Raw genomic sequence first — 121,876 nt, 5'->3', positions numbered from 1 at the left:
ACTCTGGGATGGTGGTGTCACGCCCTCAGTGTCACCACGTTGGGGATGGACAGACGGACACCCCCCCCATCCCAGCAATTCCAGAGGCGTTCCCAGCCCCCCATCCCAGCATTCCCACCCCAATCCCCGGCGCTGCTGCTCCGTCCCCGTTGCTGCTCTCCCCGCCCTCTCCCATATTGGCACTACACATAATTGCTCAAAAGCTACAAATCAAAGCAAAAATGTGCTAGTGCCAAAACGGGCCAGGCGGCGTCGGCGACGGCCCCGCGGCGCCCGCGGGTCTTTCTCTGCTCTGTTTATGGCCCTATGGTAATTCACTGACCGCGGGGTTGCACAGTGAATTCTACCAGTGCCATACACAGAACAGGAGTAGCGAGCTCGCACCTGCCCCTTTTCCCTGGAATTCCACCCAAATCCTCCACCAGCAGGAGCCCGACGCCCCCGGAGCGGCGGCAGGAAAAGGGGAATTGATTGTTATTGATTGGCAAAGTCATTTGGGAATGGCTGAGCGAGGGGAGATGCTCACCCTGGTGGGGAGGATCCGGGCCCCAGCTCAGCTGGGGGATTTTTGGGATGGGGATGCTGGAAGCCATTTCCCACCCACTGCATTTCCAGGGTTATCCGGGAATCCCAGCCCCAGGTTCGCCACCCCCCGGGAAGGCTGCAGACCCCTAAAATGCTTCCAGACCCCCAAAATGTGCCAACCTCCCCCCGATGGCCACAAGCCCCCCCAAAGCGGTCCCAGATCTCAAAATGTTGCAAAGTTTCTGGGTGGTTCCACAGCCCCCAGAACGCCACAATCCCTCCAATTAATTCCAAACTGTCCAGATGGCTGCAGCCCCCATAAAATGCTTCAACCCCCCAAAAGGTTGCAACCCCCCTGGATGACTGAAAGCCCCCCAAAATTTGCAGCTCCTCTGGATGGTTGCAAGCCCCCAGAAGGTTAAAACCCCCCTGAATGGTCATAGACACCCCCAAAGGTTGTAACCTCCCCTGGATGCTTTTGAAGCATCCAGATAAACTTGAATTCCCCTCCGAAAATCCTAGTGCAACCCCTCTGAAAGGTTACAAAGCCCCTGAATGGCAGAACCCCCAAAAACATTTGAGAAGACTTTTGATGGCTTCGGACCCTCCAAAACTGCAACACCCCAAAAAGGATGCAGATCTCCTGGATGGCTGCAAACCCCCAGATGGCTGCAAGCCCCCCAGAATGCGGAACCACCCCCAGATGGCTGCAAATCCCCCAAAACTTGCAGACCCCCTTTGCTGCTGAAGATCCTCCAAAAACACGAGCCCACCCAAGAGGATGCAGATCCCCTCGAGAGGTTGAGACCCCTGGATGGCTGCAGGACCCCCAGAAATTTCCAGCCCCCGCGGAGGGTGGCAGAGCCCCCCGGATGGAGCAGACCCCGGCTGGCAGTGACACCGTCCCCAGGGCCGCGGCGGCCGCGCCGCAGGAGGAGGAGGAGGAGGAGGAAGGCACAAAGTCTCCTTTGTGTGGCAAAGCCGAGGCCCCAGCAAGCCCAGAGGGCCGGGATGAGCTCGGATGCGGTGTTGGGAGCTGAACCCCCTCGAGGACACAGCCCCCAGCCCCTCACACCCATCCGGCCTCGAATTTGGGGACAAAGAGGGGCAGTGACCCTCGCTGGGCTCAGCCACCCCCGTGGTGTGGGAGTGTCACACACAGAGGGGTCAGTGCCAGCAGGGACAGTCCTGTCCCCAACCCACACCCACCTCTGGGGCTCCAGCAGCAACACCCCCAGGAATCACCCAAAACTCCTGGAGAAACCCCAAATCCCTGTGGGGCTCGGCCAAAAAACCCAAGGGGAAGAGGAGCAGAGAACCCCCCATGACCACAGCTTGGTCCTCACCTGGGGGACACCGCCCTGGCGCCGCGGTGGCCTGGGGACAGGGGGACAGCAGGGACAGCAGGGACAGCGGGGACAGCGGGGACAGCGGGGACAGCGGGGACAGGGTCCCGGGGGACGCGGCCAGGCCGAGCCCGTGGCCATCCTTGGCCGTCCTTGGCGTGACTTTGGGCGACGCCTTGGCCCCAGTCCGGCCCCGGCCGCCCGCGTGGCCCCGGCACCGCGCCAGGCAGGACCCGGGCACTGCCCCCGGCCTTGGGGTGCCCCCTTTGTCCCTGTGCCCCTTTGTCCCCGTCGCCCGCCCCCGCCCCGGCCGCTGCGGCACCGGGCCGGGCTGAGGCAGCCCAGCCCCTCTGCGGAGCCGCCGTGACGTGCGAGGCTGGAGCTGCCGCATTGCGGATGGGCCCCCCCGGCCCCCCCGGCCCCACTCCCGCTGCCCCTCCGGGGACCCACACCTCCAGCTGGGGACAGCGGGGTCCCCTGGCCACCACCCGGGGGCAAAACGCCGTCCCCAGAGCCAAAAGGCCACCGGAGCCACCAGCAGAGCCACCTGCGATGCTCACGGCACCGGCTGCACCAAGATGGTGCCTGGGCACAGCCCTGGCACGGCGAGGGACGGGGACGTGGTGGTGGCTCCTGGATGGGGCTGCCCTGCCATGGGGACACTGGGGGTGGCACCAGACCGGCCTCGATACCCTGAAACCAGGGCTGGATCCATGGGAATGGGCAGGTGGGGATGGATGGGGACAGGGACAGGATGGGGACAAGGACAGGGACGGGATGGGGACAAGATGGGGACAAGGACGGGGATGGGGACAAGGACAGGAACAGGGATGGGGAATGTGATGGGGACGCGGACAAAGACAAGGACAGGGACAAGATGGGGATGGGGACAGGGATAAGATGGGGATGGCATGGGGATGGAGATGGGGACAAGGACAGTGACAAGATGGAGATGTCATGGGGACAAGGACAGGGACAAGATGGGGATGGGGACAGCGGCAGGGATGGGAATGGGGACGCGGATGGAGATGGTGGGGATGGGGATGAAGTGTGGGACAAGGAGAAAGAGGAGAAGAAGAGAAGGAGAAGGAGACAGGGATGGGCATGGGGATGGGGACAGGGACAGAAAAAGATGGGCACGGAAACGGGACAGAGACAGAGACAGAAATTTTTCAGGGGCAGAGACGAGGAAGGGGATGCGGCTTGAGCTGGGGACAGGGATGGAGACAGAGCAGGACAGGGACGGGGACAGTGACGGAGCAGCCGGGAGCTCCACGTCGGGCTGAACCGGGCCGGTTTGTGCCGCAGTGCCCGCAGAGACACCGGGCACGGCCCCCGCCCAGCGCCCGGGGACGCCTCCTCACCCCAGAGCAGCCCCGGCCCCGGGCAGGACCCACCCCGGCACCCCGGCCGAGGTTTGGGGTCCCCAGACAGGGCTGGGGGACAGCCTGAGCCCCCCGCAGCACCGGGGGGGCAGGGGGTGCGCACCGGGGATCGGGGGGCTCGGACAGCCCCCCAAAGCAGCCCCGCCGTGTTCCGGGGTCCCCCCGAGCCGGGCTTTCGTTAGCGGCACAATTCGGGACGGCGGAGCCGCCCCCGGGGCTGCAGAGCGGGCACGGAGCGCACCGGGGGCGGGGGGGGGCACCCCGGGACCCCCAGAGAGCCCCCCCAGGGCCGGGGGCCGCGGGCGGTGCGGCCGCCCCCCGATCTCGTTGTCACCCGCGGCGCCCCCGGGACGGGAGCGCGGCGCCAGCGCCCCGACGGGAGACGGGCGAGGTTCGGGGGGCCCGGGCGGGATGGGGGGCGCCGGGAGCGGGGCAGGCACGGGGGGCTCAGCCCGGAGCGTTCGGGGACCCTCCCGTCGAGGAGAAGCGGGGACAGGGGGAGCGCAGCGCCGGGCTCGGGGCCCGCCGGGAGCGGGAGCGGGGGCGAAGGGAGCGGTTCAAGGGGGGTCCCCGAGCCCCGGGGGGGTCCCGGCAGGACCCGACCCCCCCCCGGGCCCGAGGGCCGCACTTACCTGAGCCACCATCGCTGCCTCGGCTCCGGGCGGCCCGACGGGGGGGTCACCGCGGGCTGGGGGCACGGACGGACACGGACGGACACGGACGGACACGGGACCCCCCCCCCGGCACCCCGCACATCCCCGGGGGGGCCCCGCCGCGCCCGCGGCCCCGGCGCTCGCACAAGTGGCGGGGAGCGGCGGCGGCGGCGGCCTTAGCCCGGCCGGGGGACCCCCCCTGCGGCTCCCAATTGGCCCAGGTGCCCCGGAAGGTGGAGCCGGGCCCGGGGCGGGGAGGGGGGGACGGGCTCACCTTGGGCCGCCCCCCCTGCCCCGCTCCCCACCCCCGGGGCCGCCCCGCCGGGGGAGCGGCGCCGTCCGAGCCCCCGTTCCGCTCCGGGGGCGATGCCGGGACCCCCCCGGGCTGGGAGCGGAGCGGGGGCTCCGAGCAGGCGGAGCCGCCCCCGCTCCATCCAGCGCTGCCCGCGCTCCGCGGGGCGGAGGCGGCGCCCGCCCATCCCCGAGCCCCGGGGCGGCTCCGTCCCGGCGGGCAGGGCCCGGGCACGGCTGAGCCCCGGCCGGCGCTTCCTTCCCTTGGGGGGGCATTTTTATAGCCGGGGCCGGCCCGCCCCGGGGCCGCCGTCGGGGCCGCTCACCGGCTGTCGGACACCGGAGCCGCGCACCTGAGCCGCCCCGACAGCGCCGATCCGGTTTCCCGCGGCCGAGACTCCCCCCAGTCCCCCCGCGGGGCCGGGGGGGCGAAGGAAACCGATCCCGACCCCCCCCCCCCCGCACCCCCGGGAACCGCAACCCGAGAGGCGCAGCTGCCGCCGCCCGCCCCGAGGGGCTGCGGCGGGATGGGATGGGATGGGATAATGGCATGGGATCCATGGCATGGAATCCATGGGATGGGATGGGATGGGATCCATGGCATGGGATGGGATGGGATGGCATGGCATGGCATGGCATGGCATGGCATGGGATCCATGGCATGGGATCCATGGGATGGGATCCATGGGATGGGATGGGATGGGATCCATGGCATGGGATCCATGGCATGGGATGGGATCCATGGGATGGGATGGGATGGCATGGGATGGGATGGCATGGGATTCATGGCATGGGATCCATGGCATGGGATCCATGGCATGGGATGGGATCCATGGGATGGGATGGGATCCATGGCATGGGATCCATGGGATGGGATGGGATCCATGGCATGGGATCCATGGGATGGGATGGGATCCATGGGATGGGATCCATGGGATGGGATGGGATTCATGGCATGGGATCCATGGCATGGGATCCATGGGATGGGAAGGGACGGGCGGGGCTCGGGGGGCGCGATCCCCGCTGTGGGTCCGTGATGGATCCCGGGGTTGGGAAGCGCTCCCGGTGGTCCCGGGGTCCCCTCCGTGTCCCGGCGCTGCAGGGATGGGGGACACGGAGCAGCCCGCCCCGAATCCTGCTAAAATTATATCCCACCCCCCAAATTCCGTTTCTGGTCCCCACATTAAACCCCCTCCCCCAAATCCCCCCCAAAGCCCCCCCAGCGCAATAACGCAAGTTCAAACCATCTGTAGAAATATAAACAAATAAATAAAAATACAAATTTATAAGGATAAAACTCTCGGGGGGGCTCAGTGCCGCCCCCCCGGGCAGGCGCGTGTGCAGCGCGGGCTCCAGCGCCGCAAACCAGCCCGACCAGTTTGGGGCCGGGCCCGCCGGGAGCGGGATCGGGTTGCGGGGCCGGGATGGAGGCGGGAGAAGCCATCGGGGCTGCCCGGGGGTTCTGTGGGGTGAAACCCCCCGGGCGGGGGGGGACAGGGGGGCTGGGCTGGGGGAACCCCCCAGAGGGATGGAGGGGAGGGCAAGGACAGGAGGAGGGGCTGGGATGGGAGGGGGATTGGTGGATCCTGGGATTGGGATGCCCTTGGGATGCTGCTCTGTGGTGCTGGGGAAAGGAGGGTCCTGGGATGGTCCCCAAACCCAGGGAGGTCCTGGAGCCTGGGGGCGCCTCTGGGGGTCCCCAAGACCTGGCGTGGTCCCCCCCCCCCAGCCAGGGGTGGTCCCCAGGGGTGGCTGACAGGCAGGGAAGGAGCTGGGATGGTCCCTGCATCCCATCGGATGCTTCCCAGGATTCCAGGAGGGTCTCAAGCCCAGAGGGAGCCAGGATGGTCCCAAGGCCCAAGGATGGTCCCAGGAAGGTCCTGGAGACCTCAAGACACTTCTGGAGCCTCCAGGATTATTCCCAAGGAAAGAACAACCCCAGATGGTCCCCAGAAGTCAGGATGGTCCTCAGGACCCCAGGATGGTGCCCAAGAGCCTGGGATGGTCCCTGAGACCCCAGGATGGTTCCTGACACCCCAAAACTGTTCCCAAGATGGGAAGCATCCCAGATGATCCCCAGAAACCAGGGTGATCCCTCCCCATGATCCTTGGAAGGTCTCCAAGCAAGAAAGAACCTGGAATGATCCCCAAGAGCCTGGGATGGTCCCTGAGACCCCAGGATGGTCCCTGAGTTCTGGGATGGTCCCTGAGTTCCTGAAATGATCCCCAAGAGCCCAGAATGGTCCCTGAGTTCCTGGGATGCCCCAGCTGAGGACGGTCCCCAAGACCATGGGACGGTCCCCAAGCCAGGAGGCTCCCAGGGCGGTGCCCGTGCCAAGGGATGATCCCGAAGCTGGGACACCCCCATGCCCTGCACGGTGCCAGCCCCAGCAGGGGACGGGGCCCTCACTCGGGCTCATCCCTCTCCTGGCACCCCCAGCATTTCAGCTCCACCGAGGAGCGGCCGGAATTTCCCCAATCCTTGTCCCGCGTAAGCCGAGCGGAGCCAACGGCCCTGTTTAAAAATTTACATCTCCTTCTTGTGTTCCTGGGCCCAGTCTGGGATGGATGGGCTGCAGGAGGCCCTGGGAAGGCGGAGGGGCCAGGCAGGGCATGGATGGATGGATGGATGGATGGATGGATGGATGGATGGATGGATGGATGGATGGATGGATGGATGATAAGAATGATGCAATATTGATGTGCAGGGAGCTGCATCAGCCAGGGAACCCTCAGAGAACCCTCCCAGGATGTTCCATGGCCAAATCCTCCCTGTTCCATGAGATCCCTGCTCCAAAATGGGGTGGAAGCTCAGGGAGAGGCAGGGGGGAGTCTGGGTCACCCCGGTGGGCACCACCCTTGGCTGGGATGAGCAGGGATGAGCATCCCATTCCTGTGGGTTGGGGATTTTGGTCTGGAGCTGTTGGATTCAGCATCACCACGCTCAGGTGGGGAGAGGAAAATGGAATGAAGGGAGGAGTTGGGGGAAAAGAGCTGAAAATTGGGAATGAGGGAGAAACGCCGGCTCTAAAAGGCTCAGAATCACCGGTTTGGGGAGAACAGAGACATTTGTCACCAAATGTGCCCTGAGCTGGGAGTGTTCTCTGCAGGAGCCCTCCTGGGTGGGACAGGGCCGGTGGGATCCATCTGGGAAGGTCCGTCCTGGTCCAGCCCCACCATTCCAGCCGGGCACACACACGTGTCCCACCGGCCGTGGCTCGCCTGGGTGGCACATCCCGAGCTGGAATTGGGGTCTGGATTCAGGAGGAGGGAGCCAAACCCTTCCCCACAGCCCGAGATGGAGCCAAACCCTTCCCCACACCCCCCTGCCCTTCCCGGGCTGGGATGGGGCCGTGTCCCTCGGGAATGTCATGCATTAGTAATGGCCACCGATCCGATCCGCCCGCGCTGACGGCATTTCTTCCAGCGGGAGCAACAATCGGGCGTAACCGGAGCCGCACGGGGCCGGCGGGAGGCTCAGGTGTCCCCCGGGGACAGCGGGGTCACCGCGCGGGGCTCGGGGTGTCTGGGTGCCCACGGGGCTGGGGGCGTCCGGATGGACACACGGATGGACACACGGATGGACACAGGGCAGACACACGGATGGACACAGGGATGGACATAGGAATGGACACAGGGATGGACACAGGGATGGACAGGGATGGACTCAGGGATGGACAGGGATGGACACACGGATGGACACACGGATGGACACAGGGATGGACATAGGAATGGACACAGGGATGGACACAGGGATGGACACAGGGATGGACACAGGGCAGACACACGGATGGACACAGGGATGGACACACGGGTGGACACAGGGATGGACACAGGGATGGACACACGGCAGACACACGGATGGACACAGGGATGGACATAGTGATGGACACACGGATGGACACAGGATGGACATAGGGATGGATGCAGGGATGGACACATGGCACCGCCAGCAGGGCATCCCTGACATCCTGTCACAGACCCTTGGGGGTGGCATCAACCAAAGCCTGATGGTGGTGGCACCCAGGTCCCCACAGGGATGGCACCAAGCAGAGCCAGAGCCCAATGGAAATGGCACCCAAACCCCTTTGGGATGGCACCCAAAACCCCACAGGGAGAGCACCCAGATCTCCAGAGGGTCCTTGGAATTCCATGGGTGCAGCACCCACAGCCCTGTGGGAACCCAGAGACCCATGGGGATGGCGCCCCAAATCCCTTAGGGTGGCACCCAGGGAAATGGCCCCAAAGCCCCTTTGGGGTGGCACCCAGAGCCCAATGGGAGTGACACCAAAATCCCATGGGAACGGCACCCAAAGCTCCTTGGGGACAGCGCCCAAAGCCCTGCGTAGTAAAAGCCAGAGTGCCATGGGAATGTCACCCAGTGTCCCATGGGAATGTCACCTGGAACCCCATGGGAGTGTCACCCAGAGTGCCATGGGAATGTCACCCAAAGTGCCATGGGAATGTCACCCAGGGCCCCATGGGAATGTCACCCAGAGTGCCATGGGAATGTCACCCAGGGCCCCATGGGAATGTCACCTGGAACCCCATGGGAATGTCACCCATAGTGCCATGGGAATGTCACCTGGAACCCCACAGGAATGTCACCCAGAGTGCCATGGGAATGTCACCCAGTGTCCCATGGGAATGTCACCTGGAGTCCCATGGGAATGTCACCCATAGTGCCATGGGAATGTCACCTGGAACCCCACAGGAATGTCACCCCACAGTGATGCTCCCAGAACCCCTGAGGTGTCACTGTCACCCACATCCCCGGGAGCTCCAGGCTCGGGGCTTTGCCCTTTGACCCTGTCACAGACCGGGCACGGTGACACCTCTGGGTGTCCCCAGGGCAGGAGCAGCACCTGCCACCAGCTCTGTGTCCCTGTCCCCCCCGTCACCCTAACACTGCCCCCCCAAACCACAGCCACGCCCCGAGGGGGACAGCGGGGACAGAGCAGCCATGGGGACACTGCCGGGGGACAGGGAGGGCACCAGGACCGCGCCCGGCTCTGCCCGGACTGGGAGGGCACTGGCGGGGCACGGGGGCCACCTGCCGGGCGGAGGGGACAGCGACAGTGCCACCCCCTGGCCCTGGAGCCCCCGAGGGAGGGGACACAGCCGCGGGGGCGGGACTGTCACCTGGAACCCCATGGGAATGTCACCCAGAGTGCCGTGGAAATGTCACCTGGAGTCCCACGGGAATGTCACCTGGAACCCCATGGGAATGTCACCCAGAGTGCCATGGGAATGTCGCCTGGAGTCCCATGGGAATGTCACCTGGAACCCCATGGGAATGTCACCCGGTATCCCATGGAAATGTCACCTGGAGTCCCATGGAAATGTCACCCGGAGTCCCATGGGAATGTCACCCAGAGTGCCATGGGAATGTCGCCTGGAGTCCCACGGGAATGTCACCAAAGTCCCATGGGAATGTCACCAAAGTCCCATGGGAATGTCACCCGGTATCCCATGGGAATGTCACCAAAGTCCCATGGGAATGTCACCTGGAGTCCCACGGGAATGTCGCAGGGGCACAGCCCGGGGACAGTGTCACAGGAGGTGGCCCGGGCGGGGACAGTGTCGCAGCCCCCCTGGCAGCAGGTGGCACTGGCGTGACACAGAGCGTGTCCCCAGGCTGGTGACAAACAGCCCCGGGCTGGGGAGGAGGAGGAGGATGGAGAGGAAGGTCGGGCTCAGCCGCAGCTGCGCGGTGGCACCTGCAGGGTCAGGGCAGGTGAGCGGGGACAAGGGACGGGCCAGCCCTGTCACCTTCCCCAAACTCCCCCGTTCCCTGCACGCGGTCACCCAGCAAACAGCCCCTGTGCCTAATTAGCGCCGTTAATTAATGACCCACCTGGGACAGCTCCAGCTCCAAGGACACCTCGGGATACAAGGAATGGAGCAGGGGGTGCCTCGTGGTGCCTCATCCAGCCCCAAAATCATCCTAAAAATCCTAAAAATCCTAAACCTGAGCTTGGGGGCCGTGGCTGTGCCACAGAGATGGGATGAAAGGACATCATCACCTGAAGAGCTGCAAGAGGAACGGGTGAGGGTGGAGGAGACCTGCAGGACCTTCGGCCTCACCACCATCACCTCCAGGTGGTGCCTCTGGAGCTGCTCTGGGATGCAGGGCCCAGGATGGAGCCCAGGGCCGTCCCTGCAGCCCAAACACCAGGCACGGCTCAAGGTATGTACACATTTTATTTAAAAAAAAAGAAGTTTACATTTGAATTATACACAGCTATCGGAGAGGTTACACCCAGAGGAGAGGCAGCTGTGCCACTCTAGCAACCAACACCAGGAAAAAAGAGGAGAAAAAAGGAAAAATAACAAAAACTCAACTCAACCCAAGGGCAAAACCAGATCTCTGATGTGACAGATCTCTGCTCTCACCTGACAGGAACCCGGCACGGGGCGGGATTGTGGCTGTGGCAAAGGGGCAGCAGGATGTGGAGGGGGAAAAAAGGGATAAAATAAGAAAAAAATACAAAATTGTGAAAGATCTCCCAGGTGCAGCGAGCAGGGAAGGGGCACAGCTGAGGGATGGCTCAGGCTGTGGCACAGCGCTGCTCCCGGGGCCACCATCCCTGCTGGGGACAAAGCCAGCCCTGGGTGGGGACAGCGGGGACAGAGGGGCCTGGCAGTGCCCACCCGGCCTCTCCTTCCATGGAAACCTCGGGGAGAGAGGAGAAACGGCGGGGGGAGAAGGCAAAGGCTGCCCCAAAGCAGCTCCAGGGCTGTGGCAAAGCCTGGCAGCGGGGAGCCCATCCCAGGGTGGCGCCAACACTGTGGGTGAAGGAGAAAATCACCCTGAAAACGGGGAAAAAAGGATTGGAGATGATCAAATAAAGCTCTTACACCTTTCCATCCAGATTAGGTGGGTGAAGTTTTACATATTTTGGGGAGGGGAGATTTTTTGGGAGGAAAGGGGAGATTTGGGGTGAAAAGAAAGAGGTGGGAAATGCAGGAGGGGAAGCAGCAGTGGGGTCTGAGGGGGTACAGGACAGACCCCAGCCCACCCTGAGCTCCTTCACCTTCACCCAGCTCCTTCTCCCAGCACTTCTGGCAGCTGGATTTTCCTCCCAGGACAAGAGCTGGGTTTGTCTCAGCCTGGGAAGGGCTGGCAATGTTCATTTTTGGGGCTGAGCCACCAGCCTGGAAAGCTCAGTGAATCCATCCTGTTGTGTCTCACACAGCCAGCTGTGCTTCCCCAATTTTTGGGCATTATTTTTTTTTGGAATCCCAGCTTAGTGTTTCCCATCCAGCCCTAAATCCACATGAGGGGAATGATGGAGATGAAAAACCCTGCAAGGGAAGGGGGTGAGGGAATTAGAACACTATTTTTATACAATATTGAAAAAATACAAATTTTTATTGTGATTTCTTTTTTTTTTTTTTTTTTTTTTTTGGTTGCCTTTTTGTTTTTTTGTTCTGGTTTTTTTTTGTTGTTTTTTTTTTTTTTTTTTTTTTTCTCATTTTTTGAAGCTTTTTAAACTGAAATCACCACCCAGCACTTGACTCTACTCCTAAGTAGCACCTACAAGTAAAGGTTTATAGCACAAGCAAAACTGCCAGGGCAGCAGGAAAGCGAGTTCAACGTGGCCCCTCCCTCCCCAAATTAATGAGCAAACAACGTGCTAGATAAGAGTTAATTACATCATTACATGTTAAATAATTAATATTACCCTCCAACAAGCCACAAATGCTAGATAGAGAACTTCAGCACAGTACTAGCCACAGCCCTACACCACTGCTGGGAGAGGATGGGGAGGAGGAGGAGGAGGAGAGGGAAATCCTTTGCTTCGTGCCCGGAATTAACAGAAAGGAAATTCATGGTAGGATTTTTATTAAGGAAATTCATGCCAAAGCCAAGTGGGACTTGATGGAGTTTTTTGTTTTTCTCCCCCAAAAGCAACAGAAATAAAAGGAACTGATTGTGCTTTATGAATCAGAGGTGGGGCTGGGCTCTGCCAGCCCCAGCTCGGTGGAGTCTCAAAGGAAAAGGAAACAAAGGCCAAGAATTCTGGGGAAATGGCAAATGTACCAGTCTGACATTCAACACTCTGCTCCAGAGTCGCTCAGGGTGGGTTGATTTCTTCCTGCAGGTCGCATCACAAACAAAAAGATCTTGTCCAAACCCCTCCAAAAATCCCCAAAAGAAAACAGCAGGTAACATTCAGCTTTAAAAATCCATCTCAGCTTGAAGCTCCGACGCACAATTATCCCAATTCAAGTATCCCAAGGAGACATTTACTTATCAGATTTCTAGGAACAACAGCAAAAAAAAAAAAAATTAAAAATCTCTCAGTTTGCCGCAAGACACCAGGAGAAATCCAACATTCCAATTCCCAAACATCCTGGAAAAAAACCCAAAAAACAACAAAAAAAAAAAACCCTAAAAAAGAAAACCAAACCAACCAACGAAAAACCAAAGAGTGAATTCATTTGCTTCCTCAATTGGTGCTTTTTAGGCTTTTTTTTTTTTTTATTCAGCTCAAATTTTGTGTGGTTTTTTTTTCCTAGATATTTTTCTTTGTTAACTCTTAAGGAATTTTTATCCTGTTGTACACACACAAGCAGATGGGAACCAAGCTGGTGCAGAAGGGGGCAGGAAAGAAAGATTTAAAAAGAGACCAAAAAAAACCCCAAAAAGGAAAACGCAAATCGGTGCCGATGGATTAGTGGACTTGGGCCAACGGGACAATTCCGTGGAGCTGCAGCTCTGGCAAGGCCAATCCATCTGGTCAGAGGAGAATTCCCAGGACACAGCCAGGTCTGTCAGGTGTCTGAACCACACTTTCAGCACAAGAGGGAGTGGGGAAAAGAAAGCAAGAAAAAAACCCCCCAAAAACGGCAAAGCCAAGCGGGAGCCGTGAAGGGCAGCAGGTTCCAGAGGGGCAGAGGAAGGAGGAGTCGGGCTCCAGGCGCATCCCAGCTCCAGGAGCTTCCTCCTCATCCGTGGTGCTTCTGGGTGGTTCTTCCTCCCGGGCAGGGAGCAGGAGCATGCCCAGCCTCTCCCCGGGCCCCGGGGGCAGCAGGGCAGCTCGGCGCCCACGGTTCGGGAGGGCAGGGGATCCGCGGCTGAAATCCCCAGCAGGGCAGGAGGCTCTGCAGGGCCCAGAGCTGCACGCCCTGCACGGGGCTGCTCTGAGCTCAGGCCCTCCGGCCCAGCCTCTGAACACAGCCTGGGGGAGCCCCTAGATCCCCGCACCCCAGGGGCTGGACTTGGAGGGAACACCAACGTCTCAGGTGGAATCACCAACACCTCAGGTGGAATCACCAACGTCTGAGGTGGCAACACCAACACCTCAGGTGGAATCACCAACGTCTGAGGTGGAATCACCAACGTCTGAGGTGGCAACACCAACATCTCAGGTGGAATCACCAACGTCTGAGGTGGAATCACCAACACCTCAGGTGGAATCACCAACGTCTGAGGTGGAATCACCAACATCTCAGGTGGAATCACCAACGTGTCACGTGGGAACACCAACGTCTGAGGTGGAATCACCAACATCTCAGGTGGAATCACCAACATCTCAGGTGGGAACACCAACACTTCAGGTGGGAACACCAAGACCTCAGGTGGGAACACCAACACCTCAGGTGGAATCACCAACATCTGAGGTGGCAACACCAACACCTCAGGTGGAATCACCAAGATCTCAGGTGGAATCACCAACATCTGAGGTGGCAACACCAACACCTCAGGTGGAAACCTCGAGCCGACACCAAATCCTTCTCTTTTTTCTACCCTTTGTTTGGATTTTGGGGTTTTTTTGCTAATTCCCTCCCTCCCAGGGCAGCTGTTTGGTAGCACACCAAAGCTGACTTGGCCAAATGGAAAATCTCAAGGCATGCATCCTGCATATTGCTACCAGAATGGAATGTTGGGAATGCTCTAATGCACCTCGGGAACCGGGACATGACCGAGAAAATCAAGACCTAAAGGGTGATATATATATATTTATATATAAACACACACATATATATAAATATATATATATAGCTCAATGCTAGAATTCATAAAAACCTTGTTTAGTAATAAAAAAAATTGCTTTGTTTAAATATGAATATTATAGTCTGCTTCTCATGGTTAGGAAATTAGAGTCTCTCTGAAAAGCAGGTGCCTCCTCTACTACAACTCCATGTCCTGAGCCTCATCTTCAGAGAAGTCAGACATGGAGCTCTCGGATGAGCTGTCCCCGGTGCCTTCTTCCTGCTCTTTTAGTGCTTCTTCTGTTGCATATTTCTGGATGTATTCTGGAGGGGAGGGGAAAAAAGCAAAAAATGGGATAATTAGGGATGGGTAATCAACAGCTGTGGGATATTGGATAAATCAGATAAATGATTTCTTATAGAATTGTTGTAAAATAAATATCTATATCTATATCTATAATATGTAAAAAGTATATAATATATATTTAAATATATTAAAATACATATATTTAAATATTATATATATATTTGTGTTCTAAAATATAATTGCGAATAAAAAGTATTATGAAATATGATAAATGACCATAAATAATCACAAGAATTAATACTGATAAATCATGTAATATATAAATTATAAATGGCATATTTAATCAATCAGATAAATTATTTCTTATAGAATTGTTGTAAAAATTGTATAAAAATATATAATATATATTTAAATATAAAAAATATATATTTATATATAATATATATAGTTATGTTGTAAAATATAGTTGTGAATAAAAATTATCATGAAATAGGATAAATGACCATAAATTATCACAAAAAGTAATAATGATAAGTCATGGAAATATACAAATTATAAATGGCATATTTAATAAATCAGATAAATAATTTCTTATAGAAGTGTTGTAAAACATATGTATAAAAGAAAATATATGTATAAAAATATAATATATATATTTAAATATATTAAAATATATATTTATATACTTTATATATATATATACTTATGTTGTAAAATATAATTGTGAATAAAAATTATCATGAAATAGGATAAATGACCATAAATTATCACAAAAATTAATACTGATAAATCATGGAAGTATATACATTATAAATGGCATGTTTGACAAATCAGATAAATGATTTCTTGTAAAGCTGATAATATAAAATGTAATTGTGAATAAAAATGATAAAAATTATTATGAAATAGGATAAATGACCATAAATTATCACAAAAATTAATACTGATAAATAATGTAATATATAAATTATAAACGGCATGTTTGATAAATCAGATAAATGACTTCTTGTAAAATTGATAATGAAAAATAGAACTGAATAAAAGTGATAAAAATCATCATGAAATAGGGTAAATGCTGACAAAGTTAATACTGCTAACTGATACAAGTACATAAATGATAACAGATCCCCCTGCCCAGAGCAGCTGGGGCTGCCCCATCCTCGGGGTGTCCCAGGCCAGGGCTGGCGCAGATTCCCTGGCAATTGGGATGGTCTCTAAGGTCCCTTTGACCCCAACACTCCAAGGCTCTGTGGCACATCCCAGAGCTGGCTGTGCCTCCCCAGAGCTCATCTCCCTCTGGAAAAAGGGGAATCTCAAAGAAGTTGTTACTGAATCCCACATTTTATTCCAAGTATACACCGAAACTGCCTGGCAGCAGCTCTGGGAGCTGGCAGACACTCTGTGCCTCCCCACAGCTTCCCCAGAGCTCATCTCCCTCTGGAAAAGAGGGAATCTCAAAGAAGTTGTTATTGAATCCCAAATACTATTCCAAGTATACACCGAAACTGCCTGGCAGCAGCTCTGGGAGCTGGCAGACACCGCAGGCACCAGGCAGGACAGGAGGACACCAGCACCTCCTCCCTGCTGCTCCAGGGGACATTCCCACCTGGAAGCTGCTGCCTCCTCCAGCCTAAGCTGAAACTTGAGCCCTTCAAGCTTCAAATGCCACTTTTTATTAATCCAGGAAAGCTCCTGGGCTGGGTTTATTGGAAGGTTTCACTCAGGGAAAGTGAAATTTCCAGGGAGTTTCCGTGCTGAGTGTCACATCGATTGGGATTTGTGTTGGGATTTTCAATCAAGGGAAAAAAACCCCAAAATATCTAAATGGTGACAAAAGGTGTTCAGGAAGGGGAACCCTCATGGCACCAATTCCTGCCAGGAAAACCCCTCTGGGTTCCTGTGTCACAGAGCCTGGAGCAGCAGGACAAGCTCAGCTCACACCCCAAGGGATCCCACTGCAATTCCTGATACATGGAGTAGGAAAAGTGACCCAGAGATGTCCTGAACTCCAGCAGAAACTCAGCCTGGGCATCTCCAGCTGTTCCTCACCCTCCCAAGGGAAATGCCCTAAGAAATCTCCCAGAGAAGAGAAGGAATTACAAATTTTGGGGCACACTCCGTGCCTGTGCCCCCTCCCCATGCCCCAGGAACATTCCCTGTGCTCCCAGCAATGAAATCACCAGGAGCAGCAGCAATAAATAAATAAAATACTGGATTTGCACTCCCAGGGCTGCCAGGATCCTCTGCAGCACGTTTAGCATGTCCAAGGTTATTTTTTGGAACAGGGCATGGCAGAGTTTTATCTCCATCCCATCCCTGTCACGCAATCCTGGCAGGAGCTGCTGCACTGAGGGCTCTGGGATTTCTGGAACGTTCCAGGCACTCCCAGCTCCTTCCAGATCATCTGTACCTGGCTGCAGGGGTGGGAATGAGGGAGCAGGTTATCTCTGCATCTCCAGGATGCCCTCAGAGCTTCCTTTGGTGAAATCTCTTTTCCTGGCTTTTTTCCAAGGGTATTTTTGGGTTCTAGGCTGTTTTCATGAAAGCCCAGAGGACTCTCAGTGCTGGCACTGGAGGTTTTATCTGACAAATTATTGTTTTGGATGCAATTTTTTGCCCTTCCCTGGTATAAAAAAGCAGGGAATGGACTTCGGGATTCTGAGCAGGGCAGATCTGCAGTGAAGTCTCCACAATCCTGTCAGAGGAATCAGCCAAGGGAGGCTGAATAATTCAATATTTAAATCAAATTTTGAGAGTTCTACCCTCAAAAAACAGGAAATTCACAGCAGGATTTTAACTCCTGGGTGGCAGAGCCGATCCCAGCTTTTGGGATTCCTGAGCTTTCCCAATTTCCTCACCCCTCCCTCCTTCACATATCCCATGGAAGGGGAAAAACCCTTCAGAACCTGCAGCCAAGAGCCATCATTGCCTCGGGATGGAATCCCAATTAACGGTGCTAATTAGGCCTCACCTTTAATTTTCTGTTTGTACTCTTCTGGTCGGTGGAGGTACATGGCTGCAGCGTCCCCATTGAGAGGATCTATGGGGTTGGGATAGGCCAGCAGCTGGGGCAGGAACGACTCAAAAATATTGGTGAGATCTGCAAGGCAAACACAACCCTGGTGTCAGTGTCCCCAGGGCAGAGCCACCCCAAAAATCCACCCTGCAACACCCAGACAGCAGCAAAACTCTGAGGAAAACGCTCTGGGAATGAGGGGAAATAAAGGGAGGAAAATCGAAAATGAAAATAAAGGTTGATGGAATCAAAAATGAAAATAAAGGGAGGAAAACCAAAAATGAAAATAAAGGGAGGAAAATCAAAAATGAAAATAAAGGGAGGAAAATCAAAAATGAAAATAAAGGGATGAAAACCAAAAATGAAAATAGAGGCTGATGGAATCAAAAATAAAAATAAAGGGAGGAAAACCAAAAATGAAAATAAAGGTTGATGGAATTAAAAATGAAAACAAAGCTGATGCTGCAGCTCCTCACAACTCCTCATCCCTACACACACATGCTGATACCCATGGATGGTGCTGATCCCAACCCTAAATCCTGCCGGGATCTTTGGGGAAAAACCAAATGAAGGGTGGGGAACACACTGGGAATGAAACATCCCTTCCTTGACACTGCAGGAACATCCTCTCCCTGCATTCATTCCCAAGGATTCACCCCCAGCCCCATTCCATGCACACAAACTGCCCAGGCCAAGAGCAGCTCCATGGAAATTCTCCTTTTTTCCTGACCCAGGAAAAAGCACAATTCTCTGCTCCTTTACCTGAAGTGTAAATTCTCCTGTGCCAATGAAAATAAAACTCCTCACAAACTCCTCACGCTGATTTCCGTGGGTTAAGCAAGGAGGGGGATGGAATTTTCCTGATTTTTAATCCTGGCTGGAAAAATTAGGAGAAACCCCAACAAAGAGTGCTGTGCTTTGCCCTTCCCTGGATTCTTTACCCCTTCCAAGCCTATTTAAATGGAAGCTCTCTGCCCATGGAGCAGGGCTGGAGCTCAGCCTCTGAGCTGCTTCCAGCCCAGCCATTCCATGGGAAGCACAAAGCTCTTCCAGAGCTTTCCATGATCTGGTTAACAGCAACCAGCACTAAAAATTAAACAATTAAACAATTCAGGGGATGTGCAGAGCTCCCAGGAACTCCTCAGTGCCAGCAGGAATCTGTCACCAAATAATCCACAGCAGGGAACAGCCCAGGAGTGAACAAACCCCTCTTGGCAACCCCCAACTCCCCATTCCAGATTTGGGGATGGGCAGGAACCAGCCCTGAGCCATCATCCCTCCTTGGAAATGCTCCTGGTGTGGGGATTCCTGTGGGAATGTTCTGGAAATCTCTGATCTGTCTCTGTTTCCTCGTGGCAGGGAAATCCTGGGGGTGAGCATCACCAGTGTGGCCACCTCCCCCTGCCCCTGCTCCTGGAAAAAAGCTGGATCCCATTCCTGAGCCACCACAGAGCTCCTGAATTTAATTCCAGAGCCCTCAACTTCCCCAAAATTCCCCAAAAACGGGGAAGGAGATCTGCAGGTGCTGTCCTGTGCAAAGAGCTCCTCCAGCTCTGGGATGCAGCCACAGAATTCCAGCTCCAGCTCTGGGTGCAGTGTCCAGGTTTGACAGGAGCTCCTGGGACGGAGCAAAGCAGCACCTGGAGAAAGGATCTGAACCCCAAAAAGGATCCCAGGAAAGAGCAGGAGGGCTCTGGGCAGGAATTCCCTGGATCTGAACCCCAAAAAGGACCCCAGGAAAGAGCAGGAAGGCTCTGGGTGGGAATTCCCTGCCCTGGAGAAAGGATCTGAACCCCAAAAAGGATCCCAGGAACAGCAGGAGGGCTCTGGGTGGGAATTCCCTGGATCTGAACCCCAAAATGATCCCAGGAAAGAGCAGGAGGGCTCTGGGTGGGAATTTCCTGGATCTGAACCCCAAAAAGGACCCCAGGAACAGCAGGAGGGCTCCGGGTGGGAATTCCCTGGATCTGAACCCCAAAATGATCCCAGGCCTGAGGGCTCCTGAGGCTGAGGCAGCAGAGCCCTGAATCCCCTGTGGCTCACAGGACACCCAGAAAATGAGTTTTTCCTGAAGGAACCTCTCTCAAACCCCCAAATGTGATTTCCATGTCCCAGCAGAAGGTGCCCCACACCTGAATCAAGAGATAAATTTTGTTTTCCAGCTGGTTGTGCAGGAATTTCACCCCCAGCACTGAGGAGCTGCTGCTTCCCCAGGAACGAGCAGGAATTGAAGGTGCTCAGGAATTTTTTGTGGATATTCCAGGTTTCTCCCACCTTGGTTGCTGCTGGAATTATCCCACCCAGATCCTTTGCCAGCTCTGCTTTAAAGGAATTGAAAAATTCCCTTTTTAAAGGCAAGAAAGAAAGGAATTATTCCCCTTTTCCATTTCTTTGTGAGGTGGTGTTGGAATCTTGGGGCACAAAACCACTAGAATTATTCATTTTTATCCTTTTTGTGGAGAAGCCAATCTCCCACAACAAATCCATGCTGGCATCCTCATCCTCCACCACATGGCAATTCCAGAATTCCAACAAGGAATTCCAGCTAAAATCAGTTTTCTAGGGAAGAACCTGAAGGATTTGATGTGCACATTCCCCTGGATTCCTTCCACAAAGCAAACCTGGAATATCTGAAATTCCTATTTTTAAATAGAGACTCAGCTGTGTTCCTTCTAGCAATTCCAGCTTTAAGTTCTATTTTAAATTGATTTGGTTTTTAAATTGACCTGGGGCACTGTGGTAAAATTTTATCCCTAAAAAGTAGATTTATCCCTGAAAAGCAGATTTTTAACCAGAAATGAGCCCATGGAAACCACTCTGCAGCATCAGAGGCAACACCACCTCCTAACCTGTAAAAAAATCTTATTTTTCTCAAGATCTTGGCTCAGGGAGGAGTTTCAAATTCAGTAAAAAAATCCCCAAAATCAAAGGGAAAAAAACCTCCAAAAATGCCAGGAATCATCAGGAAAACGCCCAACTCACCGTAGAGAGCTGTCCAAGTTTGATTGATTACATCTAGACATACAGTTCCTGACCTGGAACACATGGAAAAAATGGAATTAACACTGCAAAAACACTCTGGGAACTGATAAAACTCCTCCCCAACCCTTCCCCAGGGTTTGGGATAAGCTCTGATTTATTCCAATTTATGGCCTTTAACCACCTCCATCTTCCCACTCTGCCCAGGAGAAAATAAATGGGAATTTTACTGCCAGGGAAGCTCCACACAGCCAAGAAATGATGGGAAATATTTGAGATTTTGGAGGATTTTCTGCAAAGATGAAGGAAGGATTTACTCACGCTTCGTCAATGTTGGGATGGAAGATTTTATTCATGAATCCTGCAAGGAGAAACAGAGGGAAATCAGCAAAAAAACCACAAAAATTCATTTTTTTACATGAGAAGTCTGGAATTTATGGACCAAGGACCCAAAGCCATCCCAGCCATAAATAACCTTTAAAATGGTTGTTTTAAATATTTTTAAATTTAAATTAAGCAGGCACCATTCTCATCCAGGGGTCCAAATTCCAGGGAATTCTGGAGTCAGGAAATCCAGGAAAAATCTGCAGTGCAACCACAAAGCTTTTGTTGGATCCTGAAAATTCCTGTCCAGGAGCCCAGTGGAGCTTCCCCATGTGATGAAGTGGGTTTAGAAGGGCAAATCTGAACACAAATTTTAGCTCAATATTTGATTTTTAAAATAAATTTTATATCTATTTTCTATATATTATATATATAATATATATATAATAGAAATATATTTTTCCCCAACAGAGATTTTCTATAAGCTTGTTATCACAACATTAATCTACAATTATGAGCCAGAGAGGTAATAATTGAAATTTTCCATCAATACAGCAATTAATTCTCCTGTTGGTGCCTCTGGTCTCCTAAAAAACAGGTTCAGGAGGAGGGAGCTCAGTGTGGCTTTGTCCACATTTGAGAGGGATTTTTTTTTTTTTTGTTCTGAGTTGCAAATTAAATTTTGAAATAAATAAAATAAATTTTGAAATAAAAAATTAAATTAATTTATTTTGATTTTTTAAAATTTTGAATAAAAATTTTTATTCGGAATCGATTTGGAAATGGTTTCAAGCCTGACAATGTCCCCTACACTTTTCCCTATTGTGCCACCTTTTGAATTGAGAATTTGCCATGAATCCTCCTTTTCCCTGTTGTGCCAACTTTGTGGATTGAGAATTTGCCACGAATTCTCCTTTTCCCTGTTGTGCCACCATCCCACAGCCCAAAAATCCTGACAAACACAGCCCAGGTGGGAATTTCCCTGAATTCTGCAGGAATCCTTTTAAACATTTTATTGAGAATTCACCATAAATCCTCCTTTTCCCTGTTGTGGCACCTTTTTTATTGAGAATTTGCCATAAATCCTCATTTCCCAGGTTGTGCCACCTTTTGAATTGAGAATTCACCATAAATTCTCCTTTCCTCTGTTGTGCCACTTTTCTGAATTGAGAACTTGCCATAAATCCTCATTTCCCAGGCTGTGCCACCTTTTGAATTGAGAATTCACCATAAATCCTCCTTCTCCCTCTTGTGCCACCTTTTTTATTGAGGATTTACCATAAATCCTCCTGTTCCCTGTTGTGCCACCTTTCTGAACTGAGAATTTGCCATAAATCCTCCTTTTCCCTGTTGTGCCACCATCCTAAAACCCAAAAATCCCAACCACCCCAGCCCAGGTGGGAACTCCCCTGAATCCTGCAGGAATCCCTTTGAACCAACAGCAACCATTGCTTCTGACAGGGATAAAAACAGGGAGGAAATTCAGGGCTGGGATATTGCCTCCATCCATGGAGAAATCTCCTTCCAGGAGCCAAAAAACATGGAAGTTTTCTTTTCAGAGCAGCCAAAAAAGGCTAAAAAAATCCATATTTAACCATTTAAATGCTGCCAAGCTCCCCCAGCTTTGTGTAACACATCAGGGGAGGCACTGGGGTGTCCTCCTGCCCAAAGGAGGGGAGGGACAGCGTGGAGCCCAGCTGGGACTGAAATCCTTCCCTTGTTTCCCAGGAATTGGGACACAAACAGAATTCCAGCTTTGCTTTACTGGGGAGTTCTGCACAAACCCAAACCCGAGACAGTGCCCAAAGCCAGAACAAGCTCCAAGAGAAGGAGAACTCCAAACATCCCCACGCTACCAAGGGAGTGTCAGGAAGAGCCTGGCAGGATTCAGCTGCAGGAGCTGAAGCAGATTTACCCAGGGAAGCTGGAGTTCCATCAAATATTTACATTCTGCAGCTCCCACAGGTTTAGATCAGGCCATGGATCCATTTTGCTGCAGCCAGCGCTGATCCCGACCCTAAATCCTGCCTGGGCCTTTGGGGGAAAGCAAATAAAGGGTGGAGAGGGTGGGGAACACACTGGGAATAAAAAACAAACCCTAATAGCTGCATAATCTGGGAAATGTGGGAGAGTCCCACCCTAATACCTTGGGAATGTGGGAGATTCCCACCCTAATACCTCGATAACTGGGAAATGTGGAAGATTCCCACCCCAATAGCTCAATAATTTGGGAAACTTGGAAGATTGCCACCCTAACACTTTGATAATTGGGAAATGTGGAAGATTCCCAACCTAATACCTTGGAAATGGGGAAGATTCCCACCCCAATACCTGGATAATTGGGAAATGTGAGGGATTCCTACCCTAATATCTGGATAATTGGTAAATGTGGGAGATTCCCACCCCAATACCTGGATAACATGGATTATTCCAACCCTAAAACCTGGATAATTGGGAAATGTGAAAGATTCCCACCCTAATACCTTGGGAATGTGAGAGATTCCCACCCCAACTCCTGGATAATTTGGAATGTGGAAGATTCCCAACCTAATACCTGGAAAACGTGGAAATGGGGAAGATTCCCACCCTAACACCTAGAAAACTGGGGAATGTGGAAGATTCCCACCTCAATACCTCAATAATTTGGGAAACCTGGAGGATTTCCACCCCAACTTCTGAATAATTGGGGAATGTGGAACATTCCCACCCCAATACCCTGAGAAACATGGAAGATTCCCACCCTAATATCAGGATAACTTGGGAAATCGGGAAGATTCCCACCCTAATATCTGGATAATTGGGAATGGGGAAGATTCTCACCCTAATACCTTGGGAATGTGGGAGATTCCCACCCCAATACCTCGATAATTGGGAAATGTGGAAGATTCCCACCCCAATAGCTCAATAATTTGGGAAATCTGGAAGATTCCCACCCTAATGCCTGGATAACTTGGGAACAGAGAAGATTCCCACCCTAACACCTAGAAAACTGGGGAATGTGGAAGATTCCCACCCTAACACCTAGAAAACTGGGGAATGTGGAAGATTCCCACCTCAATACCTCAATAATTTGGGAAACATGGAAGATTCCCACCCTAATACAGGATAACTTGGGAATGTGGGAGATTCCCACCCCAATACCTGGATAACATGGATTATTCCCGCCCTAATACCTGGATAATTAAGAAATGTGAAAGATTCCCACCCTAATACCTTGGGAATGTGAGAGATTCCCACCCCAACTCCTGGATAACTTGGGAATGTGGAAGATTCCCATAGAATCCCAGAATGGTTTGGGTTGGAAGGGCTCATAAAGCTCATCCAGGTTCCACCCCCTGCCATGGGGACATTTTCCACATTTTCCTGGTTGTTTTTCCACCATCCAGGCAGAACCCACAATCTGGGAGCTGAGAGGGAAGAGTGACATTCCCAAAGGGTCAGGGTTGGGTTGGGTTGGGTTATCTCAATCCCAAAGGCACATCCCAATCCCCCAGCCTTGCCCAGGATGACACCAACGTGCTCTGTGTTTATCTGGGCAAATAAACAGGACAAACTGAGCACAAACATCCATGAAAAATCAAATTACAGGCGCAGCTGGGGATCAATTCAGGAGGATTTCCCACTGGGTGCAGGTTTCTATCCACCCACCCATCCCAAACCCCCATAAACATCCATGAAAAATGAAATTCCAGTTTGGGATCAGTTCAAGAGCATTTCCCACTCTATGCAGGTTTCTATCCACCCACCCATCCCAAACCCCCATAAACATCCATGGAAAATGAAATTCCAGTTTGGGATCAATTCAGGAGGATTTCCCACTGGGTGCAGGTTTCTATCCACTACCCATCCCAAACCCCCATAAACATCCATGAAAAATGAAATTCCAGTTTGGGATCAGTTCAAGAGCATTTCCCACTGGGTGCAGGTTTCTATCCACCCACCCATCCCAAACCCCCATAAATGTCCATGAAAAATGAAATTCCAGTTTGGGATCAATTCAGGAGGATTTCCCACTGGGTGCAGGTTTCTATCCACCCACCCATCCCAAACCCCCGTACATATCCATGAAAAATGAAATTCCAGGTGCAGCTGGGGATCAGTTCAAGAGCATTTCCCACTCTATGCAGGTTTCTGTCCACCCACCCATCACAAACCCCCATAAACATCCATGAAAAATGAAATTCCAGTTTGGGATCAATTCAGGAGGATTTCCCACTCTGTGCAGGTTTCTATCCACCCACCCATCCCAAACCCCACACATGGATTTGCTCATGGATTGAGGCCAGCTGGACACTTCTCCCTCCCCAAACACCCAAGGGAATTGGTTTTTAAGTTGAAATTTTGAATTTTTAGCCCCACTTCACACCAATTTCAGGGTTCCATCACAAGAAGGTTGAGGACCCATGGCAGGAGGGCACCTGGACAAATCCTCTGTCCCAGTCCCAGCTGGTTCTGCCCCTGGATGTTCCCATTTCCCAGGGATGTTCCCACCCTGGAGCTTCACTCCCTGCCAGGTCAAGGAGCCCTCCTTGGTACAGCACAAACTGATTTTTGATGGGATTTGAAGTGAGGAGCACTCACTAACACAAGCAGTTCTTATCCCTCAAATCCCAGCAGCTTCCCACAACAATAAATGAAGCACAAGCCAGGAGAAATCTGTGAAATCCTGGCTGGAATTCAATGAAATTTTTAAAAAAATGGAATTAAATCCAGCTGCATTCCTGCACCAGCTGCCACAATGCCTCATTCTACACAATATATATATTTATACATATATATATTTATATATTCCATATGTTCTGTGCATACACCAGGTGTTCTGTTTGGGAAAACACTTGGAAAAAAAGGAAAATAGAAATGCAAGGGAAAATTGAAATATCTGCACCTGCAGTAACTGGGACAGAGATGGAAGAAAATGAGAGTTGGGTGTGAAGATATAGAAAATATAATAATGCAGATAATATAATATAGAAATGAAAATATAAAATGCATAAATATAGAGAAAAATTATAAATGTAGATAAAATTTATAAATATATATAATTTATAAATAGAGAGAGAATTTATAAATACAGAGTTTATAAATACAGAGAATTTTAATATAATAATGCAGATAATATAATATAAATATATAAAATGTATAATATAGATAAATTTATAAATATAGAGAAAAATTATAAATATATATAATTTATAAATCTAGAGAGAATTTATAAATATATATAATTTATAAACATAGAGAGAATTTTTATAAAATATGTAGCATATATAGAATTTATTTGAGATATTGAGGATGTGGGTGTTTTGAATGTAAATTTTCCAGTTGTGGTATTTGATTATTAACAAACCCTGTGCTGGCCTAATCTTCCTGCAGATTTTAAAATAAATAGTAAATAAATAGTAAATAAATAGTAAATAAATTCCAGGCTGCTCCTGTACCCGAGCCAGGCTGGACTGGATTTCCTCCTGTTTGTGCCATTAAAGGGAATTTATCTGCAGGAGCAGGGAGTGATTAAAACACCAAATTCCCACAAATTTCTGTGACCTGGGAGCTCCAAGGAGCCCCCCAGTGCTCCCCAAATCCCCCTTGGGAAAGCAGGAAAGGCAGAATTTCCCTGAAGATTTAAATCCCAGGGAAAGGAGAGAAACAGAAACCTCAACAGGGAAAAGGAGAATCCCAAACTGGGAAAGGAAAATCCCAAACTGGGAAAGGAGAGAAGAAAAATCCTAAACAGGGAAAAGGAGAATCCCAAACTGGGAAAGGAGAATTCTGAACTGGGAAAGGAGAGAAGAAAAATCCTAAACAGGAAAAAGGAGAATCCCAAACAGAGATTTCCACAGGAGACTTCTTCCCCATTAATTACAATTATTTTTCAGAGCTCAGGCTGGGTTAGGAATGAGAGAATTCTCATTTCCATCACCCCCAGCCTCTAAAAATCAGAGATTTTCACAGAAAACTCCTTCCCTACTAATTATAATTATTTTCCAGAGCTCAGGAATGGGAGAATTCTCATTTCCAACACTCCCAGTCTCTAAACCTCAGAGATTTCCACAGAAAGCTCCTTCCTTATTAATTATAATTATTATCCAGAGCTCAAACTAGGTTGGGAAGGGGAAAATTCTAATTTCCATCATTCCCAGTGCTCCCAGTCTCCAAGAATCAGATACTTCCACAGGAAACTTCTTCCCTATTAATTATAATTGTTTTCCAGAGCTCAGGAGTGGGACAATTCTCATTTCCATCACTCCAAGTGCTCCCAGTCCCTAAAAATCAGAGATTTCCACAGAAAACTCCTTCCCTATTATTTATAATTATTTTCCAGAGCTCAGGCAGGGTTAGGAAGGGGAGAAATCTCATTTCCATCATTCCCAGTCTCTAAAAACCAGAGATTTCCAGATGTAACTTATTCCCTATTAATTACAATTATTTTCCAGAGCTCAGGCAGGGTTGGGAATGGGATAATTCTCATTCCCATCATTCCCAGTCCCTAAAAAATCAAAGATTTCCATAGAAAATTTATCCCTATTAATTATATTTTTTCCCAGAGCTCAGGCAGGTTCAGGAAGGGGAGAATTCTCATTTCCATCACTCCCAGTGCAGCTGTTATCAGCAGTGCCCCAAGCAGAGATAACCAGCACCCCCCACCCAGGCCTGGCTCTCCCAGATAAGCTTGGCTGGGCAGCAAAAATGGGAAATAAAGGCAAAAGCCCTTCCCTGCAGCCTCCTGGGAGCTTTCCTGAGTTCCAGAACTTTCCTTGGGGCTCCCCGGCTTTTCCTGAGCTCTGCTCCAGCAGGGATTCCATCCAGCCCAAGCCTTGTTTCCAGCAAGGGGAGATTTTTAGGGGGAAAAATGGGGATTTTCAGCAAGAGCCTGAGGAGAAAAATGGAGTTTTTCAGCAAGAAAAAAAAATTTTGGGAAGGAAAAAAGCAGATTTTTTCAGCAAGAGGCAATTTTTTGGGAAGAAAAATATGAGGTTTCAGCAAGATCTTGAGGAGAAAAAAAGCAGTTTTTCTACAAGGGGAAGATTTTGGGAAGGAAAAAAGAGGGTTTTCCAGCAAGAGGAAGACTATGGGAAGAAAAATATGAAGTTTCAGCAAGATCTTGAGGAGAAAAAAGGGATTTTTCAGCAAGAGGAAGATTTTGGCAAGGAAAAAAGGGGTTTTACACCAAGAGGCAGTTTTTTGGAAAGAAATAAAGGGATTTTTTCCAGCAAGAGGAAGATTTTAGGAAGAAAAAGGGTTTTTTCAGCAAGAAGCAGTTTTTTTTAAAAGAAAACAATTAGGTTTCAGCAAGAGCTCAAAGATAAAAAAGGGGTTTTCTACAAGAGGAAGATTTTGGGAAGGAAAAAAGGGGTTTTACACCAAGAGGCAGTTTTTTGGGAAAAAAAAAGGGATTTTTCCAGCAAGAGGCAGTTTTTGGTAAGAAAAATATGAGGTTTCAGAAAGAGCCTGAGGGAAAAAATAAGGGGTTTTCTGCAAGAGGAAGTTTTTTGGGAAGGAAAAAAAGGATTTTCCAGCAAGAAAAATACTTTGGGAAGGAAAAAATGAGGTTTCAGAATGATTTTTAGGAGAAAAAGGAGTTTTTCAGTAAGAGGAAGATTTTGGGAATGAAAAAGGGAGTCTTCAGCAAGAGGAAGATTTTGGGAAGTAAAAAAGGGGTTTTACACCAAAAAGCAGTTTTTTGGGAAGAAAAATATGAGGTTTCAGCAAGATCTTGAGGAGAAAAGGGTTTTTCAGCAAGAAGACTACTTTGGGAAGGAAAAAAGCAGATTTTCCAGCAAGAGGCAGTTTTTCAGGTAGAAAAGAAAGGTTTTTCAGTCACTTGAACAGAGATCATAGGGTGAGGGAAGCTCCTCACGAGGTCTGGGATAAACCAGTGGAGACACAACAGATTTACACAAGAGAGGGATGGAAAACCGAGAGAAAAGCAGCAAAATCAACCTGAAAAGGGCCAAAAGAACTCAGAGATGTGAGCAGGAACAGCTCCCTGATCCCTGGGATGTCCAACCAGGCTGGACTGGGGCTGGAGCAGCCCGGGATGGTGGCAGGTGCTGGGGCTGAGGTTAAAATCCCATTCCCTGATTCCACGAGGTTTAAGATCCCATTCCATTATTTTATGAGGTTTAAGATCCCATTCTGTGATTCCATGAGGTTTAAGATCCCATTCCATGAGGTTAAAACCCCATTCCATGATTCCATGACGTTTAAGATCCCATCTCATGAGGTTTAAGATCCCATCCCATTATTTTATGAGGTTCAAGATCCCATTCCATGAGCTCTAAGATCCCATTCCATGGTTCCATGAGGTTTAAGATCCCATCCCATTATTTTATGAGGTTTAAGAACCCATTCCATGAGGTTCAAGACCCCATTCTATGAGGTCTAAGATCCCATTCCATGGTTCCATGAGCTCTAAGATCCCATTCCATGAGGTCTAAGATCCCATTCCATGGTTCCATGAGCTCTAAGATCCCATTCCATGAGGTCTAGGATCCCATTCCATGGTTCCATGAGCTCTAAGATCCCATTCCATGGTTCCATGAGGTTTAAGATCCCATTCCATGATTCCATGAAGTTTAAGATCCCATCCCATTATTTTATGAGGTTCAAGACCCCATTCCATGAGGTTTAAGATCCCATTCCATGGTTCCATGAGGTTTAAGATCCCATTCCATGAGGTTTAAGATCCCATTCCATGGTTCCATGAGGTTTAAGATCCCATTCCATGAGGTTTAAGATCCCATTCCATGGTTCCATGAGGTTTAAGATCCCATTCCATGGTTCCAGACTGGTTTGGGAAGGGGGAAGGACCAAGGACAGGCAGCAAACAGGGAATTCCCATGGCAATGTGCCTCTCCAAGAGGGAGTTCCAGAGCTGGCTCAGGAGGAAGAAAAGGCTCCTGAGAGCTGCAGATTGCTGTGCTCTCTCTCAGAAACATCTGCACATCCCTGGGGCTCACAGAAGGCTCCAAACAAAAAAATAAAATTAAAAAAATGTAAAGGATGGTGTATGGACAGCAGCAGCCTCTCCCAAAAGGCACAATTGCCACTGGAACAGAGATTCCTGATCCCACAGAGCTCCCCAATAAAATCTGAGCCCGAGGGGGTATCTGAAGGAGGCATCCAAAGGAGGATGATGATGTTGGAAAGGGTTTCAGCCCCTGGAGTGGCACCTGAAGACACCTGAGGTGGTTTCCTGCTCCCCAGGCATGGATCCAAGCTCAAACCATCTTGTGATGGAATTTCCTGTTCTCCCCAAGGTGAAACAGGCCTGGCCAGTGAAGCCAGCAGGTTTTTGGTGATAAATCCCTGATTTTCAGTTCTTCCACATGTGTATTCCCTGCTGCAAGAGCATGGAGGCTGCAGTGGAAGAACTTCCACCACTTTTGGACAGAAAACCCCAAAAGTTGGGTTCACCCCAACACCAAGAACTGTGTGCTCCCCCACTCCACAATAAGTGGAGCTAATTATTAAATTTTAAAATTTAATATAATCAAATTTAATAAATAAATAAATTCATTTATAAATTTATATAAATTGTAAATAAAAATAAATTTAATAAACTAAATTTAATACATTTTTAAATGTAGCAATTTAATAAATTTTTAAATTTAATAAATGTATTAAATTTAATAAATTTAAATTTGATTTTTTAAATTTAAAATTAAATTCTTTAATAATTAACTCCACAATAAGTGGAGTTAACTGTTAAACTTCTAAATTTAATAAAATTAAATTTAATAAATAAATTTATATAAATTTTAAATAAAAATTTTATAATTTTAAATTTAATAAAATTTTAAAGGTAATAATTTAATAACTTTAAATTAATTTTTTTTATTTAAAATTTTTAATAATTAATGCCACAGTAAGTGGAGTTAATTATTAAAAAACCCCACATGGAACAGAGATTGAATTGATCAACACACAAATATGCAGCCAAATCCCACTCCCAGCTCCTCCTCCTCCTTCCAAAGCCCAAAATTCCTTTCTTGAGATCTGAAATCCCATAAAAATGCTTGTATTACACTGGTACCACTCCAGCTGCAAAGCTCAGGCCCAAATCCCAGATTTTGATGCAAATGAGCATTTGTTACCTATAGATGGGGATTTGAAGGGGTATTTGTCAGGAAGGTCGACTCTAACTTTCCATACTCCACCTTCATAGGGTGCTGCAAGGGAGGAAAGCAGGAATTAGATATTCCACAGCTGAGAGAGCACAAACAGAACCAGAGAATTCAGGAAAATTATCTCTGGAATAACCCACAGCTCCACTGGGGGGAGATTTCAAAGCCTTTTTCCTGTTCTGCCCCACACATTTGAACAGATCCTGGGGAAGATCTCAGCACAAAGACACCTGATTAAAACTGAGGGATGATCTCCTTACCTTTGGAGATGGTGCTAAATTAAGGTGGGAAAGCCATTTTAATGACAGACTCCATGGACATTCCCAGGCCTAGGAAAGCTCAGGGTGCTGAAGGAGCTTTCCAGAGCTCCCAGGGATGGGGTCTATCCATGGCCACGCTCCCACCCTCAGAATGTGGATTCCTCTCCATCCCCCTCAGATCTGCTCATCTGGAATGGCATTTCCCTATTCCCCAAGCCAGAGATTGCATTCCTGGAAGGGCAGGGACATGAACTTACTTCCTTGTGGTCCATAAAACTTCACAACAAATTCGTTGAGTCCTCCTAAGATTGTGACTTCGTGTTTGCTCTCAATCCTGGCGCAGCAAGTCAAGGAAAAACATCCAAACCAGGAAACAAAACCCAAGGAATGCATTCAGAGCCCAATGACCAAAATATTCAAATTATCCCAAGCCCCACGTGGAATTTGAGTGTCCTCAAACATCTGAGTGACCACAGTGACGTTGGCAAAGCCAATTCCCCACCCTCCCCTGCCCTGAGGAACCTTGGGGTGAACCCTCAGATTTCCATCCCCTCCTGCACAGAGCAAGCTCAGATTTGGGGGAGCACTGGGACGTGTTTGAAGTAAATCCACTGCTCCAATGAATTCCATTCTCCCATCCCTCAGCTCCCATGGAAATCCTGGCAATCCCAGGTTAATCTGACTTGCAGGACCAAAAAACTCCTGAGTCTGGGGAGAAATGAGGGGAAAGAACAACAGGGAGAATCAAAGTGCTTTGGGAGGAAGGGAACACAAAGGGAAAGAAGGGAATAGAAAAGGGAAAGGCAGGTGGGAAAGAAGGGAACAGAAAAGGGAAAGGAAAACAGGGAAGAAGAGACTAGAAAGGGAAAGGAAAGTGGGAAAGAAGGGAATAGAAAGGGAAAAGCAAGTGGGAAAGAGGAAAATACAAAGGGAAAGACAAGTGGGAAAGATGGGAATACAAAGGGAAAGGCAAATGGGGAAGAAGAGAATACAAAGGGAAAGGCAAGTGGAAGGGAACAGAAAAGGGAAAGGCAAATGGGGAAGAAGGGAACACAAAGGGAAGAGCAGGAAATCTTCATTCCAAGCCAGGCCCAGTTCAATCAGTGGAGGTGTTTCAGCACTGAAGCTTGATAAGGAATTCTGCTGTAAATCAGGGTTAATGGATTGGGAATAACATCCTACAGCAATTCCCTTTCATCAGTGCTGTGGGTAGGAATTCCAAGGGAAGCAGGAGAAAATGAAAGGTTTGTTCCCAGCTGAACCCTGGCTCTGCAGCACTGAGGCTGCTCCCATCTGAGGGAAGGGACAGGGAATATTTCATATAAAGATCCTTCAATCACAGCAGGAATGTTCCAGCTGTAGGGAACTGCAGGTTCCCCTTTTTCCCCTTTGGATGGAGAAGCTTTCCTGCTTTCATGGCACCAAGTTTGCCCAGGATTGCAGGAATTCCACAGACCCTGGGCACACACTGAGATGTTCCTAATCCAGGAATTCCCCAAAACCACCAGGAATAAAGAATTCCCACCTCAGAGCCCTGATTTTATGTGACGACCTATGAAATCTGCTGGATGTCACCATGGGCTGGGTGAGGCTCCCGCATCCCAAAGTGCCAACTCCACTCTGGCAGTTTTTGTGAGGAGATCCCAGTCTGGGATCCCTCAGGATTTACTGCAATTCCTCAGGCACAACAACTCCCAGATGGGGCAGACTTTTCCCACAGAGTCAGCTCCAAAAGGGTTTGGACACAAGAACCTCCTTCCCCTCATTCTCACAGGGAGAGGGAAAAGTTTGCAGCTGTGTGTTTGGCTCTGGAATTTTCTGGGTTCAGCAGGAGCTGCTCTGCCCTAAAACTCCACAGCAAGGAATTTTACTTGCTGCACCCACCCAGGAGCAGCTCCCAAAGGGCAGAAATGCCCTCAGTGCAGTGATTTTCCTGCTGAAACCCAATGGAATCTCTGGAAAAGCAGCATCACTCCAGGTCTGTGGTGAGGATCCTCCCAAGGAAGGGTCGTGCCTGAGGGACATTTGTCACCAGATCTTTTCATGGTACTCAAACTTCAAAACTTCCTGCAGTGGTACTCATTCCTCAGGAAATGTATCCCTGGATGACTGTTCCAGGTTCCCAAAGCCCTGCACAGCCCTGCTGTGTGCAGTGATGGCCCAGAAAATGTTTAATTGTCTGGATTTTCACACTCACAGAAGCTTCATGGATCAGATTAAGCACAAATGGTTTTACTTTGGACTAAATCGAGTCCTGCTTAATAAAAACCAGCTCTCCCAGGCTGATCCTGGATGCTCCTCAGCTCCCTGAGTTAATGCCAACTGTAAATTAAAGCTGAGTTTCCCACACCCAGACTCAATCCTGGTGTTGCCAAATTCAAAAAATATTCATGAGCCACGCAGGGCCATATCTGAATATTGTCCTTGTTGTGGCAAAGATTTAAAATTCCTATAAAAAAATCAGTGAGTGAATTAGTTCATGAAAGGGAGAAACACTGGGATGAAAGGTTTGGGAACAACCACAGTGTTTATCAACACAATACCACAAATTCTTCCCTGTGAGGGAGGTGAGACCCTGGCACAAATCCCCAGAGCAGCTGGGGCTGTCCCTGCATCCCTGGAATGTCCAAGGCCAGGCTGGACACTGGGAAGTGTCCCTGCCATGGTCTGGGTTGGAATCCTTAAGGTCCCTTCCCACCCAAACCATTCCCTGAGTCCATAACTGAGGACAGACTGAAAATAAAGTGGATTTCAGCAACATCAGCACAGGGGAAAGCTCTGGAAACAGCAGAAATGAAGCTGGGAAAGGCCTCCTTCCTTGAAATGAGGTGAGTTCCCGTTACTACCACAGCTGGGGTGAACCATCTGCCCTCGCCCTTCTCAGCAAGGAAAAGATGCCCAGGAAAGTGAAATCTTGGAATGCCACCAACAAAAGAGCTGAGACCACTCCTGGGAGAGCTGCATGGAGCTGGTGCAGAGAACATTTCCATCCTACAAGCTTCTTCCATCTCCAGAAAGCCCTCAGGAAAGGGAGCAGCTATTGCAGGAGCTGGGAAATGCAGGAATCTGAGGCAACCTTCCCACAGACTGCCCCAGCAGCACAGGGACCAGCAGAGGGGACTGGACCCCTCTGGAGCAGTGTCCAGACCACATTCCCACAGAAAGCTCCTCCATCCCTCCTGCTGATGTGTCTGGCAGTGAATCCAGGCTCTGCTCTCTCAGCTCATGCTGAATTTTTCCATAAAGTGAAAATCTCACAGCCCAATCCCAATGAATTCTGTCCCAAACATGGCAGGAATTCATCAGCAGGCTCACATCCAGGAGCAATCAGTCTGGAGACCCACAGTCCTGAAGGAATCCAGCTGTGGGATGTCCTCTCCTGCATCCAGGTTCTGCTGATGGATCCTGCAGCGATTCCAAGGAACTCCAAGAATGAGAAATGCTCCAGGTCTTCAGAGAGTGAGCACAGCTCCAGAAAACACCAGGAAAGGAGCACCAAGAACTTGGAGAAAGATTCCCACACAATTAGGGTGATCTCCAGAGGTTTCTGCTGGGATTTGTGTCCAGAATTGCCAGCCACCCCTTTCAGGGGATTTCTATCCCTGCAGAAAGCCCCCAGAAACTCAACCACACATCCAGCACTTTTTGGGAAGACCATTTTGGAAGAACATTTTTTAGTCCACCCTGTCCAGGCCAATCTCTCTGCACCCACATTCTCTCCCAGCACACTTTTCGTCACTCAGATTTACAAAACCCCAAGCAATTAATGGATAAAGATTTGAAACATTGCTGATTCCAGGGGTTCACCTGGAAGGAGCCCTTGTTCCCACAGCAGGACACAGAGCCAAGCTCACAGCTACAAACCCAGCCTGTAACACATCCCACGCCCTGAAATGTTCAAAAACAATCACCCAAATCCCTCCCAAGGCTTCTGGCCTTGCTGTTTTTATCTCCTCATCACCTCAGGATGCCAACTGGACCTGGTGCCAAAAAAACCCAGTGGAAAATTCAAGGGAAAAGAGAAAAATGTGGACACGAGTCAGATCTCTGAGTTCAAAAGCCACAGGAATGAGAAGTGAGTTCTGAGGACATGAAGATAAATTATCTCAGTCCCAGGATGATGAGGAGAATTTTAACACCAGCAAACACACTGGGATATTGAGATGATGCTATGGAAGCTTGTTTGCAAATATCAGCTGGGAAGGGCTGCTGGGAAAGAGCCAAGGGAATTGTACAGGCTCCCTTCCAGGGCCTGAAACGTGCCAGGAGCTCCAAGGAGGACAGAGATGTGGATCTGCACAGCAGGAACAGCCCAGCTCCTGGGACAGGAACATGTCAGTTCCCTGTGAAAGGAACACAACAGTTCCTGGGACAGTGTGACAGGAACAGCCCAGCTCCTGTGACAGAACAGCCTGTCCCTGTGACAGGAACATGCCAAATTCCCTATGAAATGATCATCCCAAACTCCCTGTGACAGGGTGACAGGAACACCTCAAACTCCCTGTGACAGGAACAGCCTGTCTCTGTGACAGGAACACCCCAAACTCCCTATGACATGATCATCCCAAACTCCCTGTGACAGTGTCACAGGGACAGCCCAGCTTTCTGGGACAGTGTGACAGGAACACCCCTGTCCCTGTGACAGTGAGACAGGAATACCTCAACCTCCATATGAAATGATCATCCCAAACTCCCTGTGACAGGGTGACAGGAACAGCCCAGCTCCTGTGACAGTGTGACAAGAACACCCCAAAGTTCCTGTGACAGGAACACCCCAAATTCCCTGTGACAATGTGACAGAAACACCCCTGTCCCCGTGCCAGGGTGACAGGAACAGCCCAGCTCCCTGGGACAGTGGGACAGGAACAGCCCTGTCCCTGTGACACAGTGACAGGAAAATCCCAAACTGCCTGTGACAGAAATACCCCAAACTCCCTGTCACATGGTGACAGGAACATCCCAAACTGCCTGTGACAGTGGGACAGGAACAGCCCAGCTCCTGTGACAGGGTGACAGGAACAGCCCTGTCCCCATGACAGGAATACCCCAGCTCCCTGCAGGGATCAAGGCTCTGCTTTCAGGGCTGAACTCACTGAGGAAACTGAAACTGAAATTGTTTCCTCAGTCAGAACAAAAAGAAATTTAAAACATTTTGGGTTTTATACATCAGGACAAAATCCCCTCCAAACCTTTCAGATCTGGACTGTCAGGACCCATCCAGCAGTCAGGAAAAGTGGCCACTGTGGATTTGCCTGTTCCAGGGTCAAATTCCCATTTCCTCATCCTCCTGCAGGGCCACCCAGCACTGCAGGGCTGCACTTCCCCTGCAGCAATCAAATAAAAATTTGTAAGGATTTGACTTCACACCCAGAGCTCCCCAAATCCCAGCTGAACATCATGGCCTGCATGTGGTCTGGCTGCTCACAGGGCTCAGTGGCTTTTTCCTGGCAAACATTTCACTGAAAAAATAAAAAGTCCTCTCATTAAGTTTCTTTAAAATTCACATTAGTTACAAGCTTGGGAAAACTCATTTTCCTGCTAACAATATTCAGCAAGCAACACAAACGGCAAAGAGGAGCAGAAAGTTGGAATATTCTGTAGAAAAATAAAGTTGTGGGTTTATCTGGGGTTACAACTGAAGTGAGAGATGGGTTAAGGGTTATGATGAGGAATTAGGAATTTTTTAAGGATCTCTGTCATGACATTACATCACCAGAGAAATCATCCTGAACTTGAAGGAAAACCAAACAGCAAACCTGAATGTATTCAAAAATAAAAAAGAAATCATCCAGCCTCTTCCAGAGTCCCTCCTTTGGGATAATGGGAAATCAGGGATAAAGGGAAATCAGGGATCAATATTTCTGATCCAGCATCCCCAGGAGCTGCACCTGACACCACAGCTCAGGAACAGCACCTGGGATGCTTTCAGGAATATTTATCCCTATTTCCATTTATTCCTGTTTGCCCCAACTCCGTGCCCTGCAGGGTACCAGAAAAATGGAATTTTAGATGTCAAAAAGGCTAGAAAGGCCATAAAAAATCTGTGCTTGCTTGGAGCAGCAAGAGGTGGATTTTAGCACCTGATTTGTTGCAAAGTTCATGAGAAATCCAGGCTAAAATTATTCCCAATATATTTATCCCTATTTTATATATTTTTATATACTTACTTTATCTTTTATACTATATATGATCTATATATATATATATTTATTACCATCATATATTTGTATGTTATATACTATATATTCATATTTAATATATTTTATTATATTTATATATACTATATATTATTTATGTTTTATTTTATATATTTAGATATTTTATATATTTAGATACTTCAGATAATTATTTTATATAATTTTATATTATATATTATTTGTATATTTATATTTATTTATATACTTAGTTATATATTTTACATTATATATATATCTTCATTATATCTATATGTATTATATTTATGTATATATATATTTACATTTATATAAAATATGTATTATTTATACATTTCATTTTATATATTTTTTTACTTTTATCCCTATTTTCCCTTTATCGCTGTTTGCCCCAACTCCCTGCCCATTACTCACATTTAATTTCCCTCCTCCAGCCCTGCAGGGGACTAAAAAAAGAACTTTCAGTAGTCAAAAAGGTTAGAGAGGCAACAAAAAAGCTGTGCTTTCTTGGAGCAGCAAGAGGTGGATTTTAGCACCTGATTTGTTGCAAACTTCATGAGAACTCCATGCTAAAATTATTCCCACACTGAAATCCGTGGGTTTCCCTCAAGCCAGGAACTCTCATTGCCCCAGGGCACCCTCAGAGTTTCTGCCTGTGAGCAAAGGATTTTTCCAGCACTGAGCCCAGCTTTGTTATGTGCCAAGGATGTTCTGTTGAACATTCCTGGGGTTTTATCCTCACATTCCTGAGGCAAATCCCAACTTTGACTCCTCTGGATTCTCCCTCTGCTCTGCCCTGATGAGATCCCAGCTGAATCCAGCTCTGGAGTCACCAGCAGCACCTGGAGCTCGACCAGAGGAATCCACGGAGCTGCTGCAGGGCTGGAGCCAGGCTGGGAGAGCTGGGAATGGAGGGAATTCCCTGGAGAGGGAGCCTGGGGTGGGATTTTGGGAAGGGATTCCCAGAGCAGCTGGGGCTGCCCCTGATCCCTGCAATGGCCAAGGTTGGGCACTGGGGCTGGAGCAGCCTGGAACAGGAGGAGGTGTCCCTTCCAATCCACACCATTCTGGCATTCCATGAGTCTGAACTGGACATTTCCAGGAATCCCACAGCTCTGAAAGCCAAAAAACTGATTTTAATCCTACAAAATACACAAAAAGGACAGCAAAGCACTCCTGGAAAGCTCAGAGGACAAACAGCTTTGCCTTGGCTCTCCTGCTCCCTGTGCCAAGTGAAGCAGGGACACCTCAGCACAGGGGGGTTCACTCCTTGTAAGACAACACCAGCTCTGCCTGCTGCCAAAAACGCCCTGGAAGGGCAGGAATTGTGAATTAATAACTGAGCAGCAACCTGTGCCTGGCTGCTGAGCTTTCATTTTACTGCACACAAGAGTTTCCTTGTGGGACATTCAGCTTTGCTGTGAAAAAATCCTGTCCTGGCCACCTCTCCACCTGGTTTTACCTGCCTGAGGGAACAAATCACACACAAAAAAAAAAGAATTCTTCAATTATTCCACGGCATCCTTCCCAATGTCACATAAAGATAGCAAATGTAATTTTACTGCACACAAGTTTCCTTGTTGGAATTGCAGCTTTGCTGTGAAAAAATCCCTTCCTGGCCACCTCTCCACCAGTTTTTACCTGCCTGAGGGAACAAATCACACACACAAAAAAAGGAATTCTTCAATTATTCCAAGGCATCCTTCCCAATGTCACATAAGGATGGCAAATTTCATTTTACTGCACACAGGTTTCCTTGTTGGAATTGCAGCTTTGCTGTGAAAATATCCCTTCCTGGCCACCTCTCCACCAGGTTTTACCTGCCTGAGGGAACAAATCACTCACAAAAAAAAAGGAATTCTTCAATTATTGCAAGGCATCCCTCCCAATTTCACATAAGGATGGCAAATTTCATTTTACTGCACACAAGATTTTCCTTGTTGGAATTGCAGCTTTGCGGTGAAAAAATCCCCTCCTGGCCACCCCTCCACCTGCCTGAGGGAAAAAATCACACACAAAACAAAGAATTCTTCAATTATTCCACAGCATCCCTCCCAATGTCACATAAGAATGGCAAATCTCCCCCAGACAGTGACCCCACCAACTTTGCTGGGAAGCAAAAGGCACCTTCTGGATGAAAGCAGGGATTTGGGGAGAAGAAAATGCTGCTCCAGCAAAGCCTCCAGCCTGCCCTGCTTGCTTTGGAGCTCCTGGTGATTTACATCTGGCTCATTTCCACCAGCTTTGTGCCAAGAAACTGGAGTAATAAAGAGAAGGTAGAAGGAAAAGTCAGCTTTTCCCTGGAGCCCAGGCTCTGAACCTGCACAAACCAAGTCAGCATTTTCCTCCAAAGCTGCTTTTCCTTCCCCAGAAGGAAGCTGCATCCCACTCCATGCTGGATGGAGCAGCACTGCCCTTCTCCCACAGAAATAAATCCATTTTCTGCTTTTCCTTCCCCAGGAGCACCACAGAACACAAGGTGCATCCCATTCCATGTTGGATGGAGCAGCACTGGCCTTCTCCCACAGAAATAAATCCATTTACTGCCCTCCCAGCTCTCTGCTGCTCCCTTAGAAAGTTTCAACTGGAGAGAAAAAGGAGGCAGGGACATATTGGATCTTTTATCCATGGAGGGGCTGGGGGAGCTGGGAAGGGTCTGGAGAACCAGGAGGGGCTGAGGGAGCTGGGAAGGGTCTGGAGAACCAGGAGGGGCTGAGGGAGCTGGGAAGGGTCTGGAGAACCAGGAGGGGCTGAGGGAGCTGGGAAGGGTCTGGAGAACCAGGAGGGGCTGAGGGAGCTGGGCAGGGGCTGAGCCTGGAGCAAAGGAGGCTCAGGGGCCCTTGTGGCTCTGCACAAGTCCCTGGAGGAGGGGATGGTGATTTTCTTAGTTTTTGTAGAGATGGGGTAATTGAGAGGTGTTTTACAAGACTTAATAGTAAAACTACATGTTGAGATTGATAACAGAATGATTACTATTATTACTATAATAAATAGTATTTATATGTAATATATATACTATGTATAATAAGTATATATGTATAAAATATATAATGCATATAATAATGCATATAATGCATGTATAAAATAAATATATTATGTATGTATAAATGTATATCATACACATATAATATGCATAATAAATAGTATTGATATTCTATTATATATAGAATGTTACTATTTATTTAGTTTTACTATATATAATATAATATAATATAATATAATATAATATAATATAATATAATATAATAATTACTATAATAAATAGTAAAACTAAATAAATAGTGATATTCTAATTCTCTAAAATATCTAATATTTTTACAAAACCCTATTTTAAAACCTCTCTCAACAAATCTATTCTATAACCTTCCTAAATCAACACACCTTAGCTTAGTATTTATATACAAATGTACAAAACTATATAAACTTTCTATCTAATTTTACAAATCCTTCACAAACCCATTTCCCACTGGGTCGGGCTGTGCTCCAGGAACAGGGACAGGAGCAGAGGGAACGGCCTCAGGCTGGGCCAGGGGGATTTTAGGAAAATTCCTTCCTGGAAAGGGTGCCCAGGCACTGGAAATGCCCAGGGAGGTTTGCAGTCCCCATCCCTGCAGGGTTCAAGCCCTGTGGATGTGGCACTTGGGGACACGGGGCAGCGCTGGCCACGGTGGGACTGGATGATCTCAAGGCCTTTCCCACCTAAAATTGTTCCATTCCATGTTATTTTATGGTTTTGCATTAGAGAAATCAGACTGGGACAGACTTGTCCAGAACTGTGCTCAGCTTGGGATGGGCCAACACTGAGTGCAGTGGTGGCACCAGGAACCCCTCCCTCCCTCCCTCAAACACATCACAAACCCTTTAACCCTGACCCCACCCTCCTGGCAGAGAGACGCCTCAGCCAAGGGGAGGAGAAGCCGGCACAGGGATTTTAAAGGGGATTGGACTTGATGGAAGGGAGCTGGGATCAATAAAGCTGAAGGGTTGTCCCGTGTGTGACCACAGTGACAGAGCCACCTCCACCAGCACCAGATTTCCTTCAATCTCAGGAAAAGCCTAACACGGGTCTAAGAGGGGCAATTAACACCTAATTAGAGGCAAACTCCTTAAATGGATCCTACAGGGAGGATTTCTCTGGGATAACTGGAGAGGCAAAACCATCCCAGGATTCCACTGTGACCTCAGAGCTTCCCAGGAGAACTCCTGGAAAAAAAATTCCTGGAACTTCCTGAGAGCTGGATAAATCAGGAACCAGAAGAATCCCCTAGTCTGAGTCCCAGCTCAGGGGAGCTGGGTCCAGGAGCACTGAGGGTGGAACTGGAGCAGTTCTGGAGGAACTGAGGATGGAACTGGAATAGTTTTGGTGGAACTGAGGATGGGACTGGAGCAGTTCGGGTGGAACTGAGGATGGGACTGGAGCAGTGCTGGTGGAACTGAGGATGGGACTGGAGCAGTGCTGGTGGAACTGAGGATGGGACTGGAGCAGTTCTGGAGGAACTGAGGGTGGAACTGGAGCAGTTCTGGTGGAACTGAGGGTGGAACTGGAGCACTTCTGGAGGAACTGAGGATGGGACTGGAGCAGTTCTGGAGGAACTGAGGATGGGACTGGAGCAGTTCTGGTGGAACTGAGGGTGGAACTGGAGCAGTTCTGGAGGAACTGAGGGTGGAACTGGAGCAGTTCGGGTGGAATGAGGATGGGACTGGAGCAGTTCTGGAGGAACTGAGGGTGGAACTGGAGCACTTCTGGAGGAACTGAGGATGGGACTGGAGCAGTTCTGGAGGAACTGAGGGTGGAACTGGAGCAGTTCTGGAGGAACTGAGGGTGGAACTGGAGCAGTTCTGGAGGAACTGAGGGTGGAACTGGAGCAGTTCTGGAGGAACTGAGGGTGGAACTGGAGCAGTTCTGGAGGAACTGAGGGTGGAACTGGAGCAGTTCTGGTGGAACTGAGGGTGGAACTGGAATAGTTTTGGTGGAACTGAGGGTGGAACTGGAGCAGTTCTGGTAGAATGAGGATGGGACTGGAGCAGTTCTGGAAGAACTGAGGATGGGACTGGAGCAGTGCTGGTGGAACTGAGGGTGGAACTGGAGCAGTGCTGGTGGCCACACGTGTCCCTGAGCTGAAGCAGCAGATCTGATGTTTGCATCACTCCAGGCTCCCACCCAGAGGAGCTGGTTTCCATGGAGATGGGACACACTGGTGGAACCAAGTGGTTTCTGTACAAATCATCAACTTCTCCAACAGCCAGAAATTTCAAGTGTGCTTTCAGAGAAACACCAGAAGGAGAAAATACAACCTTTGCTTTTCTCCAGGTGTGCTGGCAAGGCTTCATTTCCTCTTTGGGAGGATTCAGGAAGTGCTGAAGCTCTTGTGAAAGAGAAACCCTGGCTGTGCAACCACAGGACCGAGCATGACCCCAAACCTGAGCTAGACCTGACACCAAGCCCAAGATCTGAGTTTATTTTGGGGCTGGGGCTCATCATGTGATTTACAAGAATGCAGCAGATTGCTTTGACATATTCCAATATTTCTCCAATTTAGTCTTCACAAAAAAAAAAAAAAAAAAAAAAAGAAAAAATAATTATTTTAAAATTAGGCCTTTTCCCTCCAGGGGAGTTTGGGTTAGGTTTTTGTAGATTTTAGTGAAATGCTTTTTCTCTTGCAGAAACCTCCCCAGTCATTCACAAAGTGCCTCAAAGCACCTCAGCAATGGTGACATGAAGTCCCCAAGGGACAAACATCCATCTCCTCCTGCTGGAGAACCCTTGGGATGAGATGTTTGCACTCACAGCAGATGTAGAGGAGGCCAAGAGCTGAGCTTTGGCAAGGGCTTATTCAGGGAAAAAAAAATCTAGAATTATGTCAAGGTCTTGATTTTAAACAAGATAAAAGAGTTTCGTGGCAGGAAGGAGAAAGTGTCAAAGGGAATATTTTAAGATTAAAATAAATGAAGCTTAAATTTAGCTTTGGCATGGAGCAGGTCCGGTTCTGGAGGCAGATTCCACATCCTCTCTGCTGCCCACTGCCAGGACCTTTCCCTGCCTGCCAAAGATGCTGAATGGAGCACAGGGAGTGAGGAAGAGGATGCTGATCCTCAGCCCCAGCTCCAGCCTAACACTGATTTGTGGAAGTGTGAAACAGAACTGCTTTGACAAACACTCCACGCTGGGATGCTCCAGGAAAAACCAAAAACCAGGCCTGGGAGAGGCTTCCAGGGAACAAACTGAGCCTTGAGCTCTGAAACATCACACGGGGAGCAAACCCCTCAAAATCCTGCTCAGGATCCCGAGAGGATCCCAACGGGGCCTGCCTGGAGCAGAACCCAGGGGGATTTTTCTGTCCTGCTCCCCAGCACCCAGGAGAGCTGAGCTCTCTCCATGTTCTGCACAGATCATTCCAACCCCACCAGAAACACTCAGGGATGCATTCCTGATCCCACCTACACCAGGTTTTTAACCCATGGTTTCCAGAGCTCAGACAGCTCCAAATGCTGGGAATTCCAGCCTGGCCAAGCTGGGCTTGCACTCTAAACCAGACTGAGAGCCCACAGAAATGGACAGTGCCCCTGGAAATGAGGCAGCTCTGGGCTCACAAAGCTGCTTCAACCTTAATTCCTCAATAATTGGCTTTTGTGCCTCAAATCCAAACTCCCAGCAGGAACTGCCTCCCCCCAGGTGTTTCCTGCTCCAACCTCAACAGCAATAAAGTCTCCAAAGATATTTTGGGGGTGATTTGTCCCCTGCTGTCTCACAGAACCATAAAATTTGGGTGAGAAGGGATCTCAAACCCCTCCAGTGCCACCCCTGCCGTGGCAGGGACACCTCCCACTGTCCCAGGCTGCTCCAGCCCCAGTGTCCAACCTGGTTTTAAATAATTCCAGGAATCCAGGGGAACCCCAGCACCCTCACAGGGAAGAATTTCTTCCTAAGATTTAATCTCAACTTATCCTCTCCAGTTTTGAGCCATTCTCCAGTTGTTTGTTCCAGAATTTTCGCTGCTTCAGCCAGAAGCTCCAGCAGTTCTGAGCCCTCCTGGTTCTTATCTGCCAATCCTCAAAGAAAAGAGCTTTAAAACAAATCTGCAAACCCACTGGGATTTCTCCAGCACAGGTGGAGGAACTAAAAGCCAACTGAATGTGGAAATCAAGCTTGAGATTACAGCAATTAGTCTAACCTAAAGCAACACAGGGGAAAATCTTGCTTTGCCCTCAGTGCAGATTTCCCAAACTGAAGGAATCCACCAGGTGGATTTTTCAGGGGGGGATCGTTCCTGAGGGATTTTTGTTCCTTTCAAAACACTATTCAAAATACACTTCTTTTTCAAGAACAAATGAAATTCTGCTTTTCTGATTCCCAGATGCAGCAGAGAAGGCACAGAGCAGCTCACCAGCAGTGGGAAGTCAGGATGAACATCAAGCCTGTGGAAGGGGCTTGCACCCCAAATTCTCCCTTAAGTGCTGAGGCAGCAGCCACACCTTGGAAAGGCTCATTTGGAACCCTGGTGAGGATCTTTGGTTGGGGCAATGTTCACCACAGCTCTCCTTGCCCTGCCAGGAACACAGTCCGGGGGGATTTTTCCTTTCCTGCTCCCCAGGCACCTCCAAACTCCATTTTCCTTGCTGCATGTCCACAGTGGGGCTGCTTTGCAGAGCTCCTCCCAGTCCCACATGGAAATATTCTGGAGTTGGGGAGCTGGGGGCACTGTGCCTTTCACAGATCCCTCCCAAGCCCCAGAGGATGGGATTTGTTCCCTTCTCTCCCTGCCACAACCTCCAGAGGGATCAGGTTTGCTTCCCCCCTCCTTGGCTTTGTTCAAAGTGTTTTAGAGGAGCAGCCCAGGCAGGATTTACACACAACTTCCTTGGGTTTTAGCACAAATTCCAAACCTGAATACAGACCCGGTGAAGTTACAACAACCACAATTTCCCTTTTTTCTCTCACACCAAAGCAGAAAAAGCCCAAGTGATTTAGGAGCAAGCACCCTGGTTACACACAGCTGAAGTTTACAAAGTTTTCCTTCTTTCCAGGTCACCTGGCACATAAAACCACCCCAAAGCCACCCAGCAGGAAAGGGCAGCCCAGCGGTGCCACAGGAAAAGGGGCAGGAGCCTCCTGCACGCCAGGGTTTGCACAGAAATCCCTGCAGCAATCCAAGGTGCCACTGTCACAGCCATTAACCCAATTATCCTCCTCATCCTCACGGTGGAATGAGGGCAATGGGGCACTGAGGCTTCCCCACAACCACATCCAGCACCCCAGGGCTGCCTGGGGACAGCCAGGCTGCACAAGTGGCCTCGTGCCTCATTTCTGTCCAGGGCATGTGGCCACTTCTATTTAAAGAGTTCATGAATAAATGTGAGTTCATCACTCAGAGCTTTCTGCCAAGTCAGGTGGGATTCCACTGCTGGATCAGCCCTGAGAAAACACAAACGCACAATTTCCAAGGCTGGGTCAGAACAAGGAGTTCCCATCGAGCCATTCACTCTGGAAAAGTGCAATCACAGGCTGGTTTGGCTTGGAATGGACCTTCAAAGCACCCAGTTCCACCTGCAGGGACACTTCCACTGCTCCAGGTTCAACCCAGCCTGGCCAACTCTGCTAAGAATCTAAATTAAAGACTGACACTGGGGCAGGTAATCACCAAACCACCTGCAAACAGTTCATTTATGGGCCCAGGAAGTTCAGGAAATCAGGCTGGTGCTTCCTCTAATCCCAGCAATTCCTCCTGATCACAAAAAATGCCATTTTCAGGCTGGAGCTTTGAGGGGTTTTTGGCCTTTCCCAAGGGATTCCTTGCACAGGACTGTCCTGCAAGCTGAAGGTCCATAGATACATTGTGTTCCAGAGGAAAACAGGAGAGAGCCAGGCTGGGTGAACAATGATCCCCAAGGAGGGAATAGCACAGCCTGGGAGCTCTGAGTGCATCTGGCAATGCTGAGCTGAACAAACCTGGGAGCTCTGAGTGCATCTGGCAATGCTGAGCTGAACAAACCTGGGAGCTCTGAGTGCATCTGGCAATGCTGAGCTAACAAACCTGGGAGGGAGCTCTGTGTGCATCTGGCAATGCTGAGCTAACAAACCTGGGAGCTCTGAGTGCATCTGGCAATGCTGAGCTAACAAACCTGGGAGGGAGCTCTGAGTGCATCTGGCAATGCTGAACTGAACAAACCTGGGAGCTCTGAGTGCATCTGGCAATGCTGAGCTAACAAACCTGGGAGCTCTGAGTGCATCTGGCAATGCTGAACTGAACAAACCTGGGAGCTCTGTGTGCATCTGGCAATGCTGAGCTAACAAACCTGGGAGCTCTGAGTGCATCTGGCAATGCTGAACTGAACAAACCTGGGAGCTCTGTGTGCATCTGGCAATGCTGGCACCACCAAACCCAGGGCCAGCCAGGGCTGGAGGGTGCCCGTGCCCCAGGAGAGCTGCCATGCTGAAGGCTGCCATGGCAAACACCTATTTCTAATTATTTTTACGGTTTGCAGGCTTTGGAGATGCTCAGCAGAGGGAGAAGGAAGAGGTCCAGGCTGTGTTCAAGCACTGGGGATTTCCCTGACTATGGGAAGCCTCTGGTGACAGGGATTAAAATCGTGGAATGCTTTGGGTGGGAAGAGATTTTAAACATCATCCACACCCACCCCCTGCCATGGCAGGGACACCTTCCACCACCCCAGGCTGCTCCAAACCCATCCAGCCTGGCCCGGGACACTCCAGGGATCCAGGGGCAGCCCCAGCTGCTCTGGGAATTCCATCCCCACCTGCCCAGCCGGGAATTCCCTCTCAATTCCTGCCCTAAACCTCCCCTCTCTCAGTTTATGGCCATTCCCCCTCATCCTGTCCCTCCAGGCCATTCCAGACCCTTCTCCCTCCCTTTTACAACCCCCTTAAAGCACTGGGAGGGTTCATTAAAGCCACTTTGGCACAGGTGACACCAGCACCACCCAATGAAAGGAAAAAGGCAATTTTTTTTTTGCAGCAGCAGCAGCAGCAGAGGGTGTTGGTGGAACACAGAACACAAAGTCCTGGTCACAGTGGCCAAGATTCCTCCAAAACAACCTCCAAGATGTGAGTGGGAGGGCTGAGAAAGATTGGGAGGTTTCCCTGGGGGAGTCTGGAAGGTGCTGTCACTGCTGGAAGCTCTGGGAATTCAATCTCCCACCCAGAAGCACCACACCCACCTGGAGAGGGAGAGCAGGACACAGGGGTGGGATTGCATCTGCTGGGATCAGGAGCAGCTCATCCTCACCGCGATCCAGATCCTGCTCTGGCACAGCTGCTCAGCTGAATTATCCCACCTCCCTCCCAACCCAGGCTCACGGGTGTCACAAATCAGCCATCCCTACATTTACATCCTCCTATTTCACAGACTCCCCTGGAGCTTTCCCCACAGCAACAACAACACCTGGGGTTTGCTGTGGGGATCAAAAAGAAAAAATACCAGCAGTGAGTTTAAAATGGGAGCTGAGCTTTGGGGTCAGGCCTGGAACACACCCCACACTGGCAGGACACTGCAATTCCCAGCTTTCAGGCTGTGCTTGGAGTGAGGGCAGAGCTTTCTCATAATTAGTTAAATTCAGCTGAAACAGAAGATTCCTTGACATCCCCTCCCTTTGAATCACCATTATAGCAGAGACAAAGGAACACCGCTGCAACTGCACTAAAAACTAATTAACAGCTCAGTCGTTAGCAGGTGCAGCTGCCTGAAAAGTGGGATTTTGTCACCGAGTCTGAAGTGTCTCCTCCTTCAGAGAGGAGCTGATAAAAACCCGCCGAGTTTTCCCCAGCCCAGCACAAAAAGCCTGGAGCCGACCTCTGCCAGACGTTCAGAATTGCAGGTGACCCGCGGCAGAGGCAGACAGCCTTTCAAAGGCACAATTTATCACAGAAATCAGAATGAAGCAGCCTTGACATACTTGAAGCCATTTGGAGGACAACATTACTAATCCACAAATAAAAAAAATCCCAATTAAGCGGTGTGCTGGTGCAGCAGAGAACCAGGATGCTGCAACAACCAAGGAAGTTCAAATAAAGACAGCTTGGAATTCCTGAAGCAGCACACACAGCTCCCACAATTTTCCCTTTGCTGCCACAGTGACTTATTTTCCTCCCCTTTACTCATCTCTGCCATGTGACAATTTTAGCAGAGATGTGGGGCTTGGAGGAAAGAAAAATATAGAAAAGAGGGAACATTCTTTCCTTGAGATAAATGTACAGGGTAATGAGAGAAGTGGTTTTCTCCCTTTCCCACCCTAAACCTACACAAATCTCCAGCAGCAAGCAGAGTTCAGCACACCACAGGTTTTGGGATGTGGAGCTGCTCCATACACAGAAATGGGCCAGGATTCTCCTCTTGGCCACCCTGGATGGGACTCAACCCCTGATCCACAGAGAATTTCCATGTCCTGTTACCCTTCCCTGCAATTCCACCTCCAATTTCCTCTCCAGGAGCTTCCCAAGCCAAGCTGAGGCTGTCCCTGCCCATGGGATTAAAACCCCAGGGATCTCAGCCCAGAACCACGGATGGGGCAGGAACTGGGATCCAAACCCTCCCTCCTGTGGTTCACAGGCTAAATTTAGCCAGGTGTGGTAATGACCTAAAAAGCAGCTGATGTGGGTTTCTGTGACGCCTGTGGCAGCTCCAGCCACGTCCTGAGACAGGGATGGGCACGTGGCAAAGTCCTGCTGCCTTCTGGGGACTCCAGGAGCCCCAAAACGGGAAATATGGGCAATATCTCACACCTCACCCAAAGATCTGCTGCCTCCAGGAGCCCCAAAATGGGAAATATGGGCAATATCTCACACCTGCACCCAAAGATCTGCTGCCTCCTGGCTCCTCCAGGAGCCCCAAAATGGGAAATATGGGCAATATCTCACACCTGCACCCAAAGTCCTGCTGCCTCCAGGAGCCCCAAAATGGGAAATGTGGGCGATGTTTGACACCTGCACCCAAAGTCCTGCTGCTTTCTGGGGACTCCAGGAGCCCCAAAACAGGAAATATGGGCAATATCTCACACCTGCACCCAAAGTCCTGCTGCCTCCAGGAGCCCCAAAATGGGAAATGTGGGCAATGTTTGACACCTGCACCCAAAGTCCTGCTGCCTTCTGAGGGAATTCAGGAGCCCCAAAATGGGAAATGTGGGCAATATCTCACACCTGCAACCCAAGGATGTGCTTGAGCCAAGTGGCTCCTGCTCCTGATCCATCCTGTATCCTGACAGGATTAGGGGAAAGTTCCCCTTTCAGGGTTTTTTTTTGCTGTTTGAAGCACCTTGGAAAAGAATATCAAAGCCTTCAGCATCACAGCTTTGCCTGGGATAGCCAGCAGCACAATCCCAGCTGCCCCTGGAAATAAAACGGAATCTGCAGAGGATTATGGAGCTCACCCATCCCAGGTTTCACCTCTGGAGCTTTCCAAGCCTGGAGAAAACTGGCAAGAGAAACTCACACAGTATCACAGAATATCCTGAAATGCCTTAATGACACTGAACTTCGGGTGGCACCAGAGAAATCTGGGACTCTGGAAGCCACCAAGAGCCACAGAGGGCAATTAAAGGACTCAGTGGTTACTGAGCTGAAAAAAACCTCCAAAACTCTTTTTAAAGCCCCATTAATGCATCTAGAACTCTTTAAAAAACCCCATTAATGCATCTAAAACTCTTTAAAAAACCCAATAAATGCATCTCAAAACTCTTTAGAAAACCCCACTACTGCATCTCCTGAGGCTGCAGAATCCTGCACAGCCACACCAGGAAGGAAAGCCCTGCAAAAATTTGAAGTCCAAAAAGAAACAAACTCCAGCAAATTCAACATTTATCAGCACAGGATTAAAATTTGCCTCTCCCAAGGCAGAGATGCTGGTTCAGGCTCAGAGCAGGCAGTTAATGTGGGATTTGGGGTGGAAAGGACCTTAAATAGATGATCTGATTCCCACAGCTTGCCTAGACCAGGTTTGCTGTGCTGTAACACAAACTCTCCTCACACACAATTCCCACTTATCCAACCAACTCCAAATAAAAATTAATGGGAAAAAAATCCCCAAAGCCACATTGGGAAGAGGCACCAGGGCTCTCTCAGCACTCTGCCACAAGAGAATCCCTGCACAAACCCACAAACCCATTTCTTGCTACATTTAAACAGGTGAAACAGCCAAATCTTTGCTTACCCCTCACTCTTTTCCAATAAATGCTGCTGAAGAGAGGAAAAATTCTGATTTTTTTTCCAGAGAAATGACATTGAAAAAGCTGTGGCAGTTTGGGATCACACGGGAGGAGCTGCAGGGATGGTTGGGATGCAGCTCAGGAGGATCTGACCCTCTGGGACGCACCAGAGACCCAAACACACCCCTGTCCTCCACCATCTACTCCCTGCATGTGTAAAATTGGGTTTAGCACCAGGATGTGCAGATGCTTTAAATACAGGTCAGCCAATTTCCTGATCTCAGAGCAAAATCATAGTTGTGGCAAACCTTGAAATGCCAAATGGGGCCCACTGGGGGCACATTATTGCTCACCAGCTCATTTTAGGGCATCTTTTGTCTCATCTGGCAAGGCTCAAGCCTCGATTTTATTCTTGATTTTACTTGACCAGTGACTCAAGCAGGGCTCACAGTTTAACTGTGAATTTGCTAAAATTATGTGAGAATATATTTCAGTCCTGCCAAACTGGGGTCTGAGGCATTCCCACCCCTGTCACTGCTGGTTTTGGGTTTTCTCTCCACTGGTTTTGCCTCCTGCCCAGTTTGAAGAAGTTGGTGATTTTCTGGGCAATTTTTGCACCAAATCAGGCAAGCATCTAAAAGATTTTTGCTCCAAGCTGGGCAAGCATTTAAAAGAGAATTAAAATTACCTTTTCATGGCAACACCAAACAAACCATGGAGTAAAAAAACCAGTGGATTCTGAGTAACCTGCAGCTTTCTCAGCAGTTGTGAGCCTGACAAAATGTGTTTAACTCCCAGAGCCGGGAGCCTCCCAGGAGGCAGAGGAGCTGCAAAAAGCGTGGAGCAGCTCCAGGGGGAGCAGGGCGAGTTAACACCTCCTCACATACCTTCCCTTTCAAGGAACGCAGCTCTGCCTCTGACTTACCGGGATCTGATTTCTGACATCCCAACTTTTCAATCCAGCCCCAGCGCCCCTTCCCCAGCTGGATCTGAGCTTTCCCCAACAGCCAGGCACGGATTCCTGCCCTGAGCCGCGAGGATTAAATTACCAACGGTGTTAAACAAAGCGCCGGTCTCAGCTTCCTCATTCCCGCTGCTCCCCTCAATTCAACACTGACACAGCCCCCAAAGAAAAAACATAAACAAAAAGTAGGAGGTGGCTTCGGGAGCAGCAAGGAATAAATCAGGGTAAGCACGCTGTCACCTCAGAGATGTGACATTCCCAGGTAGCTGCTGCACTCCTGGAAGGATTCTTCCTTTATTTCAGCCCCCTTGAGCCTGGAATTGAGGATTCCCAAGCAAGGCCATCCCCAAACTAGTGAAAATCAGCTCCTGACTCTCTTCCCACACAGACAAAGCCCCTAGAGAGATGTGACATTCCCAGATAGCTGCTGCACTCCTGAAGGATTCTTCCTTTATTTCAGCCCCCTTGAGCCTGGAATTGAGGATTCCCAAGCAAGGCTGTCCTGGTTTGAGAGGAAGTGAGTTTTTTTAGATGCTGTGGTCAAACCAAAACTAGTGAAAATCAGTCCCTGATTTTTATCCAAACAAAGCCCCTGCAGAGATCTGACATTCCCACACTCCTGGAAGGACTGGTCCTTTATTTCAGCCCTGTAGACTTTGGAATTGAGGATTCCCAAGCAAGGCCATTCCCAAAATTAGTGAAAATCAGCTCCTGACAGTATTCTTATCCAAACAAAGCCCCTGCACAAATCTGACGTTCCCAGGATAACTGCTGCACTCCTGGAAGGATTCTTCCTTTATTTCAGCCCTGTAGACTTTGGAATTGAGGATTCCCAAGCAAGGCATTTCCAAAACTAGCAAAAATCAGCCCCTGAGTGTCTTTTCATTCAAACAAAGCCCCTGCACAGATCTGACATTCCCAGATAACTGCTGCACTCCCAAAAGGATTGGTCCTTTATTTCAGTCCCCTTGACTTTGGAATTGATGATTCCCAAGCAAGGCCACTTCCAAAATTAGCAAAAATCAGCCCCTGATGTCTTCTTATCCAAACAAAATCCCTGCAAAGACCTGACATTCCCAGATAACTGCTGCACTCCTGAAGGATTCTTCCTTTATTTCAGCCCCCTTGACTCTGGAATTGATGATTCCCAAGCAAGGCCATCCCCAAACTAGCAAAAATCAGTCCCTGACTGTTTTCTTATCCAACCAAAGCCCCTGCACAGATCTGACATTCCCAGATAACTGCTGGAAGGATTATTCCTTTATTTCAGCCCCCCTGACCCTGGAATTGAGGATTCCCAAGCAAGGCCACTCCCAAAACTAGTGAAAATCAGCTCCTGACTGCCTTATCCAAACACAGCCCCTGAAGAGATCTGAAATCCCCAGGATAACTGCTGGAAGGATTGTTCCTTAATTTCAGCCCTGTAGATTTTGGAATTGAGGATTCCCAAAACTAGCAAAAAATCAGTCTCTGACTAACTTTTTATCCAAACACAGCCCCTGAAGAGATCTGACATTCCCAGATAGCTGCTGCACTCCTGGAAGGATTCTTCCTTCATTTCAGCCCCCCTGACTCTGGAATTGATGATGCCCAAGCAAGGCCATTGCCAAACTAGCAAAAATCAGTCCCTGGCCGTGTCCTTACCCTGCTGGTTCGCAGAGCTGGCTGTGTGCTCAGAGAGCTCCCACGGCTCAGCACACAGCCCAGGGGGACCAGGTGCCCTGGGAAGGATCCCAGCGCTGCTGAGCCACGGCACGGGCACGTCCTGCACAGAGCATGAGCCCAGCACCAACCAGCCGGGGCTTGGTGAGCTTTGAAACCTGCCTGGCTGCCTGGGAGAGCAGGGCCAGCCCTCCTGGCCTTGGGCAGCTCGGGGGAAGGTCACCGACTCTCAATTAATGGCAGCAGACACAAGAAAAACAAAGCCGGTGTCAGGAGAAAGGCCAGGGTGAGGGAGAGGCGGGTTCTCCTGATGCAGCAGCTTCCACCTGATTTAGCAGCAGGGAAAAACCTCCCAACACTCCCAAAAAGGGAGGAAAATCAGGGAAATAAAAGGAGAATTTAAACAAAGATGGATTAGAAAAGGGTTTTGCTTTTTGGGGGCAGCCAGGAACCAAAGGCAACTTCTGGGTTTCATCTCTCCCCGGTTCCATCTCACGTTCTCTCCGTCCAGGCACGTGTGGGGCTCCCAGCCCTGGCAGTTCCCCAGGCCAGGCTGGATGGGGTGTGGGACACCCTGGCATGGTGGGAGGTGTCCGTGCCCATGGTTTGGCTGGGAACTGGATGATTTGAGGTCCTCCCCACACAAACACCCCATGATTCCACGTTCTGCTCCTCCAGGTTCCTCTCACTGCAGACCTCCCAATTTTATGTTTTAAAAGCCAAAAACTCCCCTGACAAATGCACCTGAAAGCTAAACTGGCCCTTTGAAACTAAAGAGAGATCTGGCTTCACAGCACTCCCACTCCACTGAGCAGGGCTCGAAGGAGCAGCTCCATTCCCTACAACCAAGAGGAGCTTTAACTCCTAAACCATGGCCGTGCTGCTGATCCAAGAGCTTCGAGCCCAGTTTTAAACCAGCATTTTGATTTAGAAACTCCTTTAAGAGCGAAACCACTTCCAACCTCTGCTCAGACAAGGCAGGGATGTGTTCTCATGCAGCTTTCCTGGGCACAACTCGGGTGTCTCCTCGGACACAGCCTCAGAGCAGGCCTGGGCCTGCCAGCACCAGCACTAAACAAAGCTCACAGCCCACAAAAAAAAAAAAAAAAAAAAAAAACTGCCAGCGTGGTTAAGTTAATAATTTATCAATCTTTTCAACTTTGCATCCATTAATCTGCCACGGTGGAGGTTAATCCAGGACACTCAGGCTCAGTGTCACACAGTGGGTTTTACTTTTTCAGGGGTTATGCTTGGTAAATTGTGTAAAGAGCTGATCCTACCCTAATTTAAAATATAAAATCCCATATTTTACAGCCAGCCAGTGTCTGTCCCTGGTGCTAACATCCCCAGGCTCACGTTCCCATGCCATTCCTGGCTCCTCCTCCCCCAATCCCAGCACCTGCCCCCTGTCCTTCCCTGCCACCCACAGCCCATCCCAAACCAGGACTGGGGAAAGATCCCCCAGCAGTGCCCACAAACTGGGCTATGACACTGAGAGAGCAGCCAGGACCTGCACATCTCTCATTTCCACCCCTGCCACTGCTCACAGCCAGGTAAAACCCCCTGGAATTTGGCAAATAATGCAAAATTTACTGAATAATCAACTGGCAGCTTTTAACCTCAGCCGCTCACAGGGAATGACACAAAGCCTCCGGGGTGAAGCTCCTCTAAAAGGCAGCAATTGTCATCAATGTAGACTTTGAAAACATCAACAAATTCAAAACATTTTCAAGTAAATAACACCAAAAACCCCCAAACAATTAAAGCCAGAGATTGCAAAACCTTTCAGAATTATCCACTCTATTTGTACAATCCTTAATAAAAAAATATTTTCTGCTGTTTTCTTGTAGTGATTCCAAGGAAAGCAGGCACAGGGAAAGGCACCAATTTCTGCAAAGCAGCATCTGACCCTGAGCAAAAGCAATCCAAAATGGCTCTGGCCCTTCCTGAGGCTGAGTCAGGAATATCTGGGAGCCTCCATCACCTCCTGGATGTGCATCATGGATCATGCAGGATGTCCAGCCCTGCTCTGCAATCCCCAATTCAAAGGGATTCAAGTTCAGACCACCAGCTCAGTTTACAGATGATCCACCCCTGCTCTGCTCTGCAGCACCTCCCGCCAAGTGATTTGGGAGTGATTTGGCCTCTCCTGGAAGGCTGCATCAATCTGCTCCAGGGAATCAGTGAAGTGATTTAAGATTAGAGGATGGCTCTTGGAAACTGCAAAATAAAGCAGTGGCCAAGCCCTGAATCCAGGACCAACCCTATCATTACTGGATACACAAGAAGCAGCAAATCACTGTTTTCCAAGAGATTAAATCCACCCTGAACGTCAGGCAGATCTTTAGGGAGGCTGAGGAGCTGGGAAAAGATGGGGAGTGAGGATGAGGAGGGGATGAGTGTCACAGACATCTTTTATGGAAAATCCTTTCCTTAGGATATTTTCTCCTAAGAAGCTGAGAGCCCTCAGGAACAAAATATAAACAATGGTTATCTGCTGCTGTGGAATGCAACAGGTGCATCTGGGATTGGTCTCATGTGGTTGTTTCTAATTAATGGCCAATCACAGTCAGCTGGCTCAGACTCTCTGTCCGAGCCACAAACCTTTGTTATCATTCTTTCCTTTTCTATTCTTAGCCAGCCTTCTGATGAAATCCTTTCTTCTATTCTTTTAGTGTAATTTTAATATCATATATATCATAAAATAATGAATCAGCCTTGTGAAACATGGAGTCAGATCCTGATCCCTTCCCTCACCCTCAGAGCCCTGTGAACACTGTCACAGATGAGGGGGACAGCAGATGGACTCTGGGATGAGACTGCCTGGTGATGGGGCAGTGAGTCCTGCACTGCTCTGCACTGACAGCACCCCAGGGACACCCACACCGAGGCACAGCCAGCTCTGAGCACCCCAAGGAGGTGGCAAAAGGAATGAAAGCAGCAGGAAAAGCAAAGCAACAAAACCAAGTGAGCTCAGGTCCCTGGGCTGTGCTGGGGGATCCATCCCATCCACAGCTCACCTGTGGGAGCCCAGCACATCCCTCTGGCTGTCCTGGGCAGCCCAGACCCTGCCAGGGGCTCACAGACCCTGGCACAGAGCCCACGGTGCCCTGTGGTTTGGATATGGCCCATGGAGCAAATGACCAAGCTCAGATGAAGATCTGCAAGCCATGACAGTTAAGTAGAATGACGGTGAATTTATCACGGGGTGGAAAAGTAGATTTTGGGGTTTCTAGAATGGGGGTTCAGGGGGCAAGATGGAGGGATCTGGGTGTGTCCAGCCCCTTTCTCCTTCTTCTTCTTGGCCTCCATCTCCTGCTGTGATGGTGGCACTTTTGGATTGGTTTGGAGTAGAAGCTCACTGTCTGACATGGGTGATAGGGATTGGGAAGTTACTGTAAATACTGTACACTTGTTTTTAGTATAAAAAGATAACACCACCCCAGGGCAGGCAGAGTGCCTGGAACTGTCCTGCTGGATGGAACTCAGCAGGACAGGAGAAAGAATTTCATAGATAAGAAACAATAAACAACCTTGAGACTGAGAAATGAAGAGCCCTGACTCCCTCTTCAAGCACCAGGCTGAGAAAAGAGACTTTGTGACACATCTTGGGGTCACTGTGACCAGCAGAGACCCCAACACTGACCAGAGGCTCTGCTGGGACCCACAGGGGCTGCACAGCACAGGTGCCAAGGCTGGGTGATCCTTCAGTCACCAGAGCTCTGCTCTGCTGAGGAGGAACAGAGAGCAGGGCTGCGTGCCCATGGCTCCAGAAATGCAAGGACAAACCCCCCAGGGACATGGAGGCACTGAAGGGAGGGCAGTGAATGCACACAGGAACTCACAGGGAAGGGCTGAGCTCTGACACACACACCCTCATCTATAATTCACATCTCATATTTAGGAAAATAATGTTGTTCAGCATTTTTGCTGCAGGAATAAAGCCCAGGACAGCAGGAAAACTCAGGCACTTGTGCCTCAGCATGGGATCACCTCTGACTTGGGAAAGCAGGAGGAATTTGGCTGGGAATCTGCTCCATGTGGGAGCCTGTCACTTCATCTGGGGGCTCTCTCCCTCCTTCCTTCCTCCCCAACACCCTGTTATGTGTTTATCCCAATTAAATCACCCTTCAGAAGGGCACCGAGCCCAACAGGTGCTGAGAGCATTTGGTGCCACTGCCCCCAGCTCTGGGGGCTTCCAGAGGCACCTTCCCTTCCCAACAGCCCATTCCTGTGCTCTGCCCCCAGGGAAGGGGGAAAACCAGGAAAACCAACAGGGGAAAAGTCTGTCAAGGCTTTCAATCTGGGAGTGAAACCTGGAATAAATAATAAATAAATGTCTCCTAGAATAAGGAAACAAAGAGGGGGGAAAGTCTGTCAAAGCTCTCAATCTAGGAGTGAAACCTGGAATAAATAATAAATAAATGTTTCCTAGAATAAAAAAACAAACAGGAGGAAAGTCTGTCAAGACTTTAAATTTAGGGGAAAAAAAAGAGGGGAAAAGTCTATCAAGATTTGAAATTTAGGGAGAAAAAAGAAGCAAACAAAGAGGGGAAAAGTCTGTCAAGGCTTTCAATCTGGGAGTGAAACCTGGAATAAATAATAAATAAATGTTTCCTAGAATAAAGAAACAAAGAGGGGAAAAGTCTATCAAGGCTTGAAATTTAGGGGAAAACAAAGAGGGGGGGAAAGTCTGTCAAGGCTTGAAATTTAGGGGGAAAAGTCTATCAATATTTGAAATTTAGGGGAAAACAAAGAGGGGGAAAAGTCTATCAAGACTTGAAATTTAGGGGGAAAAAAAACCCAAAGAGTGACAAAGTCTATCAAGGCTTTCAATCTAGGACAAAAAAACCCAAGGAAACAAATGGGGGAAAGCCTACCAAGACTTGAAATTTAGGGGAAAAAAAAGAAGAAAATAAAGAGGGGGAAAGTCTGTCAAGGCTTTCAATCTAGGAATCAAACCTAGAATAAATAATAAATAAATGTTTCCTAGAATAAAGAAACAAAGAGGGGAAAAGTCTGTCAAGACTTGCAATTTAGGAATAAAACCCAAGGAAACAAAGAGGGGAAAAGTCTATCAAGAGCTGAAATTTAGGGAGAAAAAAGAAGAAGACAAAGAGGGGAAAAGTCTATCAAGACTTGAAGTTTAGGAATAAAACCCGAGGAAATAAAGAGGGGGAAAGTCTACTAAGAGTTGAAATTTAGGGGAGAAAGAAGAAAACAAAGAGGGAAAAAGTCTATCAAGGTTTGAAGTTTAGGAATAAAACCCAAGGAAACAAAGAGTGAAAAAGTCTATTAGGACTTTCAGTTGAGGAAGAAAAAATCCAAGGAAAAAAGGAAAAAAATCCATCCAAACTTTCCTTTGAAGCCCTCCTTTGCTTTTGGCTCCCCCAGACAGAGGGCAGGGGTGCTGCCCCAGGTGTGCCAGCCGGGCAGGAACTGTCCCTCTGGGAATGCAGGAACTGTCCCTCTGGGAATGCAGGAACTGTCCCTCTGGGAATGCCCTCCATGCCCAGCACTCGCCCCTGTGCTGGCACTCCCAGGGAGGCAGCGGGGCTGGAGCCCCAGGAATGATCTCCTGCAGGGATCCACCACTTGGGGCTTTTCCTGCACTGAAAGCCCTGATAGACTGTGTCATTCTTTGTTTGCTTCCTTTTTTCCCCGAAATTTCAACTCCTGATAGACTTTTCCCCCTCTTTGTTTCCTCAGGTTTTATTCCTAAACTGCAAGTCTCGATAGACTTTTCCCCCTCTTTGTTTTCCCCTAAATTTCAAGTCTCGATAGACTTTTCCCCTTTGTTTTCTTCTTTTTCCCCTAAATTTCAAGTCTTGATAGACTTTTCCCCTCTTTGTTTTCTTCTTTTTTTGCCCCTAAGTTTCAACACTTGATAGACTTTTCCCCTTTGTTTTCCCCTAAATTTCAACTCTTTATAGACTTTCCCCCCCTCTTTGTTTCCTCACGTTTTATTCCTAAACTTCAAGCCTTGATAGACTTTTCCCCTCTTTGTTTTCTTCTTTTTTTGCCCCTAAGTTTCAACTCTTGATAGAGTTTTCCCCTCTTTGTTTTCTCCTAAACTTCAAGTCTTGATAGACTTTTACTCTCTTTGTTTCCTTGGGTTTTATTCCTAAATTTCAAGCCTTGACAGACTTTTCCCCTCTTTGTTTCTTTATTCTATGAGACATTTATTTATTATTTATTCCAGGCTTCACTCCCAGATTGAAAGCCTTGACAGACTTTTCCCCTGTTGGTTTTCCTGAGGTTTTCCCCCTTCCATGGGGGCAGAGCACAGGAATGGGCTGTTGGGAAGGGAAGGTGCCTCTGGAAGCCCAAGGAGCCACTCCAGGATTTACTCCCTCAGTCCCCAGACTGCCTGCTCCTCCAGGAACAGGAATTAAGGGTGAGTTTGAAGGAGAAATTAATTTTAAAACCCCAAAACATTAAAAAATAAAAACCCAATCATCATTTAATGCCAGTGCACAACAACGAGCAGAAGCAGGACAGAACAGTCCTGTGCAGATTAAATGTAATTTTCCCCTGGCAAATGAAACAATGCAGGGCCTCAGTGAGGGGCATCTCCTGCTTGATCCAAACTCTGGGAGCTCAGCTGCCATTATCAGCTCCTGCTGCCCAGAACTGCCCAGCACGTGGGAGTCACTCTGGGAGATGTTTCCAAAAGCTCACAGGATTGTACCACGATCATGGTGACACCCAAAAACAATCCCCCACCACACATCCTAGCACAGCTGCCCCAGGAAAGGCAGGAAAAGCAGTTGGCACAACCTCCTGCACCCACTGGAGGGGAGAGCAAGGAGATAATTTTACAGGGAATGTTTGTTTGCCTGAAATCCTGCGTTCACTTTTGGGGTTTTTAAAGAAAAGGCCTCTAGAATTTGTTTAATCAGCATTTAGTGCCCTAACGCCACCTCAGAACTGGCAATCTGGGCAGTATCATCCTGCCAGACTCCTCAGTACTCCAAAAACTCTGAGTCTGGAGAATGAGATGGGGAAATAAATTAAAATTACCCCTATTTTTTATGATTGTAAGCAGGGTTGGGATGTCAGGCACTCTGCTCCAAGCAGCCCTAAGTAAATCCACATTTCCCAGTTTAAACTCCATGGTTAAACAGGTGCACTTTGCTTTCAGGCAAGTTCCCAAATCCTTCCCATTCCAGCTACAAAGCAACAAAGAGAGAAGGAACTTCCAGCTCCAACCAATTTTTTGGTAAAAAAAAAACAACATCCAGCAAAGACTCTGAATTCTGCTCTAAAAGCAGCAAGATGATACCCTTGGAAGTTGCCATTTAGGCAACAAAGATTATTTATTTTCCTCCAGTTGGTTTGGTTTGGGCAGAGATTTATGGATTTCGAGTTCTCCTAAAGACAGGCAGCACCTCCCAAGCCACGTTTACCTGATTTGATTTATAAAGCACCACCTGTGACAGCATTTCTGGGAAAAGGGGGGCTCTCACTTCTGGGAAGGGGCTGCTGCCACGTCTTTGTGCATTCTGAAGCATCACCACACGATTCCCCTCATCCCTGGAGACCTCATTAAAACAGAGCCCCAGAAGTGGAGCAGAAAGAAGCCGTGGCGTGACATTGGCAAATTTACATTCAAAGTTTCCAGAAATATCCGCGCTTTAAAACAAAACAAAAAAAACCCCAAACAAAACCCCAGCAAAACAACAAAGCCCCACCAAACCCTACCAAAACAAGACATTCCAGTGCACACGCTCTTCCCTGGGGACAGGCCAAAGAGAACAAAGCCACGTGAGGCCGCGATTGCTCAACGCCGCTCTTGGAAGGTGTTCAAGTGCGACGAGAAGCGCCGTGTAAGCCCATAACGAGCAGAAAAGGGAATTTATCCCAAATGTAAACTCTGTGCTACCCTTTGCCTCCACGCAGCAAACACGGCCGGGGGAGTTTGGAGATTACAAAACGCTTTGCAGGTAAACTAAGGAGCTTTGGACCTTTATTCTCCTTGACTCAGGACGAGCCTAAAATTAGCAGGGAGCGCAACGCTCCGTGAGTTTCGCTCCCAAAGCCCGGCCCTGCAAACCGGGCAGCACGGGGAGACTCACACAAAGCTGGCCACTATTTATAATTCCTTTCAGGCACAAAACAGGGTGACACTTCCCTCTTCCAGCTCTGACGCTTAAAAATAGAGCTCGGGGACTACAAGGCGGCCAGCAGCGTTTCTCCACAAAAGGAGGAAAATAAATCAGCACTAAATAAACTCCCGGCCAAGGGGAAGCTGCGGGCGCAGCGGAACAATGAGCCGCGGGGCTGGAACGGGAAACACCCCGGGGCTTTGGGGGCATGGGGGTCCCCCGCGGGTGCAAACAGCCGGGCAGGGGCAGCCCCGATCAGCGGCGGCCTCGCCCCGCCCCGGGCCCGGTTTCCGGGTAGTAACAGAGCAGCCAATCCGCGGAGTTGCGGAGCTCGAGGCCTTTTCCCTGCGAACACCGCTCCGGGGCTGGCACTGCCCCAAAACCGGGGGGGACCGCAGAGGGGAGCCCCCGTTCTGCTGTCCCACGGTGGGAGGTACACAGAGAGGCCTGGCCCGGAGCCACAGGGCTTCCCAGTGGGAGAACCCCGCACTTCCAGGCCGCTGGTGAGCAGGCTCGGGGGTTTTGGGGAGCACAGAGCCTTCCTGCAAAGCCCGCTCTGAAGGGTCACGGTCACCCCTTTTGGAGCCCCCCAAAAGGGAGAGGAGGGATTTTCTGGCTCTCTTTCCCCAGCCCCAGCAGCACAAACCCGGCCTGGAGGGAGACAATGAGTGCCGGGCAGCTGGAGCACACCCCGGCCCGAGGGATGGTTAAACATCAGCTGCGCACATTCCCGCAGAGCTCTGCCCTCCCTGAGCCCCACCGAGAGCGAGCAGGCACCTCTCCCCTTCCCTCCTCACAAAGAGGCAGCCACAAAAGGACACGGACGTGGCAGGATTGAAAATAGGAGCCATGAAAAGGCCTCGCTCGGCTCCTAAACCTGTCAGAGCAGGAGAAGGCAGGAGTGTTGTTCACCCTGCCCGTGCCCCCTCCCTACTGGGAAAGGTAGCCATAAATCCATACTATTATTCTCCGTTGGATGAAGGGGATGAAAAGGGAAACTGTAATGAAAATGGCAGCAAAAAGGGGGGCTAAAAAAAACCTCTCCACAGCAACAAAACCCTGAAAGCCCCAGGAGGAGATGCCCTCAAGCACATTCCTTCAGTCCTCCCCTGGCCAGCAGCGAGCCCCTCCGTGTCTCAAAGCAGAGGCTGATTCCAGAGCGGCTTCCAGAGGGGGAGATTCCCCAGGGAAGCTGTCGGGGCCTAGCGAGCTGCTCACCCCGAGCGAGGCGAGCCAGGCAGACAAACAAAAAAGGCCGGGGAGGGAGGGAGGGAGGGAGGGAGGAGTGCTGAGGAGTCATCTGACACATCCAACTTCCTAAGTTTGTTGTCCGCAGGAGACCGACTGCTCTAACCCTCACCCCTCGCAAAACACGGAAAGCAGAGCCGACAACACGAGCTTTGCTGTTGGAAAAGCCATCGGGGTTCCTTTTGTCAGGGGGCAGAAAGAGCAGGGCACAAAGTGCCCGGCCCCGAGAGGAATCCCGGATATTCGGGGCTTTCTACCTACCCAGCTCCTAGAAACACACAGCAAAGGCACTTCGCAGGGAAAACCTGCTCTTTGTCCTCCAAAATGCTGCGATCGCTGGAGAAGCCGGCAAGGAACCGAACAAAAAGGGAAAAAAAAAAAAAAAAAAAAAAAAGGAAAAGAAAGAGAGGGGGAGGGGAAAGGGAAGCAGAGCAGCAGCCCAGCAGGTCGGGCCTCGGCCCCTCTCTCCAGGGTATCCCCAAGAAAGGTTTTCCCCCCCGGCCCAACAGCTGGAATTCCCGACCCTCCTCCCGGTGCGATCAAGCATCGATCGCAATTGGCGGAGTCTGACATGTGTGTAACTTTAAACCCCCGGATAAAAATAGCTCCGATTCGAGCACCATCAGGACTCATTTCCTATTTGCTTCAAAACAGGGCGAAAAATACACCGAGAGCAGCTTTGTGGGGAGAAAGGCGCTGCGAGAACGTCAGACAAGTTTCCTTCGATAAGCCACAAACAGGAGCGCTGCTGCTCCTCCCTCCCCCCTCCCTTTCCAAAAAAACACCACCAAATCCAGATAAGTTTGTTTATCTCTCTCTGGGAACTAAATCAGACCCGTTTCTCGACCCCTCGAGAGCAGCAGGGCAGAGCCAGCAGCCCCGAGTCCTGCTGAGAGAGGTCGGGCACGTTCAGGAGACAAATCCGAGAAACATTTCATCCACTTTGTCATTGCTACCCTTTCCCGGCTCGCACCGCCACCTTGTAAACAAAAACTATTAATAAAACAATCCCAGAACCGAATTCCCAATGGTATTTTTCAACGCCACCCACTCTCCAGACAGAGAGAAAAAAGGGATTCACCGCCCCGTAAAGGGCCAGGAATAAAAACAAGGAGGAAAAATATAAACAGATCTATGTAGGAAGGAGGGGAAAAATAAAAAGTAATAAAGCCTAACCAAACCTGGAGGGTTACATAAACCTCTTGGGAGACGGGCTCGGGCCCTGATGCCCTTCACCCACCCCTGGGTCTGCTGAGCCAGACCCCGAGGGACCCCCCCCCGTCCTCCCCAAAAAATCAAATCCCTACGCCGGCACCAGAAGCTTCATGAACTGCGGGGTGAGATGGGGGAATAAATAATAATAATAACCCCCACAAAAGCCTTTCTTTGGGCTGTGGCTGCTGGAACTGCTCTCCCCCTCCTGGCCCTCCCCAGGGCAGGCGAGGGGGGTTCGGGGCACCCAGACTGGGGGGGCACCACCGAGAGGGGTCCGCAGAGACACCCCCAGCACCGCCTCTCACGCCACAGAGGGGATAAACCCCCCAAAATAGGGCAAAGGGGGGGTCAGGCCTCCCCCGGTGAGGGGGAGAGGGCAGATCCGACCCCAGCTCCGGGAGCGGCCGCGGGGCTGCGAATGGAGGGGTCTGGGGGGCGACCCCGGCGGGGTGCCCGGTGCCCCCCGCCCTCCCACCCTCTGCAGGCCCGGCCCTGGGGGGGGGGGGGGCAGTCCTGGTCCCCCGTGGGCCCGGGGGGTGGCACGGCAAGGATACAGCTTGACCACGTCGGTGTCCATCCGCCTCTTGCCCGGGCTGGGGGACGACATGGTGGCCGCGGCCGCCCCCGGGGCTCCGGGCGGGCTGTCAGCGCCGCCGCCGCCGCGGGCCGGGGCCGCCCGGCGCCGAGCGGAACGGGGTAACGCCTGGCCGCGAGGCGCTGGGAGCCGCCGCTGTCGCTGCCGCCGCCGCTGTCGCCGCTGTCGTCGCTGTCGCCGACAGGGCCCCCCCGCGCCGCTCGCGCTCCCTCAGCCGCTCCGGCCGCCTCTGCCCCAGCCTCTCTCTGGACACCTGACGTCACCCGCGGTGACGTCACCGCCCCGCGGCGCTGCCATTGGCCGCGCCCTAACGCTCCGCCGGCCCCCGAGGCACGCCGGGAGTTGTAGTTCTGAGCGGGGAGGGGAATGACGGATGGGCCGCGGGTTCGAGGCCCCGCTGGGGCCGCGAGCTCCAGTTCCTCCTTTTCCAAGGTTTCCCGAATTCCCCAGGCTCCCGACATTCCCCATGGATTGTGACACTCCTCTCATTCCCCCATTTCCGTTTTGCCCATTCCCACCACAGCCAGGGAACCCCCTGATAAAATACCGGGCGCATCTATGTCAGGGCCTTGCAACTCCCCATGGCTCCCCCATTCCCACTGGTTTTCCACAATTCCCCACAGCTCCCCCTGTTCCCAGTATCTCCCTTGTTCCCCGTGGATTCTGGAACAACAAACCCCCTTATTCCCCTATTTCCCTATCCCCACCATGGTCAGGGAACTACCCCACAGAATATGGGGTTTGCCCATATTGAATATGGGATTTGCCCACAGAGCATATAGGGTTTGCCCATATAGAATATGGGGTTTGGCCACACAGAATATGGGGTTTGCCCATCCAGCATATGGGATTTGCCTATCCAGAATATGAGGTTTGCCCACAAAGCATATGGGGTTTGCCCACACAGAATATGGGATTTGCCCACCCAGAATATGGGATTTGCCTACACAGTATATGGAGTTTGCCTTTGGCAATCCCATTCAATCCAGGCAGCAATGTGGCAGCTGGCCAGGCCCCAGAGCAGGAGTCACCACCCCGGATTTCCGCTGGGACATCACCAGAGCATTTCCCTGTGCCTCAGTTTCCCCAGCCGGATGATGACAGCACCAATGGGTGTCTCCCAAACTGATGGGATTCCTGTGTGGAACCTGCCCACCCCACATTCCTGACCCCGGCATCATCCCATAAATCTGCCCTGGTGCTTCCTCCCCCTGTGGGGAGGAGACACGGCCAAAGAATCCCAAAAAAGCTCCTCCTTTAATGCCCCAACATGCCCCAAGTTTGGCAGGGCCAGGAGGTGACATCACCTGAGGGGACTCACATCCACACCCCACATTCCAGGGTGGAATTTGGCAGGGAACAGGGTTCTGTTTGAGCAGAGCAGCTGGAAAATTTGGGCTAGAGGATCCTGTGTTTCCCAAGCCACAATATTCCCTGACTGGAGAACTGGACAGGGAAAACCAGGGATTTTCCCATCATTTCTTGGAATGCTTCTATCCCATCTGTGAAACAGCAGCTTTGAAACACCAGGGATTATTCCAGGATGTCAGGGACTACAGCAGCACCCTGATCCTTTTTGGAACACCTCAACCCCACTCTTACAGCACCCAAGCCTTGGAACGGTTTGGGAAAATAACTGAGGGAATTTTGGGGATCCCCTGAGCACTCCTCAGTCTGGAAATCAGGATGAAGGGGTTGTGGCTGGGCTTTCCCACCCCGGGATGGGAATATCATCCTGGACTGGGTGCATCCCATGACTTGTGGGGTGGGATCAGAGATGAGGGGGAGCCAGGAGAATCCATGGACAGGGAGTGTAGGGAAGAGAGGGAGCCAAAGGGAACTGCTGGAAACCACTGGAAATGGGAAAAGCAGAGTTCCAGGCAGATGTAAGGAATGGGGAAAGCATGGGGGGCTGCTGAGCATGGGGGATCTGTGGCTCCAGGCAGCTGGAAAAGGGAATCCCATCCCAGGTAATTCCCAGCCCATCCTCATCCCTCTGGATTTGGGGTATCCCCATTTCCACCCCAACTCCCAGCCCAGCAGGGTGTGGGTGCAGCAGCCCCTCGTTAGGGCCCTTAATTAGGGAAAGGAAGGAAAACCACCCAAACTGAGGCCCTGCTGCTTCCCATGGGATCCCAAAATGCTGGATCCCAGGAGAAGCCCCCAGGTGGGCAGGTGCACCCCCAGGTTTTGGGGTTCAGGGAGAGCCAGGATCAGCCCTGAGCAAGGCAGCCACTGCATTGCCAGGCACAGGGTGGGAAATCCCAAAATCCCAAATCCATCCAAGGGCACAATACAGGTGAAACCTCAGAGATGGAGCTGGGGAAATGGAGGCAGGAGCTCCTTTCCTCACAAAAGACCCCAAAAGGAATGACACATCCCTGTGCCCCCACCCACAGCACACACCTGGAGGGAGGAGATCCAACTGTGCCAGGCTGGCTGTGGGATCCCAACCCTTCCCAAAGCCCTTTCCCCAATATCCTCAAGGATGGAGATGACACCATTCCCTTCCCAGCAGCCCAAACTCATCTGTTCCCAGGTTTTGGGAATCCCACCCTCCCACCACGGGGATTCATCACCCCAAACTGGCCGTGGAAAACCAAAATGTGGAGTAGGGAACAGGAGGCAGGGGGATGTTGATCCCATAAGGACCAGAATCCTGAGGGACACAGGAGCCACACCAGGTCCTGACCTCCTCCTGCCCTAGGAAAAAGCACCACGGCAGCAGGAAGGAAAAAGAAAAAAAAACAACAAAAATGAAATGTTTATTCCCACCTGGCGTCACTTCCTGGGGAGGTGACAACGTCCCCTTGTCACCCCACGGGCCCAGGCAGCCCTCAGAGGGACAGACAGACACAGCAGCAGCTTGGGGAGGCTCCAGCAGGGCGGGCAGGGAGGGGATCCCAGCGAGGCTGGAGCTGCCTCGGGACACGGAGCTGTGGGTGTGTCCCCGTGGGTGTGTCCCCGTGGGTGTGTCCCCGTGGGCGTGTCCCCCTGGGTGTGTCCCCGTGGGCGTGTCCCCTGCCCCGGGCTGGCTCCCGTGCTCAGGAGGAGGAGTTCATGCTCTCCCACTGGCGGAAAATGCGGAACACCTTGCAGGACTTCTCTGAGAGGCTCTGGAAAAGATGGGAACAGAGAACAGCCACGGGTCAGGGCACTGGAGCTCCCACTGGCAAAGGGCACCAGGGGAAACTGCAGCAAAAAAATATCTAAAATGTCCCAGCTGGCTGCCAGGACAGTGCTTGGATCCTTGTCTTCGTGATCCCAATTTGCCAGTGCAGGGGAAAACAAGGAGACTACGAGCAAGAAGCAGGAATGGAGCCCAAAATGCAGAAAGGGAACCCAAAAAGCAGGAAGGGAATCCATAACACAGGAAAGGACCCCAAAACACAGGAAATTTGCCAGCCAGACAGGAGAACAAAGAGACTACGAGCAAGAAGCAGGAAAGGACCCCAAAAAGCAGGAGGGGAATCCAACAAGAAGGAAGGGGCTCCATAAAACAGGAAAGAACCCCAAAAGGCATGAAAGGATCCCAAAAGACAGGAAAGGAGCCCAAAAGGCATGAAAGGAGCCCAAAAGGCAGGAAGTGACCCCAAAAAGCAGAAAGGGGACTCCAAAGAGCAGGAAATTACTCCAAAAAGCATGAAAGGAGCCAAAAAAGCAGAAAGGGACCCCAAAAAGCAGGAAGAGACTCCATAAAACAGGAAAGAACCCCAAAAGGCAGGAAAGGAGCCCAAAAAACAGGAAGGGACTCCAAAAAGCAAGAAAGGAACCCAAAAGGAGGGGAATCCAAAAAGCAGGAAGGGAATCCAAAAAGCAGGAAGGGGCTTCAAAAAAGCAGGAAGGGACCCCAAAAAGCAAGAAAGGATCCCAAAAAGCAGGAAGGGACCCCAAAAGGCAGGAAGGGACTCCAGCCATCCCCTGCTCCAGCTGGGTCTGGTGCCTCTGACTTGTGACTGGTCTTGCTGGACCATCTGGAGCTTTGCTGGCACACAGCAGAATCACAGAATCAGGGAATGGTTTGGGTTGGAGGGACATTAGACATCACCCAGTTCCAACCCCCTGCTGCAGGCAGGGACACCCCTAGAAGGGACCTGTTGGGGACACAAATCCCACAAAGCCCCAGGACGAATGGTGAAGGGGGAATGCTCCATCCACTGCTCCCCTGAGCCCCAGGTGAAGCAGGAAGGAGCTGGCAGGAGCAATCCAAGTGGATAATGAGATCCAGGGAGGCACAGCCACATGGGAGGGAGCTGCGGCCTCAGCAAAGCTGGCACCCCAAGAGCCTGGAGCTGGGATGGCTGCAGAGAGCAGCTCTGGGGACACTCTGGGGAATGAAACCAGATCTTGGAAATTTATACTGTTATTTATAGCAGCCTGGAGCAGCTCCAGCACAGCCCAGCCTTGGATGGAGCCTGCCTGTGGGCATGCCAGGGCTCACAGGGCTCTGCAGCTTGGTCCTTGTCACCTGGCTGGGATTGATCCCACGCAAAACCCACCCACCCCAAAAGTTTGCTGCCTGGACAGGTGGGGATGCCCCAGGCTCACCACCGGCTCCGTTTCGGGCACCGCGTCACATTTCTGGATGCCAAGGAGCCTCTTCAGCACCACCTCCCAGCCTGGCTCAGCCTTGCCAGGCTCCTTGTCCGTGTGGGGCGCAGCGTCCTCCGGGGGCTCCTGTCCCTCCCCGGCGCTCACCCAGGGACACCAATCGCGGTGCTGGGAGCTGGGGTGAAAGAAGCTCCTCAGGGAGGTGTCCTGGGAACGAGGAGGCGACAGAGAGGGGACACAGCGATGGCACGATTAGAGACACCAGAAACCCCTCTTTGTGAGCGGGGGCTGCCGCACCAAGCCCTGGGCGAGGAGCTCCCGGCAGGGTCACTCACCGAGCCGCTGGAGGAGCAGAGGCGCGCGCGCTTGGCGCGGCGCACGGGGCTGGACGGCACCTCCATGGTGTCCCCCTGGCCCATGCTGCGCGTCACGGGCCGGCTCCTCAGGGCGGGGCTGCTCACGTCCAGCTCGCCCCTGTCCATGGAGCCGGGCGAGTCCCAGCCCCGGGGCCGCGCCACGGCTGGGGACGGGCTCTTCTCGTGCTGCGGGGGGGAACGGGGTCACGGAGCTGCCGCTCACCTCGTCCTGCCCCAACCCCCCTCAGCCACCCCACAGGAACCCTTCCCACCACATGGAGTGTCCATTGGATGTGGGTGAGGGATCATGAAGCTCCTGCTCACCTCGTCCTGCCCCAACCCTCCTCAGCCACCCCACAGGAACCCTTCCCACCACATGGAGTGTCCATTGGATGTGGGTGAGGGATCATGGAGCTCCTGCTCACCTCGTCCTGCTCCAACCCTCCTCAGCCGCCCCACAGGAACCCTTCCCACCACACAGATGTGTCCATTGGATGTGGGTGAGGGATCATGGAGCTGCTGCTCACCTCGTCCTGCTCCAACCCTCCCTTCCCACCACACAGGCGCCCTTCCCACCACATGGAGTGTCCATTGGATGTAGGTGAGGGATCATGGAGCTGCTGCTCACCTCGTCCGGCTCCAACCCTCCCTTCCCACCACACAGATGTGTCCATTGGATGTGGGTGAGGGATCATGGAGCTCCTGCTCACCTTGTCCGGCTCCAACCCTCCCCTCCCACCACATGGATGTGTCCATTGGATGTGGGTGAGGGATTTGGAGCTCCTGGAGCTGGCCAGGTGTCCCTGCCCAGAGAGGGATGTCCCTTGGATGTGGGTGAGGGATTTGGAGCTCCTCTGCTCACCAAGGGGGCCTTGTCCAGCTCCAATCCTCCTCAACCCCCCACAGGAGCCCTGCCCACCACATGGATGTGTCCACTGGATGTGGGTGAGGGATCTGGAGCTCCTGGAGCTGGCCAAGTGTCCCTGCCCTGCCCAGAGAGGGATGTCCATTGGACACATGTGGTAAGGGAACTGGAGCTCCTCTGCTCACCTTGTCCAGCTCCAATCCTCCCTTCCCACCCTACAGGGGCCCTTCCCACCACATGGATGTGTCCATAGGACATGGATGAGGGATCTGGAGCTCCTGGAGCTGGCCAGGTGTCTCTGCCCTGCCCAGAGAGGGATGAGGGATGTCCATAGGACATGAATGAGGGATTTTGAGCACCTGGAGCTGTCAAGTGTCCCTGTCCCACCCAGAGAGGGATGAGGATGTCCCTTGGATGTGGGTGAGGGATTTGGAGTTCCTCTGCTCACCAAGGGGCCTTGTCCAGCTCCAATCTTCCTCAGCCATCCCACAGGGGCCCTTCCCACCACATGGATGTGTCCATTGGAGGGGATGAGGGATCTGGAGCACGTGGAGCTGGCCAAATGTCCCTGCCCTGCCCAGAGGGGGATGAGGGATGTCCATAGGACGTGGATGAGGGATTTGGAGCTCCTGGAGCTGCCAGGTGTCCCTGTCCCACCCAGAGAGGGATGAGGGACATCCACAGGATGTAGATGAGAATTTTGGAGCTGCCAGGTGTCCCTGGCCTGCCCAGAGCCCCAGGACAGGATGGAGGTACCTGCTCGGAGGCTGGGTCCTGGCTCCGTGTCAGCATCCTGCGAGGGGAGGTGGGCACGGGCGGGGTGGTGCTGCTGGAGCCACAGGAATCCAGCTCTGGAGCTGCAGCAGACTCCAGCTGGTGGAAGCCCCAGAGCCCCACCTTCCTCATGCAGCGGGAGCAGGTGATCACCGACAGGTTCATGGAGCCCGAGGCAGCGCTGCAGGCACAGACACAAGTCAGGGGATCCTCGTGGGATCTGTGTGGGACCCCCATGGGATCCTCGTGGGACCCTCATGGGATCCTCTAGGGTCCTCATGGGATTCTCATGGGATCCTTGTAAAATCCTCATGGGATCCTCATGGAATCCTCACAGGGTCCTCATGGGATCCTCATGGGATCCTCATGGGATCCTCAGAATTTTCATGAGATCCTCACGGGAATCCTTATAGGATTGTCATGGCATCCTCATGGAATCCTTATGGGGTCCTCATGGGGTCCTCATGAGATCCTCACAGGGTACTCATGAGATCCTCATGGAATCCTCATGGGATCCTCATGGAATCTTAATGAGATCTTCATGGATTCTCATAGGGTCCTCATGGAATCCTCATAAGGTCCTCATGAGATCCTCATGGGATTCTCATGGGATCCCCATGGAATCCTCATAGGAACCTCATGGGAATCCTCATGGAACCCTCATGGGATCCCCATAGGGTCCTCATGGGATCCTTGTGGAATCCTCATGGAATCCTCATGGAATCCTCGAGGGAATTCTCATGGGATCCTTGTGGCATTCTCATTGGATCTCCATGGAATCCTCATAGGGTCCTCATGAGATCCTCGTGGAATCCTCATGGGATTCTCATGGGATCCCCACGGAATCCTCATAGGAACCTCATGGGAATCCTCGTGGGTTCCTTATGGAATTCCCATAGGAACCTCATGGGATCCTCATGGGAATCTTCATGGGATCACCATGGAATCCTCATGGGATCCTCATGGAATTCTCATAGGGTCCTCATGGAATCCTGATGGAATCCTTGTGGGATCCTCGTGGAATCCTCTTGGAACCCTCATGGGATCCTCGTGGAACCGTCATGGGGATTCTCATGGGACCCTCACGGGATCCTCATGGAACCCTCGTGGGGTCCTCGTGGAATCCTCATGGGGATTCTCATGGAATCCTCATGGGATCACAGGATGGGTTGAAAGGGATCTTAAAGCTCATCTCATTCCAACCCCTCATGGGCAGGGACACCTCCCACCATCCCAGGCTGCTCCAAGCCAGTCCAACCCAGCCTTGGACACTTCCAGGGTTGGGGAAAGTCTGGAGAGGTGCTCAGGGATAAGCCTGGGCTTGGAAAAGTCAGGGAAATAAATCCATTAAATCCCATTTATGATGATGATTTAAACTGGCCCAGTTGTGTTTTGCCTTGCCAGAAAGCAGGAACAGAGGGGGAAAAAAAGGGAAAAAGGGGTAAAATAAGGGAAGCAGGAATGAAGTGGAAAAGTGAGAAAATAGTGTAAAAAGGGAAGAAGGATCCTAGTGAAAAATAGGGAAAAAAGTGGTAAAATAAGGGAAGTGGGAATGCAGTGGAAAAGTGAGAAAATAGTGTAAAAAGGGAAGAAGGATCCTGGTGAAAAATAGGGAAAAAAGTGGTAAAATAAGGGAAGCAGGAATGTAGTGGAAAAGTGGGGAAATGGTTAAATAAGGGAAGCAGGATCCTAGTGAAAAAGAGGGAAAATTGGAAAATTGTAACAACAAAGGAAGCAGGAGAATAGTGCAAAGAGGGAAAGCAGGAAAATTGTGACACAAAAGGAAGCATGAAAATAGTAAAAAAGAGGGAAAATGGGAAAATAAAATCAGGTAGGCAGAAGCATGGTGAAAAAGAGGGAAAACAGTGAAAAAGGGATACTGAGCATTCCCCAGGAGGAACATCCCACACCCCTGCAGCCCCCACGAGCCTTCATGGCCAGCCCAGAGCTGAGGCACACCCAGGCCCAGCCCTGCAGCCCTGCCCACCTGCAGGTCCAGCCACACAGCGCCAGGATGCAGGCAGGAACGTGCACCTGCAGCATTTCCGTGGGAAACCTCCCAGGAGGCTTCTCCCCCTCCGTCCCCTTGTGCTCCAGCTCCTCCCCGATGAGCTGCAGCAGCCGAGTGATCCTCTCCTCTGTCAGGGACTGCAGGGACAAAATGCACTGGGTTTACCCCAGACCCTGTCCCACGTGGAGAACGATCCCTTTTGCACCCCCAGCTCCGGGCAACAGGGAAAAGGCACTCAGAGCACTCCTGAGGAGGAGCAGCTCCCACTCCTACCGTGCCTTTCCCAGCTCAGCCAGCTCTAAACCACCCCTGGGTTGTGGAATCTTCATGGAATCCTCGTGGGATCCTTGTGGGATGCTGATCTTGAGTGACCCAGAAGGAAAGGCTCAGAATTCCCACATGGCAGCAGCAATGTGCCCCCTGTTCACTGCCAGGGCAACTGCAGCCAGGAAAATTGGGAAATGGGGGTGACACTGCCTTGTGGGATAATAAATTCATTAATTAAGGCACTCAGAGCAACCCTCCCTGCCTCTGGCTCCCCATTCCATGCCATGTCCCCAGCTGCTCCCTGAGGAGGAGCAGCTCCCACTCCTGCTGTGCCTTTCTGAGCTCAGCCAGCCCTGAACCACCCCTGGGCTGTGCTGAATGGATGAAGATTCCCTGGATCCCACACAGCTCCTGCCTGCCCAGAGCCATCTGTTCCCTGGCAAAGGAGTGTCCAAGCAGCCAGAGCTGGCTGCAGCAGAGCAGGGCCACCACAGGTCCCTGCGGGGTGACAATCCCACATTGTTCCTGGCTTTTCCTGCTTTTCCCTCCTCGGGCTCCTCCACCTTCCCAGGTCTCTGCCCACACCTCAGGTTCAGGGGGGCAGCCCCTGGCATCCCAAATTCCTGTCTGCAGACATCCCAGCTAATGAGTGATCCATGGGCTGCCCCTTCCCATGGAGTGCTGGAGCCGCCAGGGAGATCCCAAAGGATCCCAAACCCCCTCTCCCAGGCACCACAGAGCAGCCTGGACCCTGGGAAAGGTCCAGACTGGGAACCAGACACATTTCCCAGCTGATGAGCCATTCCAAACTCCTCTTTACAAGTTTCCATGGTGGAATGTCCAAGGGGAAAAACCAGGTGGGAGCAGATCCCTCACACACACACACATACACACACAGAGGCTGAAATTCCTGACTTTGGGTGGGCCCAGGCTCATCCCTGGAGCTGGAATGCTGCAGATTTTGGGAGCAGGAGGGAACTCACCACGTTCTTCAGGTCTTGGGAGCAGGAGGGAACTCACCATGTTCTTGAGGTCTTCTGGTTTGAGGGAGGGCAGCTGCAGCTCCAGCTGGCACAGGCTCTGGAAGCGATCCAGGAAATCCTGGAGAAGAACTCGGGGCTCATCCACCAGGAGCCTGGCAAAGCGATCTGGGGAGGGCAGAGCTGTGCTCAGCATTCCCAGCCCTCCTCATCCCACAGGGAAAGGCAGGGCACAGCCCAGCCAGGCTCCCCAGGTGAATGCAGCGATGGGGTGAGAGGGAGGGACCTTAAGGTGAAGGGGGAAAAGTTTAGGTGGGATCTTGGCAGTGAGGAATTCCTGCTTGGGCTGGCATTGCCAGAGCAGCTGGGGCTGCCCCTGATCCCTGCAGTGCCCAAGGCCAGGCTGGACCCTGGGGCTGGAGCAGCCTGGGACAGTGGGAGGTGTCCCTGGAATGAGCTTTGAGATCCCTTCCCACCCAAACTGTTCTGGGATTCTGGAATTTGGGACACTCAGAATCCATCCCAAGGGATTTTTATGGAAGTTGGGGATGGCAAAGGGAAGGGAGACCCTTCCTGGAGTGCTGAGATTGCCAGTGAAGCCCCCAGACCCCAAAATCCCTTCCTAGAGAGGAGTCGGGGTGGGGATGGATCCAATGCCAGGCTGGGAGAGCTGGGAATGGAGGGAATTCCCTGGAGAGGGAGCCTGGGGTGGGATTTTGGGAAGGGATTCCCAGAGCAGCTGGGGCTGCCCCTGATCCCTGCAGTGGCCAAGGTTGGGCACTGGGGCTGGAGCAGCCTGGGACGGTGGAAGTCCCTGGAGTGGCACTGGAAGGGCTTTAATGTCCCTTCCAACCCCAACAATTCCAAGATTATTTTCCTGGCTTTTTGCATTCACAAGCAGCACAGCTCCCAAGACAGGATCCATCCCTCTCTGAGCATTCCATGACACCCAACCTCCCCTGTCCCCTCCCAGGTCCAACCCAAAAACAATTTAACTGCTCCAGAGGCACCCAGAGCTTAGGAAAAGCTGGAAACAGCCCTGGGGCTTCCATCTGCTGCTTTCCTTATGTTCCATCATTCCCACAGGAAAAGCAGAGTGTGATGGCAGGAACAACAATGGAAAGGAAGGGAAAAAATGGGAATAAAGCAGGAATCTGAGGCACCCACCTGGGCAGGGGCTGTCTGGCCAGAAGCAGAACTTCTCATGGGCAGTGCTCAGAGCCTTCCTGAGCTCCTCACAGCGCTCCTTGTCTGCAGGGGAAAACTCTGGGGTATTCCCTGCTCAGGGAATGGCCAGGAAAAGCAGGGAATGGCCCCAGGGAATGGGCAGGAAAAGCAGGGAATGGGCAGGAAAAGCAGGGAATGGCCAGGAAAACCAAGGAATATCCAGGAAAAGCAGGGAATGGCCAGGAAAACCAAGGAATATCCAGGAAAAGCAGGGAATGGCCAGGAAAAGCAGGGAATGGCCAGGAAAACCAAGGAATATCCAGGAAAACCAAGGAATGGGCAGGAAAAGCAGGGAATGGGCAGGAAAAGCAGGGAATGGCCAGGAAAACCAAGGAATATCCAGGAAAAGCAAGGAATGGGCAGGAAAAGCAGGGAATGGGCAGGAAAAGCAGGGAATGGGCAGGAAAACCAAGCCAGGAGGTGGCAGAGTTCCCTGGGATGATTTCCCAGGATGGAGGCTGCACAGCCTGAAGCTTCACCTCAGACTGTTCATATCATTTTAATAATAACTTTAAATTTATTTGAATAATAAATTAATTTTAAATAAATTATTATTAATTAAATTTAATAATAATTTTTAAAATATATTCTCAAAAAACCAAAAAATAAAGTGTCCTAATTTTAAAAAAAAATAGTTTTTTTAAAATACTCTAGTCAAACCAAGAAGTGCTGAAATTTAAATATTAACACCTACTACAAGCACTAATGGATGCTGGGAATTCTAAACTCTGTGTTTAGAACTCTGAGAATTTTAAACTCTTTCAGCACAGCAAGTTTAAAATTCTCAGCATCCAGGATTCCAACCTCAGACCTCCCCCCTGTTCCCACCAAGAGGAATTCCAGGCTCCCTCCCAGAACACAAATGTCACCTCAGCAGTTCCCCCTGCCCACAGCCCAAATCCCTCCCCTTCCCATTCCCAGGAGCAGGGGAGCCCAAGCCAACCCTGGGCACAGAACCTGCTGCGTGCTGCCAGCTCCTCCTCCTGGGATGCTGCCAACCCCTGGCTCAGCTGATCCCTCCATCCCAAATCCCAGCCATGCCTGCAAATCAAACTTCCCCCCAAAAAAACCCTCAAAAATTCTGACATTTAATTTCACTTACACTTTCAGAACCAAATAATTTCTTTTTCACTTTGTTTTTCACTGCCTCCTTCCCAATCTTTGATTATTTTGGATTTTCCTAACCTGGTGTGATTTCCAACGGGATAATTAGGCCAAGGTTTATTTAACAGAGATAATCTGAATAAATAGGGAATGTTGATCTTGAGCGAGCCAAAAGGAAAGGCTCAGTATTCCCACAGGCAGCAGGAATGTGCTCCCTGTCCACTCCCAGGGCAATTGCAGCCAGGAAAATTGGGAAGTGGGGATGGCACTGCCTTGTGGGATAATAAGGAGTTCATTAATTAAATCTCACAATGGAATTTCTGCCTGAATGGTTTTGGTGAGCAGCAAGCACCAATCAATTTTTCCATGCTGGAAAAATTCAGTGGAGGATCAGGGAAGCAGATCCAGGAACTGGGAAAGAAAAGGGAATTTTTTTAAAGGATTTTCAGATCCTTAAATGCATCCAGAGGGCAACGAGGCTGGAGGAATGGATGGAAAACCTGGAAAGAGGCTGAGAGCCTTGGGATTGTTTGGAGAAGAGGAGGATGAGGGGTGAACTCTGCACCTGCTGGGGCAGGGAAGTGCTGAGCTCTCCCCTGGAATCCTGGGGCAGGACTGGCAGGGAATTCCAGCATGGGAATGGCTCAGGGCTGCACCAGAGGCTCAACAGGAGGAACTGTTTCTGTACCAGGATGATCCAACTCTGGAATATCCCAAGAGGTGATCAGTCCCCAAGCCTGGAAGTGTTCCAGATGTTTTGGGATCATTCCCTTGGGTCTGGTTTGAGGTTTGGAACCTCTCTGGGGTTTTCCAGTCCTTAAAGGAAGGCTGCAAAGAGGATGGGGGGGTCTCCTGTCCATGGGGAGGACAAGGACCAGTGGGGACAGGGTGTGCTGGGAGAGGTTTAATCCCAGCATAATAAAGGAATTTTTTACAGAATTCCATCATTCCCTGGAATCATCATTCCTTGGAATCATCATTCCCTGAGATCATCACTCCTGGCACCACCATTCCCTGGAACCATCATTCTTTGGGACCATCACACCCCAAAACCACCATTACTAAGGAATATAATTCCCTGGGAGCATCATTCCTTAGGACCATCTCTCCTGGCATCATCATTGCCTGGAACCATAATTCCTTGGAATCATCATCTCCTGAGACCATCATTCCCAGAAAATGTAATTCCTTGAGCCATCATTCCCTGAGATCATCATTCCTGGCACTATCATTGCCTGGAACCATAATTCCTTGGAATCATCATTTCCTGAGACCATCATTCCCAGAAAATGTAATTCCTTGAGCCATCATTCCCTGAGATCATCATTCCCGGCACCATCGTTCTCTGAAACCATAATTCCTTGGAATCATCATTTCCTGGGTTCATAATTCCCTGAAACCATCATTCCTTGGGATCATCATTCCCAGGAACCATAATTCCTTGGAACCATAATTCCCTGTGACCATCCCTCCTTAGAACCACCATTCCCTGAAACCATCATTCTTTAGGACAATCATTCCCTGAAACCATCATTCCTTGGAATCATCATTTCCTGGGTTCATAATTCCCCGAAACCATCCTTCCTTGGAACCACCATTCCTCAGAACCACCATTCCCTGGACACCAGCACAGAACAGGAGGACCTTCAAGACCCCTCCCAACCCAAACTCCCTACAATCCCATGACCCCTCCCAGCTGGAATTCCCAACACAAACCAGGATTGATTATCCCACCCCACAACCAAACACCACCCATTGACCCTGAGCTGCTTTCCCACCCTCCCCGCCCCTGGGAGCCGCTGCGCCCCGCGATCCCGCAATCCCAAATCCCAAACCCCACAATCCCAAATCCCCAAATCCCAAGCTCTGGGCCGCCCCCACTCACAGTTGCTGAGGTCCAGGGTGAGCTGCAGGCTCATGCACAGGTAGGCCTGGCAGCTGGAGCACCTGAGCATGTCACACTCGACGCTGACCCAGCCGAAACGCGCGCACACCAGCGGGGACAGCGCCGGCGGCTTGCCCGCCCACCTCAGGGGGTCTGCCCGTCAAGGAGAGACAGCAGCAGCAGCACTCTGGGATTTATGGGATGGGAAACGTTCCCTGGGACGGAGAGGTGGGGTCTGTGGGGTGGGGAAACATTCCCAGCGAGGGAGAGCTCGGGGTTTGTGGGGAAACATTCCCAGGGAGGGACAGCTCGCGATCTATGGGGAAACATTACCAGCAACCGAGAGCTTGGGGTTTGTGGGGAAACATTCCCTGGGAGGGAGAGATTGGGGCTTGTGAACTGGGGGAACATTCCCAGAGAGGGAGAGCTCGGGATTTATGGGGAAACATTCCCTGGGAAGGAGAGCTCGGGGTTTGTTGGGTTGGGGAATCATCCCCAAAGAGGGAGAGCTCAGGGTCTGTGGGATGGGGAAACATTCCCAGGGAGGGACAGCTCGGGGTTTGTAGGGAAACATTACCAGGGACAGAGAGCTCAGGGTTTGTGGGGTGGGGAAACATTCCCAGACAGGGAGAGCTCAGGATTTACAGGGAAACATTCCCAGAGAAGCAGAGCTCGGGGTTTGTGGGGAAACATTCCCTGGGAGGGAGAGACTGGGGTTTGTGAGGTGGGGAAACATTCCCAGGGAAGGAGAGCTCGGGGTTTGTGAATCATCCCCAAAGAGGGAGAGCTCAGGGTCTGTGGGATGGGGAACCATTCCCAGGGAGGGACAGCTCGGGGTTTGTGGGGTGGGGAAATGTTCCCAGGGAGGGAGAGCTCAGGGTTTGTGGGGTGGGGGAACATTCCCAGGGAGGGAGAGCTCGGGGTTTGTGGGGAAACATTCCCAGGGAGGCAGAGATTGGGGTTTGTGGGGAAACATTCCCAGGCAAGGAGAGCTTGGGATTTATGGGGAAACGTTCCCAGGGAGGGAGAGCTCGGAGTTTATGGGGAAACATTCCCAGGGACAGAGAGCTTGGGGTTTGTAGGGAAACATTCCCAGGGACAGAGAGCTCGGGGTCTGTGGGGTGGGGAAACATTCCCAGGGAGGGAGAGCTTGGGGTTTGAGGGGTGGGGAAACATCCCAGGGAGGGAGAGCTTGGGGTTTGTGGGTTTGGGAATCATCCCCAAAGAGGGAGAGCTCAGGGTTTGTGGGGAAACATTCCCAGAGAGGAAGAGCTCAGGGTTTGTGGGATGGGGAAACATCCCCAAAGAGGGACAGCTCAGGGTTTGTGGGGAAACATTCCCAGGGAGGGAGAGCTCGGGGTTTGTGGGATGGGGAAACATTCCCAGAGAGGAAGAGCTCAGGGTTTGTGGGTTTGGGAATCATCCCCAAAGAGGGAGAGCTCAGGGTTTGTGGGGAAACATTCCCAGAGAGGGAGAGCTCGGGGTTTGTGGGGTTGGGGAAACATTCCCGAGCGGGGAGAGCTCGGGGTTTGTGGGGAAACATTCCCAGGGAGGCAGAGATTGGGGTTTGTGAACTGGGGAAACATCCCAGGGACAGAGAGCTCGGGGTCTGTGGCGTGGGGAAACATTCCCAGGCTGGATTTTAGGAAAATGTTGGATTTAGGAAAAGCTTGGATTATAGGAAAAGGCAAGATTTCAGGAAAAGGCTGGATTTCAGGAAGAGGTTGGATTTAGGAAAACGCAGGATTTTAGGAAAAGACAGAATTTTAAGAAAGGGCAGGATTTTAGGAAAAGATTGGATTTGAGGAAGAGGCTGGATTTAGGAAAAAGTTTTATTTAGGAAAAGCTTGGATTAGAGGAAATAGTTGAGATTTTAGGAGAAGGCTGGATTTCAGGAAAAGGTTGGATTTAGGAGAAGGCAGGATTTTGGGAAAAGGTTGGATTTAGGAAAAGGCTGGATTTTAGAAAGAGGTTGCATTTGGGAAAAACTCAGATTATAGGAAAAGGCTGGATTTAGGAAAAACTCAGATTATAGGAAAAGGCTGGATTTTGGGAAAAGGTTGGATTATAGGACGAGGTTGGATTATAGGAAAAGATGGGATTTTAGGCAAGGGCTGGATTTAGGAAAAAGGTTGGATTTCAGGGAAAGGCGGGATTTTAGGAAATGGTGAGTTTTAGGAAGAGGTGGGATTCTAGGGATAGGCAGGATTTCAGGGAGAGGCAGGATTTTATAAAAAGCTTGGATGATAGGAAAAGGTAGGATTTTAGGAAAAGGCTGGATTTCAGGGAAAGGCTGGATTTAGGAAAAGCTTGGATTATAGAAAAAGGTGGGATTTTAGGAAAAGGTTGCATTTCAGGGAAAGGCTGGATTTAGGAAAAGCTTGGATTATAGGAAAAGTAGAGATTTTAGGAAAAGGTGGGGTTTCAGGAAAAAGTTGCATTTCAGGAAAAGGCTGGATTTTAGAAAAAGGTTGGATTTAGGAAAAGGCAACATTTTAGGAAGAGGTGGAATTTGAGGAAGAGATGGGATTTTATGAAAAGGCTGGATTTTAGGATGAGCCTAGATTTTAGGAAAAGGTAGGATTTAGGAAGAGGCTGGATTTTAGGAAAAGGTTTGATTTAAACAAAGGCTGGATTTCGGGGACAAATCCAGGATTTCTCAAGGATTTTCAAGGATTTTAGGAAGAGGTTGGATTTAGAAAAATGCTGGATTTTAGGATGAGCCTGGATTTTAGGAAAAGCCTCTTCCCCAGAGGGTGCTGGGGCACTGAGCATCCCCCAGGCCATGGCCACAGCTCCAAAGCTCCAGGAGCACTGGGACAGCTCCAGGGCCAGGGGGGAACTTTGGGATGTCCCTGCAAGGGCAGGACTGGATCAGTGACCCCTCTGGCTGTTCCCCCACGGTCCCAGCTGGAATCCCAGCATCCCAAAGGATATGGTGAATGTTTCCACCCTGCTGAAGTAGGCCTCCCTGCTGGCAGACTCCAGGGAAGGAGCCTCCAGCTGCGAGGGTCCATTGGCGCGCTCCGAGCAGTCCGACGTGTCCTTCCTGAAAGGGACAGCAGCAGGAAACTGGGAAAGGAGGGATTTGGGAACAGCCTGGGACTGGGAAAGGAGGGATTTGGGAACAGCCTGGGACTGGGAAAGGATGGGTTGGGAACAGCCTGGGACTGGGAAAGGGTGGACATGGGAACAGGCTGGGACTGGGAAAGGATGGGGTTGGGAACAGCCTGGGACTGGGAAAGGACGGATTTAGGAACAGGCTGGGCTTTGGGAAAGGATGGAGATGGGAACAGGCTGGATTTAGGGAAAGGATGGATTTAGGAACAGGCTGGGACTGGGAAAGGATGGACATGGGAACAGGCTGGATTTACGGAAAGGATGGGTTTAGGAACAGGCTGGGACTGGGAAAGGATGGATTTAGAAACAGGCTGGATTTAGGGAAAGGATGGACATGGGAACAGGCTGGATTTAGGGAAAGGATGGACATGGGAACAGGCTGGATTTAGGGAAAGGATGGATTTAGAAACAGGCTGGATTTAGGGAAAGGATGGGTTTAGAAACAGGCTGGATTTAGGGAAAGGATGGACATGGGAACAGGCTGGGACTGGGAAAGGATGGGTTTAGGAACAGGCTGGATTTAGGGAAAGGATGGGTTTAGAAACAGGCTGGATTTAGGGAAAGGATGGACATGGGAACAGGCTGGGCTTTGGGAAAGGATGGGTTTAGGAACAGGCTGGATTTAAATAAAGGATGGAGTAAGGGAAAGGTTGGATTTAGGGACAGGCTGGGACTGGCAAAGGATGGACATGGGAACAGGCTGGGCTTGGGAACAGGCTGGATTTAGGAAAAGGATGGAGATGGGAACAGGCTGGATTTCAGGAAAAGGTAGGATTTTAGGAAAGATTGGGTTTAGGAAAAGGCTCAGTTTAGGAAAAGGCTGGATTTGGGGAAAGGCGGGATTTTGGGAAAGGCTGGGTTTAGGAACAGGCTGGATTTAGGAAAAGGTTGGGTTTAGGAAAAGGCAGGATTTTGGGAAAGGTTGGGTTTTAGGAAGAGGTTGCATTTAGGAAAAGGCTGAATTTAGGAAAAGGCTGGATTTCAGCAAAAGGTTGGATTTTGGGAAAGGTTGGATTTGAGGAAAAGGCTGGATTTTAGGGAAAAAATGGATTTAGGAAAAGGTTGGATTTGAAGAAAAGGCTGGATTTTAGGAAAAGGCTGGATTTTAGGGACAGGCTGGATCTTAGGGAGAGATTGGATTTTGGGAAAATATTGGATTTTAGGAATAGGATTAAAAAGAAAGCCCAGAGCACTTCCTAACCCCACCCCCCAGGCTTGTCCTGACAAGGATTTTCCCCAGAACTCCCCATTCTCAGCTTTTAATTTTAACTCCCATTAATTAATTCCTAATGAAACAACAAACAAATAAAATCCCAAGGGTGCCCTGACTGTGTCCCAGTGCCAGCTGGGCCAGTGGGATTTGGGACAAGGAGGGGACAGGATTTGTCCTGTGAGCCCAGCAGGGGCAGCGTGAGCACTGGGGTGTCTGGGGTGTCCCCAAACTGCAATGTGGGGCTGCAATGTCACCCCCAATGTCACCCCACTTGGCCTCCTCCCAGTGCCTGAACTCAGCCCAAGTTCAGGGAGGGCTGGGACAGGGGAGCCCTGAGACACCCCAAAGCCCAGCCCCCACTGCTCCCAGTGCTCCCAGTGCTCCCAGTAACCCCAGTGCCTCCCAGTGCTCCCAGTAACCCCAGTGCCTCATGAAAGTGTGGCCCCTGTGACCAGGACGGGGCCACTTCAGCCCATGGGGACTCCAAGGGTCACTGACCTGGGCTGCCCTCCCAGTGCTCCCAGTGCCTTCCCAGTACCCTCCCAGTGCTCCCAGTATCCTCCCAGTGCTCCCAGTTATGCTCCCAGTGCCCCCAGTACCCTCCCAGTAACCCCAGTACCTTCCCAATGCCCCCAGTACCCTCCCAGTGCCTTCCCAGTACCCTCCCAGTGCCTTCCCATTGCCCTCAGTACACTCCCAGTCCCCTCCCAGTACCCTCAGTACCTTCCCAGTGCCCCCAGTTATGCTCTCAGTGTCCCCAGTACCCTCCCAGTACCCTCAGTACCTTCCCAGTGCCCCCAGTTACCCTCCCAGTGCCCCAAGCATCCTTCCAGTGCCCCCAATACCCTCCCAGTAACCCCAGTACCCTCCCAGTACCCTCTCAGTACCCTCCCAGTAACCCCAGTACCTTCCCAGTGCCCTTCCAGTGCCCCCAGTACCCTCCCAGCGCCCTCCCAGTGTCCTAGTATCTGTTTCAACTGCTGCCTTCTTGTCCTTGCAGTATCCCCAGTGCCCCGAGTCCCTCCAGTATCCCCAGTGCCCCCAGTGCCCCTCCCAGCCCCCCGGTTCCCAGTGCTCCCAGTGCTCCCAGTTCATTCCCGCGCTCTCCTTTCCCGCTCTCCCTCCCCAATAACAACTCCCAGCACCTCCCAGTCCCCTCCAGCCTCGCTCTCTCCGACTCCAACCCCCCCCCCAGGACCCCAAATAACCCCGAGGGGTCCCCGATTCCCTAACGGGTCCCCAGCGCTCCCCGCCCCTCACACGGCCGGGCCTCCCCCCGGCTCCCGCCCGGTGCCGGCGGGTCCGCCCCGCCCGGTGCCGCTGCCCCTCACCCGCCGGGCCCGGGCCCCTCGCTGGCGATGCCGCCGTCGATGAGGTCGCGGATCTGCCGGGGGGTGACGGGGGGCGGCCGCCCTCGGTTCCCCCCGGCCGCCGCCGCCGCCGCTCCCCCGGCGCTGGGCGCCGCCATTTTGGTCCCTCCCTCCCGTCAGCGCCCGGGAAACGCGGGCCCCGCACGAACGTTCCGCTCGCGCACGATCGTTCCGCCCGCGCCGCGGGGTCGCTCATGGCCTCGCGCAACCCCCGCGCGGCCTCCGGAACCTCGCGGAGGGCTCGGGGGGCGCCGGTGCCCCCGAGAAAATTCCCGCGAATGTCCCCGTGGGTGTCCCCGTGGGTGTCCCCGCGAATGTCCCCGCGCCCCCGCTCTCGGCGCTCCATTGCTCCACCCTGGATCGATCGCTCATCTCTCCCAACAGCGGCGCTCTCGCCGCAGCCTCCCCCCACCTGCCAACAAGCCCGCAGCTGATAGGCCGCGGCCGAAGAAGCTGGGCGCTGATTGGCGGTTGGCGCTCCGTCCCTCAGGCAGCGGACGGGCCATGTCGGCGGCGGCCGCGGCCCGGGACGGGCTCGGGGAGGGCGCGGGCGGCGCCGCGGGCGGCGGCGATGGCGGCGGGGGAGGGATCCTGAACCGCTTCGTGCAGCTCCCGGGCAGGCCGCGGGCGGCGGGTGAGTGGCGGCCGGCGCCGGGGATGACCCCGAGCCCGAGGCCCTGAAGCGTTCGGGAGCGGGGCGGCCCCGACCGTGAGGGCTCCGAGGGCACGGGGAGCGCAGCGTCCGCATCTCAGGGGACCGCGACCGGGACACCCCCGTTTGTAAGGTCCTGAGGGGTTCGGGGTCGGGGCATCCCCGTCTCTGGGGGTCAGGAACCGGGACAGCGCCGTCCCCAAGGCCCTGAGGGACAGGGACACCGCGGGGACGGCTGTCCCTGCCTCTGGGACATCCCCGGGGGGAGCAGAGCGGCAATAACGGGGTGTCCCTGTCCCCAGAGCCGGGAATGCTGTGGGGGGAGCTGGGCTGTTCCCATCGCCAGGATCCCGGGGTAAGGAGCCTGGAATCGGGGATGGGGGCAGGAATCCTTTTACAGGGATTCGGGGTCTGTAGGGTTCCCCATCCATCCCAGCGTTCCCCAGGTGCTGGGAGGGGCCCGGGTGCCCCCATGGGTGTGGGGACAGGGGCAGCCACAGGGATCAACCCCATTTCAGCCACCCTGGATAAACCTGGGGTGACCCTGGGTCCAGTGAGTCTGCAGTCCCACTGGACTGGGGGTTTGGGATATCTACCCCATTGTATTGGGTTTTTTGGGATATCTACCCGATTGTATTGGTTTCTTTGGGACATCTACCCCATTGTATTGGGTTTTTTGGGACATCTACCCCACTGGATTGGGGTTTTTGGGACATCTACCCCACTGGATTGGGGTTTTGGGACATCTACCCCACTGGATTGGGGTTTTGGGACATCTACCCCACTGGATTGGGGTTTTGGGACATCTACCCCATTGGATTGGGTTTTTTGGGATATCTACCCCACTGGATTGGGGTTTTGGGACATCCTGCCTGGGGTGTGGCATCAGCTCCGTCCTGGTCCCTGGGAAAAATGGGAAATTTTCCCTGGGAAAATTGCACCTCTCTGCTAGCAAGGCTGGATGCTGAAGGGTTATTCCATCATTCCTGGATCTCTGTCACCCCAAAACCCCCAAACCTTCCAGGGAGAGGCTGAGGTCACCCCAGGAGCACAGGACTGGGGCTGTGGGACACCCCTTGCCCTGTGACACCCCCAGCTGCTGTGGGACATCCCGTTGTTCCTGATCCCTTTGTCTGCTCCTGACCTGGGGCTGCACATCCCAGGGCCAGGAATCCTTTGCTGCCTCTCCCATGTGGGACAAGAAGCCCCTGAGGGGTGGCAGCACCAGGGAAGTGCCTTTCCATCCACGTTCCCATCCCTGAACCTGCCCTATCTCCTCCCTCCAAATCCATTTCCCTCACGCCAGGCTCTGGCTCAGCCTCCCAGCCCCTTCCAGCAGCACTGGGGGTTTGCTGGGTGCCTCCACACCTTCTGTTTCTGGGCAGATGCTCAGCCCCATCTCCCTCCTGGCCTGGAAATCCTTTTTGGGCCCCCCAGGCCCTGCTGCTCTCCCCTTGCTGGGTTGGGATGTTGGGAATTGCCCCCTCCTGATCCTGCACGGATCCTGTCCCTCCCTGCAGCTCCCCTGGGCACCCAAACCAGCCCAAACCCACCCCAAACTGCCTGCCAGCCCCCCAAAAAACTGCATTTTTGGAGTTTGACACCTGTGAGGCCCTATTTATAGAGCCCTTACGTAACCCTGAGAGAGGAATTTTCCCCCTCACTCCGTTCCCTCCAACCTGATTTGCTCCTGAGCTCCCAGTTCTCTTCCAGGGTTCCCAGGTTTGTTCCCTTAGATGGAACCTCTGGGGTTTCCAGGCCCTAAAGGATGGATAAAGAGGATGGAGGGGCTCCCTTCACGTGGAGAGGAGCAGGAGCAGTGGGACAGGGTGTGCTGGGAAGGGTCATCCCAATGGAAAAAGGACATTTTCCAGTGAGAACCAGCATCCCCTGGGATGTGCTGGAGTCCCTGGAGGGATTCAGGATGTGTCTGCTCAAGGTGCTGAACACCCTCATCCCAGCTCCTTTTCCCTCAGAGCATTGGGCCAGGTGATCCTTCCAGCTCTGTGGTTTTCAGTCTCCAGAATTCCTTTATTCTCCTGTATGCTCCTTGGAAACAACAACTCAAGGATCACTCAGTTGTGGTGTAAAACCCCTTAAAATCAAGGTAAAATCCCTCAAAATAAAGGATTAGTGATTGCTCCAGAGATTTTGGACACAAAGCCTGGGAGAGCCAGAGCTGTTCACACAATCCCTGGGTTGGGAGAGCCCTCCAGGGCCCTGGAGCCCAGCCCAGCCCCTGGCACCCAGTGCCACCTCCAGGCTGGTTAAACACACCCAGGGGTGGTGACTGCACCCCCTCCCCGGGCAGCCATTGCAGAACTTTCTCCCCCTTGCTGGAAAAGCTTTTTGCTGCTCTCCAAGCTGGATTTCCCTCGGCCCAGCTCAGGCTGTGTGCCCTGGGTGTGCCAGTGCTGCTGCAGACAGAGCCCAGGGGCAGCTGGGCACAGGCACCTTTCAGGAGCTGTGAGAGTGCTGGGGGCACCCTGAGTCTCCTTTCCTGCAGGCTGAGCACCCCCAGCTCCCTCAGGGCTCCCTCAGGGTTTGTGTTCCCTCTCCTGCTCCTCTGCACATTGATCCAAAGCCAGGAGCTCTCCCAGGATGACAATTCTGGAGCTCTCAGCCATATCAGGAAATCCCTGGGCTGTCCTGCAGTTGTGTTTGGCACCCTTGGCTGGACCCTCTGGCTTCTCCCATTTGCCCTCAGAGCCATTGTTCAGGGACCCAGCCACAGCTGGGAATGTTTCCCCTTTGGAGTTTTTCCCCTTTGGAATTTTTCCCCTTTGGAATTGAATGTCTCAGGCGTGGACAGCCTGCCCAGGAAGGGGAGGGTGGGATCTGAACACAGCTGGATGAACAAATCAATTTTAAACCTCACTTTCAGCAGTGCATTCCCAATCCTGCTTATCCAAACATTCCTGGGGGACTCCAATTCCACCAGTTCCAAACTTACTTTGTCCTGCTGTTGTGGAAAAGATGAAACTTTGAAGATGGGAGTCAAAGTCAATATTGACTTGTCTTGTCCTGAATGTCCTCCAGGATCCTGCAGGGATCAGAAATGGAAAGGGAGGGATTGAATCCTGCTGTTGTGGATGTTGGAAATCCAGGCAGGAGGAAAAATAATCACAGAACCATCTTTAGAAAGCTTAAAAAGCAGAGAAAAGGACACATGCACAGCCCTGGGTATTCACCATGGATGTGGCACTGCCAGGGATGCAGGGGCAGCCCCAGCTGCTCTGGGAGCTTGTTCAGTGCCCCATCATTCTCAAAGGAGAAGTTTTCCCTCATACCCAGCTGGAATTTCCTGTGTTTCGCTTTGTGCCCATTGTCCCTTCTCCTGTCACTGAGCAGCCCAGCCCCATTCCTCTCCACACCCATGGGAATGAATTTGTTTGGGGTTTCTGACAGTCACAAGGAAAAGGATGGTTTCAGGAGGCTCTGAACAACCTCACATCCACGGAACCATGGAATGTTTTCGGAGTCCAGCCATTCCCAGCCCTGCCCCACGTCCCCAAGTGACACATCCACAGGGCTGTGAAACCCCTCCAGGGATGGGGACTGCACCCCTGCCCTGGGCAGCCCACTGCCATAACTGGAGACCCTTTCCATGAGGGAATTGTCCCAAATTCACCCAGCCCCTCCCCTGGCCCAGCCTGAGGCCGCTCCCTCTGCTCCTGTCCCTGTTCCCTGGAGCACAGCCCGACCCCCCGGCTGTGCCCTCCTGGCAGAGCCACAAGGGCTCCTGAGCCTCCTTTGCTCTGGTGTCACATCTGGAAACACCCTCTGGTCCCATCCCTGCCCTAATGACAGCTCCTGCAGGAGAGGAGCTCAGTTAGGAGCAGTTTGGGGTTGGCAGAGCAGCAGCTCCCTCAGAGCTCCGGGGTGAATCACTGCACAAGGGGAACGGAGCAGGAATTGAGCTGGGTGTGGGCAGGACAGTGCCCAGCCAGCCCCTTGCTGCTGGATGGCTCATAAGGATAATTAGGATTTTCCTTAATTATGTCCTTGTGGTGACGCTTCAGCCTGGAACCACTAAATCCATGAGGTTGGAAAAGCCCTCCCAGCCCATCCAGTCCCAGCTGTGCCCAGTGCCCACCTTGTGCCCAGCCCAGAGCCCTGAGTGCCACCTCCAGGAGTTGCTGGGACACCTCCAGGGATGGGCACCCAAACGCCCCTGGGCAGCCTCACCCCCTTTCCATGGGGCAATTCCTGCTGTGCCCACCCTGAGCTCCCCTGGCACAGCCTCTCACCCTGAGGGCATTTTCAGGGCAAGGCTGCCCCAGGACCCACCTTCAGCACGTACAGGGGCCGCTGCTCGTAGCTCTGCCCCACCTGGACCTTGCTGACCAGCTTGGGGTGATCCTCCACCAGGACATCCATCCACTCGTAGATCTGCAAGGAGGAGCTGCTGGCTCACCAGGCGCAGCCTGGCTCTCACCTTTTGGTTGTGAGGGTATCCAGCACCAGAGGCAGCAAGCAGAGCTTCCCTGGGGAAGATCTTGTGCTCCCTGGAGAGCTGGTGCTTCCCTGGAAAAGATCTCATGCTCCCCTGGAGAAAATGAGGTGCTTGAGGCTCTGTGTGAGCTGGGAAAGGCACATCCAATCCAATTCCCACCTTGTCCCCAGCCCAGAGCACTGAGTGTCATCCTTGGACACCTCCAGGTGGGGCTGGGGACTCCAGACCACCTGCCAATGTTTACCAACCCTTTCCATGAGGAAATTCCTCCTGACATCCTCCCTGAGCTCTCCTGGCACAGCCTGAGGCTCTTTCCTCTCATCCTGTTGTTAAATTTCATTCTGATGGTGGAACTTAGTCCCTGAAAATTTTCCTGTTCCCATTTTTGCCCTCAGGACAAAGGAAAAAGATCCTCCTTGTAAATGCAGCTTCCCATCCTTCCTTCCTGCATCTCTGGAATCTTAAACTGGGAAAATGGGTGTTTCCAGATCACATCCATCCATCCGTCCATCATCCCTCCACCCATCCATCCACCCATCCATCCACCCATCCATCCATCCCTCATCCATCCATCCATCATCCATCCATCCATCCATCCATCCATCCATCCATCCATCATCCATCCATCCATCCATCCATCCATCCATCCATCCATCCATCATCCATCCATCCATCATCCATCCATCCATCCATCCATCATCCATCCATCCATCCATCCATCCATCCATCATCCATCCATCCATCATCCATCCATCCATCCATCCATCCATCCATCCCTCATCCATCATCCATCCATCATCCATCCATCATCCATCCATCCATCCATCCATCCATCCATCCATCCATCCCTCATCCATCCATCCATCCATCCATCCATCCATCCATCATCCATCCATCCATCCATCCATCATCCATCCATCATCCATCCATCATCCATCCATCCATCCATCCATCCATCCCTCATCCATCCATCCATCCACCCATCCATCCATCCATCCATCCATCATCCATCCATCATCCATCCATCATCCATCCATCATCCATCCATCCATCATCCATCCATCCATCCATCCATCCATCCATCCATCCATCCATCATCCATCCATCCATCCATCATCCATCCATCCATCCATCCATCCATCCATCATCCATCCATCCATCCATCCATCATCCATCCATCCATCATCCATCCATCATCCATCCATCATCCATCCATCCATCCATCATCCATCCATCATCCATCATCCATCCATCATCCATCCATCCATCATCCATCCATCCATCATCCATCCATCCATCCATCATCCATCCATCCATCCATCCATCCATCCATCCATCATCCATCCATCCATCCATCCATCCATCATCCATCCATCCATCCATCCATCCATCCATCCATCCACCCATCCATCCATCCATCCATCCATCCATCATCCATCCATCCATCCATCCATCCATCCATCCATCATCCATCCATCCATCCATCCATCCATCATCCATCCATCCATCCATCCATCCATCCATCCATCATCCATCCATCCATCCATCCATCCATCCATCCATCCATCCACCCATCCATCCATCCATCATCCATCCATCCATCCATCCATCCATCCATCCATCATCCATCCATCCATCCATCCATCCATCCATCCATCCATCCATCATCCATCCATCCATCCATCCATCCATCATCCATCCATCCATCATCCATCCATCCATCCATCCATCCATCATCCATCCATCCATCCATCCATCCATCCATCCATCCATCCATCCATCCATCCATCCATCCAATTTAAAGCCATTTTCCATAACTTCACAACCTCTTCCCCCCAGACCTGGTAGCTCCTGCTGCTTTCCATGTCCAGCATCAAGGAATTCCCAGCAGGACCTGCTGAATTCCAGCTTTTCACACAACACTTCCCTGAGCTTTGGGTGTTTTGGGCTTCAGCTCTGGGAAAATGACCTTTGCTCATGACCACACTCATAAATCCTGGGATTTCCCCATCTAAAAGTTCCACCTGTGGAATGGGCAGCAAAGCCAGCTGCAAACCTCTCCTGAATTCCAGAGGAGCTGTGAATCATCCAGTGAGCTCTAATTACATGGAAATGCAGCTCTTTATTGGAGCTGTGGAGTTTGGCTGCTGAAGGAACTCAGAGTTAACCCTTGAGCAGGGTTAGTTCTGTGCCAGGGTGCTCCAAGCCTGGCCTTGGACCCTTCCAGGGATGTGGGATCCCTTCCTGATGAAAATTGATCCCTTCCTGTTGAAAATTGGGATTTCTGGCAAGGTCAGGTGCCTTCCCTGTTTGATTTTGGGAGGTGGATGGCAGTGAAGGCCTCCTGGCTGGTGTGTTTTAATTTATTTTCTTGGAATTACTCCTCTCACCTTTAGTTTATTTGCTTTATATAAAACTCAGCCTTATTCTCCTCTTTTTCCTCTGGAAAATTCTCATGGCAAGTGTTAGAACTGGAGGGAAATAAAATCCATATTTAATATAATATCTGAACTCCTAATTCCTTCACACCTTTTAAATTAGGATGTGGAATATCCCCCTCTCCTGTGCCCACACATCCACATTCCCACTACAGATTTTCCTCTTAATTCTTTTACTTTCTTCCCCTCTTTTTGCCAGTGCTTGTTGGTTTTCTAAGTGGGAATTGCTGGGAGACACAATTGTTCCTGGAAACACCCCAAATCTGTCAGAGCCTTGTCTGAACCCTGGAGAGCAGCTTAATTTTGGCCCAGAGTGAGCATGATTAAGCAAAGCTGCTCAGCTCAGGTTCATTATTTGGTCTGGACAAATCATTTCTTTCGCTTTTCCTGTAGGAAAAATGCTTCATATCCCTTTTTTTTGCAGTGTTGGATTCACTGCTGGGAATTATAACAGAAGAAAACATTCTGGCTCCTCATTAGATGCTTTCCTGGCTCCTTTTCCATCCTAAAATCCATAAAAAAGCCTGTGGGAGCAGGTGGGAGGTGAAGGTCACTGATTTGTTTGGGTTTGTTTTGGCCAATTGTCAGCCAAGACCTTGATTTCTGTTATCTTAGAATATTCCTGGTTGGTTTTTCCTTGGCTGAATCCATCTTTTTGTCTATTCCAGTTGAGGGCTGAGCTGGAATTGTCCTCCCTGCTTTTATTTCCACTGAGTTTTAGGGGTGGGCAGGCAGAGGGTTCCTTTGGGGATGGATCCTGCCTGTAGGATCCCAGCTGGATTCCCTGCTCCTCCCAGTGCAAATGCCTTCATTCAGGAGCAGATTTCCCTGTTCTGTCAGACCTGTTTAGGGACAAAAATCACCAAATTTTCTGTCACTAAACAGAACTAAACTGAACTGAAGTGTTCTGTTTAGTGACAGAAAATTGAGTGACTTAGACAAAGTCTTGAGATCCAAGGAACAAAGGGGGAAGTCACTGAGAGGTTTTTGTCAGAGGGAAAGCAAATCCTTGATTTTTTCTCTATTGGGCAGCTCTAAATACAGACATTTGGAATTGTTTCTAAGTGAACTCTGCCAGACAGAATGAAAGAAGAGGGATTTTCTCCAATACCTCAGAAGGGCTGTAGTGGAAGGATTATAGTGGTCCAAGGCTGAGCTGGCGACACACAGAGTGTCCCTTTCCAGCTTGTCCTTCCACAGCCATTTCCTCCTGCTGCAGAGACCCTTCCCTGTGGATTCCCAGTGGAATCCAGCCCAGTGGGTGCCCTGCTGAACCTGGCACACCCTGAGCCCTTGTGGAGCTGTTGTTTCTCCTCCTCCTCCTGCAGGCCACAGGTGCCCCCCGGCCAGGAGCGGCCATCGCTGCGTGGCCGACAGTTCCAACCTCTACGTCTTCGGGGGCTACAACCCCGACTACGATGAGTCTGGGGGCCCAGAGAACGAGGACTACCCCCTCTTCAGGGAGCTCTGGAGGTACAACTTTGCCACAGACACCTGGCACCAGATGGGCACCGAGGGCTACATGCCCAGGGAGCTGGCCTCCATGTCACGTACGTACGGAAATCCAACTCCTCCTGTGCCTGCTCCTGGAGCTATTTTCATCCTGCCTATTTTAATCCAAGCAGGAATTGGAAATCTGGATGCTGCTTTTCCAACTGGGCTCTGAGGTTGGGTTGGGTTTGGGATTTTTCTTTCCATTTTTGCTCAAGTGAGGCAGAAGGAAAGAAAAAACGGGAAAGCAAGAGGTGTTTTCCAGGTGTTTACCTTGCTGTGCTTTCAGCAGGAAGGTGCCTCATGCAGACATCTCCCAGCATCCAAAAATAGCTGTCTTTGTTCACTTTTCAAAGCAGACCTTTGGTTACCATGGTTTTAGTTGGGATCCTTTCTCCTTTAGAGCCTCTCAAAGCCATCAATGCACGGGGTGGGTTGTAGGGAATTTGAGCAGCACTGAGCACTGCAGGGAAACCTGGAATGGTTTGGGTTTGAAGGGAGCTGAAAGATCATCCAATCCCCTGGAGCAGGTTGCTCCAAGCCCAGCCCAGCTTGGATAAATGATTTTGGAATGGTTTGGGTTGGAAGGGAGCTTAAAGATCATCCAATTCCCATACCATGGGCAACCTTCCCTAGAGCACCTTGCTCCAATCCCAGCCTGGAACAATAATTTGGGAATGGTTTGGGTTGGAAGGGAGCTTAAGGATCATCCAGTTCCCATACTGTGGATAGGGACACCTTCCCTAGAACAGGTTGCTTCAAGCCCAGCCCAGCCTGGAAAAATTATTTGGATTGGAAGGGAGCTTAAAGATCATCCACTTCCATGGTTTGGGTTGGAAGAGAGCTTGAAGATCATCCAATTCCCATACCATGGATAGGGACACCTTGCCTAGAACAGGTTACTCCAGGCCCAGCCTGGAAAAATGGTTTGGGAATGGTTCGGGTTGGAAGGGAGCTTAAAGATCATCCAATTCCCATACCATGGGCATGGGCAGCCTTCTCTGGAGCAGCTTGCTCCAAGGCCAGCCCAGGCTGGATAAATCCTGTTCTCCCAGCAATGAGCCCCCCTGTTTTCCCTCTCCCCCAGTTGTTTTACATGGCAACAACCTGCTGGTGTTTGGGGGCACCGGGATCCCCTTTGGAGAGAGCAACGGCAACGACGTCCACGTGTGCAACGTCAAGTACAAGAGATGGGCTCTGCTCAGCTGCCGCGGCAAGAAACCCAACCGCATCTACGGCCAGGTACGGGACAGGCAGCCCCCAGAGCACCCCAGTCCCCTCTCTGTGCCCCTCCAGAGCTGCTCCCGAAGGGGGAAAGCACGAGGGAAAGCAGGTGTGCTTCGTAAAGAAATGAAGCGGCTTTGGTTCGTGGAGATTTCAAAGGAAAGGAGGTTTACTCCTAGTTAGAAGGGGCAGAATTTGTTCATTAATGCCTGGTGCAGCTGAATGAGGAAAGTGTGATTTAAGGAGGGGTTTGTAGTCAAAAACCTGCAAAACCCAAAGTTCTAAATGAAAATATAAAAAGTGATTTAAGGAGTGGTTCATAGTCAAAGCCCTTAAAGCACAAAACTCTAAATGAAAATAAGAAAGTGATTTAAGGAGGGGTTCACAGTCAAAAACCTTCAAAACACAAAACTCTAAATAAAAAAGTGATTTAAGGGGTGGGTCATGGTCAAAACCTTCAAAACCCTAAACTTTACATGAAAATTTAAAATGTGATTTAAGAAGGGATTTGTAGTCAAAACCTTCAAAACCCAAAGATCTAAATGAAAGTATAAAAAATTATTTAAGGAGTGATTTGTAGTCAAAAACCTTCAAAACCCAAAACTCTAAATGAAACTGAAAAAGTGATTTAAGTAGTGGGTCATAGTCAAAACCTTCAGAACCCAAAGTTCTAAATGGAGATGGAAAAAGTAATTTAAGGAGTGGTTGGTAGTCAAAGCCCTTAAAACACAAAACTCTAAATAAAAATTAAATGTGATTTAAGGGATGGGTCATGGTCAACACCTTCAAAAGCCAAAGTTCTAAATGAAGATGAAAAAAGTGATTTAAGGAGTGGTTGTTAGTCAAAACCTTCAAAACCCAAAACTCTAAATAAAAATAAAAAAGAGATTTAAGGGGTTGGTCATGGTCAAAATCTTCAAAAGCCAAAACTCTAAATAAAAATAAAAAAGTGATTTAAGAAGTGGTTGGTAGTCAAAGCCCTTAAAACCCAAAACTCCAAATGCAAGTTCCTAGGGTCCCTTTATATTACAATTCCACCTTTTAAGACTTTCCATAGAGTGGATGAATGAGGTGGACAGGAAATGAACTGGCACTCAGCACAGGGCTGACCCTTGTTGCTGGTGCACACCTGCTTTGGAGGAGCAGGAATTCCTCTCCTGCAGCCCCAGGTGTCCCCAAGTCCTCTCTGGTGTCCCTGCCAGGCCATGGCCATCATCAATGGGTGTCTCTACGTGTTTGGAGGAACAACTGGCTACATCTACAGCACTGACCTGCACAAGCTGGACCTCAACACCCGGGAATGGATCCAGCTGAAGCCAAACAATATGTCCTGTGACATGCCAGAGGAGAGGTGAGCACCTGGGCAGCCTCGGGGGGCTTTTTTGGGAGGCAGGGAATGGGAAGCTTTGGGATACCTTGCTCTGGTTGCCATTTCCAGCCCTCCTTTGCCTGGCACTTGTTGTGGCATTGGCAGGAAGGAGTTTGCTTGCTCACATCCATGGTTTGGTATCCAGCCGAGAGCAGGGAGTTGGGAATGGAAGAATCCCAGAATGGTTTGGGTTCATAGGAATCTTAAAATAAATGTAATTCCACCTCCCTGCCATCTTAAAATAAATCTAATTCCACCCCTCTGCCACAGACAGGGACACTTTCCACTATCCCAGGTTGCTCCAAGCCCTGTCCAGCCTGGCCTTGGACACCTCCCTTAGAAGGGGCTGGAATATTGCTGGCTGTCCTGGTACTCACTAATCCTTGCACTTAATTATTTAATAATTGCTCTGCAATCAGAAAATGCCTTTCAGACTTCTGGTGTGCTGCTTGGAGGGCTCAGGAAAGCTCCCACATCTCCTGAGTGCTCCCAGCCTGAGGGGCTGATGCAGCAGAGCCAGGCTTGGCAGTTTCTGCTGAAATCCCTGGAATTTGATGGTGATTTCTTGAAAGTTTTCTATTGTTGCTGATTGTGCTGCTCTGCACCTTCAGGTACAGACATGAAATTGCTCATGATGGTCAAAGGATTTATATCCTGGGAGGTGGAACTTCCTGGACAGCTTATTCCTTGGATAAGGTGAGGCATTTGGAACCCTGCACAGGAGATTTTCCACACTGAGGAATTACCAGCACAGCCTCTCTATCTGGCTTGGCCTAGAGAGCCTAGTAAAAAAAAGAAAAAGAAAAAAAAAAAAGATAATTGGGAGCAGATTGTTCTCCTATTCCTGTAAAACCTGAATTTGCCACAAGTGTCCTGGTGATGAATCTGTGGTCACTTTAAATAGTGCTCTGCTTCCAAAAACGTGGAGTCTGCAGCACTTTATGTGACATTTCATGTCTCTATTGTCCCATTTTTCTCCCTGTGTGCAGCAGGAGAAAGGGATTTCTAAATCCTTCTGAGAGCTCAAGGGTGTGGATTTTAATTGGTCCAGCTCTTTTCAAAAGCAAAATTCTTTTCTTTTTTTCAGCTGTGGGACTGAAATAGCAAAGCTGGGATGGAGCTTGAAAGGTGATTTTAGACCTGCTTAGTCACTGGCTGGGATCAGCTATTTTGGGTTTCCACTTAAAGAAAAAAAGGGATTTATTTATAGAGGGTCAGAGCCTGTGGCTGCAGCACCCTGGAGGATCTCATGGCTCCTGTTCTTCCCCCAGATCCACGCCTACAACCTGGAGACCAACACCTGGGAGGAGATCACCACAAAGCCTCACGAGAAAGTCGGTGAGTTTGGGGTTTCCCTCTTTCCCTGGGAGCCAGAGTGGCCAAGGTGCTGAGGGTGCAGTTTGCTTGTTCAATATCTGGATTTGAGACCCTGCTTGTGCTGCAGCACTGGGATGAGCCCGTCCAGGGGAGTTTGGCAGTCTGGCTCCCCTCCCTCCCTGCCTGGATCTGCTCCCAGAGGATCCAAACCATCCCTGCTCCCTTTGAGGCCCTGGGCTTCCCCTGGAGTCCCACAGCTGCTTTTCACCAGGCCAGATTGGAGACTCTGGGGAACAAAATTCCAACATTTTCTTCCTTCCCTAGAGAGAAAATAGGACTCAAACCTGAAACAGCTGCTTAAAATTGCACCTTTTATACCTGGGATAGCAGGAAAGCAGAACCTCTTAACAATGAAACTCCGTGATTAAATGTTGAGACAAAATCACCACTTGCACAAGCACTTTAAAGCAATTATTCCTGATATAAATTTTTAAATTTATTGTCCCCAGGCTTCCCAGCAGCCAGAAGATGCCACAGCTGTGTGCAGATAAAAAATGGTAAGATTTACCTCTGGAAAATTGGTGTGTCTTGTACAACAAACAGGGGGGAGTTGGAGAGAGCTGCAGGGAGCACGTGGCTTTTCTGGAAGAGGATTTTTCCTCACTGACAGGCTTTAAGCTGCCCACTTGGCACCATTCCTTCTTCTGCACTGAAAAACCAGTTACAATCTTGATCCCTCTTTTCCAAACCCTTCAGGTCAGTGGCTGAATGCTCTCTGTTGAAGGGTGGAGGGAAATGCTGGATTTTATTTCCTGGGAGTGTTGATTGTGCCAGTAAAAGTGAGGCAGGAGCTGGGAGGTGCTTCCAGCCCACCAGGAGGATTTGGGAGCCCCTGAGCTGAGAACTTGGGCAAAGCTGGGAGCAAGGCAGGGCTGGGAGCTGGGGCTGCTCCCTGGGGTTTAAATTCCCTGGAATCTGATCAAGCCCAGGTGTCTGGGCTATGAGAGGAGGGAATGCTCTCCTGCCTGCAGTGGCATTCAGCCCTGAGGCTGCCATGGTGGGCTTGGGGTCGTGGGCAGGCTGGGGAGGGGGACATGAGGCAGAAATCCTCCCTGACCCCCAGTGTGGGCAGCAGGGGATGGGGGATTCTGCCCCTCTCAGTGAGACCCCACCTGCAGGGCTGCCCCAGCCCTGGGGACAACATCAGAAGGACCTGGAGCTGCTGCAGACAGTCCAGAGGAGGCCCTGGAGCTGCTGCAGGGCTGGAGCCAGGCTGGCAGAGCTGGGAATGTTCCCCTGGAGCAGGGAAGGCTCCAGGGAGAGCTCCCAGCACATTGCAGGGCCTGCAGGGGCTCCAGCAGAGCTGCAGAGGGACTGGGGACAAGGCCTGCAGGGACAGCACACAGGGAATGGCTCCCACTGCCAGAGGGCAGCCATGGGTGGCATCTTGGCAATGAGGAATTCCTGCCTGGGCTGGCATTGCCAGAGCATCTAGGGCTGCCCCTGATCCCTGCAATGGCCAAGGTTGGGCACTGGGGCTGGAGCAGCCTGGGATGGTGGGAGGTGTCCAACCTGGCCATCAGGCTGGATCTGGAGGGGCTTTGAGCTCCCTTCCCACCCAAGCCAGCTGGGAATCTTTAGGTGGCCTCTGCTTTGTGGTGGGCCTGATCTGGGAGCTCCTGGGAGCCTTTGTTGAGGTGCAGCAGTTCCTGATCCCAAACCTGTGTGGGAGGGGGATCCCTGAGCTGTCCCCAAGCTGTCCCTGGTTCCTGGCAGGGCTGGGCTGGGCCTGGCAGCTCCCCGTGTCCCCTCTCTTGCAGATGTGTTCGTGTGTGGGGGCTACAACGGAGAGGTGATCCTGGGAGATGTTTGGAAGCTGAACCTCCAGACTTTCCAGTGGGTGAAGCTGCCAGCTGCCATGCCAGAGCCTGTGTACTTCCACTGTGCTGCTGTCACCCCAGTAAGTGACTCCTCTTGTTCCTCCAAGCACTCTTACCTTGCTGTGGGCTGCAGATAGAGCTGCTGTTCCCAAGGAAGTGACCTCCACTGCATGCAGCAGCTTTTGGGAGGCTCCTCTTCCTGCTGCTCTTTGAGGAGTGCAACCACACTGTGGATTTTGCTTTCTGAAAGAAATAATGCAGAATTTGAGCTTTTAAACTCTCTGTGGGAACAGCAATTCCTGCTTGTAAAAGGAAAAAAAAAAAAAAAAACACAAATACTCCCTGAGTAAAGTGATTTTATCCTAGTGAGAGCAGCCTGAGGTGAAGGATTGGATGAGGCTGTTTCCAAACCTTTGGAAGCCACTAAGGAATGTTGGTATTGCTAGAGCTTTTGGCCTTAAGTAGAAGTCTGGAGACCTGGGATTGCTAATTACCAGGCAGCAAGAATTTCCTCTGGCTGTGCCCTCACCTCCCTCAGCTCTTCATCTCCTCAGGGCAGAGATCACATTCCTTGGTGTCACTGCATTTGGGGAATGTTACAAATGCAGCTTTTCCTGGGAAGGCTGATAAAGGTGTTTCCCAGGCAGCTCAGTGTTCCCTGGACAGCTGGAATGTCCTTTCTTTGCCAGCCTGTGGAAAAAAAACCCCACTCAGCAGCTGAGTTATTCCCATCTCTGTGTTCCTGTCATCCCTGGAGCAGGCTTGTGCTGAGCCAAGGGAATGCAGGATGTCTGTGTGAGGTGGGTGGAGTTTAAAAATACATTCTTTTTAGCTGGAACACGAGTAGGGCTCTGTACTACTTTATTAACTTTGCCACACTCCTAAAATGGATTTCTTGGGATGGAAATCACCCAAACCTCAGAGCAGAGCACTCAGAGGTGGTGGGTGAGTGGATTAGGATGAGACATGGCCCCTCCAGCAGTGATTCCTCCTTGACTCAGAGGATCCCAGAGTGAGTGGCTGAGGCAGTGCCAGCCCTGCTGAAGGGTGGGAGGTGGGAATTAATCCCACTCCTGCTTTCCTGCCTCTGTAACTCCTGTCCCCCTTCCCCTCCCAGGCTGGCTGCATGTACGTGCACGGAGGGGTGGTCAACATCCACGAAAACAAACGGACTGGCTCCCTGTTCAAAATGTGGCTGGTGGTGCCCAGCCTGCTGGAACTGTGCTGGGAGAAGCTCCTGGAATGTTTCCCTCACCTAGCAACTCTGTCCAGATCCCAGCTTTTGCACCTTGGACTGACGCAGGGACTCGTGGAGCGACTAAAATGAGCAATCTCCCACTTCTGTCCAAGACTCACCACGTTGAAGAACTCCCCCTCCCACCCCCTATTTATGGATTCCATGGATGGTCTTGCTAAGAACATGGAGGAACCTGCTCAAGGCCTTACTCAGCAAATACATCAATGCCTTTCCAGACATGGTTACTTTTAGTCATTGGAAAAAAAGAAAGTCCCCTTTTTTTTTATGGAGCTCTGTTAATTAATCCAGAAGTATTTTCTGAGACTAAGCAGCCAACCAGCAACCTGTCATCAGCACACGCTTGTCATTAATTGGGGAGCTTAATGAGTCACTGAATGTGTGAGCCCGTGCTCAGCGTGGCACCTTCACCTTGGTGCTCCCACCGTGGCGTCCAGCGAGGGACACGACGCAGAACGAGCACCAAGCTGCCCTTTGGCTGTGGCTGCCCCATGCCTGGCAGCCAGCTGAGCTCCCTGCCCAAAGCCAGCCCGTTCCTCCAGCCCTGCATGTGTCCATGGGCATGTTCCCACCATGTTCCACCCTGTTCCCACCACGATCCCACCCCGAGCCTCTGGAGACGGCTGGAACGTCGCCCAGGCCAGCCCAGCCCAGCCCAGCCCTGCAGCTCCCCCGGTGCAGTGTCTGTGTCCTCCCCTTCTCACACTCAAAGGTTTGCTTGGAAGACTGGGAAAAAGTTGCCACTTAAGGGATTACTGTGTAGTTTACTGGGGGTGGGGAGGAAAAGGTTTTCCTGAAGCTTTTTGAACCTTTTTGGCTCGCTTTGCACCCACAATGAGCTGCAGCAAAAACTTACCCTGTGGATTTCAGAGCTCTTTGAACCTGCTCAGCCAAGCCATGGCTCTCAGCATCTCCCAGCTTTTGGTTTTCCTTCCTCCCTACACACCCCAAAAATTGGCTTTTTTCTTCTTGTTTCACGTTCCCCTGAGGTTGGGAGATGTGATTTAAAGCTGGTTTGGGAGTGGCTTTGTAGGTCACTCAGCCCAGGAAATACAGCATCCAAAAAGGGGAGAGGGAACAACTGTCCCTCCTTGTGGGGACAGGCATTGTCTGTGCACAGGAAGGGGTGGCTCTGGTCCTCTTGTGCTCTCTACACTGCACTTGTTTAAGTGGCCACTGAACTCTGAACAGCTCCAGGCATGAGGTTTGTGCAAAATCCTTTTCAGTTGGAGCCCATTTTTAAGTGCCTTTTGTTTTTAAAATCAGCTTTTCCCAATGCTTTCTTCTTCATCAAAGGCAGAGGTTACGCTCTGAGGTTTTAGTTTCTTTTTAAGAAATTGCATTTATGTTTAAATAAACCATAGCATTATCTTCATGTTGTTAATCCAAAGGTGCTGCCTGCTGGAGTCACTGCCCCCACGTAGGGAACTCACCCCTTGTCCCAAAATTAAGCTTCCCCTGGTGTTGAGAATAGATTTTCCTCTTTCTCCAGCTTCAGTTGCTGTTTTTTTTTTTCCCCAAGGCTCAGAAAAGTCTGGACCTCACAGCTGAGGCTTTCTCAGCTGCTTGGACCACAGGAACTGGTGGGAGCTGCTTGGAGCTCTGCTGTCTCCATGCCCTGCATTGCACCTTCACAGGAGTTGTGCATTTCAACCCCTTCCTGGCCTCCCTGGCTGCTGAATGCAGACCCTGCTGGCAGCTGTGGGCTGGGAAGGGCTCCCTGCTCTCCTGCCCTGGCTTGCAGTGACCTGCAGGACCATTCCTGCAGCTCCTTCTTCCATCCCAAACTGAGGCTGAGTATCCACACTTCCATCTTTGCCTTGTGGGCCTTTGTCCTGGAGCAGCCTGGCCGTGCCTGTGCTGGTTTTTCTCTCAGCTGCTTTAAAGAGCATCTCCCCTCATCCCCAGGGTGATCCTGGAGCCATCCAGGATCTCTGAGCAAGCACATTCCTCAGGTCCTTAGGTTGTCCTTACTCTGGAGCTTCTCTGAGGTTGTCACAAAGCCTCTGTCGGTGATTTTGGAGCAGTCTTGGGGCTCTGGAGGGGTCTCAGCTGGCTGGAAGCTGCTCCCAGTTTTCAGGAGATGACCATGGAAACCACAGGGCTGTCAGTCCCACTTCAGTGCCTGGTAAAACCCTGGAAAAGATTATTCTGGGAAATACGGAAGCACCTCAGGTGGACAGCACAGCCATGGGTGACAGCCAGCACAGCCTCAGGAGAGGGAAGTCCTGCTTGGCCACCCTGTTCTCCTGCTGCATCAGCACAACCCACCTGGATGGTCCTGGAAAGCCAGAGATGGAATCTCCAGACTCCAGCAAAGTGCATCCAGGACAGGCTGGGGAGCAGCTGTGGGAAGGGACCTGGGGGTCCTGGTGATGGGACAGCAGCGCTCTGGAGCCACGAGGGACACCTCTGTCCTGGGGACATCAGGGAGAGCAGCAAGGATGGGCAATGTCCTGCCCTGCCCAGGCTCCCCAGGAATGGGCACAGCCCAGGAGCGTTTGGACACTGCTCTCAGGGCCAGGGGGGATTGTTGGGGTGTCCTGGGCAGGACCAGGAGCTGGATTTGGTCCCTGTGGATCCCTGCACCCCCAGCAGCTGGGAAAGCCTCACCAAGAAAAACCACAAAGCTGCAAGGAGTTCCCTTTTGCTGATAAATCTGTACAAGCAACACCCACTGATGGATTCCAGGGGTCTTTCCCATTCCATAACCTCCCCTGGCTGCTGCAGGAGGCACACCAGACCTTTGGAGGCTGCTCCTCCTGAAAAAACGACTTGGTTTAAGCACTGAGCTCACAGCTCCTGCTCAGGGGGCTTTAATTGCTGCTGGGCTCTGCCTGTGGGGAAAAGCTTTAATTAAAATTCCCTGAGGAGAGGGAGAGGATCCAGCACCTACAGCAACTGATGGAGAGGGGTAGGAGCAGCCACAGTGCTGCCTGGGATGGGGACAGGATGCAAGGGACAGGGAAAGCCAGCTCAGAACAGAATTCCTGAGCAGGTTCTCCTACAGCTCCTGCCCTCCCATCCCTTTTCCCTGTCCTGCCACTCACCTGGCAGTGCTCCCAAATGTCCCAGGCTGAGGACAGCAGGACTGGCCCTGCTGCTGCCTCCCTAGGAAAACAAAAGGCTTAATAAAGCAGCTTCATTAATCACTAACGAGCTGCTGCCTTCCCTGCAGAGGGGGGCAGTCCCAGGCTGCTCCTGCCTCACTCAGGGCTGTCTGTCCATCCTGTCAGAGCCCAGCACTGCTGTGACAGCACTCCCTGGTTATCATGCTGAAGGAACAGGAGAGGAAAGAGGCACCAGAGCCTTCTGCCTGTGTTCATGGATCCGTCAGTGTTTTGCTTTGGGATTGTTTTTGTTTTAAAGATAATAAATATATCCAAGCCCCAACTTTGTCCTCTCACTTCATCCACCAGCATTTTCCCTGCACGGAGTGAGATGTCCCCAGCCTGTCACACCCTATGGACAACACCAGGAGCATCCCTGAACCTTCTCAGGCGTGTGGGACAGCCCTCAAAGCCAGGAGGACCAAAGACAGTCAGAGAAGAGCAGGCTGGAGATGAGCTGGAGCTCTGGGAGGGTCGTGGAGAAAGCTGGAGCCCACAGCCACCCTGCTGGGGCTGAGGTGACAGAGGACAGGGAATGGTGGCCACACAGAGGCCCAGGCTGGTGCCTGAGGCTCATTTAAGGAGAAACAAACTTGTTTCTGATTTGTACAAAAGTGCTTTAATGACAGAACAGCTGAAAATCCCTTTGGGTGCTTTTCTGGTGCCATCAAACGTCCCGTGTGCGATTCCCAGGCCCTGCCAGGCCTGGGAGGATGAGGGACTTGTCAGGCACCTCCTCCCAGTGCAGCACATCCCCAGGGAGGGGACACACAGAAATCCCCTCCAGACCCTCCTCTAAGGACAGTTCTCCTTGCAGCCACTCCAGTGTGGGCTGGAGCTGCCCGTGTGACGTGCTCTGCCTTTGAGACTCCTCATTTTGGGAGCCATCCATTGCCACCACCCTTCCATCCCTGAGGGCCCACGGGGAGCCCAGCAGCAGCAGGAGCTTCGGAAACGGCGCTTCCAGACCGGAGCCAGCCCGGCCAGGTCCCTGAGACACTGCAAAAGTCCTGATGGGTGCAGATCCCAACGAGGGGTTGGAGACAGAGAATCCAAACCTCAGCAGCCGCTGGGCGACGGCGCGAAGAAATACACGGCCAGCAGGATGAAGTAAACCATCACCAGCACCGTGCCTGGGGCAGAGAGAGGGGTGGAGGGAGTTACTCCCTGGAGCAAGGAGGGACGTGGGTTTAGACCTGTAGAGGCTAATCCATGGTTCTCTACAAAATGTCCATTAAAAGGGAGTTTGAAAGCTTTTAAAGGGGGAAATGGGAGTGATCCCCTTGGAGCTGCTGCAGGGGAACAGCTCCAGGATGGTCAACCAAGACCCCAGGATTGCTCAGGTCACCACGCACCAAGAGCTCCAAAAAGCAGATGGAGGCAGGAGCCCCCCATGCCACATCCCAGGGAATGCAGGGGTGCTCCAAGCCCCACAGCAGCCCTCTGGGAGGTGCTCACCTTGGAAATAGTCACATTTGCCATCCATGAAGATGTAGTTCATAAGCACCACGCTGAACATGCTGGCATAGACGTGGAGGTCGCTGAAGACGAGCGTGAAGTTGGTCGGCTGCGAGGAAGAGGATTTGGGGTTCATGGCCAACCAGGACAACCCCACGCTGACTCTGTCTGGGGACGTGTGTGTCACCCCCTAAACCCCCTCTGCCCCACGTCCCCAGGGTGGGGACAGCACCAGGAGACATCTGAGCCCACTTTCCCTGCACTGAGCAGAGGGGACAGCGGCCAGGGCAGCTGTGTCCTCTCCATGTCCCTCACACACCATGGGACAGTCCCCCGGGGCTGGCCTGGGGCTACTCACGTAGAAGATGGTGAAGAGCACCAGGATGGGGATCTGGAGCATGCAGACCTGCACCGCAATGCAGTTCCCAATCTCGATGCTGGGGAGGAAGGACAACTTAGGGGCTGTGTCTGGGTGAGAAAATCCCAAAGCACAGAGCCCAGCCTAGTTCTGACACCGTTTTTTGGGTGACTCGGCTCCTTGAGGACAAGCTGACACAGACTCTGACCCACCAGTGCCTGGGCAGCCCATCATGGCACCAAGGCAGTGGGACTGGGACAGGGCACAGGAACCACCCCAAAACTCCCCCTTGGAGCCATCTCACCTCAAGCTCAGATTATTCTGCAGGGCAAACTGGATGCCATTGACAATCTCTGGCAGCTCAGGCACCATTGCCAGCACGGTGACACCGATGAAGTACTGCAGGGAAGAGGTGACATCAGCCTGACCGCATCCAGGCCCTGGCCAACTGCAGATCATCTCAGCACCTTTCCCCCACTCTTTTGGGGTTCCAGCTGCAGCCAGGGCAGGTCCCCATCCCTGGAGGGCACATCTTGGTCCTCAGGACAGCCAGAGGCAGCTCACCTGTGAGATGGTGGAGTTGGTGAGGATGGGGCTGATGTGCTCCGTGGCCAGGTCAGCACAGGCCGACATGCAGAGGGTGGAGAGCAGGAGGATGACCAGGGCCCGCCAGCGGGACCAGTGCACCACGGCACTGTGGTGATGGCCAGGCACTGGGGAGAGAGCAGAGACGTGTGGGACACTGCAGAGCAGTGACAGGAGCCAGCCCTGCAGCCAGGACATCTGGGGACACTCCAGAGCAGTGACAGGAGCCAGCCCTGCAGCCAGGACATCTGGGGACACTCACTGTGACAGTCGCTGATGTGGATGTCGTAGATGTGCGCGTGGGTTTTGAGGGTGAAGAAGAGCCCGATGAGGTAGGCAGCAGGGAGCAGGATGGACACCGTGTACACCAGGGGTCTGTGGGACACAGGGGACACTGTCAGTGCCACCAGGGTCCGGCATGGACACCCAGGGGACTTCCCCTGGGGGTGAGAAAAAGGGGCACAGGATCATTGAGGTGGAGAGGGGCCCTGGGATGGATGCAGGAACATGATCAAACCCAGGAGGTGCCACCCCGGGGTGGGGACAGCCCTGTCCCCACTGCATGGACACTCACTGGACGTGGCTGTAGTAGAGGGTGCCGTTGTTGTCCATCTGCAGAGAGAGCACTTGTCAACAGGGATACAGGGGACAAGGGACAGCCAGGGGGGCTCAGAGCATCCCTGACCCCAAATCCCCCTGTTGGGGGTCCAGGTCCCCACTCACCAGGTCAAAGTGACAGTTGTGGCAGAGGTAGTGGCCCAGCGGGTTCTGGGTGACGTTGTGGCACTCGCCACAGACCAGCTTCCCATAGACCTTGGAGAAGAGCGTTGGAGCAAAGACACCTGCAGGGACAGCACATGGAGCAGGGACAGCACACGGAGCAGGGACCCACCCTGGGGACAGCCCTGTCCCCAACTCACCTCCCACGGAGAGGAAGAGCAGGGCCGAGCTGACGCCCGCAGAGCGGCTGTTGAACCGCTGCTCCTGGTGCCGGATGCCCCCGATCACCATGCACAGACCCTTGGGGACAGAAACACCCCCAAAACCCCGGTCAGTGCTTTGCTCACAGCACCCTCCCAGCTGAGAGTGCCACCCGTCTCACCGGCACAAAGAGGACACAGCCCACCAGGGTCCCTGTCAGCGCTGACTTGACCACCTCGGCGTAGCAGCGGTTGCCCTCGCGCGAGCCCTTGATGAGGGCGGTGATGTAGAAGGTGAGCTCGGTGATGGAGCCGAACGTGGCGTTCACCACCGCCCCCACCGCGAAGTTGCTCTGGGCTGAGATGCTGCAGAGGAGCAAAAGGGTGTCACGGCAGGGCTGGAGTGTCCCCACTTGGCCACCAAGCGTCCCGTGTCACCGCTCACCTGGCGATGGCCATGCCGATGTAGTAGGAGAGGGGCATGATGGAGAGCAGGGCCAGGGTGAACTTCACAGCGGAGCCCGTCAGGTGGTTGGGGCTGTCCACGTAGCCCAGCACCAGCGTCACCAGCACCAGGGGCAGCAGGTCTGGGACAGCCAGTCAAGGACACAGCAGAGGGGAGGATTTGGGGTCACCCCCACCCGTCCCCTGCAGCTCCCAGAAGGATACTGACAGCAAAGACGTTGATGCCATCCACGGCGTATTTGTAGTAGTAGGGGTTGGCAGCACGGTAACAGCAGAGAATCACCTCTCCCTCCAGAGGCACCTCTGTCTGCAGAGGGACAGCAGGGTCACCCCCCGCCCAAAATCCCCCTCAGAGTGGGGTGTGGGACCCCGGCCCTGCCCAGAGCCACTCACCATCCTCAGGCCCCGGATGAGCACGCGCTCCGGGGGCAGCAGCAGCACGCGGGAGGCGGCGCGGGCGCTCAGCTTGGCCACGGGGATGAGGACGATGAGGAGCCAGGCGGTGACACACACGAGCCCGTGGGCCAGGGCCAGCGCCGGGTACCCCAGGCACAGCCACACCGCGGTGCTGGCACGGTGCTGCGAACAGGAGGGCACCTTCAGGGCCTGACCCCCAAACCGCTGCCCAGGGAGGGAAGGGCCCGTGGGCACCTTGCCCACCACACTGGGGGCTGCAGGGGGAACGGCACCGGGGCAGCATGGGGCTCACCCAGGATCCAGTGCCCAGGCAGCACCGTGGGCGCCAGCGCGGCGCTGTGGGACCCCCGAGCAGGGCTGAGCTCTCCCCCACGCCGGCCTCGCACGCCTGCTGGGATTTGGGCACCTGGGGAGAGGGGGATGTCAGGGTGTGCACAGGGCACCCCAACACCCCCCAGGGGTTCCAAGGCACCCTCACCTCCACTTTCTGGATCACTTTGCCAAAGGGCCAGAGGAAATACCCGGCCAGGTCCCAGCAGAGCCTCCCTGTGGGGACACAACCGTCAGTGTCCCTTGCACCTACAGGGACGTTCCGTGGAGAAGGGACCCAGGAGACCCCACCACCCATCGGTGCAGTTCTGAGCTCATCCTGCCCTCACGTGGGGGTCCCAAATTTGGAACTCACCATAAGGAGCCCCCATGACAGTGATGAACATCATGGAAGCCACAAGGACGTAGAGGAGCGAGAGCCACCAGCCAAAGAGAAGCAGGTAAAGGACATTCCCACACGTCAGCGTGGACCCTGCCGGAGGGAAGGCACCAGGTGGGACCATTGTCACCTGCAGCTGCCCAAACCCACACTGGGGTCCCCAGGGCCACCCACCTGCAGAGCCTCTGACGATGTTGAGGTCGGAGTAGAGCTCCTTGACAATCTCTGACCGGTCCTCCCAGGGCCGCGCCGTCACGTGGCTCTTCCATTTCTTGAAGCCAAACTGCAGAGAGAAGAGGGGTTTTTTTGGGATGAGTGAAGAGGAAGAAAATTAAACCCCATCACAGCCCTCCAGGAGCACCCATGGGTGCCCCCACCCACCTTGTAGTTGTTGGAAAGCTTGTTGGCCTCCACGGCGTTCTCGGCCGTCAGGGTGGTTTTCACCAGGCAGCTCTCGCACACCTCCTCCGAGTGCTGCTGGCAGCAGGACGGGGTGGACGTGGCTGTGGGTGACACACGGGGGTGTCACAGCGGCTGTGGGACCCCCAGGGCCCCACCCCGGCCCATCCCAGCCCAGCCTACCTGGGGGGACGCGGGGCCGGTGCAGGTGGCAGCCCAGCTCCCCCAGGTCGCCCTGCGCGTTGTTGATGGCAGCGCAGTGCCGCTCGCAGAGGGAGCCCCGGCGGGGACCGTCGCTGTCGCCGCGGCAATCCGGGACCTTGGGAGCATCTGCGGGAGCTGCCGGAGTCACCCTGGGCCACATCCCCGCCCCGTGCCCGGGCTCCGCACGGCGGGACAGCCGAGAGCCGCTGGGCTGGGGTGTCACCTTGGTCCCCAACCCCGCCGGGGGACACAGAGCGGTACCCGGGGATGCTCGGGAGGGGGGACCCCACCAGTGCCCGGTACAGGGCGGGGAATCCCGCTCGGTGCCCGGCGAGTGGGTCGGGATGGGGGAGCCCCGGTGGTGCCCGGGGATGGGGGAGCCCCCTCCGGTGCCCGCCCCGCTCAGCTCACCGGGCGTGTCCTGCGCGCAGCAGCGGCGGTGGCGGCGGCCGGGCTCGGTGTCGGTGGCCATGGCGGGAGCGGCAGGTGCGGCGCGGGCGGTCCCGGCCCGGCCCGGCCCGCCGGAATTTAACGGGCGGGGCCGGACATGCGCGCCCCCGGGAGCCGCCCCCGCGGCGGGGGATGCGCCGGTAACGGGGCGGGAACGGGGAACGCGGGGAGCGGGCTGGGCGGGTGCTTTGGGGCGCGCAGGGGAGGGGACGCGGAGGCTGGGGTGGAACGGGGCGCGCAGGGATCGAGATGCGCGGGGACCGCGGTGCGGGGAATAACGGGGGGCAGAGAGAGCGGGGTGCGCGGTGTTTTGGGGTGCAGAAAGAGCGGGGTGCGCGCTGTAACGGGGTGCAGAGAGCGGGGTGTGTGGTGCTTTGGGGTGCAGAGAGAACGGGGTGTGCGGTGTAACGGGGTGCAGAGAGAGAGCGGGGTGCGCGGTGTTTTGGGGTGCAGAGAGAGCAGAGTCCGTGGAATAACGGGGTGCAGAAAGAGCAGGGTGCGCGCTGTAACAGGGTGCAGAGAGAGCGAGGTGCGTGGCGTTTTGGGGTGCAGGGAGAGCGGGGTGCGCTGTATATGGGGGTACACAGGTGAGAGGATGCAGATATTGGGGTGCAGGGTAACCAGGGGGCACAGTAATATGGGGTGCGTGGTATATCGGGGTGCCCGGGAATTGGGGTGCACAGTGTGTGGGGCGTGCCCAGGGGTCAGAATGAACAAGATCTGGGGTGTGCAGTGTTGGGGTGCACGGGGATGTGGGGTGCAGAGTCAGGGCCTGCAGGAACAGGGGGCTGTGATGTATTGGGGTACACGGGGAGCAGGGGCTGTGCAGTGTTGGGGTGCACGGGGAGCAGGGAGTGTGCGGTGTTGGGGTGCACAAGGAGGGGGTGTGCAGTATTGGGGTACACAGGGAGCGGGGGCTGTGCAGTGTTGGGGTACATGGGGAGCAGGGAGTGTGCAGTGTTGGGGTACACAGGGAGCGGGGGCTGTGCAGTGTTGGGGTGCACGGGGAGCAGGGGGTGTGCAGTGTTGGGGTACACAGGGAGCAGGAGCTGTGCAGTGTTGGGGTGCACGAGGAGCAGGAGCTGTGCAGTGTTGGGGTACACAATAAGGGAGTGCACAGGGAGCAGGGGCTCTGGTGCAGAATGTGAGCAGGAATGGGGTGAACAATGAATTTGGGGTGCACAGGGTGTCAGGGGGCACCAGGACTGGGGTACACAGGAATTTGGGGTCTGTACTGGGGTGCAAAGTGCTTTGGGGTGTGTGATGTGCTGGGGTGCACAGGAGCAGGGTGGATGGGTAATAGGGGGCACAGGGCCTGACTGGGGTGTGGGATGTATTGGGGTGCAGAGTGTATTGGGGTGCACATGGACTGAGGGGTGTGATCTGTTGGGGTGTGTGATGTGCTGGGGGGCACAGGGAGCCGGGTGGATGGGAACTGGGGGGCACGGGGCCTGACTGGGGTGTGGGGTGCACAGAGAGTGGGGTTTGTGATGTATTGGGGTGTACAGGGAGCAGAGTGTGCCAGGTATTGGGGTGCACAAAGACTGGGATGTGTGATCTATTGGGGTGCACAGGGACTGAGGGGTGTGATGTATTGGGGTGCACAATGTATTGGGGTACAGAAGGACTGAGGGTTTGATGTATTGGGGAGTGTGACAGTGGGGTGCACAGGGGCTGAAGGGTGTGAAGCACAGAGTATTGGGGTGCAGAGGGATGGGCTCTGTGACCCTTTGGGGTACAGGGGGATGGGCTCTGATCCTTTGGGGTGCAGGGGGATTGGGCTCTGTGATCCTTTGGGGTGCAGAGGGATGGGCTCTGACCCTTTGGGGTGCAGGGGGATTGGGCTCTGACCCTTTGGGGTGCAGGGGGATTGGGCTCTGACCCTTTGGGGTGCAGGGGGATTGGGCTCTGACCCTTTGGGGTGCAGGGGGATTGGGCTCTGTGACCCTTTGGGGTGCAAAATGATCCATGTGGGGCTGTGTGGGAAGAGGCTGTGCAGGATCCTGGGAGCACAGAGGGATGTGGGGTTCTGGGCACCCCAAAACCATGCAGGGTCCTGGGGCTGCACCCAAGGGTGCCATATGGGATGGATCCCCACTTTTTGGTGAAAGAAGGAATTTCTGCACTTCAAGTTTTTAGCATGTGGGACTAATGGACCTCATGGGGCTCTGCTGCCCTTGAGGAGGGGAATTTTGGGGTGAAACCCAGCTAAATCTGGTTCTTGAGCATTCCTCTGTGGTACACGGATGGATGTGGTCATGCTGAACACAAGAAAAACCCCAAAAAGTGTTGGATAAACCAAAGTCATTTAATACAAGAACCAAATGAGCCATTTTGTTACCAGTTCTTGGAAAAACCCAGGTCACTCAGGAAGGAGAGACAGAGTCCCCAAAACCACTCAGTTCACACCAAAAACAGCAAAGTTCCAAAAATTCCTCTTTCCCTCCCCTCAGTAAAAAATACAGTACAATGATTCCATGTGTTCATGGTCCTATATACACCTCTAAAATACTCATTGACCAGAATTTACAACAAATACTCATTGACCAGAATTTACAACAAATCCTCCTCCTGCCCCTTGGAGACATTTGACAAATATTGATTGATCCTTTCTTTGAAGCAAATCCAAGTATTTTTACCAAAAAAGGGACATTCCCAAAAACCTGTGGGTGTGTAGGGCCTGGTGTCCCACCTAGGTGCATAAAGCTCCCAAATTAGGTGGTGATCAGTGAAAAAAGCTGAAGGAAAATGAAATCTAAAAGCAAAAGCTGGGTGAGAGTTGGTGGCAGTGAAGGCACCTGGGGAGTTCAGAGCTCTCAAGGCCCCTGAAGAGGGGAGGCCACGCTGGTTTTGTACAAAACAATGAAAACAAAAATTAAAAATAGAAGTAAAATTCTTATTTGCTGAACTCAGCAAGACAAACATGGTTTTGTCTTTCCTCTTCAGCTGCAGGAACATCTTGAGGGGTCAGAAATCACAATTACACCAATAATCAGGGATAAAATTAATTGGTTTTTATCATGCAGAATAAAATGAAGCAAAACTGAGTCTGAGCTTCCAGACTGGGAATTTCTTGGATGCTGAAGTTGTCCAAGTTGTTTTATCCCAAGTGCTCCCAGCTGTGCACAGCCTTGGGGGGGCTGTTCCAGCTGCTCCTTCAAAGGTTTGGTTTGGTTGAGTCTGAGACCAGCAAAGCTCAGTTTAAACAGGACTGGCTGGGCTGAGGAGCAGGAAGGAGAACTCCTGCCCAGTGAAATTCTCTTTGTAATGACCCGACAAAATCCACAGAGGAATCACAGGCACTTCCTCCCTGCCCACAGAGCTGAGCTTTAATTGTCCTGGTTTGCAGCAAATGCACGATTCAGTCCCAGCTGATCCCTCCAGGGCTGGCTCCCATTATTCCCCAAAGATCCACAGGACATTGACTCCTGACAATCCCAGATTGACACGCCTGCAAAGCCAAAGGGATCACAATTAGTCATTTCTAATTAAAAGCTGCAGTTAATTTGATTTTAGCACCATTAATTATCACCCCACCATTCCCATCTTGTTCCATGGGATACCTACCCCAGCATCCCAGATTCCTTTGTCTTTATGATGTACAGGAACATCAGCAAGGTGTGGAACATGTTGTTCCTGCCCTGGAGCCACAGAGACATGAGGATTTAGAAATCAAAACAATTCAAAATTTCAGAGTTTTCCTAGGCTGGAACTTCCCCTTGGAACTTGCATTGGCCTCAAGGGGTGACATCAGTGACACCAGGGATTGTGACTTGGGGTTTTACAATAAATTGGCAGAGAATTCATAAGAGGAAGATCCTGTCTCCTAAACAGACAGCACAGGTGGAATTCAGCAGCAGAGGAAGCACCACGTGCTGGGCACAGAGCAAGCTGGACCAGTCCCTGTGTCAATGGACAGAAATGTGTCCAGGATTTAAAAAGAGCCCAAATCAGCCCTGGGAGTGATCCCTGAGAGCAGCAGGAGCACAGGCCCTGTACCTTGGGCAGGCTGTAGACGTGGCACTCGTAGATCAGCTCGTAGTGGGGAGGGTTGATGCTGCTCTGGTAGATGCAGAACACGTTTTCGTTTGAAGTGTCTGAATTCAAAATTAATTTAAAAAAAAAAAAAAAACAAACAGATTCAGAGGTGCTGCTGTGACCCCAGAGGAACAGAGCAGCTGCAGGGCAGCCCATACCTGGTTTGTCTGGAGTCTGGATGAAGTGCTGGGAAGTGAAGGTTTTGCCATCGGGATACTTGGGGTGAGGGGGGAGCCTGGAGTCCAGGTAGGTGCAGAACACGTGCATCAGGATCTGGGCAAACACAGCCAAACCTCAGTGCCAGGGCCCCAAAACGCAGCACCTTCCTCCCCGTGGCCCCGGGGTTAATGCCAGTCCTTGATAACCCAGGGTTACAATGCTGCCTTAGCCCCAGGCTTAGGAGCAGCTTCATGCCTGAATCACCAACGTCAGACTGAGGAGCTCTGAAAGCAGCTCTGCCCACCCCAAACCCAGCAAGGAACCTCCCCCTCTCCCTCATGGAAATCACTGCAAACTCGGGGCTGGCCACAGTCTCGGCAATGCCAGAACTGTGAAACAGAGCCCTGGGATGAGCATCCAGAAAACCAAGGGCAGCCTGAGGGTTGTCCCAACCCTTCCTGGAGAGTTCTCAATATTTTATGTGGGTAACACCAGCAAATTATCTGTGATCTGGTGCTCTCTGTGTTCCTTATACCCAACAGGAGCTGTTTGACAGGAAGAGGAAGATTTGCTAAAAAAAAAAGCCACAAATCTTAAAAAATCTGTGAGATGCACCTTGGAGCTCACAACATTGTATCACCCACAATTAAGAAAAATGTGAAATTGTCTTTTTTTTTTTTTTTTCCTAATAGCCTTAAATTAATGTCAAAACTTCACTTGCACTTTTGAGCTGTTCCTTTTTATCAGGACACTCAGAGCTGCTCCACAGCTGGAAAATTCCAAATATTTAACCATTCCAACCAGAAAATCAAATCCTATTTCAAGGCTGATTTTCCACTTCCAGCAATGGAATCTCTTTCATCATCCGGCAGCAAAGCCCCATTTTCAGATTTCCCCAAGCTCCTCAAAGGCTTCCTGGCTGCTCCCTCCAAACCCTCCCCAAAATGCAAACATCCCTGGGATCCAGGGTGCTGGAACTCACCGAGGAGTCGGTGGGAAGGTCCGTGTCCCATTTGCGGCCCTTGAAATCCCCGCCTCCGTTCCAGCGGAAGGAGCTCATGCACCCTCCCTGGGAGAGCTCTGCAATTACAGCAGTTGGCACTTCATGGGAATTACAGCAGTTTTCATTTCACTGCAATAACAACAGTTACTCCTCTGCAATTACAGCGGTTTGCACTTCCTGGGGGCTGCAAGTGCCTCTAAACAAAGGGGGGTCTGCTGCAGGAAATGGGAACAATTCAAATTGGGGGGGAAGATATTGATCCAAGGGATGAAGCTACAGGAGGATTTTTGTTTGTGGATACTGAAGTGAAGATTTTTGTTTGTGGATACTGAAGTGATGATTTTTGTTTGTGGATACTGAAGTGATGATTTTTGTTTGTGGATACTGAAGTGATGATTTTTGTTTGTGGATACTGAAGCCATGATTTTTGTTTGTGGATACTGAAGTGATTCAGTTTCACCCTGAGCAGGCAGGAGGAAATCATGGACTGGTTTGGATGGGAGGGACACTGAAGGACCAGGGAGTGCCAGCCGTGCCATGGCAGTGCCACCTCCCACTGTCCCTGGACATTCAGGGCTGCAGGGACACTCTGGGGTACAGAACCAATGGACTCCCCGCAGCATGGGAATGTGTGGCCATCAGAACAGCAGCACCACAAACCTCTGATCCTTTCCACCAAGTACTCCTGGTTTGGGGTCAGATCCAGGTACTGCACCAGAGCGTTGAGGGTGGGGATGAGCGGAGCCTTCACCAGGGCTGCCTGCTTCAGGCTGCTGATGCTGGCCTCTGTGACAGACACACAGACACACAGACACACAGACTCAGCCTCAGGCGGCACTGCCGGCTCCCTGCCCAGCCCGGGCACACCCCAAACACGGCCCAGGCACTACAAAGTAGCACAAATCCCCTCCACATCAGCTACAAGGAAGCAACAGGAGCTTAAAGGGCAGCAGGAGAGAAACAAAGTGAAAACAAAGTGAAAACAAAGTGAAAACAAAGTGAAAACAAAGTGAAAACAAAGTGAAAACAAAGTGAAAACAAAGTGAAAACAAAGTGAAAACAAAGTGAAAACAAAGTGAAAACAAAGTGAAAACAAAGTGAAAACAAAGTGAAAACAAAGTGAAAACAAAGTGAAAACAAAGTGAAAACAAAAGCAGCACCTACAGGTCTTTAAGCACTTTGCAACAGTAGCTTTGGAGGAAACACTCCAAGAACAACCCAAAAAGAATCACTTCATTCAAAGCCAGCGCATCAAATCAGTTAATTTAAAACAACAGGAGAAGCAGCTGCTACAGAATCCTAACCTGACATGGAAAAGAGAACCCCAGTTCATCAGAATTTAAAAAAATTATAGAATTTTAAAAACCCCAGTTCTTTCAGGAGGTGGGTGAACTGAAGGAAGAACTTGGGAAAGCACATAGCAGTGGAGACAGTGAGACTTTTGGGAGACACTGAGAATTTACAGCACATCTGTCTTTGAAATGCTTTCTGCATGCTTAACGATTAATTTTTATTGATAATTTGAGCTGTAAAATTAAATTTATGGGAGAAAAATAAGAGGAATTTAAGAATTGTACCCAAATGTCCAAGCATTGATATTTATAGAAGTATTACAGAAAAGCTTCCCAGCTTAAAGAAATGCTGGAGGTGGAACAAAGCACCAAAAGAGAGCAGAAATGGAACAAAAATATTTCCCAGACCTAATTTATGCACCACCCATTCCAAGGAATTCCCAGGCTGCTGATCCTACCTCCAATCTGCAGCTCTGGGCAGCCCATCCTCCTCAGCTGAGTGCTCACAGATTCCATCTCTTCCACCAGGGGCACCAGAATGGTGTCATTGATCCACTGCGAGGGAAAAGGGGAAAACTCAAGCTCAGAAGCAACAGGAATGTTTAATAAACCCCTCAGCTTACACCCTGCAACCATCCCCACCGCAAGGCACTTCAACAGAAACACTGAGGCCAATCAAAGAGAGAAATAATTTAATTTAATTGTCAACTTAAGTGACCCCTTAGCTTCTGAAAAGGCAGAAAATTCAATGTTTAGGAGTTGGGAAACCCACCTGTGTCAGGTGGAGCTTTTCTGGACAGTGAGGAAAGGGGATTGATGCAGTCCCTCTCCTGTTTGGCTCAGGACAGCAGGGGATGATGAATGTGAGGGATTTGAGTGTGCCAGAGCACCCCAACCCTCCCCATCTCGGGCACACGGCACAGGGAGGGATTTCCCCCCTGGAACCCCTCAGAGGGGCACTCACATTCCTGAATTTCGCTGTCCAGGAATCCATGTGGTCCAGGAGCTGCCGGTTCATTGTCACCCGAGCCCAAACCTATGGAAAGGTTTATTAAATCCACAGGAGAACTCACTGGGGGTTTTAGGGTCTGTGACAATTCCTGCTTGCAAAAGGCAGGAGCTGGCTGAATGCTGGAGGACTGACCCAGCTCAAATCCAAACCTTTAAAATCCCATTTCTCCCTCTTGACTTCTTTTATTTTTGTGGAATTTACCTCCTCTGCAGCCTGTTTGGAGGTGAGATCAGCTTCATCCTTGTGTGCAGAAGGAGCCTGGGACCTGCAGGCCAGCTGATACTGGAACTTCCTCAGGATCTGTGCATGGTCTGCCATAGAACGGCTGTAATTCCAAAACGTTGGGCTGCTGGAGGGAGAGCTGGAATCTGAGCTCCCTGGAAAGGTTAATTAATTAATTAATTAATTAAGGAATTAAATTCAATTATTGCCAAGTGATTCTGGAGAAACAGCAGGGGACAACAGGTCAGTGTGAGTGAATGCACTGAAGTCACTCTGCAAAAACACTGCATTTACCCTTATCTTGATTGTCCTCCCCTTATCTTGATTAACCCAGGAGAAAATGCCCTGGATTCAGCCCCTTATCTGAAACCACTTGGACAAGATCCCCCCTTATCAAGGTGATCTTATCTCAGTCCGTTACAGCCTCCAGCTGCTACAGAGATAACCCAGCAGCATTCCCCTGCTGAGATCCTGCTCCAAGGAATAACTGGAGGAAAACTGCCTGAAGGGGAACAGTGGGGCTCTACCTCACAGGTGATCCAGAACTGAATGGTTCCTTTCCACTGGTGCTTCTCCCATCCCAAAAACCAACACTGCATAAAACCAGCACCTCTGCCCTGCCAAGCTTCTCCCAGCAAACCCCCCCAGTTTACCCAGCTGAACTCGGTGCTGTTTCTCCTCCTCGTTCCTCAGGAAGGTGTCCAGGGATTTGACATCTGTGATGCAGTCATCTTTGTAGGTGGAATTGTTGTACAGGATGGGAGAGAATCGGTAGTGAGACCTGATCCCAGCGCTGTCCACAGGCCCCACACTCACGGAATAGGGAGATCCGTTGGGAGAGTGGCTGAAGCTGGAAACCTTGGGAGAAAACAACAAAAACGACGAATTAATTTTCATTCCCGAGGCCGAGGCCGTGGCACAGGGAGGTGCTGGTAACGGTGCAGCTTACCTTGGTGTAGCTGCTGCCGGGTGAGAAGGTGCCCGGGCTGCTGTGGGAGGGGCTGGCCCCGGGCAGGGGCTGCAGCTGGGGGCTGAAGCCGCTCAGGCAGCCCGCGGAGAACTTGGGGCTGGCGCTGGGCGAGCGCGAGGGGCTGTAGCTGAGCACGCACTGGCCCTGCAGGGGCGGCGACGGCGGCAGCGACAGCACCCGCTTGGGGCCCGCCTCCCGGGGAGGAGCGACCTGCGCGGCTGCAAGGCAAGCACCGCAGTCAGCACACCGCCCTTCCTCACTGGAAATGTAATTCCTGCAGTCTGAAGCACCGCAGTCAGCACACCGCACTGGAAATGTAATTCATGCACTCTGAAGCACCGCAGTCAGCACACCGCCCTTCCTCATGAAAAATACAATTAATGCAATCCTAGACATGTTCAAAGCTGGTCCTACAGAACTCCCATAAAACTGAGACCTGTGAGCCCAACCTGCTGGGGGATTCTCTAATATCCCATCAGCTCCCCCATCTGTACCACGCTAATTAATCTCTCAATTATCTAAAACACAATTAGTTTTTTCCGGGCAACAACAGACAGAACAAGAGGACGCAGTCTCACGCTGTGCCAAGGGAGGTACAGGCTAGAATGTGGAGTCACATGTGTTTGAGGGAAGTGTTTAAGGGAAGACTGGATGTGGCACTGGGTGCCATGATCTGGTTGAGGTGTTAGAACATGGGTTGGACTCGATGCTCTTAAAGGTCTCTTCCAACCCAGAAATTCTGTGATTCTGTGATAGCTCCACCTCAAATGGCACAAACCGAACCAGAGCATGGAGCCCAGCTCCTGGCCCTGCACAGGACAACCCCAAACACCCCGCTCAGCTTACAGCCCTTGTCAGAGGAGAGAATTCAGAATAAAGAGCCCAGAGCTGCAGAAAGCACAATAAAACCGTGGAAAAGAGCAAAAGGAGGGTTTATCCCCACCTGCCCTGCGCAGCCAGCCCGTGATCGGCGGGCTGGGACTCGTCACCAAGCTGCCTGGTGCTGCTGTGTAGGTGAAGTACCTCCAGAAGTCAAACAGGGCATTGAGGCTGAACAGGGCTGCCAGGGCGAATTCTGCAAGAAAACACCAGTTTCTGTCATGGCTTGGGCAAAAATTACATTATTGGCAAAACCAGGCTGTGTCTATTTAAAACAGGTCATTGTTAGTGCTGCCAGTTTGGGGAAGTAGCCAAGATTTCTTCACTTCCTTAGGCAAGAACCATTGGAGATCATTTTCCTTACTGCTGAAATTAATTTATACATTTAAAATTTTGATTTTTAAAATGGGATTGTTATTTTCCAAATAAGAAATCTCATGATTCTTGCTTCTTTCCATCCTGTTTGACAGAGCTTAGTGTCTCCTCTGAAACCAACTTGAAGTGTTGTAAAATTCCACCCACACCCAGAGCACAACACAGCAGGAAAATAATTCTAAAGCTCTCTAAAGCCTTAATGCACACATTAAGAAAGATTTCACACATTAATTAAGTTCTCCCTGCCCATTTCCCATAGAGAAAAAGCTGTTAACACTCCTTATCTGCCCCTGAAAAAGATGGAACTCCAGCAGTTTCAAGGGAGATCACAGAAAACAAAACAAAGTTTTGGTTTAAAACTCAAACAGAAAAAAAAAAACCCACCTTACAAACAACCTCCCAGCAATAAAAATAAGTAAAAATCAATCCTGAAATTTGATTTAAATGCTGCAACGACTCACCAATGTACCAGAGGGGAAAGCAGGTGATGTTGTAGTATGTGCTTAGGAGCTTCCCAGTCCTGAAAAGCAAAACAAGAAGGGAGAATTTAGCAGGAATTCCATCCTGGGGGATACTTAGGGCTGCACACGGTGGAATCTTGGCTGGTTTGGATCAGATGGAACAGTTAACTCACATTTCAGTGTAGATCATGCCTGCTACAGATATATTGAGGAGCCCCCAGGCCAGCACCACCTTCCTGGTCTCAGCCTGTTTCCTCATCTTCACAGCCAGGTCGATGAGGGACGTGTCTGGACTCCTGTTCGGTGTCATTGTCTGTGAGAACACAGGGAAAAGGCAAAATCTGAGAATTTTTAATCAACAGGAAGATTTCAGCCAGGTTACTGAGGAACAGTGTCCATCTTCTGCCTCATTTTTGAATAATGTCCTTCAAAAAGAGGAGGGAAAGTTCCTGCCTCCTCCAGGCAAGACTGGTGTTTTTAGTGAAAATTCTCACTTATTTCAGTAGGTAACAGAGTATTTTCTGTCATATGAAACCCACAGATTTTATTTTCTCCTCTACGCCCAGTAACACCTTACATGAAGGAAATAACCCTGTACCAGGCAGGCTGCCCTCACATCACCCCCAGACTCCAACCCCTTCCTTTTAACTTCTCCTGTCCCCTCCTCAAACCTCACCTTTCCCCCACGCCAAAGCTTTCCCCTGCCTTAGCACAAACCTCTTCGATGATCCTCCTCCTCAAAGTTCTCTGATCCCCTCTCCAAATTTAAACCCTCCCGCTTCTCACACTTCCCTTCTTTCCCCGCCCCAAACCTCTGCTCCTGCCACTCCCCAAACCCCTCTGATCCCCCTCCTCGCATTTCATCTGTGCATTGTCCTCCTCCCAAACCCCTCTGATCGCCCTCCTCACATTTCATCTGTGCATTGTCCTCCTCCCACACCTCTCTGATCGCCCTCCTCACATTTCATCTGTGCATTGTCCTCCTCCCACACCTCTCTGATCGCCCTCCTCACATTTCATCGCTGCAGACCTCAATGTCCTCCTCCCCAAACCTCTCCGATCCCCCTCCTCACATCTCATCTCTGCAGACCTTTCTGATCCCCCTCCTCAAACCTCCCCTCTCCTCCTCACACCTCTCTAATCCCCCTCCTCCCCAAACCCCTCCGGTCGCCTCTCCCCGAACTCCCTTCTCCCCTCCCAACCGCCCTCCCCAAACCTCACCGCTCCCCCTCCCCACAGCTCCCGGTCCCCGTCCCGAAGCTCGGCCGTGCCCCCCGCCGTGTCCCACCTCACCTCTCGGCAGATCGGTCCCGTTTTTCCCTCGGCCCGGGCAGTTTTTTCCCCTTTTCCCGCCGCGCTCTCCGCTCCCCTCACGCCGCCGCGGCCTCGCGCTCAGTGCGCCTGCGCGGGCGCTCGCGCCGCGTCACCGGCCGCGCCGGGGGAGGGGCCAAAGGGGCGGGGGCTCGCGCGCTGATTTTGGCGGGAAGAGAGTGAGGGGGCCGCCATGTTGGGGGGGGGCGGAGGAGCCCTCGCAGTTTCGCTCTGGGGTTTTTCACTTGGCTTTACCGCTAAATTGTGTAGTTACTGTGAAAAACACCAGTCGCTTGTTTTTTAAAATGTTGAAAGTTTGATAGTAATAAAATGGTTATAAAAATAGTAATACAATTAGAGTAATAATAATTTGGACAATTGGGATTAGGACAGTATGAGACAATAGAAACAAAGAGTCACAGACGGTCCGGGTACCTTTTCTGGGCAAAATAAGGCCGAAATAGGACCCGCGTTAACAGAGGATTAACCCTTAAAAACAACAGCCTGTTGCATATTCATACACCTCATACATGATGCATAAATTCCATTCAAACACAGGATTCTGTCTGGGCAGTGTCAGCTTCTTCCTCTGAATCCTTACAGCGCCTTCGAGGTGGGAAGAAGTTCATTTCTCCTGATAATGGATGGGGCAATAAATTCTTTTTTTCTGAAAGATTCGGGTGTCCTGTGGCTGCTATCTGGCTGCGAGTCCTTTCTTTAAAAAAGTATCCTACACAGCATAGTTTCTATTTTAACATTTTTTATTACCTAAAACTATATTTAACACACTACTCAGAAGAATTAATAGAGCATTACTTTCTAACACAACACATATAATATTCATTTTAATACTTGCGAAAAGCCAATCATCAATACGCATTTTTGACATTGTTTATGCATTTTAACAAACAAATTAATGTTTATTGGTTCTAAATTGCACAATCCTCTTCATTAATTACTATTGTAATAAATGTTCCCTATTCACTTCCTCACTTTTTA

At 51.5% G+C, this 121,876-nt stretch overlaps 6 protein-coding genes across 7 annotated transcripts; 1 reads left to right on the top strand and 5 right to left on the bottom strand.

Annotated features, from left to right (window-relative positions):
- Positions 1 to 12,667: 12,667 nt before the first annotated feature.
- LOC131557430 (uncharacterized) lies at positions 12,668 to 13,888 on the bottom strand. Of its 2 annotated transcripts, none has more exons than XM_058804640.1 (2): positions 13,537 to 13,888; positions 12,668 to 13,494 (listed from the first exon to the last, which is right to left on the bottom strand). In XM_058804640.1, the coding sequence occupies exons 1-2, from the start codon at positions 13,886 to 13,888 to the stop codon at positions 12,758 to 12,760; spliced, it is 1,089 nt and encodes a 362-aa protein (XP_058660623.1). In that variant the 3' UTR covers positions 12,668 to 12,757. The 2 variants fall into 2 exon arrangements, with proteins under 2 accessions (XP_058660623.1, XP_058660624.1); XM_058804641.1 differs by having other exon boundaries at positions 13,558 to 13,888.
- UBE2H (ubiquitin conjugating enzyme E2 H) lies at positions 12,668 to 64,502 on the bottom strand. The gene is made up of 7 exons (XM_058804642.1): positions 64,235 to 64,502; positions 31,413 to 31,489; positions 30,866 to 30,940; positions 20,766 to 20,805; positions 20,448 to 20,500; positions 17,421 to 17,549; positions 12,668 to 14,466 (listed from the first exon to the last, which is right to left on the bottom strand). Exons 1-7 carry the CDS (start codon positions 64,285 to 64,287, stop codon positions 14,342 to 14,344), a joined length of 552 nt encoding a protein of 183 aa, XP_058660625.1. The 5' UTR covers positions 64,288 to 64,502; the 3' UTR covers positions 12,668 to 14,341.
- A 2,640-nt stretch (positions 64,503 to 67,142) lies between these two features.
- On the bottom strand, positions 67,143 to 84,096 carry ZC3HC1 (zinc finger C3HC-type containing 1). Its single transcript, XM_058805756.1, has 10 exons — positions 83,960 to 84,096; positions 81,233 to 81,344; positions 78,296 to 78,446; positions 75,247 to 75,330; positions 74,120 to 74,247; positions 72,809 to 72,969; positions 70,804 to 71,002; positions 69,162 to 69,368; positions 68,824 to 69,033; positions 67,143 to 67,391 (listed from the first exon to the last, which is right to left on the bottom strand). Exons 1-10 carry the CDS (start codon positions 84,094 to 84,096, stop codon positions 67,320 to 67,322), a joined length of 1,461 nt encoding a protein of 486 aa, XP_058661739.1. The 3' UTR covers positions 67,143 to 67,319.
- Positions 84,097 to 84,502: 406 nt separating this feature from the next.
- KLHDC10 (kelch domain containing 10) lies at positions 84,503 to 103,439 on the top strand. Its single transcript, XM_058805241.1, has 9 exons — positions 84,503 to 84,632; positions 92,873 to 93,094; positions 94,123 to 94,277; positions 95,462 to 95,610; positions 96,240 to 96,324; positions 96,900 to 96,966; positions 97,455 to 97,502; positions 98,766 to 98,905; positions 99,943 to 103,439. Exons 1-9 carry the CDS (start codon positions 84,503 to 84,505, stop codon positions 100,150 to 100,152), a joined length of 1,206 nt encoding a protein of 401 aa, XP_058661224.1. The 3' UTR covers positions 100,153 to 103,439.
- Positions 103,440 to 103,846: 407 nt separating this feature from the next.
- LOC131558197 (uncharacterized) lies at positions 103,847 to 109,192 on the bottom strand. Its single transcript, XM_058805822.1, has 20 exons — positions 109,117 to 109,192; positions 108,685 to 108,831; positions 108,484 to 108,605; positions 108,277 to 108,385; positions 108,079 to 108,195; positions 107,872 to 107,939; positions 107,686 to 107,799; positions 107,370 to 107,555; positions 107,181 to 107,283; positions 106,957 to 107,098; positions 106,694 to 106,877; positions 106,512 to 106,611; positions 106,315 to 106,433; positions 106,166 to 106,203; positions 105,854 to 105,966; positions 105,571 to 105,719; positions 105,311 to 105,405; positions 105,007 to 105,085; positions 104,649 to 104,757; positions 103,847 to 104,323 (listed from the first exon to the last, which is right to left on the bottom strand). The coding sequence occupies exons 1-20, from the start codon at positions 109,175 to 109,177 to the stop codon at positions 104,250 to 104,252; spliced, it is 2,229 nt and encodes a 742-aa protein (XP_058661805.1). The 5' UTR covers positions 109,178 to 109,192; the 3' UTR covers positions 103,847 to 104,249.
- A 2,252-nt stretch (positions 109,193 to 111,444) lies between these two features.
- Positions 111,445 to 120,953, bottom strand: TMEM209 (transmembrane protein 209). Its single transcript, XM_058805313.1, has 15 exons — positions 120,860 to 120,953; positions 119,740 to 119,879; positions 119,567 to 119,625; positions 118,795 to 118,926; positions 117,831 to 118,069; positions 117,535 to 117,739; positions 116,861 to 117,036; positions 116,612 to 116,683; positions 116,106 to 116,202; positions 115,016 to 115,141; positions 114,335 to 114,432; positions 113,352 to 113,466; positions 113,155 to 113,252; positions 112,723 to 112,796; positions 111,445 to 112,606 (listed from the first exon to the last, which is right to left on the bottom strand). The coding sequence occupies exons 2-15, from the start codon at positions 119,874 to 119,876 to the stop codon at positions 112,552 to 112,554; spliced, it is 1,683 nt and encodes a 560-aa protein (XP_058661296.1). The 5' UTR covers positions 119,877 to 119,879; positions 120,860 to 120,953; the 3' UTR covers positions 111,445 to 112,551.
- Positions 120,954 to 121,876: the final 923 nt, after the last annotated feature.

The sequence above is a fragment of the Ammospiza caudacuta genome, chromosome 5 (genome assembly GCF_027887145.1).
Source record: "Ammospiza caudacuta isolate bAmmCau1 chromosome 5, bAmmCau1.pri, whole genome shotgun sequence".
NCBI lineage: Eukaryota > Metazoa > Chordata > Aves > Passeriformes > Passerellidae > Ammospiza > Ammospiza caudacuta.
Note: the sequence above shows the minus strand (reverse complement) of the source record. Positions and strands in the feature narration are given on the sequence as shown.

What these genes read in the sequence shown, in the direction of transcription:
- TMEM209 (XM_058805313.1), bottom strand. Translation starts at nt 119,876, where the DNA reads ATGACACCGAACAGGAGTCCAGACACGTCCCTCATCGACCTGGCTGTG. An exon ending in CCGGCAGCAGCTACACCAAG is followed by an intron (nt 117,740 to 117,830) that starts GTAAGCTGCACC and finishes TTTTCTCCCAAG; the next exon opens with GTTTCCAGCTTCAGCCACTC. An exon ending in ACAGCACCGAGTTCAGCTGG is followed by an intron (nt 117,037 to 117,534) that starts GTAAACTGGGGG and finishes TAACCTTTCCAG; the next exon opens with GGAGCTCAGATTCCAGCTCT.
- LOC131558197 (XM_058805822.1), bottom strand. Translation starts at nt 109,177, where the DNA reads ATGGCCACCGACACCGAGCCCGGCCGCCGCCACCGCCGCTGCTGCGCG. An exon ending in CATCAACGTCTTTGCTGTCA is followed by an intron (nt 107,099 to 107,180) that starts GTATCCTTCTGG and finishes TGGCTGTCCCAG; the next exon opens with ACCTGCTGCCCCTGGTGCTG. An exon ending in CTCTACTACAGCCACGTCCA is followed by an intron (nt 105,967 to 106,165) that starts GTGAGTGTCCAT and finishes TGTGTCCCACAG; the next exon opens with ACCCCTGGTGTACACGGTGT.
- KLHDC10 (XM_058805241.1), top strand. Translation starts at nt 84,503, where the DNA reads ATGTCGGCGGCGGCCGCGGCCCGGGACGGGCTCGGGGAGGGCGCGGGC. An exon ending in GGAGCTGGCCTCCATGTCAC is followed by an intron (nt 93,095 to 94,122) that starts GTACGTACGGAA and finishes CCTCTCCCCCAG; the next exon opens with TTGTTTTACATGGCAACAAC. An exon ending in TGTGACATGCCAGAGGAGAG is followed by an intron (nt 95,611 to 96,239) that starts GTGAGCACCTGG and finishes CTGCACCTTCAG; the next exon opens with GTACAGACATGAAATTGCTC.
- LOC131557430 (XM_058804640.1), bottom strand. Translation starts at nt 13,888, where the DNA reads ATGTTGGTGATTCCACCTGAGATCTTGGTGATTCCACCTGAGGTGTTG. An exon ending in TCAGACGTTGGTGATTCCAC is followed by an intron (nt 13,495 to 13,536) that starts CTCAGACGTTGG and finishes TGGTGTTGCCAC; the next exon opens with CTCAGACGTTGGTGATTCCA.
- ZC3HC1 (XM_058805756.1), bottom strand. Translation starts at nt 84,096, where the DNA reads ATGGCGGCGCCCAGCGCCGGGGGAGCGGCGGCGGCGGCGGCCGGGGGG. An exon ending in GCCAGACAGCCCCTGCCCAG is followed by an intron (nt 74,248 to 75,246) that starts GTGGGTGCCTCA and finishes TGCCCTCCCCAG; the next exon opens with ATCGCTTTGCCAGGCTCCTG. An exon ending in AGGACCCAGCCTCCGAGCAG is followed by an intron (nt 69,369 to 70,803) that starts GTACCTCCATCC and finishes TCCCCCCCGCAG; the next exon opens with CACGAGAAGAGCCCGTCCCC.
- UBE2H (XM_058804642.1), bottom strand. Translation starts at nt 64,287, where the DNA reads ATGTCGTCCCCCAGCCCGGGCAAGAGGCGGATGGACACCGACGTGGTC. An exon ending in CTTCAAATCCCCATCTATAG is followed by an intron (nt 20,806 to 30,865) that starts GTAACAAATGCT and finishes TTCTCCTTGCAG; the next exon opens with GATTCATGAATAAAATCTTC. An exon ending in AACTTGGACAGCTCTCTACG is followed by an intron (nt 17,550 to 20,447) that starts GTGAGTTGGGCG and finishes TTTGCCTTGCAG; the next exon opens with ATCTCACCAATATTTTTGAG.